This window comes from Homalodisca vitripennis, chromosome 1 (genome assembly GCF_021130785.1).
Source record: "Homalodisca vitripennis isolate AUS2020 chromosome 1, UT_GWSS_2.1, whole genome shotgun sequence".
In the NCBI taxonomy this organism is placed as follows: domain Eukaryota; kingdom Metazoa; phylum Arthropoda; class Insecta; order Hemiptera; family Cicadellidae; genus Homalodisca; species Homalodisca vitripennis.
In genome coordinates, this window is record NC_060207.1 from 66,146,049 (window position 1) to 66,248,114 (window position 102,066).

At 33.4% G+C, this 102,066-nt stretch overlaps 2 protein-coding genes, 1 long non-coding RNA gene and 1 pseudogene across 10 annotated transcripts; 2 read left to right on the plus strand and 2 right to left on the minus strand.

Moving 5' to 3' along the window:
• Positions 1-224: 224 nt before the first annotated feature.
• Positions 225-42,183, minus strand: LOC124363634 (kinesin-like protein KIF6). 7 transcript variants are annotated; one of them, XM_046818902.1, is made up of 16 exons: positions 41,975-42,183; positions 31,907-32,010; positions 29,516-29,590; positions 28,522-28,564; positions 26,213-26,308; positions 23,082-23,170; positions 21,008-21,130; positions 20,218-20,349; positions 18,975-19,206; positions 17,995-18,147; positions 16,813-16,957; positions 16,327-16,422; positions 10,845-10,988; positions 3,028-3,209; positions 650-1,032; positions 225-472 (listed from the first exon to the last, which is right to left on the minus strand). In XM_046818902.1, exons 1-16 carry the CDS (start codon positions 42,062-42,064, stop codon positions 229-231), a joined length of 2,331 nt encoding a protein of 776 aa, XP_046674858.1. In that variant the 5' UTR covers positions 42,065-42,183; the 3' UTR covers positions 225-228. The 7 variants fall into 7 exon arrangements, 3 of the variants coding, with proteins under 3 accessions (XP_046674858.1, XP_046674852.1, XP_046674869.1); XM_046818896.1 differs by lacking the exon at positions 41,975-42,183 and adding an exon at positions 38,916-39,037; XR_006922548.1 differs by lacking the exons at positions 225-472; positions 650-1,032; positions 41,975-42,183 and adding exons at positions 9,341-9,533; positions 14,056-14,186; positions 38,916-39,037 and having other exon boundaries at positions 3,072-3,209.
• LOC124363662 lies at positions 25,462-49,968 on the plus strand. The gene is made up of 3 exons (XR_006922551.1): positions 25,462-25,576; positions 26,540-26,632; positions 49,577-49,968. It is a non-coding gene; the product is annotated as an uncharacterized LOC124363662 (long non-coding RNA).
• LOC124353268 lies at positions 48,554-48,653 on the minus strand (annotated as a pseudogene).
• Positions 49,969-50,879: 911 nt separating the features above from the next.
• Positions 50,880-85,775, plus strand: LOC124363670 (UV excision repair protein RAD23 homolog A). 2 transcript variants are annotated; one of them, XM_046818937.1, is made up of 6 exons: positions 50,880-51,086; positions 56,800-56,878; positions 65,368-65,675; positions 70,716-70,845; positions 81,528-81,799; positions 85,106-85,775. In XM_046818937.1, the coding sequence occupies exons 1-6, from the start codon at positions 51,021-51,023 to the stop codon at positions 85,214-85,216; spliced, it is 966 nt and encodes a 321-aa protein (XP_046674893.1). In that variant the 5' UTR covers positions 50,880-51,020; the 3' UTR covers positions 85,217-85,775. The 2 variants fall into 2 exon arrangements, with proteins under 2 accessions (XP_046674893.1, XP_046674886.1); XM_046818930.1 differs by having other exon boundaries at positions 50,881-51,086; positions 81,525-81,799.
• The last annotated feature ends 16,291 nt before the right edge of the window (positions 85,776-102,066 follow it).

Genomic DNA, 102,066 nt, shown 5'->3' on the forward strand with positions numbered 1-102,066 from the left:
TAAGACTCAGTGGACTTATTTGAACAAGACATCTGGAAATTCTTTCAAGATTAGACAGTCAGTTTTATCTGTTTGCATGTCTTAGAATCACATATTAACAGAACACTGTAGCATCAGCACTATTTTCTTGTGTTTTTCACAGTACATGTTCCCATAATTACCATTTAACAAGAAATTATAAAGACTGATCTAAAAAATTTTCAAATAACCAATCATGACAAAAGTAGGTCAGTCAGTTATACGTTTATTTTTATAAAAAGCAATAATCTCATCATCAATATCCTGGTCCCCGGTAAGATGGAACGGAGTGGTGGAAGACAGGCAGTCCCCACGACTGAGTGGCCGTCCCCACTGTTGTGGTTCCCACCGCTCCGTACAAGTATATCGGCTGCGAAACTGACTGGAGGCAGAACCCAAAGAATCAGGGACAGAGCGAACCAAGCGAGGAGAGTATGACTTTGTGAGATCTTCTCTGAAATTGAGTTTTGTCATTTTACTTTACTAAACTACTTTTTAACATCAAAGACTTAATATTAATTTTAATTTTAAGTCAATATAATTACTAGTGATAATTTATAAAATTAATTCAATTTTTTTTTTGTAAACTAAATATTGTTAGTTTTTAAATCTAAAGAACTGTAACTCTGACCTTGTATCAGAAAGTAGAGTCGATGTTGAGAACACGCTGTCATTGATGTCACCAAACGTACTGTTCAAGTCACCCAACATAGAATTATTGTACATTACATCTTTCAAGATGTTATTTTTGTAATTTGAAATACCTTTCTCATAATTTAGATTTGAGCTTGTATTTTCCACCTCACTAATTTTACATTCAGTCTTATTACTGTATTTTAACTTATTATTGTCTTCTGATCCCTTCAGAGAATCATCGTTGCCGCCATCATCAAGAATTTCAAATAGAAATTCTGAAGATTTCTCATCCTTCTTCCAGTTATTGTATTCAACCATGTATTTGCGTTTAATCCGTTGAAGACTTCGCTTAGAAGACTGAAGTCTAGATTTTAGCAGCTGAAAAATTACAAATACACCAGTAAAATAAATAAATAAAAGAAATATTGTATAATAGAGTTGAATCATTATAGAAACCATGATTCTATAAATGACTACCAGTTACCCATGGCTTTGCACGCGATTTCCTATTGAATAACAGGTATGACATAGGCATATATTTTATAATGGCACAATAAACACTCTGTCATTGTCACTGGGAGATGTTTTTTCTTTAATCTCTTGATCAATTTCAAAATAATTCAAATTTTAAATTAAAGAGCAATGTTTTGATGCCCTTAATTTAAAGAGGGTGACAATTCTTATGAGTACAAATAAATATACAAATATCTCAGCAACATTTCATAATATTTGTATGACTAGCTCCAACAATTTCAGTAACATTTTAAATATTTTAAGCCAGAATGGAGGAATACTGTCAGTAGTAATCTTAGTGGAAGCACAAACGATTTAATATGATGGAGACTTATAACAATTTTGAATCTGAAGTAGATGTGTTTATAGTACATAATATTGTGGTGTTTATTCCTAGAACATACAAAAGGTAAGAAAAATTTCCTCTGGCTCTTAATTTAAGTTTAGCGTGTGAAGAAGCATTTCTGGTCAAATCAACTATATTACAAACACACCATAACAGACTTTTCTTGTTTCCACAATCAAAAAGATATATATACATACTCGGTCTGAGAAGCGAGCTTTTTGATACCTTAGTCAAAAAGTGTCTATTTCTGGCTGTTGTAATCTTCTTCCGGTTGTTAATCCTTTATTTTGGTCCTTCAATATAAATACATCACTACATGTAACAGAAAAATAATAAAATTTAGGTTGACCATAACTTTATTTTGCCTGTTTTGTTTCGCCATTTTATCTTAATGAGAGAGTGCAGTCAAAAGCTGTCATTTTATCATTTTATACATTGCTGCATTTTGATTTCTCAGTTTACAAGTAGCTGGTGCATAGTATTTGTTTTACAGCTAGTAAAAAATAAAATAAAACCAGATCGACTCTTTATCTACAAAATATATCATATTTTGTCCTTTTCATACAATATTTATTTGGTTATTTTGTTTGTTAGAATTTGTAAATAATTATATGTAAGTGATGAAACTACTTGTAGGTACATGTTTACAGCTCTTGTTTCATTGCTGATTTTATGTTGATTCTTAGTTTTAATTTGTGAAGCACATAAATTTTTATTTTTTTATGAAATGGACAAAAAAATAAATATTTATAATTATATAATTGCTTTGTTTTAATAGCTTGCCAAACCTGGTAAGAATTATAGGTATAAATGGTACCAAAAATCGTGTACGACCTTGTAGATCTATTGAAATACCAACTTTATATGAAAAATTCCTTATTATGTGCTACAGATTTGTATTTACTGCTATTTGGTGACTTTATATCATCCAAACCTTAAACCATATATACCGCCCTATTGTCAAGCTTTATCACAATTAACTTTATCCACAATCCACTAATAACTTTTTTGTGTTTTCATGTTAAAAATTGGATTTATCTAAACTATTATAAGAAATAGGAAGATGAAACTTTTTGAATCGAGTTATGATATTTTCTATTTTATAAATAAATACAGTTTTGGAACATTGGAGGGCTATAGCTACAGTCATAAAAATGCACATCATGTGAGACAAAAAACATTAAATTTGGTTGAGTAGTTATTAAAAAAAAGTCTTTTAACACAACAAAAAATCTAAACAATTTCAAACTAAACTTTTATTTTAATTAGGTTTCTCTGTACCATATTATTTTTTAAATTGTAATCATCTCATAAATAAAATGGCTTTTTAGTGCCAAATCCTCTTAAACCTCTGTTTTTGTACTTAAAATTTCTTTAGCTACAATATCACATTCCTCCACTGTTTCTTTTGATAACTCCACACTCCTTTTGATAGTTTGTAGTTTATTTTTCTTTAAAACTGCTCAATATAAAAACATACCTTTGAGACAGACTTAAATGTACATTCATCACACCTGAAAATCCTTAAGTAGGTCAGAGTGTTTGGCAAGCAGGTCATTCAAGGAGACACAGCTGACTGAGGTATCAGATTCTGGTAGACTGAGGTCAGTAAGAGATTCAGACCCAAGGATGTTCAGAGTTCTTCCTGACAGCAACTCCCTTACCAAAGACTTTTCATTATGTTTCCACCAGTGCACTGCATCGTATCCAACATTTCATACTCTTATTAATTCTTTCTCAGTCTAGAGAATTGATTGATACTATTAATTATTTATTTTCCTAAAATTCAACATTCTTTGAAAATACAAGGTGTGGCAGGAAAATAACCAGATTAGTATTGGCGGAGCCACAGAAAGAACACAATAAGACTGAATATCATATGACAGGTCACATGACTCCCCATCCCACTTCTCCTCAAGTTACATCTGGCTCCTGTACTTATTCCGCCTGTAGCGCCAATTATAAGCAGTTAACCTGTTTCTCTGTGTTGAAAAATGTTAAATATCCAGAAACAGCAGGAAAGACTGCAAATGAAACATTGTAATATTACAAGTGTACAGTGATGACTGTTTATCAAACACAAGTTTTTGAGTGGTTTAAATGATTTAAAGATGGCAACAAAGATACGAGTGATGACTCACGCATTGGCAGACCATCGTAATCAAAAACTGATGCTACATTGAAAAGATTGCTACACCTTGTTCAAAAAATCATTGGATAACTATCAGAGCAATGTCTCATCTAACAAGAAACGACAAAGAAAGTGTTCGGTAGATTCTTCATAAAAGTTCTTCATGAATTCTCCATCAGAACAATGCTCAAGCTCACTAAGTTTTGTCAGGGAAGACATTTTTGCCCAACACAACATCCCCATTGTAGATCATTCACTCTACTCACCGGACTTGCCCCCTGTGAGTTTGTTCCCTAAAGTCGTCAACTTTGAAAGGAATGATATTTGAGACTGTTGAAGCAGTAAAAGAAAAAGCAATGGAATTCATAAACAGGGTTATGGAAAATGATCTGCAGTATTGTTACACATAGTGAAAAATTCACATGGAGTGGTGATCAAAGAGGGATGTACGTTGAATCTCAAATTGTAAATATCTGTACATAAAATTTCTTTTCAGCATCAGTCCGGTTATTTTCTAGCCACAAGAATACCTTTTGTAAAATGTATTGTAATTAAAAATTATATTAGTATTTATTTGCAAAGTTATTGCTATCAACAACACTATACAATCATTACCAGATTTTACAGTAACAGTGTGTGGTAGCAGTTCTAACATTACACACTGCCATATGGTAGCTAAAACGAAAGGATTACCTATAATTACATCACATTCTTAAAAGCACACAAAAAGACCCAAGTGTTGTTTTATATCTTTCCAACTAATATTTTAATCTTATAGATTCTTTTATCACAATATTACTTTCAAATTATTTTTGTTAGTGAAAAAATGAAATACATAAAATCAATATATAAAGTCTAAGTAATGTAACAGAAAAAGTACAATCAAAGCTACTCCTTATAAAACGAAGAGTACCACAAGGATCAGTGTTGGGACCAATGTTATTCCTTCAACCGACTAATGACCTGCCAACTCATCTACAAGGAATCTGTCAAACAATGATGTATGCAGATGACACTGTCATCACAACCACAGAAAAGAATAAAGAAATGAAATGAAATGATTTGAAATGATTTATTAGCCCAATAGAACATTACAATGTTATAAGGCTCGTCAAGAAATAATAACACTAAATACTAAATAACAATTTAAAAAAAAATACTAACTACAACACAAGTAACATATAGCTAATACTAGGTGGTATGATATTTCACATCTTAATTATTTTCTGGGGAATTCGGACGAAAATCGTCAAAAGTATAAATTTCAGTTTGAAGCATGTATTCTTTAATAGTTTTTTTGAAAGCCTTTAATGTAGGAATCTCTCTCCATGCTAAAGGTAATTTGTTAAAAAAATGCTGACTATTGTAAGAGAAAGATGTTTTAAAATGGGTTGTTCTGTGTATAGGAACAGGTAGAGAATAACTATTACGTGTTGTGTAGATATGATGGGAGATAAAAGGATTGGACTGTATTCTTTTATATGTTTGAGTTAAAACTTCCATTATGTAAATACTTCTTACTGTTAAAATTTGAAGATTAAAAAAATGTCCTCTACATGATTGATTAAATTTCAAATTTCCTAGAATTCGGATTGCTCTCTTTTGAGTTTTGAAAACCTGTTCAATTAATGGTGAACTTCCCCAGGAAACAATTCCATATCTCAACACAGATTCGAAATAGCCAAAATAAATAGTTTTTGCTGTTCTTAAGTCAGTCAAGTCTCTAATTTTACGAATAGCATAACATGCTGAATTTAGTTTCCCATTTAACTGACTGATGTGATTTTCCCATCTAAGATTGTCATCTAAAGTAACACCAAGAAATTTACAATTTTTTGTAGTAAGTTTACTTTGGTAAAAAGTTATTTCAAGTTGTTCTCTAAAGTTTCTAATAAAGTGAAAATTAAGTATGGATGTTTTGGAAATATTTAAGGATAGTTTGTTAGCTTTAAGCCAGTTAAAAATCAAACTAATCATATAATTTTTGAGATAGTTCAGTTTTATTGTCAGATTTAATCAAACTAGTGGTGTCATCAGCAAAGAGAATTAATTTGTCACATAAATTGAACTGCTTGGGTAAGTCGTTTATAAAAATTAAAAATAATATTGGACCTAAAACTGACCCTTGGGGTACGCCTGCCTCCAAATAGCGGGCAGGAGATAGATATTTATGGACAGAACCAGCACTGTTTTGAACTATCTCTACTACCTGGCTGCGATCCCTCAGAAAGCTACTAAACCAATTGAGAGCAACTCCTCTGATGCCATAATACTCCAATTTATTTAACAAAATTTCATGGTCTACACAATCAAAAGCCTTCTGGAGGTCACAGAACAGGCCACAGGTCGACTGTCCCTGGTCCAAGGCAGTTAGCACATAATCAGTTAAACTTATGATAGCATCTGAAGTTGACAAATTAGATTGAAAACCAAATTGATTTTTATTTATTATTGAGAATGATTTTAAAAAATTTTCAAGCCGTAATTTTACAATAGTTTCTAATAATTTTGAAAAAACTGAAAGAACTGAAATAGGTCTGTAATTTTCTGCAAGATTTGAATTATTGTTTTTAAATATTGGAGTTACTCTGGCTACCTTGAGACATTCAGGGAAGACTCCGTGAGTCAGGGAGCTATTCACCAAAGAGCAAAGAGGTTTTGACAGGATGTGGATGTGTTCCTTCAATATCCTTGGAGGTATTCCATCCAGGCCTGGTGACTTACTTGATTTCAATTTACTTATAACTTCAATTATCTCTTTTTCACAAACAGGATAGAGATAAAATGAACCATTAACAAATGGATTTGGCAAAAAATTTTGTGGATCGTAATGCCTTGAATTCAGCAAGTCAAGTTGGTTTGAGATAATATGAGGTACACTTGTGAAGTGCCTGTTAAATGCTATTGCAACATCCATTGGCTCAGTAATATCTTGTCCATTAACAATTAGATTAATGTTTTTTACAGAAGCGAATGATTTAGTCTCTGAATTAATGATATTCCAGGTTGTTCTTGGAATATTTTTAGAGGATTGTATTTTATTTACTAGGGGTTCTCTTTTTGCATAAAGGACTATTTTCTTATGATGTTTAAGGTAAGTTTTATATTCTTTCCAGCTATTTTCTGTGTTTATTGACTTGGCTCTGGCAAACAGCTCCCTTGACAGGACAGCACTTGCCCTAACCACATCAGTTACCCAGGAATATGGACTTGACTTAAGTTTTGTTATTGTTTTTAATGGGAATGCTAATTCATAATATAATATCAGCTTATCAACAAATTTTGAGAAATTTGCATCAACCGATTCACCAGAAATCACATCAAACCAGGCCTCCTTTTGCAGAAAGTCATGAAACATTCTATGACCCTGCTCAGAAAATATCCTATGTGTAATTATTTTACTATTTTCATTTTTTAGTAATAAATTATTGACATTTATTTTCAAATTTTGAGAAAAATTATGATCTGAAAAGCCAGAGTGAAGGTTAAGACTTGATAGCAGATTCTGAGGTATGTTACTAACAATATTATCTAAACAAGATTCAACATTTTTGGTAACTCTAGTAGGTTCATTTATAAAATATCTAAAATTATAACATTTTAAAATATTCTTAAAAGCTAAAGACTCTGAGTTATGGTTTAATAAATTAATGTTAAAATCACCTAAGACAACTAAGTACTTTTTCTCTTTCAAAGCTAATTCAAATAACAATTGCAACTTGGAAATGAATATATGAATATCGGAGTCTGGTGTTCTGTAACAACTAACAGTTAAAATATTTAATTTATTAGAATTAGTTGAAATTAACTCTATAGAGGAACATTCAAAAACAAAGTCTTAACTAAATTTACAAATATCATTACGTTCAATAAATTGTATATGATTTTTTACAAGAAGACAAGAACCTCCCCGTGTCAAACTAATTCTACAATAAATTGAGGCTACAACGTAATTTTTTATCTGAAAATATTTTAAGTTTTTTGCTGACAACCAATGTTCACTTATAGCAATTATATCTACATTTACATCATGACTCAGATACTCCAGCTGTATAACTTTATTTAGGATACTTTGAGCATTTTGGTGTAATAAGGTTAAGGTTTTTATATTATTAATATTTGTTTTTTGTGAATCTATACGGTTCTTACAGGTTAAAGAAGTATTGTTTTGTGAATGTGATATACAGGCTAGGTTACTGTTAATATTTTCTTGCGCTGGATGTTTTTTGGTTTATTTATGCATTTTGCAGAGTTCTCATTAGGTGTTGATGCATGGATGTTATGTAGAATAATGTCAGCTGATGGATCGTTAGTTGCCACATGAAGTGTGAGGGGTTTATTGATTAAAAAAGTGGAGTTGTTTTCCGGTGAAGGAGCTTTGCTTTTACTACATGTTTGTCCTGGTGTATGGATGTCTTTTTGTACAATTGTGGGTTTTTTCACCTTTAAAGACTGATGAATTAGTTCGGCTAATAAATGTTTACCTGATTTGTTTAAGTGTAGTCCAAATTTAGTATAATGTGTAAGATGTAGTGAACTCGTGTCAATAAAATTACATAATTTTACATTACTAGCAGCCTCCTCAATCTTTACATTTACTTTTCTTATACTCTCATTGAGAGCAGGCTGATCTAGTCTATGAGGGATACCGATTATTGACATGTTAGTGTTGAAAGTTATATTAGAAAATGTATTAAAATTAAAATTAACTACACTAGCACTAGTGGAGTCTGTGATGTCGTTTGTCCCAGCGAGTAAGATAGCATGATCATTAAAGGTAAAACTCCTAGTCAAGTCCTGCAGGTTATTGGCTACGTAGTTAAAAGGGGCTCCCGAACTGCTGACTACCGTTACCTCGTAACCGCTGCCTAGTTTGGCTTCGAGAATCGGTGCAAGGTCCCGGCCATGACTGTCCGCAGCAAGCAAAATTTTCCTCTTTGTTATTTTTTCCTTGGCTGGATTACTCTGCTGTGTTTTTCTAGTCGGTGTGATCTTTGTTTTGTTTTTAGATCTACTGGAGTTTAAAGGTAAAGTTCCGATCACACTACAAACTTCCTCTGGATCATCAATGCGACTCTCAAGCACTTGAAAAGAGTTTCTCAAGGGCAGTGTAAATTTTTTAAGTTTTTTTGTCTTTATCAAAGTTTTCTTTTTCATTTTTTCAGGCAAACATGTTGGAGATTGTGAGAAGGAGAAACTGCTGGTATTTTTATTTAATAATTTCATTATTTCTTCTTCTTTTTATTTTCTTTTTCTAGAAGGACTAACATTTCTAGGTTATTGTTATGAATCTTGAGTTGTTTTATTTCTTCATTGGCTGCTATTAAGTCTTTATTTAAGGTGTCTACAACTAAGTTAAGAGTTTCAAGTGTTTCTCTAGTAGTTTTATTTATAAATTCACTATCTTCGTCATCATTACCTTCATCAGATTTAGTTTCCAATACTTTGGATATACCACAGATATCAGATAGATTGTTATTTTTATTATTGGTGCACATATAAAAATAAAGAGAGTAAAAGTAAAGAGCAAATATTAATTAACACAGACAGATCCTTTTACTGCTACTAAAGAATACTGTGTTCTTAACCACTTGGACCTTAACAAAGAAAAAACTGTCCAAGTAGTCTTTAAAACCAAAGGCAAGGATGTAGATATAGGAATAATTGGTATTGACCTTAAAACTAATACAAAGTACCTTGGCATTGTAATTGACTTCAATTTATCTTGGAAGCCACATGTACACCAGCTGTGAAGGAAACTCTGCTCGGGAACCTATCTTCTGCTTAGACCCAATCAAGTATGTACTCTAGAAGTAACAAGAACTGCCTACTTCGCCTTTCTTGAGTCTCACATAAGATATGGCATAACATCTTGGGCTGGAACAACTTCTGCAAATTTAGAAAGAGTCCTCATACAACAAAAGCGTGCAGTTAGATGTCTTGTGAGTCTTGGGTGCAGAGAAAGCTGCCGAACAACATTTGCCAAACTTAAAATTCTAATGGTGGTAGCACTGTACATACAAGAAGTTATCTTGCACACAGTCTCTACTCATCTACAACCAAGACATCAAGATATACACCTCCATAACACGAGACATGTCTCAAACTTTGTCCTACAATCTCATCACTTAAGTCTGTTCAGCAAAATACCAATATATGCTGGAGCGAAGTTGTTAACCTGCTGCCAGAAGAACTGAAGAACACACCTGCACAACAACTAAAGAGGCGATTGACTGACTGGCTGATAAAGAGACCCTTTTACTCAATGGATGAGTACACGAAAAAAGACAATAATTTTAACAATTAAGCATTATTGTAACCACATGACGCATTACTAATCTCCAAGATTATATAAATAAAGAACTTTACTATTGTCTATATAAGTAATTAATTGTGTTTTGTTGCTTTCATGATGCTGAGAATAATTTCAAAATCTAAATCTAGACTAAAAAAACAATATTCCTTAAGTAGCATCGTAAATTTGATCGTGTACTATAATAAAATTTTAAACGAGTAATGACGCTACTTATACTGGATGTAGTAATTGAGAATAATAATAAATAATTCATTTAATTCAACAAAAGCATGTATTGTTAACTTGTGCTTTCTGAAACTATAACCACATTATTCAATATGCAATGAACACACTTATGGCTCCATTGATGGTTGTTTATAACATGTGCCACCCATCATTCAGATTAGTGAATTACATTACCAAATTTTGGTTAACTTATTCAGTTTTTTAAACAAATTTCTTTTTATTTGCAATCTATGTAAGAATTGAACAATAAGTCAATAACACGACAAATGTTACAGAAAAACCTGAGTTAGTTTGCACTTGAGTTGAGTTACAAAATTTTTTGTTGAACAATACCACTACTATCTAAATAGAGCTGTTAGGTTCAAAACAATTAGTCTTTGTAAGTCGATTATTTGGCTACTGTTGTCCAATAAATTTACTGTGCCAGGTAGTTAGGTTGTTTCAACTGGTGCTTGATGCTTACTTCAAAAATTTCTTTGTAACTGTAAATAAAAGAAATGTTGACATCATTGTGCAGAAATTTGTTACACATACCAAGTACTTTAAGGATGAGCAAAGTACTATTTTAATATATTAATTTATAACTATGTTGTATTGATTTTATTAAACAGCAGGGCATTTTGTAGCAAATAATTCAAACAAACTCCAGTAACACTTACACATCTCATCGTGTACAGAGTTGATGAGTTTTACATTGGTCATGAGAGCATCAGCAGCATTCTGTTCTGCCTCCTTAGCCTTGTTCCAGTCATCCTCTGCCTCCACAGTGGTTACAAAATGTTCAAAACCTTCATCTGGTTCAACTGAAACAATTTGAAGGCGGTCCATAAACATTGCTTTAAAGCAAAGCCTAAATATTAGTTCCATAAGAGAATTAGAAATCTTCCATTTGCCATCTACTTACACTTGATTTGACTAGTTATTAATCAGTAGGTTAAGAATTCAGGTTTACTCATAGCAATATGTAATGCTGTAGCAAAATATATTTTGGGGAAAGGTTAATTTCACATTTTGATTACTGGAAAATCTGGAAGGTATATAACGTAGATAAATCTAGAAATCTAGTGATAGCCATCCCAGAAAGAAGAGATTATGCTGTACCAGATGACTGTTATTTTGTAAACATAGCATTGTTAAGTGCTATATTAGTTTGGGTGCTCTGTTGGATGCTATAGCTAGTTGCTGTTAAAAGTTTTTGAGGGTATTACAAATTATGGTCTGTATGTGGGTTTTTATATTATTTTAGTAGTGCCTTTCATTGTTTAATTTTGTGACAGTTATAACATTTTTAATAAATTGCTTGAGTTCAGCTGTATTGACCATGATTAAAACCACATCATATGTATTTTAAGAAATACAGAAGGATTGAATAAATTTTTTGTTGTTGCGGGGAACATTTCACATATATGGTTTAATGTTAGGAATTGGTAGAGTAAGAGGTAATTTCTGAATCATGACAAGAAATCAAATTTTTTTATTCTTTCTTCTTATTACCAAATTGTTCACTGTCCTATTCAAAATTTGAACTCATTACAAATATGAAAAGATGAATTTTAGACTACTTATCAAGCAAAGGAACCTACCAACCCTTGGATATTGGTAACGTTTAAGTAGCAAATAGCTTGGAAAATTATCTTAAAATATTGTCTATATGGCTTGTACATGAAAATGTGTAATCCATTGGATCCACATAAATGCTTTAAGTTTCCCGGGAAGGTCATTGTACAACATTTGGCCAAAGTAAGAGAAGGTTCACTCGGGGCTACTGAAGCTGCCTGTCCTTATGGGTGCTACGCAGAGAGAATTCCTCCCGGTATGTGAGCCTCTCATATATGTACTTTGGCTCTCCAAGTGTAAGAATCTTGTAGACCATGCTGTTTGTAAATACCAAGCATATTGGCAGTAACTTGATCGGAAGTTGAACACTAAACAAATGACGGTATTTTGCATTCTTTGGATCGTTAATTCGACCTCCCTCCATATGCTGTTTTCATAGGCCAGATAACAATAGTAAAATACAGATATCTGACCATCGTGCCTCACGCTCACTCCCACGCCACTGACGGCTTTTGTGGCACAAGATGAAGGACTTACTAACACTCAACTGAAGACCATTAGTAGCAGACCAAATACTGAGTCTTAAGAACAGAATTAATTATATCAAAGACCTTCTTAATTGATCCAGGTTCATAAGCAAGGTGCCATTAACAATTACCTGCTTAACTTTGTACAGATCTGAGGAATTCAGAAATATTATATAAGTTTAAATATTTGACACCATATTCTACAAGAGTTAAAGATTATCATACCTTTAATAAATAAGTCAGGTCAGATGTTGATCAATGTTTGGTTCAGTTTCAGTCAATCCCATACAACCTCCACTTATTTTTATAAACAGTTTTGCATTGTTGGCTAAACCAGTTTCAGTTTTACATTTTTTTTTAACTGTAGAGGCTGAAAATTTATTCATTCTCCGTAGCATTACTGAAGTCTATGTTAGCAATGTTTCAATGGGGTGTGAACTGGAAAACTCAACAGATGTGAACATGGCTAAACTTACCATGTTAACCTAAGAATTGAATAAGTTGTTCATAAAATGGTCAAAAACTTTTAATCTCAGTTATAAACTAGTTGTTTATGAATTGGTGGGTGATATTTTCTTATTCCTCAATTGTAAATTGTCACTTTTTACATCTGAAAATCCTGAAATTAATTTCTTAAGTCAAGTTTTTAACCAATCATGCAACATATCATGCTTCCCTATCTAGCATTGCAGAACATTAAAATGCAGTCATTTATTTCAGGTTTATCCATTTTCCAGTTTTCTCGTATAAATCAGTATTATCTACATATGGAAGTGAAGGATTTCACTGTTTGGAACTTTTCCGCTGTGTGTGTTTGTGTGTGTGTGTGTGTGCGCGCGTGCGCGTCTGCATGCGCGTGCATGTGTGTGTGCGTGCGTGTGTGTGTGAAATAGAAATAGCCTAATATAATACCAATAAAAAACGAAGGACAAAAAATACTCGGTCAGCCAGGACTTGAACCTGGATTTCCCATTTGCTAGGGGAGAATGCTATATTTGAATCTATTTATACAGGGATCCTAGTCTTTAAATTTACAAATACCATCTATAATCATAGATTTATGAAAACATACTATTAATTTATTTCTTTCAGTGGATTATCATTTTAGTTCTTTTCTCCAATCTCAGTCAAGTTGTTTAGCTCTTCGGATCTCTCCAACAAGGTATTATATTGTTGTTTATAATGACACGAAATTCAAAAATACTTAAAATACTAACATTTAATCTTAAGATTAGTCATGATAAAAACACTACAATATTTTTAATACAATTTTATTCTGAAATCATTATACAAAAATATATTTATTTGATTTATCCTACCTCTTAAATCATCTCTGTATGAATTTTTTACTGCGAGAGAGAAAAGCTATGTGCGTTGTTGGAAAACAAGAATATATCATAGATTTTTTAATGTTTCATGAAATAAGAGTGTTGTTGGATCATTCAAATCTGTTGTGTGTTATTTAAAACTGGAGGACGTCAGAGAAGGGAGATCCGGCTTGTATTCTCTATCTGCTTGACAACTGAACACAAGTGGTCTTAGCTTCTGACTGACAGTTCTCTTCTATCTCTTCATACTCTTGTTGCATTACAATCTGTCCAACTTTCAGTTTTGTTTGCATTTGCCTTTCTGGAGAAAATTTTTTAATAATTTTTGCATAGCTGAGCAACAACTGTTCAGTTGTATCTAATTCTATACTTTCCATCGGAAAATATTGATCATTTTTATTTGTGAAAACTCCACCAACCTTCTTTGTCTCTGTTTTTTTACCAGTTGCTTCTCCTACCTTATCAACTTGTATGTAATCTTCACGTCCTGCCTCCTTCGCAATTGATTCAACTTTTAATCTCTTGATGCTTGTTTCTGCCTTGTCTAGGAATAAAAACTGTTGAACTCTTTTGATATGTGTTACTATGTCTAAAACAGAGAGAACATAAACCTTACAAGAAGTTGGGTTAATGTTCATAAAAATATTATTTTGTCATGTAAGCTAAGTAATTCTGAACAAGTTACTTTCTGGATGTTATTAACGTTAAAATTAATAATGTTAACTAACAACAAGTATTTCAACAATTAATATTCAATCAGAATGTTTGTCATTTAAAATAAGTCTTTATATGTGTTTTTCTGCATACGCTTTATATTCGTGCATGTAAAGGAAATCATCTTGAAAAAATGATAAATCACTGATTTTGAATAACAATATAGAGTATTTTAGAAAAAAATTGCTTTAAAACAATTTAATCTTTGCTAAAATAGGTGCTCAAAGAAAAAATCTGAAAGTTTCAAGACTAATTTTTTAGTAATAAATCATTTTATTTCAACAAATGTATTTTATTAACTTAACAATTTATGTAATGACTGTCACTGTTACAGCACAAGGGGAAATGTTTGAAGTATGTTTTTTAACAACGGAAAGATTTTGAAGGAAATCGGATTTTTCTGAACGTTTGCCGTTTTTAGTGATACTAAAAATTAGTAACTACATTTTGAAATCTGCAATCTTATTTCTTCTGGTAAATAACTAACCTAAGACATAATTACAAACTAGGTTAAAATAAACAAATCATACCAGAGTGGATAGTAATTAATAATAATGAGTAATAAATGTACTTTCGATTAGTAATAAATAAGTGCAAACGAACCAGAAGGATCATTTCTGAGTCAGAAAAACAGAATAGTGATACATTTTCGTTTATGTCAATCCCTTATGTGCCGGGAATGTGGGTAAAAATTAGAAGAGTATGTAGAAAAAATAACATTAGAACCATATTAAAACAGACAATACTCTTAGACAAAGTCTCGTAAAAACAAAACCAAAAAAGGCACACAGGATTACAAAAACTGTGTTTACAGTATAAAATGTGGTTGCAATAGGGAATACATAGGCAAGATAAAAAGACTATTAAACGTAAGAATAAAAGAACACAAAGAAAACATGAGAAAGGGTCTAACAGAAAAGTAAAAATTGCACATCATTGTTGGTTTGAAGACCATCATATGAATTGGAATGAAGCCAACATAATACATTGGGAACCTCATAATACCACATAATACATTGGTGTTCTGTTTTGTTTTTTTTCTTGACACACAACATAGTGGTTGTGATTCCTTACTTATGCGTGTTATAACACAGGTGTGATTTGCTTATTTTAATCTAGTTTGTAATTATATCTTAGTTATTTACCTGAAGAAGAGATCAGATTGCAGATCTCAAAACATAGTGTCACTGATATTTTGTATTACTGAACAATGGCACATGTCCGGAAAAATCTGGTTTCGTTCACAAGGCAAAAATTGTAAGAGGGCAGATTATAGTTACATTACACAATCATATTTATAACAAGTATTTTCATTAACTGTTATAAATATATTATATATGCCATATGAATTTACAGATCGTTCTAAAACTCCATCACATCACTAATCATTTACACATTGTGTCAGCAAAAATCTGGAAAGAGGTTTATTGCCCTATTACATAATGGTACCTATATGGTTAGCCTTGGTTACTAGAATACATGGAAGGGGTCACGAGGAAGATGTGAAGTAGTCCTGTGATGTCATTAGAATAAACCAATTTCTTCTGCCTCGCACCACCATTACAATAGTTTGAAGACTTATTGTTTTTTTGCTAAAAGTATAAGTGATTTCTATAACAATATAAATAAACAATGCTTCTAATTATAATTGGCTCAATAAAACTACATACACATGTTAGCATCATAAAAAGGCATTACATTAGTATTAATTAGTTGATACCATAGAGTATAAAAGAAAAATATAATGGATTAATGTTCAATTTTCTATTCCAAATGCTAAGAGATACAATAAAAAAGTCATTTTTGCTACAGAATAACCATTCTTGACGAGCTCAATCAGCTGATAACTTGCTCCAGTGACATCACGCCATGATGTACGTGACTCCCTACTGTGTATTCTAGTAACCAGTCGTTAGCCACAACCCAAAATAATAAAATACTAAGTTTTATATTTAAGTATAATAGTTAAAACTTATGTATTTAAGTTTGAGAAAAAATTGTATACATATATGTACCTGTGCTGTAACTGGAGAGGACAGTGTCACAGCTGAGAGATGGCAAATTCCCGTTCTTATGTTTCAACTCATCTTGAAACCACTCTATCAGATGTACTACAACGTGTTGAGGGAAAAAAGTAACTTTGAACTTTTGTTACTATTAGATATATTTTAAAAAGGGAAATTATTGTAAATTGACACTATACATTTCTCAAAGATGTTTTAATAAAGAGTTTCTGATTTCTGAAAGGTAATTATGTTGTATCTATTCTGTAGTGGAATGTTACCTTTAAATGTTTTTAATCGTCTATAGTTCTGATTGTGCGTTAACACATTTTTAAATGTGTTTCTAAATATACTTGATAAAATGGTGATAAATATCTTTTTTATAACAAATAAAATGAATTATTTATGAAATATTTGAATCAACAACATAACATAAAATATGATATTCAATTGCAATAAATATTGAATTCATTAAATTATATAGCCCATGAAAGATACTGATGTCAGTCTGCAGTTGTTGGACGCTGAGTCCTCCGGTGTGAGAAGGTGTTGGTTTTATGTTCTCACGCAGGTTTGCCACTTCTCCTGAATGCACCGAAGCTAGCCATTCTTCACATGCACTCTTCTGTTCCAGCTCCTGAACCTGTAAGTCAATAGTTTCTGTGTAATATAACCATAGTGGAGCCAAAAACTAAGGCGTCTGTAAAATAACTGTAATTCTCTTCTGCATGAAGGTTCAGGCAAAGACATGTTTGCAGCAGGACAGGTATGTAAAAGTGTATGGGAGGAGTTGTTATGTTTACCATTAAATTTTCATTACATGACAGTACTTGCCAAAAGTCACGTCACTCCAAAAATTCTGTTGAATAATATTTTTAAATTATGAGATTCAGTCTGAAAGATTGGAAATGATAACTTTAAAAAAATATATACTTCCATTTACAGTACTTTACTTTTAAAATTATAGCACAATAAGACAAAATATTTTCTATCTATCTTTATAATTACAGTTTTCCAATTTAAGAATTGAAAATAAAACAACACCATTAACCTTGATGATGTTACTGTATGACTGTGTTAATTTATGAAACACAGTCTATTTATATATATATATATATATATATATATATATATATATATATATATATATATATATATATATATATACATTAAATTGTATAAATGGCAATAGCCTTATTTAATTTCAATAAACATTGAATCGCAAAAAGTACTTGCTCCGCCGGGAGTTGTGAATGTGCTATACCATTACACCACAGAGCGCTTACTTTTTCCGATTCAATTATTTTTTATTTGGCCGTATCTGTCAATTCCTAAATGCAATTCTATGTCATTGATATAGAATATTGACATAAATATTCACTTGTCGTCAGTTGGAAATTCTCATAACAGTACCAAGCTTTCTTGGTTTTCCATGGGAGAAAATCACTTCACCTGCATTTTTGTTGTATTTTGTTTCCGTCATAATGTTCTTGCTATTTACAAAGTTTAAAATTAATTATAATTAATCATCATAGTAATATTAATGTTGAGAAGTCATTTCTATGATATAAAGATTAGTCGTATTAGATTTACAGGCATTTAAAAATCATTTTACAAATAATTAAATATAGATTAACAAGACATGATATGGTTGTCTCAATAGAAGTGCACATGAATTACCTTGGCTTGTAGTGAGAGACACTGGATCCTGAGTTGTTGAATCTCGTCTCTCAGGTGACTGTTCTCCCCTTTCAGATCTTTCTCTGTATTGACTGAGACCTCATTGCGCACCAGAGCCACTCTCTGCGCAAACCGGCATGTCGACACTGTCTCCTGCTTATACAACACTGTTATAGTCTTCACTGATCAGCTACATAATATATTGTATGGTTTTTATGCAGTATCCTTAAATAAAATAATTAATAAATAAAAGAAGCTACTACACAGAGTGCTTGTGATAACTATTAAACAAAACATACACTTGGGGGAAAATTATCCACGTCTGGAAACAGTTAATAAAACTCCATGTACCCTTCTGGGTGGTTAGACAATAAACTATGGTACCTGGTCTGCTACTTGCTAACACTTATGAAATCTTATGGAAATGCTGTACTATCTTACTTTTACATACATAATAATTGTAAGACCCAAAATTACAATTATGACTTTGCATAACTGAACGTTCTTTTTAATATTTAAAATTAGCCTGCTTAGTTTTAATGGTTCTTTAGAAAAAGGGACCAAAAACACTATAAAACGATAAACGATTATTGAAAACTAACAGAGCTCACTCAAAATAAATTATTGTATGATGTCCATATTTGTTATAAATAGGAATGATCACTACCTTTTTGAGCTAATTTTAGATCCAGGAAAACTCCAGAATCGAGATTTAGACTTATTGCATTAGAAAAACCATATTGTGAACTGTTGAAAAAATTTTGTTGCAGATGTTTGAACTAATCCTATCCACTTTAGAAGGTTTTTGTATTTTAATATTTTTATGATTATTTATAATTTATCCATCAAACAGGATGAAAGACAAACAGTACACAACTTCTATTTCTATATAAAATGATGCTAATACAGATTACAACACTTTAGGGTTAGTGTAACTCTGTCATATGGTAACTGCTTACATCTAGTCTAAGTTAGTTTACCTCAAAGTTAGCCTTGTTGATGGCAATGTTTGCGATCATGACGGTCATGCAGTTACCACCCAGAGAATCACGGAGGGCAGATGTCATGGTACAGTTTCGGTATGGCACGTGGGTGCGATTGCTTTCAGACAGAGCAACAATCACCTGCTCAAGATAGTGCAGAGACAGATTGATGTGTCTGGCCTCCTCTAGGACAATTCCCTCTTCTCCTGTCTTGTGGACACGTTCAGATCTGAGGGCAGATGTCATGGTACAGTTTTGGTATGGCACATGGGTGCGATTGCTTTCAGACAGAGCAACAATCACCTGCTCCAGATAGTGCAGAGACAGATGGAAGTATCTGGCCTCCTCTAAGACAATTCCCTCCTCTCCGGTCTTGTGGACATGTTCAGATATATTGTCATTCATTAGTGTTTTGGAATACTTTTGTTAAAATTATGTATGGTTACACAACAAATAATGGATAACAGCATTAACTTTTAATCTCACAAAATCTGCAGGTAATAAATTCCAGTTATATCTTACAGTTAAGATACATAGAAAAGAACTTTTCCAGCCCCTCGAGTGATAAGCTTTGCTGACGCTCATCCAATAAATATTTCAAATACTGTCCTGAGTGATGCTTGAGTATTCTCAATCCTGCAAGGAAATTGGTTAAATAGTGTTCCTTGTGAAGCTGATTTATTTTCATGAGGCTGGTAACACAGTAATTTCTCAACAAATGTACTGTATTCTTAAAAATCTCACATGGCTTACAAGTTAAATAAGTTTTAATTTAGTTGTATATAAACAAAAACTGTCTAGTAATATTTTGTAACATTACATAAGGAAGTTAAGCCAGTTATGTGGTATAATTTATTTTGAAATTAATTTAAAATGTTAAACATATGGTAAAACCTATATATTTTATTAAGTCTCAGATTGAATTTTCTAAAGATTTATTGAAAATTGGTTATACTTGAAATAATCTAAATTTATTACAGAGTGAGTATGATTATCATGATTAGTGCCAAACATTTGAAGTCTTCATGTAATCTGGTTTCTGAGAGGATACATATCACAACGCAACTTCTGTGTGAGCCAAATTAGTTGTGTTTAGTTTAGTTCACTTTGTTATTTTTTAGGACAATATTTGTGGTCACACAAATGAGAATAGATTCACAGCTAACTTCACTGTGAACTTTAACTATGTCTTATCTATATTATTATGAGAAATGGATTTCATGTTGCCTTATATCCTTACCCAGCCAAGTCAACAAGATTGAGTTTAGCTTTGCGCACTTCCAAGCTGTCCTCTATATGAGACGTCAAGTAGATGGTGAGGATGGTGTGTGAACGTGAGGAAAACACATTCATGGGTGTGTCACACACTATCCTATGGGCAAACAAAACTCGTAGGTTAAACGTTTGTGAAGTGTATTTGCCATATTTCTTATAGTTGCAATCCAATCACAAAAACAAATTATTTATTACTTGCTAAGTACATGTGTTCAGAATGTTAATGTGTTCTTCTTTCTACTTGAATTAATTCAAATACAGTTACAAGCTTTAAGTATATTTGTTACCCTACACTAAATAGTTTGTTATCTATTATTCTCTATTCATTTGCAAAAACTTGTCTTCTTGGTCAAACATTAAACTGAAGAGCTCTAAAAACAACAGCTAACATTTTCAAAAACCTGTTATATCTTGTGATTTTCTAAATTTAGAAATAATGACAACTTGGGTTGTTATTTTAGTTTTGAAAAAATCAATCTTTCCTTTTGTTAGCCATAACTGTTCAAACTTGAATGAACTTTCAGTCTATTGAACTAGATTACTATTAGAGCTGCAGGGGCTGCTGCATTGTGTTAGGTAATTTGTTCACCTGGGCTAGGTCAACATACTGTAGGTTATTAATTGAGTTTATTATTTTGTGTTTTATTATACTTTACAACACACCTTAAACCCCTACTGTCATTCTTTCCCCACTTTCTTCCGTTTATATTTCTAACAGTCTTAACAAAAATTTTAAAGATGTACAGCAGGCTAACCTGTGATTGTCACCAATAGCTACCCATTCCATGGCTTCTGAGAACGTTGCCACATGACGTACACTTAAGTTATGCCACTCCATCACTTTATCGCAGTTCTCTCGCAAGCAGATCTTCTTCTTCCTTCAACAAATTACAAGGCTCTTTAGAAAACTTGTGTCTTATGTGAGTTGTTATAACAAAACCTCCTTAAACCTTTATTTTTTTTTAAGACAGTTAAATTAGAGTGGATTAGTAATCAGGGATCCCTAAACCTCTTAATGAACAGCTTAAGATCTATAAAAGAACTAGAAAACGTGGTTTTTTTCAAGGAAGCAACTTTCACTAAGGTGTAGAAATAATAAATTTTATTTGTCAACTATCAACCAGATTGACATAGATAACATCAACATATTATCGTGATGGTGTAATATATACCAATATTCTCCAAATGCGCTGTCACACCTGTTTATTTCTTATTATCAACAAATAAAAACACACCAATTTCAACTAGTTCTAAATGGTCTTGTATAATTTTTGCTTCCAAATCTAAATTGTATTATTTAAATTATAGTTGCTTATAGGTAGTGCCAGTTTTAGCATTACTAGTGCCCTGGGCGAGATTTCTTCGGCGCCCCCTTACTGCAATTCAATTACATACGAAAAAAAGCTACTGGCGCCCCTTTTCGTCCGGCGCCCCTGGGCGGTCCCCCAACCGCAGCCTACTCTAACACCGCTCCTGCTTATAGGTCCCATTATCGTAATTTTCTCTTCATGAATTTCAGGATTTATATTTATTAAACAATCTAATATAACAACCAAAATAAATCTTTGAAACTTTAGGATAGTGTTGAAATTACAACAAATTCTGGGAATTTTAAATTAATGGTTTGAGAAGACCTTTTACAATCAACTTATTATGTTTACTTTCAACCAAAATCTTTAAAACAATTAATTGAATGGAATTAATTTTATTAAATTATTTATTAATGTATTAAAAGAAATGTTATAATATAGTTTTAAATGCTCTTATTCATGTTTGTTTTAATTTTTATGTAATGAAATATGCTGACTTTTTACAATCCTTTTATAGTACCAAAAATAATTATAACATTATAAAATTTTTGGGAAGTAAGTATGTTAAGAAGACCAATCAGTCAATTTCTTGATTTTTATTTAATGCTAAACGGATTGAGAAGATAATTCTAAATGCAGTACTTTGTTTTCTCTTAACTAACACGTTGATTGCGACTGACGCCTTTCAACACATAATCAGATTGATACTAGTTGATCTAATAATAATAATAGTTATCTTTATTGTCATATTAGTATATAACAATCATTGAAAAAGTCCAAGTACAACAGCTTACATAGAAACATACCAAGTCAAGATATAGCTGGAGTAACTAATTAATTTAATATACTAATAGCAATTTTTTAATATAGTTCTTCTGTTGAAGTGGTTGCTTTTAATTTACTTAGATTACAAAAAAAAATAATTTGTTTTCCATATCTAATAGATGACATGTATACCAGTCATGATCACTTTTGTTGAGTTTTTGTATTAACAAACATTGAAAGTATTTAATGTTATCCATTAAAATCAGAAAAAGGTATGAAAATTCCCTTCTGCAGTGTTTTTGTTATGATGATAAAACACAACAACCCTATCTTATAAACCCAGGTGGTCACACAATTTAGGTAAAACTGACTTTGTAAGTACCAATTCAAAAATTTAGCCTTATTTATAGATGGCCTGTTTAACTGATTTTTTTTAACATTGATGCCATCATAGTCTGAAAAAGGAAAAGGGAAAATGTCACATGTGGTGTTGGAGTGGTGTGTTGGCAGACTGATAAATGCATTATCAAGACAATTGCTACCTCTTGTAGGTTTGGTATTCATACAGTATTATTATTATTTTGTCAGGCATGATGATCTCAACCAATTAATAAAGAAATTTCGTATGAAAAAATAAAGGCCATTTCATTTAGGTTGTATATTTCAGGAGCTTTAAATTTATAATTACCATAGACCTCAGTTGTTTTTGCTAGATGTTTAATCAGAATAAACAGTTCTCACAAAACTAACTCACTCATCGAAGTTTGGCATAAGAAGATCATTACTGTTTTCATTGTAGATCTCTAAATAAGACATCTGGACTTCAAACTTTTCATTTTCAATCTAAAACAAACAAAAACAAATATGAATGTTCTTTAAAATATTATTCTGGAATAAACACAATACAAATCACTATATTCAATAAAAAGTATACTAGGGATATTAATTTTCCACTGTGCAGTTGTAGAAATTTCCTGGTTATCCAAAGTACATTATTAGATTTTTTTTCTTAACACAGCTGCTTAACCTTTCATGAATTGGTTTATGCATTACTATAGTATTAAGAAATAATATGTTTGACTACAAAAGAGTGCTATGGCAGTGAATAAATCTTGAGTGACTGCTGCTAGAAGCCAGACAAATTTGTGTAATCTTGTAAACATTCCTAAATAACAAAATTAGACCTAGTGTTTTGTATACTATTATGTATTAGCCTCCTTTTCATTAGGCATTGATTACATTCCAAGACTATAAGTATAGCAAACGCCACCCTCCACTTAGGTGTGTACGTGTGTGTGAAGACTCTGCTTAGTTTTACCAAGTAAGGAAGTTTTTAATGGCGGCCAATCTTATCTAAAATAAGCTTGGTCCTATCAGCTTCAGATAATTGTATCTTTAGAGTACAGCAATTTATACAAACAACAGGTATGATTTTTCTATTGCAATATTTTCAATATCAATAGCCTATGAATTAATTTGTTACATCGTTACAAGGTCTAACTCTGTTGAGATATATATTTTTATATCCAATGCCTGCATGGTGAAGACTTTTTTATAAAAGAGGTAATTTATGTATTTAAAAGGCAAGAAAAAGTATTGTTTCATTGGGTTTTTCTTTTTGTAATGTGTCTTGATTTAAGCTAATGTGCAAAAACAATTCAAACAAATATATCTCACTGAGCTTAGTAACTAGAACAAATCAAAAGAATTCACTACTGTCATGTTAGTGGTAAGTTTGACCATATGATTGTGCTGCAAAAACTGGCTCTAGTGAGACTTTTGTATTCTACATTTTTATACTAATGTACCTATAATATGATGATAAGCTGTCATATAAACAAACAATGAAATAAAGAGGTTTGTAGTCATGCTACGGTAATTCACTTGCATTATTACTCTTCCCTCTTGCAATGGTTACAAAGTCTAAGTCTAATGATAGTGCAGGTTCCAATTCTGCATATGACTGAAGCACTTTTTATCAGTTCTTTGGAATTTATACTGAACTGGCTCTCTCACTTATCCTGTTTGATAATATCTTAACACAGGTCTGTAACCCAAAGGGATAAGCAGATTAAGCCTAAAAGAAGATTGATATCTGGTCTCTCTTCCTTCAACTAAAAATGTATCTAAAACTAGTAGTCACCAGCGGCTTTGCACACAATTTACTACTGAAAAACAAGGGACATCGTGACCACATTCCTTTTAAATGACATTCTAAAACTTTGAGTTAGGTGATAATCACTGAAGAATATTTCAATCTTCTAATGCACTTTAGATTTAAGGTTTAAGATCAGTGTTTTGGGGCTCTCTCCAGAGAATGAAACAGTTTTTTAAGTAAGTACCTATTATGAAATAACTCAAATTCCTCTCCAGTATTTCATGATAAACGGTTTCAGATATACAGTAGAACCCCTCATATCCGGCCACCACGGGACCGAGCCCCTGGCCGGATAACGATTCGGCCGGATAAACCAACCTACAGTACACAACACTTGACGAAACAAAACAATTGTACTGTACTGTACTAACCGCACTGGAAATAATCAACGAACTGTTTACAGGTTAAACCTACTAGCTCAACTGAGGACAACACAGGAAAATGTAAACAAATAGATACACCAAAATAACGCAAGAGTCGTGGGAGACTAGTGCGTGCAACTGCGCGTACGCAAGCCGTAGTAAATAAATTTCGATATTGGCTTCCGGGAAGTGGCCGGATAAACCGAGGTGCGGTAAAACCGAGGCCGGATATGAGGGGTTCTACTGTAATGTCAATTAACCTATTTTAGGGCAGCGTGAAGGAATCCTAAAGTTGGAGTTCTTTGCTTTTCAGTTAACATACTCATGATGTAATGTATCATGGAATTCTATGTCACTTTGAAATGGAAGTTGATTTTGCGTTGATGCCTCGAATAAGAATATATACATGACGCAGGTCCAAGAAGCCTATTTCGGCCAAAAAGTATATTTCTGGTACCATAGTTGAGTTTGTCTAAAAGCCTATTTCAGTCAAAAAACAACTGAGATGTGTTTTATAAGTCTTGAAGTTTGTATCAAAATTTAGATAGAAACTTTGTTTTTCCCGTGATATTTCCATGTTACAATAAACACTAGAAACAAAACCATAAAATGTTCCAGGACGGGTGACATACACAACAACGAGTGGTAGCAGTCTGGCCTGTGCGACTACAGCGAACTCACCAAGGTACAAACACTCATGACAGAGGACCAAGGAAATGCTGACATCTGGTATAAAACGCCATAATTACTTGCATGGCGTGTGATTATCATAGACATACTTCTTGTGCAATATTACAGCAGACAACGGAATAAAACATATACAATATATAGATGCGTAATATTATGTCATTAGCACACATTTTATTGCATCACTTTGAACGTTATATTACGTCCGAAACCATGTAGGGGTTAAGTGTGTCGATTAATATGTTTTATAAAACAAAGTCATACTTCTGACTAATAATTATTCATTGTTAGTACTTTTTCTACAACTAGCATAAAGAGTTTCAGACAGAGTGCTTCTTCACTTATCAACAATTGGATTCAGATGCAGGTTACTCAATTTTTCAAATTATGGCATTCTCAGTATTCGCTCATAATTTATCCGTCCGTTAAGACACATTGATAATAAAAGTGTAATGTATCTGAATCATACATGTTACACGAAACTTAAATATTAACGTATTTAATGAAGATTGATGTATTTTTGATATTTCAAATTCTGGTTTTTAGATATTTCACCATATTTGCAGAATGAAAAACATTCAGATAGAGAAAGTTCTTTAAACTCAACTTTGTAACATTTATTTGTTTATCACACAAAAACTCTCAATGTACAAGAACAAATCTTAAACTAATACTCACAGTGCTGATGTGAGTGAAAATGTCCTGTAGTGCCCGAGGGACGATACCTTGGTTGTCCTTATCTCCGGAGATAGTGAAAGTTTTTCCACTTCCTGTCTAAAGCAAACGGATTGAAACCAAGTTGCAAGATCTTTATTTATACTTAAATAAACACGAAGTGTTTGCTTTGCTACACATATATATTGCAATAAGATATGGTAAAATACACCTTTTTCTACATAACTGTTTATGAATCTTTAAATTAATATGTTATGTTCACTTAGGACAAGAAGCTAAGGGACACCCTCATTGTACTTAGTTCTAAAAGGATCTTTGTGCTGTTTCCAGAGTGACAAGATATTCAGAATGAGGTAGAAGCCGCCTTCTGGCAAGATCCCATGTTACATCAGTCATAAGGAGGAATAGCTATCTTGGAAGAAGGTAAAGCTAGATCTATTTTAGCCACTTCCAGTCGAAGCTGACAGGGGAAGGTACTTCAAGGCTAGACTTGCAAAAAATTTAATATTAAGGAAGCCCCACCTATTAGCCATGCTCCACAATAAATAAGATCTAACAATCAGCCCTGTTATTCTAATATCTCAAAATTTGCGGTTAGTGATATGCTGGTCCTGGACATTTATGTATTTGTCCAGGATCCCAGATGTAGACTAAGTGACACATAGATCTTTGCTGTCTTGTATTCTTCAAGTGGTTCATTGAGTTAACTAAATTTAATTTGAGAAATGTTGCACATACTTAGAATTGAGATAGAAATTTTGGAATGGAACCTCCCAGATTAGACAATCTAATCAGCCTGATCCAGATAATAAACATATATAAAAATTTATTTACAAGTTCATAATTTTGTGTCTGCCTTTAGGTACAAACATGCACACAAACTTGTGTGTGTATATATATTTACTTGTATAAATAATGAATTCAGTCAAAAAAGAAATATTACGATTAAATTAGAAAAATGATTATCATAACTTTTTTCTGTTTATTTATCAGTTTTTAGTTACATATGTTATTTTTAAATCTACATTAAACTTTAGCCAATAATTAATAAAAACTAAAAATCCCTGTAGGCAGACAGTTTAGATCGCCTTTATTAAGTTGATCGGGTGTCTGGTGTACAATTTTTTTTTATATTATAAAAATGTAATACAAAATAGACACTCATAATATGAATTACAAATAAACAAAAAATCAATTTTTAATATAAATTATAATTATTATTATATGTTCACTTTGCATTTGTTGAAAATACTAAATGCAATCTCACCAACAGATAAATATGTGTTTTTAATTTTTTATAATTATTATTTACTTGAAAGTATTGGAAAAATAGCATCATTATTAAAATATTACTTACTTTGATGATGTAATAGAATGAATTAAAGAACTATTTTAACACCTTCTACCTTATAAGTTATTTCATGTTTCTTGACATTAAAACATTCAAAGATTTTATATGTGTTTAGTTCAAAGCAAAACACTTTAAGTTGTACAGTTAAATAATTTCTATTCAACAAATATTTGATATCAATCTGAATAAATAAAATTTAATATCCCCTTCTAGATATAAAATTATGAATAAATTACATCTACTCATACTTTTAAAAGACAAATTAAAACCAAGACGAATGAATTTACCAATTTTAGAGGTTTTAACTATTTAAATTGTGGTAAACTTATAAATAATATAGTTAATTAAAATTTCTTTAGGGTTATGTATACTACAAGACAATTCAGAACACAAAATCTTTCATTTAAAAACTTTAATATCAATTTATTATTAAATGATTCATTTACATTTAGCCTATGGAATTAGTCTACATGAAGATACTTCAGAGAGGGATTTAAATAGAATACTATTACACCATAAAAGGTGTAATAAAAAATTTACGAATTGAAGATTCAGTAAAAAATATTTTGTAGATCCTGGTATCCAGACAATCTACAGATTATATATTTTGGAAACAGTAACTTACGCTATGCTGTTTGTAAATCCAGCATTGGATGTGCAAGCTTTTCTACAATATCCATAACAATTGTAGAAACATTTATTAGAATAAGTTGGAATTTTATTTGTACATTAGTAAAAACAAAAAGTTAAATGTTTGTGATGCCATTCAATGTATATTTTATTAATATATAATTATTGAATTGAAAAGAGTTATTTTCTAATTAGATGGAAAATCTTGTAAAGGATTAAGGATCAGGGTCAGATTTTACAAGTTTCTATAAAAATAATAGCTGTAAAACATACTGTATGTAAAATCAGAAAAATATAAGAACTCATAAGCAGTATATCAGTTGTTACTTACCTGTCCATATGCAAAAATAGTTCCATTGTAGCCTTTTAGAGTACTGAAACAGAACAATAATGCGAACAAAGTGTGTTCATTGTAAACAACGAGTTTACAGAAACTAAGTGACAAAGTCGATTTTGCTGAATAATGTTATACAAATTTAACAGAAAACAAAATTGGATCACTACAAATATTTTTAATGTTGTTACTGAGGTAAATATTGTCCATGAAAGACATGAAATTTTCTTCTATTATATATAGTAACCATTGCATTAGGTTCTTTTCACCCTACCAAATAGTTATAGAAGTTGTATATTGAGATGTTATTTTCCCATAACTCAATTTTATTTCCAGACATATTAAAAAGCATCTTATTATCGCATATTACACAAAAATTAAATGAATATCATTAGAAACTTTTAAACCCATACTACATTCTTTAGACCTTACTTAGTAATATTTACCTTATGTATTATATTATATCTACCTTATTTAGTAATATTCAAAGATCTAAAACTTAAAAAATGTTTTAAATGAATACATTTAGTAACTGGTATATTAATTATATGCCAAAGTTCATAAAAGCAAACAATCCGTATGGGGGTTCCACCATTTTATTTAAATTTTCCAACAATTAAAATTACTTCTTTTATACCAATTTTTGATGATTTTTTAAGGTGGAATTTTGCTAACTAACGATTGATAATTAGTAGTATGTAAACAGTTAAGAGTACCGTACCTATTAAGTACAAAATCTTTTGGTTTAAAAATTGAAAATAAAAGCTTTCATGCTGTATAAAATTGTATTCAAATATTCCTCCATGCTAAATTGAAAAAAAATTAACCCAATCATTTGCACTGTTTGTGACTTAGGGATCACAATATAAATATTTGCATGAAAACCAAAATTGCATTTTTTACCACCACAGTACTGTAATTTCTTCTCCATTCTATTTTGGCAGAGAAATTAAACACCATACACACAGGGAGGAACACACAAGAACTATACCTGTGTACAACTGGTTTTGCCACAGAATTATAGATCAGTTCTTGGCTGGAGTCTTGATCAAACACTCTTGAGAAACTGTAAATAAAAAGACATGGCTAGTAATAACAATCAAAATGTTCATCATTTCCTATTTGCATTACATTTCCATAGATTATTAAACAGCCTTTAGCAACAATCATTCGGTTGATAATTTTATTGCTTCTGTTTGGCTCCAAAATGTAAGTGAAACTGGTCATGTTCTGAGCTACTCCGTTGTAAATGAAATCACCAATTTTGTTCCACAAACTGTATAAACAAACAAAAATTTTATAATCTAAAATAAAATAATTTTGTAAAATGGATTTTGAAAACTAGCAGACGGATTCATCCTGAGCTTTCAAAATAAGAGTTTTTGCACGTTAGAAATTGATTATTTTTATTTTTTATCTAAGAAAATTCTTATTATAAAATCAAAATTATACAATTTTGACATAGAGCATTAGAGGAACCTAGCTGGCAATAATTAACAATTAATAAACAAACATAGTATAATATAATGGTTATCATGTGACATTTTTCAGTAACTGACACATCTGATGAAGTTATTGTATGAGATTGGTTAGTTGTAAATGAAATTGGCTAATCTGGAAGCTTCCATTCCAAAATTTCTATCTTCATTCTAAATTATCTGCAACATTTCTGAAAATAAATGTAGAAGATTAGTGAACCCAACTAGCAACTTGAAGAATATAAGACAGTAACATCTAAATGAATTCAAAATTTTAGTTTACTTCCTAATAAGCTACCTAGAAAACTATACAATACAGAGTGTGAATGCTTTGACTAGGGGTAATAGGTTTACAATTTAAATCATGTTGAGTGTTCTGTTACCTCAATCAGACTTGAAATAATTAAAAGTCTAATCGTAATAAAAATCTCATAATATATCTTAGTATGTATCTACCAAACATGTCTAAAAACAGTGAGGTGAAATTCTTAGTACAAATATAAAAACTAATTCATTCTATACTAAAAGAAAATAACAATATTTTAATCTGTGGAGACTAGAACATAAGTTTTTTAGATGATGCTATCTTAAATGTTGTATGATGAGAGACAAGTGAAAATACACAGAAGATGTCACTTCCACCTCTGCAGGTTTACGGATTCTCTTAGAATACCAATTCAAGGTAGCTATGAGCTCGTAATATTATTAATGTAAATTTCAGCAATCTATAATCTACAGTATGGTTGAATGAATTGTCATCACCAGTTAGATGCTCATCTGAGCCTGTGGTAAAATTGTTTTTTTTTTTCGATAACCCAACCTCAAGTGAAAGATGTTATACTTACTGAAAATCCAAAATGTTATCAGAATAAAATGGAGGTGGTAGAAGACATCTTAGAAGAAAATGGAACCCTGGTTAGTGTCTTTATTAGACATTGAAGATGCTTTCGATCAAATAGAATTTAGATCCATGGAGGCAGCACTGAACAGGTTTGAAGTTCCAATAGACGCTGTCAAGTTGATTGTATTCCTCTTAAAAAGTTGAAAAGTAAGTGCAAAGTTCGGAGGTGAATTGGCCACAATAACGGCTCGGAAAGGTTGCCCCCAAGGACGGGTACTGTCCTTCCTTTTGTGGGCGATGTTGGTTGACGATCTCTCGAAGAAGAAAGGGGGAATAAATCTACAATGTTATGCTGATGTCCTAGTGCTTATTGTCAGGGGAAGAAATAAAGGCATGTTGGAACGCCTCACTCATGAAGCCCTAAACTTATAAGCAACTGGTGTCATGGGGAAGGTCTACGAATTAACCTATCAAAAACCAGTGTGATAACCTTCACCAGAAAAAGAAAATTCCAGCTTGCACAATCTATTCTGGAAGGTACTAGAATAAAACATTCCGATGTAGTCAAGTATATAGGAGTAGTTCTGAATAAAAGGCTAACACGGAATCCATACATCGAAAACATTATATCCAAAGCAACAAAAATATCATACCAGCAGTAACGAAGTCATTGCCAGAAAAGGCCAAACGTAAAAACTAACTGATACATGTCTGTTAGATTTCCTTCTTCTATTTAGAAGACAAGTATTTAGTAAAAAGGTATTTAACTTAATGTACTGCATGCTAATAATACTGTAAGTTATAATTATCAGTTAGGTTTCGCTAAAGAATATATCTGTACAGGCTAAGACGGGGCTTTACCATACTGGGCCATGTGCTCGGAGATGGTGACATGGTAACGTCAACAGCCGCAGCGGGACTACCGTGTATAATACGTGGCGTAAATTTGAAGTTAAATAATAATTATTATTATATGAGTAAAATTAATTATATTGATCAGTGTTTACATCTAACTGTTGTTAGAAATGAGAATTGTTAAGATGATAAACCAATACAAACTTACTGAAAGTAATAAGATTCAGGTTTGTGAGTAACAGCTATAGCAGTATTTTGTTGACTAGCGACGACCAAAATGTCCTTTACAGATCCTCTGTTAATTTCATAATCCTGAAACAAACCATTAATATAATAAAAAAATTAAATAATATCGAGTACTAATAATGTGAATGTTAAATAATACTTGTTAAATCTATGAACACGTATCCGATATAATAGGAAATGTGAAGTGACAGTACGTTAAATATTTCTAATAGTAAATTACATATAACAAATTAAACCTTTTTGAAAGTTAGTACCTTAAAGCTTTAACTAAAGATATTTGTCCGTTTAAAAGGACACACTTCTGTACAGAGGATCTCGCCCAGTATCGACGGGGTTGTTTGGTCAACGGTTTTCAGACGACATTCAAGTGTCTGCATTGGTTCTCGTAACTTACCGAGATAGTATTCCTTATATTGGGACAACACGGAGTGGATTTTGAGTGTCGTGTTCCGGTGTTCTATTTAATGCACAAGCAGCTTTTCAGTAGCCTATGTGTAGTTTCGACGTCATATTTCAAACACTGGAATATGTATGTTTTATTATATAGCAACCTATACTTTCATCAAGACACTTAACAAGATGTTTGTCGATGTTTAACACAAATTTTTTGTAACTTAATACGAAAGTTGAGAAATACAAATACAATTATTACGTAAGTACTAAGTAAGTATGTTTTACATCTTTATAACGACTCAAAATTAAATTCAAGCGTCGTTTTCGGGCAATGCATCGTTTTTTATACATAATTAATTAATGTGAATATTCCTTCGAAACCGAAGTTTCTAAAGTTTTTAAACACACAAATTTATAAACACAAACCAGATAGATAACTTGAGTCTATAAGAAATTCTTAATTTAATTGTTTAGGGTTTCTGTTTTTTTTTTTTTTTTTTTTTTTTTTTTTTTTTTTTTTTTTTTTTTTTTTTTATACTTTCACCATAATTCTGAGTGTATAAAGGATACCTAAAATAAAACTATCCAGAAAATTGCAACAGTCCATCCAAATAAATTTAAGCTAATTGTTGACAAAGACATAAATTCAGATGTTGATCTAATTTAAGAAATTGTTCTATCATAACATATGTACTCGTATGGCCCTCAACATTTTGGTGTTGTTTCGTACCTTGCACGCCATACAAGTTTATTCATAAGAAGGAGATGAACATTTGATGCTTGGAATTTATGGCAAGGGTTCTATGTAGATGACTATTATAGATCAAACACTCGCGCTAAATACTCAAGAGAAGTAAAATACGGTTGTATTTTTAAAAAAATAACAGTGCCAATTTTTAACTCACTCCATTTTTAATTTAAAAAATCAAACAAATCTTTATTTTAAAAAAGGTCAATAAAATTAATATTTATATTACCGTCAAAAACTATAGAACTGAAAGGCGTCACTTCTGCCAAATAGTAGATCTGTGTTAGCTCCCGCTTATTTAACAGTTCTGAGAGTGTGACCATGTAGAGAGCTGGTGGTCCCTATGGGTCCATATCTGACAGTTTTTCAGACGAAGGTCGCAGCTATTATGGAATATGCTCGTGAGAATCTTCGTCTGCGATATAGGAGCAAGACGATTAATATTTTCACGGAGAGTCAGGCAGCGCTGATGGCGCTGGACTCTTGTGTGATCAAATCCAAACTAGTTTAGGATTGCTATCAAGCCGTTTCCTCCCTTGCCAGAATCAACAATGTGACCGTTTGTTGGGTTCCTGGTCATGGGGGGATCCCTGGGAACATTCTGGATCGATGGGTTCAGATCGTTTACGTAAAGCAGAAAAAGAACTGGCCCAAGGATAGATCCCTGCGGACCTCCATGGGTGATCTTAGCTTTTGAGGATAAGGCACCCGAGATCTGCACACACTGACGCATTTGTGACGCATTATTTTAAATAACTTTTTCATACATAAAGTATGTATAAAACGCACACTTACACATTTTGTCCCCAAATACTAATTACACTGCAAAAACAGAATAGCTTAGTAAATAAATAGAAATTTACTTTAACAACTTAATATTTTTCGTGTCAAAACAAAAAATATACTTAGGAAACGCATAACTTAATATCCTAAAAAAATCTAATCAAAATATAAACTGAAAACTTCAAATTTGTCAAAAAAGAATTAATATCAGTCATATCCCTCAATAAACAATTAATTACAATTACCACTAAAGTGAAACCCATAGCACATAATTGTTTAATTATTGACGAAAAGCAAACTTTTTGTATTTAGTGGAACTTTTTTGGCACTAAGTAATTTTTCCGTGTGTTGTTTTGGCGAATTTTGCAACTTTAGCTTTCTCTTTCAAATGCCTGCCCCATGACGATGATACTGATAGTAATATGCCCAAATATTTGTACTTATGTACTATTTCAATGTGTTCGTCCTTATACAACCACTTTTCATTTTTCCAGTTTATCTCCCTCTCAGAACACCATAATTTTGGACTTACTGAGATTGACACACTTATTCAAGTCTTCACAATATCTTTCTAAATTTTAATCATGATTTGCATATACGTTGGCGTACTTGCTACTAAAACTATGCCATCGGCAGAAAGTAAAAAAATAAGCTAGCACAATTACTGGTTAAGTCTTTACATAGCAATGTATCCATTTAGATACATCATCCTTACAGTGTAATAACAGTAGTGCATCACACAAACTATATAATGTCAAGAAAGTGATAGTCTTTCAAAATAACTTCTCTGAAAACAGAAAAGTAGAAAACGTCTTACTCGTTACCATACGAGAAGTGCAGGGGATTAGGACAGATTCTTGTATTTGTAATTTTATAATAAACAATATATTTGGGTTTTTTGTAAAGAAATTTCACCTAACAACAAACAAATACAAAATGAAATTGTATTATTGAATATCTTATAACAACAGTGCCTAGAACAAAATGACTATCAATAGATATTGCGAATTTCAACTTTTGTATGTTGTATATTTTTAAATGTTTATAAAATAATGAAGCGACTCGAGTTTCACTAGCCTATGGGTGTAAGAACTGAGCAATTTATTATAGAAAAGAAAACTATTTAATGTGCTGACGAGTTCCTGGTTTACTCTCCGCGCATTATAATTGGATATATAATTGTCTTAACCAGTGGCGTAGCGAAGGGGGGGGTCCAGGGGGTCCGGAACCCCCCCGAAATTTTAAGACATATTAAAAAATAAAGCATGGAGCAGGAGAAAAAAGGAGTTATCATTTACTCTTGTCTATAAACATTAAATTGATTGATTTAATTGATTAAAGTGACCGTTGTTAAAAATATAATTGTCCTTTCGTTTATATCATAAAGTAACAAACGATACTTTTGGACTCGGCCTTTCGGACAGTGTAGTGTAATCACGGTATTGCTATAGAGCGCGGTCACGTGTCATCGCAAAGTAACCTAAAAATTGTAATACGGCGAACATTCGACCTCCAGCGCTCGTTGTGTCAACAACTCCTGGAACAACATGAGTGACATCTTCAAGAAGATGGGACAGCGTGCCTTTGGAAACGCCGGGCAGAAAGCTAAGAGGCCTAGCTCTCCACCTGCCAGCTCGGCGCCTAAGAAGATCGCTGCTCCAGCAAAGGGCCTTTTTAAAGGCCACAACGTCACCTCTGCTACTGTGACATCTGACCAACCTACCGCTTCGGTTTCTACGCCCAGGATACCCTTACTGTTCCTGGACAGTGTTCCGGACTGGCCTACCCACGCCAAGAAGTTGGAGGAGTTGGCGCGGGACGGCCAGACGACAACATTCCGCTGTGCTCACTATCGCTTGAAAGTGACCACCGTGGAGTACTTCAGGGTAGTTCAGCGGTACTTATGTTCCAAAAAGCTGCATTTCTACACTCACAACCTTGGGCGTGAAAGATCGCTTAAGGTTGTGACCAGCGGAATGCCCGAAACCCATGATGTGGAGCTCTTCGATGTCTTAACTGACGAGGTCTTCGCCGTCAACGAGGTTGCACGACTTCGGACAGCCAGGGGACCTACCAGGAGGTGGGTGATCACGCTGACCAGGGACCAGCGAGAGAACCCTGACACCAAGCGGGCTAGCCAAATCTACAACGTGACAAGCCTGCTCCATGTCAGGGTCTCAGTCACTGTCTACAAGAAGCCGGTCGGCCCGCCACAGTGGTACCAGTGCCAAGGTTTTGGCCAGGGCTCTGGCAACTGCGGGAGGCCGAGAAAATGCGTCCGCTGCGGGGAAAATCATCTGAAGATGAACTGCCCCAAAGTCTCGACGGAGAAGGGTCACTGCTGCAACTGTGGCGGCGATCACAACGCCAACTATCGTGGGTGTCCAGCCTACAAGGAGGCCAGAGCGGCAGCTGTACAGTTAGGCCGCAAGTACCGGCCAACCAAACTAGCGGCGAGGCGACCAACGGCCCAGCCGCCCAAGCGACCAGCGCGGGACGAGTCACCAGTGGACTCCGTATCGGAGAGTGAAGCTTAGGACGATATGCCGCAGAAGAAGAAGGAAACCCGTCGGAGGAAACCCCGGAACCTTCCGGTCACACAGAGGCCCAGGGCGACTCCCAGGCAGAAACTAGAGTGGCCACCTACACCAGCCACTCCGCCGCAACAAACGGAGGCGCCAGCAGCTGATGCAGCAGCAGAAGCAGCCGCCCCCGCTCAGCGCAGCCTTCAAGCTGTTTTGGCCGAGATAGCTGCGCAGTTGACCGCCCTCACCCGGCTCTTCAATGAAGCAGTGGCCCTCAGTGGCACACCGACCAGCTGCTAGACTGCTGCAGGAGCAAATTGGTTGACAGGCAAGTCATTGAGCTCAACTGCTCAGATAGGCTACTGCCCACAGACCTGGAGGAGCGCCCAGAGGCCATCCTAGACTTGGACAGTTTAAATTAGCGACCACTTCGTTAAAATTCTTCTTGGGGACGTAAAATGGCTGCTTAGAATTAAGTCACGACGTTGATTTTAGTTTCATTAAACTGTAGACGTGTATATAATTATTGAAAAAAATATAAAAAATCACTTTCGGTCGGAAAATACACTTGAAATGCTCTACTGATAAGAAGTTCCTACTTCCCTTTTCCAAAGGGGTTTCGGCCGTCAGTGGCCCAATGTCCCCGAAGGGGTATTTCATTTTTTCCACTGAATATAGTTGTGTCAATTATACGCTTGAGTGAAGCTCTGTTTTGTTCTTTTTCTTTCTTATCCAGTGAATCCAACATCACTTTGATGCCTTATACTCGGCCAGAATCGAACTTCGTAAAGTTTCTGTAGCTATACAAGAAAATTTGTGGTACTAGAGTTGCTGTGAGAGTTGAATTTGCCTATTTCATCTTTCCAATTTCTATAAGGCGTAGTTACTAAAGCCCATATTTTTGGTATTTACCTTTTACCAGTGAATTCATTAGCAAATAACACACAAAACATCCCCAGGATCTCCCGGTTTCAGACCCCCCCCCCGAACGAAATTTTTGGCTACGCTACTGGTCTTAACATTCCAAACTGCAGATTCACCCACTGCGCTACTACCGTAGTAGTAGGCCGCGAATTTCTGCTATTAATCTCTCGTAAACAATATATACATTGTTGTAAAACTGTTTGGATTCGGGTTGCATTGAGCAATTCAAATCCAGGAACCGTGAGGCAATTTTCATTGTACATGCATACGACCTGTTTTTAATGAAATCTGTAGAGAAATTTCTTGTAAGAAAAATCTATCGTCGTTTGCACTAGTTATTGGTGGAGGTCGAAATAAGAAGGTACCGAATAGGTTAAAAATGTAAATATTACATCAGCGTCAGAAACCTGAAGAAACTGAAAATCGCCACTTTCTGCCCAATAGTCTGTATCTGCTGGCTATCTGAAGCTGATTCAGCATTTATTTACGTTAATGCCAATAATAAATTATGATGGCCATCGTTTGACATTTTGAACTCTTTCGATAACCTCTCACTTCGGTCCTCACTAAAAATAGAACTACGGCTATCGATTTCTTTCTTAGTTAGTCTCTCCATCCATTTAATGAAAAGGCAGGTTGTGAGCTTATATAATGCAAGTGTGCTCTCGGCTACTGGGTTATTGCTGTTAACGTTTTAAATAGTTCCTCTACAATAAACAGTGATTGTTCATTACCTATCTTCGTTTTTATTGTGATTGTGCCAATACAATCGAGTCTCGGGCTCGTAAAAGATTCTACGTTGTAGTACAATTTTATTATGTGTTGGCCAAATACAACCTAATCCAGCAATTCTGTTGTACTTTGAAGATAATATTAACGATGATCGTGTTGTGCTTTACTTTGCATCATTATAATATACTGTTTATGTTGCAGCATTACACTTTGATTATTTGTAACTAGCAATTACGCGCGGCTTCGCACGCGATTTAGTAAGCTGCGCGCGTGTATGATCATCACTTCTGGTTTGAGTGAATTATATTTCCGACACCAATTTTAAGTTTGTCTTATTGCCACGACCAAGAAAATTTCAAAAAAGTGTATGTACGTGGTCATTGTAATTTGTTCTGGTCTTTATTCTTATCTATGCCTCCATAATTATAACTGTAGGCTGAACGAATTGAAAACGAATTAACCATGTGGTTGTGCTGTCATAACACGGTGTTTAGCCTACACAGAACAGTTACAGTAATTACATTTCACAGGATCTTTCAATCTATATTATTATACTTTGTGGTCCAAAATAACCTGACAGTTTTCGAAATGAAACAACGTTACACGAAATAATATTTAAAATGTATTAACTTAGTTAAAGTATGTGCGCAGTTATGCCATTTTCATTTGTGGAATATAAAATTACGTAAACGTTCCCAACCAACATGCATACATGTTTGTAATCTTTTCTTAACATTTGCCATTAATCAGCGTACCATGGAAATTGGTATTGCAGTGACCCTAATTTATTATGCAGTTATGTAAATCGGTAATTGTGTGAGGCTTCGTAACCAAAATTTTACTTTGAGTAAACTTAGTAGTTTTACCTTAAGTACCCCACAACCACGTATTGCAAGCAGTGAGATCCGGAAACCGGGCAGGCCATGCGATGTCGCAAAACGTGAATAAGGTAGCCGTGTACGCAGTCGCTCCATCTTGCCTCCATCATAATGAGTTCATTCTATTCCCAGCTATAGCAATTGTGGAACTAAGACGTTCTGAATCATTTCACTGTACCGTTCTTTATTTACAGTAACTCTTTCACAGCAAGTTTTTGTTTTATTTTTTTTAATAAGGCCCAATAACACCAAAAGGTGCAACACCATACCATACAGTGACTTTTTCAATATGCAGAGGTCCAGTAACTTGACGAGTAACGACAATTTTGTGTATTTAGGCTACATTACACAAATTTTAAAATGAGCTCCATCAGATATTATTAATGCTGCAAAATATTTTCAACACGCAATTCAGGGTCAGCAGAATTGATTTTTAGTGTAACTACTAATTTTTAGGGATGAAAATTCAAATTACGATGTAAATTCCGTTGTAAACTTGTCTTTGAAACTGATAATGCGACAGATTGCTTCCGGGTTGATCGATTTGGACTTTTCAGAAGAGATTTACGCATATTTTTAACATTGTCTGGAGTACGTACATATCCTACCGGGTGGTTTCACTTCTATGCAGAAACACAATTTCTGAAATTGTTCACCCACTTTTTAATAGTATTTCTACAAGGAACAGCTACGTGACGAACAGCATCAGGTATGTGTAACTGTTGCAACAACCAAGACTCTAAACGTAATAACAGCGGAGAAACAACTGTTTAAAAGTGTCAGGTTTTATTGGACCACCGATTATAAAAACTGTATCTTTTTCTATTTACTTACCTGTTTTATCCGTGAGCTTTTGATATATTTCTGCTATTCGAAGCGGAAATAGATCTAACAAATCAGAGATTTTTATAATCGGTACAGCCATTCTAGATTTAGTTTATAAATTGTGTAGCTAACCTGTCTTTGTTTTATGTATACAGATTTAGGCTAAAAGAAATGTCCTGTAGGTATTTTTATTATATCCTGCACAAATTATACATCATAATGATCATACACAACAAAGAGTGATATATTGTTAATAAATCGTTATATTTGAATGAAATACGTATATACACATTGAAGATATTATATGTAGGAAAAAGATGTATTAATAAAATAAATAAAGTATGTAATCTTGAGTTCTTTCAAAGTAGGCAGTTCACATCTGTCGTACTTTGTGATCTTTATAATATTTTACTTTTCTGCCCAAAGCTTTGGTTAGGAAACTCCAATGGTACGCCCAATATGGTCAACTCTTATACAGCAGTTGGCTAGCTGGAATGGTAGTGGTCCACATTTACTTCTATCTAATACAGTGTGTCTGAGGGGCCAGTACTGACTACTTGTTCATAGCATCGATTAATAGCCACTAACATACTGTGTCCGATGGTAACATTTTATTTGTTCTTTTATTAGTGTAAATCGTTTTAACGTGGTTATATTAGTTTGTTCTATTATACAGCTTTCTTGAATTAGCATATTCATTATTATTAAATTGTAAGTTGGCAAATGTCGTTTGAAATATATGAATACCTATAACTGGTATGACTGCAATAAGTTATCTATCTAATCAGGCTCAGATAATGACTTTCAGCTAAGGATGAGATATGCCACATTCTGAGCATGTTAAAAGACAAGCCTTCCATTTAATAGGATTGTCCATATGAAACTAACTGAACATGTTTTAACAGAGCTCTCTACTTGTTTAGAAAGCAAAATTGAAATGTTAAACCATATTTCTTAATTTTTAAATCGTAGTGAAAGAATAGTATTCTCGTTATATTCGTACAATTTTAACACTTTAGTCGTATTAAAATAAATCTTCGGTGATAAACTGATCACGCTTAGTTCTATTACCAAAATGATTTACCATAAAATAACAGTACTTTGGTATTATCAGGAGACCACGATTTTTGGAAAATGTTTTCTTACATGGGACCTAAGAATCTAAATTATTACAAATAATACACTTTCCTTGACTTACTGTGAAAATTGAATTTCATTATGGCGATCGGTTTTGTGTTCTGCCTCCCACAAAAGGAAGCGATGACGACGAGAAGGAGGGCACTCTGCCCCTACCTACTATTGGTTATTATGTAGGTTTAGTTGAGGTTATCATAAATAAAATATATTACTAGAATTACCAAAGTTAAAGATAACCTTTACGATGATCTGAGCTTGAATTTAGGTACTATCCCGACGGATATTTTTCTTTTTTCTCCAGAAGTACAGAGTGGACGCTCTGGCACGTGATCTGTCAGGAAAGTACCGATTGGAAATACTCCTGGCCATCAGTGCGGACTTGGGTGTCGCCTTCGACGCCACCCCGCACTTCTGGAAAAATATCCGAGCGTTCATTAACTTTTCATATTTATAATATGTACGTACATATTTACATACTTATATAGCCTAATAACACAATAGATAGCGACAGAGAGGCCTCCTTACCGACATTGCTTCCTTTTGAGAAGCTGAAAACAAGAACCGATCGTCATAATAACGTGTACTTTTCACAGTACCAAAATCAAATACAGTCTGTTCTTTCTAATAATGTGGTTAGAAAACCCTTCCAAAATAGTGTCCTCCGGATAATACCAAAGCACAAAATAACTGACAGAACATTCGTAACTTATTTGTAATAATTTATATTCAAAAGGGTGTTTTCTCTACATGGAAAGACATAACCTGGAAAACCTACAAAGGTCTGTGGAGTTTGGCATTCGTTATAAAATCATTTAGCATTTAACCATTGTACATACACATAAAAAGCTACAATTCAAATGCAATATACGAAATAGCACATTAGGCTAACAGTAAAATAAAAGCACATTCACCACGTACTACGAATTTAGTTCTAATATCATGAGCGTATATGGAAATATTAATAGTTTTTATATTAATTAATTATTATTAATTTGTTTAAATTAATTTGTTATTTTTAAATATTTCATTATAATACTAATTTCATTTAATAGTACAGCACTGGAACTACAGATATCATATCTTACTTGAATTTCTTGCAGACTGTCTTCAATTTGAGGTTTTATTCGGCAATATATAGAAATCGGTGTTTTATATGTTGAAAGTTTATCTGTCATTTTTCAATTAGAATGAAGAATGAAAGAGGTAATATTTATTAAAATCACATTATTGATAAAATATCATACTCAACAATTCAATTTTCCTAGAATATTTTCTGTCTCATTTTGGTTTCAGGGGACAACATACAAAAATATAAACATATGTTATTGAATTTTTCCTTCATGGAGTAACGAATAATAACAACTTCATGTAAAATTCAGTCGGTGACGAATTTTTGGTGGTCCAACTCTACAACGAATTTCATGAATCGTCCAACATTTTAGGACGGAAAATTCACTTGTTTGCCTGATACATAAGTAACCTTTAATATAACCTTAAGGTTTAGATAACAGGGAAAACTGAAAATATGTACACTTGCACATACATATCACGCTTGTAAAAGTTTGTATTGTATGAATTATATTGTATGATTATTACGTGTCATATTATGTATGACACGTAATAATCATACATAATCATTAATATTTCATGAACTCGTCAAATGAAACAATTGCGCGGTTTCTTCTGTAAGTCTAGTTCAATGACAAACCCATTCTTGTTTCGGAAAAGGAAATTTCACTTGATTACCTGATACATCGCCTGATAAAAGTATATCTAGATTTTTAAATAAGAGAAAAGTTGACACTTTGCAATACTTGGAAGTTACGCATCTTCAATTTGTAGTTCATGCATACCTATTAGTATTTTCTAAAGTTATGGAGGCTAATAAAATAGGCTATATGAGCGGACAGTTTAAACTGTTGTTACACTATTTTAAAATCTTCTTTTTATGGATAGAGGAATACAATTCAAACTATAGAAATTCCAATTGTAATTTTCTTCCTTGTGTGCACAGAGGAATAAATTTCAAGAGGACAGTTGAATCTCTTGTCTATAACTTTTACTTATTATTTACAATCCATTCGATTAAATATGAACACTATGTAAATATGATACATTATAAAAACAATGGTTTGCTAGCGTCCAAAGACCTTAACCATTAATAACTTAAAGGCGATTACTTAAATCAAGGAAGTTGTTCCTGTTAGTCCTATACACATGATCACTACTGTCCATTATATTCAAAGATGATTTTAATGTCCTTCAAGCTTAGTTATGTAGCATAAACTAAACTTTGAGATCTTCTCTTCTACATATAAAATTTTAGTGTGTCTGTGAGTCACTGCATTTGTAAAGAACGGCACTTTGGATTGGAAACGTTAAATTATTTTTAGATTTGACAAAGATGCGGTGGCCCAAAGTTGAATCCCATATATCGAGATAGATTTCAAAATAACTTTGTACGGTAACAATTTATTTTCAGGAGAGAGATGCAATTTTCTTCCCAAGATCCCACATATCTTGAAACACTTTGTATTTAGAAGCAGCCTTTTGTTCCAAATGTGGGTGTGTGGATAGCCTTTTGAGGTGGATTTTCAAATATTTCACATCATTTCCTGGAGTTAGTTGAATACTGTTAAGGAAAACATGTAAACGATTTTCCACATTAATAGCAAATGTATCTTGTACAGATTTATGTTCATTTACATTTATTCTCCAGAGTTTGAGCCAATCAACCAGAAATTGAATTCAAAACATCTTCCAGGATAAATGAAGAGAAAAATGGACTTTGATGATAAGCTAAAACTTCAGTATCATCTGCAAAATTTGCAATTAATGTAACTTTATTCATTGGCATATTTGATGTGAAGAGTGTGTGCAAAAGAGGGCCCAGTACACTGTCCTGCGGAACTCTAAATTCAATCTTTGAAAGACCTGAATAATATTTTCGAAATTTAATTCTGAAGTATATTTCAAATATAAAATATTTAAAGACATTGTAGAAAGTATGAGGTAGAAGTCATTTTATCTTGAACACAGTGCTATCATGCCAGACCTTGTCGAATGCCAGGCTTACGCCAAGAAATGCTGAAGAACAGGATTTACCTTTTTTAATAGCTTGCTTGATTTCATTGACCACTATGTACTTCTTCAATTATATAATGGCATATGAGACCAAATTGATGACTCGGAATGACATTTAGCTCAATAATCAATGGTTGCAACCGTTCCAAAAACAATGTTTCAAAAGGCTTTAAAGGAATTGATAGAAGGTTTTTCGACCTGTATGAGGAAACCTGATGAGATGATTTGCAAGGTTTCGGGATAACAACTATTTCGACTACCTTACATTGAGATGGAATATACTCAAGTCTTTTTTTGTTCCCTTAGGACAAGAAGATTATAAATTGCACTTAGTCCTGTAATAACCTTTGCGCTGCTTCCGGAGTGGCAGGATATTCAGGATGGGCAAGGTTAGGGAGTAGGGGCCGCCTCATATCGAGATATATGAGGAAGAATTAGGGCACTACGTCTCAAAGTCATGTCCCTCCCCCCCCCCCCGGAAGAAGGGGAGGCCAGATCTGAACCAGCCTCTCCAGTAAAAGTAGGCAGGGGGTGGCACACCCTTGTTGAGGTTAGCAAGAACCTCTGAGGTTAGGGAACAAACCCCACCAACTCCATCAGTCATATCCCATAGGTGACTAGACCTATCGAATTGCCCATGAACCCATAATCTCGACATTTGCGGTTAGTGACATCCATAAGGTTGCCCAGATTGAAGTGACACATCGGTTTTTGCTGTGCCCAGTGGTGGGTTCAACTGGAATGTATAAACCAGCCAGAAGTGATCCCTGCTGGGTAATACTCAAGTCTTAGAATAGCATAAAACGATATAGTTAGGTAAACAATTCCTTTTCTAAGGAGCTCTCGTAACAACGTTCCCGTCATGAGGTCATAACCCGGATATTATTTAGTATTCAGCTCTCTCATTGTTTCCTTCTCTTCCGAAGGTGTGAAAGAGCTTATCGGCATTACAAGCTGGTTTTCCAATTCTAGTAATTCAATTTATTGTAGAGCTTTTATCATATATATTGTCTACAGGGTTAGGTTTGAAAATGTTAAAGAAATGTTAGGCAGACAAATCTGCTTTTTCTATTTCACTTTTCGCCCTAGTACCGTCAGGATTAGGAATAGGAGGAATTAGGCTCTTTCATCCTTTTGGTCGCTTTCCACAACGAGTAGTCAGTCATTTCAGTAGGAGAAAGGTTAGCCGTGAATTACTGAAACTATCTTTGGTTTATCCTTTAACATGCTTTTTAATTGCCTTGAAGCTTTATTGAAAATTGTATATTATCACTTTATTTCTGCCAGATTCTAGCAAGTGACGATTCTTGGCAATGTGTTATGTACAATTTGTTTTGCCTGTGAAGATAATTAAGTATATTAGTAGTTTTAGTTTTCAATCTAGGAGTTTATTTCTAAGTTTATTCTAAGGAGTAAAAGACTGTACGGAAGAAGTAAAAAATAGCAACTAAATTACTAAATTAGGTGTGTTTTGTTCTATGTCATCACCGGATTTTAAGGGAATGGAAAGATTATTGATTTAATAAAATAATTTCATCAGACCAACTATGTTTGTTAGGTGCCATCTAACAAAGGGACCTCTCACGGGTTAAGTTGATGGCAGGTCTTATATCAGACCTCGCACAAGAGTTTTTTAACATTCGATTCAATACCTGAAGGCAAATGTATCTTATTACTAGTTGGCACCGATTGTCAACCAGTTTGGTTTAGGTCGTCGTCCTCATTTTCAGCAGGACAAGTTGTCTATGCGTTTAATGAAATTTCACAATTAAGAGAATAACTATGATATTCGCACACACTAGTAAATAATCCATTGTTTACGGATGAAGGGGCTGACCTATTAGGTAATCATTGTATTACACTTAAGTAAAAGTAAATATTTTTCGTAACAGAATATTATAAATAAATACTAACCAGGGATTTTACTACATGTTTTAAATATGTTCACACTTTAAAGAAGTATAAATTATTATAAAGAAGAGAAATAGCACCAGCAATGATAAGCAAACTGTGCTGTCAACTGCATCGGGAGTGCTGTGCTGCATTAGTAGCTGAATCCCGGCAAGATTACCACCTGTGTTTGTCCTTGGTTATCAATTGCACAACTAGAATATACTAATTGAATAACTAAGTACTCGTAATAAAAGTTTTAGAGTGTTAAGAATCTAATTATAACATACCTTTCTTAATGTTTGAATTATACGAGTACATGTTGAATATATTAATTATTAATTATAGGCAATGTAAGAAAGAAAATGCTTGTAGTAATGTCATACCATCGTTAAGATTGTGTAATCTGTTTCGGGTTGGAATAAGTTTAAAATTTATTAATAGCATTTTAGTTACATTCCTTTAAAACACCATTTCTGAAGACAGAAAAGCGTAAAAAACTTCTTTCAAATTTTCTATGAGGACCGGTGAGAATTTGAAGCATAATTTTAGGCTACTTTATTATCAGTTATAAAAATAAACCTGTTGAAGATAAGTGTATAAACGTTATATATATAAGATGTCTTGAGGAAATAACATGTTTTATTATTTATACATTTTTTAGTTTTCTAATAAATATTTAAAAATCGAGTCATTTAAATTTCATTAAATTATGTTTACTGAAAAATATAATTTTCTGAAGTAACTAACCAAGAAAATCACGTCACTCCCGGTAGCTATAACTCAAGTCTACATACTGTAAATCTTTCACATTTTTTTATGTTCAGCAGTGTTGGTGTCTGATTACAATATTTTCTAAATTTCCTACTTTAAACTTCTATAATACTAATGAAATGATCAATTTGTTACTTTTCTGTTTTCATGGAAGTGATCTTAAATAAAGTATTGAGAATTTAAATTTTGTTTAAATATATTTCGCAACGAAAAATGTAGTGAGCGCTCGATGTCGAAAGGAAGGGTTAAGGAAATTACAAATCATGTCCTTACTATTGTGCCAATGTGTAGGAAACATACAGTCAAATTAAAGTTAATACCATTGTACAGTCTATTATATGCATCTCGTAAGCCGGGATTTCAAAATCACGATAATTAAATCAAATATTAAAATTTATATTTTATTTGCCTTTAAAGATTGCACCTGTTTAAACATAAGTTGAAGAAAGTTGTTGAATTAATTAATTTTAAATTTGTGTATTTGAATTTGATAGTGTTGGAACTGGCAAGTTACAGAATAACTATTATATTTAAATATTATCAAGTGATTAAAGTATATTATAAATGTGCATACTACTGTAATATCATTGTGATCATTTTGAGGTTATGAACTGTGATTAAGATTGAACTATAAATATCAACTTTTTGCGGTGAATGAACGCTTGTAAAAATCATTAAATTTATATATTACAATGATATACTAACAAAGCATTATAAACAGCGAGTCGCCAAACTTCCAAAAATCATTTGATTTATCATTTTCCCGAAATACTTACACAAATATTGAAATTGCTACCGCCAATTTTATCAGATTTGTTTCTATCTCAAATTGTTTTTACATATCCGAAATACTCTATAGAAATATTTACTTAAAATTTAACGGCACAAGATTATAATACATCCCGAATGACATAAATCCGAGTGTGCCTTAACCATATAGTGTGCATGCTTCAAAGAGGTTAAAGATTTGCAACATGGAGCCCAATGTGGATCTGATTAAAAGGTGGTTTCGCACAGACTGTGTGAAGATCTCTAAAGTTACATGATCGCCTTTCCGGTGATATTAAATGGTTTTGCATAGGTGGTGACTTTGTTAACCAAGATATCCAAGTTACAATACATTCTCGACTAAAAACTCTTACAGACAAGATATGTGATTTAACTGCCAAAATTGACAAACTTGGCCATTTTCCACAGAAAGTTGATGAACTAAACTCCAAGGTGTCTTCATTCAAAAATCAAATCACTGACATGGAGAATCGCGTTGAAATAAATAAGACAAAGATGGAAAACAGCGTTGCCGTGAATACAAAAATTTGGTCTGAGAATTAAATAATCGTTCGTGCAGAGCATCTATATGATGGTTTATAATCTTATTAAATCAAAGGGAAAGGGTACTGATCTGAATGTAAAGCAATTCCACGACTCTAATCTGGTAAATAAGCTTCTGGATAGCCTACCTGGTGAACCAAGCCCTGCTCTCACATGCTTTAGATGTGGTAAAAAGGTCCAAAATAAACCCAGGCCCTTGAAAGTTGTCTTGAAATGCCCTTTGGATGTATTAAAGGTTCTGATGAACTTCTCTCTCTAACCACTTGATGGCTGCTTTAAGGAAATTACACTCGCCAGTGACAGGATACTGAAAAAATGAATCCAGTTATCTGGTTAACTCATTAAGTCGCAGCTCATATATAACTAGTTTAATTCTTATTTTGGTGGGGTTTGAATTGGCGTTCCCGTTACTGTATTATTATCATGAAATACGCGCCGAAAATTGGCCGTGAATGTCAATCTATTGAAAAAGTGAAACATTACAAAAATCTATGTGTAGCTTTATATTTTTTTCATTTTTACAATCACATATGTATCTGTATTACATACCCAATTAAAATATTCTATTAGAAAGTTTTACTATTTAAAATTGTTTTTGTTTAAACAGTATTACGAACCTTGTAACCATGCTAATCTTCTCTGTATCGTTCCAATTTTAGTATATGTACTGCCGAGCCGTTGTACATGCCAAATTCCAATGTGTAATATTCTGCTAGGGAAGTACTTCAAAATTAACATTGAAACGAAATATAATAGATTGCAAAGTTAAATATCATAAGTTTGGTCATAATATTTGGTTTCAGCGAACTTTTGTTGTATAGGTAATATTCTCTATAGCTCACCATAACTTTTATTATTTGATCACTACCTACTATTAAACATTATTTAATGAATAAAAAAAAAATTATGGTTGCCTGTAAAGTCGGTTTTACGGGCGAAGATTTTACGTGACAACGTCTTTTTCTCGGTAGAATATTTTGTTATTTTAAATGTTTGATTAGCAATACGCGCTGTTTCTTCTCAATCGACTGAATTACGATTGATTGCAGAGTGATTTAAACTAATAATTTACTTAACACTATCAACATTTGTCAATAGTATGACATAACCTATAAACTCAGTTTCTCAACTTTTGTGTCAATCTAACAATTAATCAATCAATCATAGTTTACGATAATGAAATATCAGTGTACAATTATTTACCTTTATTGTTGTAGTTGTTGTAAATGACGAATCTAAGCACTCCACATTTTCACGAATAAACATAGTTATCTGCTTTATCCCGTGCGGATCCCGTGCGGCGGACCCACTGGACGGGCATCGTAACGTTACCGGGCGTTACACTTTTTCATGAGTGACTCCGAGCCGCAACCTAATTTAAGACGTTGTCACGTCAAAATGTGAAAATATGTGGCAAGATATTTTAAGAAAGATGTCATCCATAGAATGTAAATGTTGCATGACATATCATGTCTGCATAGAAAAGATTTTGTTTTACGGCAACCATGGAATTTGGCTGAGCGTAATATTTGTGTCACTTTCTGTTATCTATAACTGTATGTCTATCTGTTATCTACAATATTGTATGTCTGCCTATCTGCCCGCAGGACATCTCAGGAATAAAACCTCATCGAAGATCGAAGACTGTTTCGCAATACGTGGTGTGGCGTAATCAGCTATCTATGAATACCTTCCTAACGACAGTTCAACCTCGAATATTAATAATTGCCTCTTCGTGCAAAATATGGAGAAGTTAAGTTTATAAAATTGGTTTATATATTGCTCTAAAGGCTGTGTGATTAATTGAATTTCAACTCAGTTAAATAATTCAACTGTTCATACTAAATTTCTATAATTTATTTATTAGTAACAGCATTAATTATTTGACTCCAAGATGTGGGAACAATAATTTGTATTGATGCCAATTGATCCTCCGCCCGTAATTTAGACTCTTCATTATTCCAAATATACTTTGTCTCATATATTTATCATTATAATTTGCAACAACCATATATATATATATATATATATATATATATATATATATATATATATATATATATATATATTAATAATTTAGGGTGTTGTACAATAACCTATATTTGTTTTTATATATTATATACAACCGTACATTTTTGTCTCAGTATGGTTGTATACAATATATAACAGCACTGGAATAGAAAGGCAGCCATCTGCTCTATTTTTATTATGGTTTTAGTAAAATTCTGAATAAAATCCATGCTTTCTATCTTGGGTGTGTTGACTTTTGTAAAGCTCTCCAATTCCTCTCAAACTAAGTGTTTGACTCTAGCTCATATGTCAACCAACACTGACGCTTTTAGTCATATTTACCCTCATTTACTTATGTCATCATCCATTTACCTTCCAAGAGGTAAAATACTTGTCAATACTTCAGATATGGCATTTAATTAACTGTGTGTAACAAAACCTTTGTCAGAGCTTTCAAGATCACTTTTAATTCTCTTTAATGTCTCATATATCGGTTATGTTTTTAAAATAAGTGATTTGGCTTCCAATTGAACTACCCTATTTATCTAAATATTGCTTTGAAATGTGTATTAATTTTTGTGTGATCAGATAGTATAAATACTATCGACCTTAAAATAAGATGTTTTAAAATTAATATATTTTTTTTAATGTTACTACCTAGTTAAAAAAAATTTTATATAACTTTTCTACAAATAGTTATAAGTTATAACTATTTTATATATATTTCTTTAATAATACTCATAAAACTTTATTTAATTTTTTTTTTCAATCATCGTGTTTAAACGCTTTTAAAAATCTTAATAGGTTTAGATAATTCACTATCTTGTTTGTCATTCTTATCCCTTCTAATATATACAAATATCTATAGTTGCTTAGGACATCTTTTTTTGTTGGTGTTATTGAAAAGGCATTGATTGATGAATACAAATTGTGTCGGAAAATGTCGCTGTGCTAACTGCTTTATCACTGTTGAAAGTTCAAAATCGATTCTTCTTTTTTTGTTTTAATTACTACTTCGGGTTTGTTCTTAAACTGTAAATAATGTTGATTACATTGAAAAACCTTCAGCAGCAAACTTTTCAAGTTGACATAGATCCTTCACAAACTGTAAGTACATTACTGAAAATAGCCTAACACTTCATGGATCTAGGCATAATTTTTTTATTTGTAGGCCTATCGAATAGCACATCATGAAGTAGTAATATTAGGTTTTTATGTTGTGGTAATTTTACTCAATACTCACAATAATCTACCCTCTCAGAGACAATTAATAGTCTTTGTACATTGAACTTCATGAGAAACTCCCAAGTTGTGTCCTAGGTTAATGTTATAATCATCTTGGATCCTCAATCAATGTAGTGTATTCTTGTTACTGAATTAGATTGCCTATTATATACAATCTACAATATTAAGTCTGAAAGACAATGTGTATTAAGTTGTAGGCTGTCTCTTTAGGCTAAAAGATCAATTAATCTTCCACAATTTTTTTTTCAAAGAACATTATGTTAATGTTCAGATTTGGCTTGGAAGGATGATATAAATCTACACAAATCAGATACAATGCACTTTGAATCAATTACTTAATTAAAGCCTAACAAATAAATTGACAATGAACAATGTATTGAGGTTAATTCTAGATTATTTATGTGGGTGCAGTATAGTAAGTGGCCACCACCACAATCAAATCAAGGTACCAAATTATCAATATGAAATACCTAAACTATAAAATACAAAACCATTATAAATGAAGTTAAGGGCAAGTATTGCCAGCTCAATATATAATGCATTGAATAACAGTAGCGTTCCAAATTAATTTAAAACAATATAAAATTATTTCTATGGTAATGACTGCAAGTAGTGATGGGAGAATTGAATACAGTGTATTCAAAGCAGCCTTGTATTTGAATAATTTATCCACGGTGAGTATTTCTAACAGCCGTTTAAACTTGTCTTACTTCCTTCCCGTAATCCACTGTTTCTTGGTTATTTGGAATTGTCCATGACAAAAAGGTGGGAGAATCCTTTGGATTTTTGTGCCTCCTACAAACATGTCATGCTCATGATTTATGAACTTCAGAAAAAATATATTGTGTAACGGGTAGCAACCCGTTATTAAAGTTTGACTCGTTATTCGGTTGTTTTTATTGAACAGTACAATGTTTTTATCCGAAGGAATAATTCAATATTCAAATTGATTTAACTTAGCACATGATTCCAACTTATTAGTTGTAGTAATTTAACCCTTTTACTGCCGGACACCTTTTTTTTTAGTTTGTTGAAAAATGCCGGGCTGAAATTGACTAAAATGTAATGATTTTTAAAAAAAATCATGGATTCATTATTTTTTATCATAAATTGATAAACTTTATCTTGTTTTTTTCCTTATAAGTTGTAATTTGCTACAAAAAATAATTTAAACATTTTCTGTCCTTAAAAAATATATATATTATGTCATGAAACAAAAATTTTAAATAAATAAAAATTATTTTTTGAGTTTGCACTTTAACAACTATATTTAAATATTAAACCACCACCATAATTATAATTTTTTATTGTATAGTAATTATATATAAACATTCCCAAAAAGTTTTAGGAACATACCTTGAAAAATACTGAAGCTGTGATGAATTTTTGAAATTGGTGCAATATCCTCGAATTTCAAGATAACACGTTTATTGATACATAACTTTACACTATATCGCTTTATAATACATAAATCACTTTATAATACATAAATCACTGTCCATTGATATGAAAATATAATACATAATAGAAAATTAAAGTTAAAAGACACTTTGATCAATATTTACAAAAATATATATACATTTTTAGGTTCATAGGCCTGCTGATTAGCACTTGTGTTCCCCAAAACTTGTGGGATGAACACCTTTTTTACAGTTTTTGCAGACAGTCCTGGTTCTCTTCCTCTTCCCTCCAGTACTCATTTTATTAATCGTAAAAATATGTAGATTTACAAATATAAATGTCAAATAAAGTGTAAAACACGAAACAACACAAGTGGAACTCACAACTAATGAGATCGACCATAACCTCATCAAACCAAACTCGAGTTATAACCAAAGAAGTTCAGTAACAAAAATGGCTTCCATAGATTATAAAACCTGTTTTCTGTGTGTTGTCCATATAGTAATGAATAACACAGCTGAATTTCGATGCATTTGGACAACATTGAAAACCAGTATAAAACAAATACGAGACGGCTTTTATAGCGCACGTTGGCGATTTTCGCACAAACGGCAGCGTGCGCAATCGCGCACGTCGGCAGTAAAAGGGTTAAATGTGAACAATAAACAACAAGATGTAACTCTTATTCTTTTAGACTTTGGAAATGGCTACGAATATGAGGAAAATATGTGAGATACTTCTCATAAGTGACAAGATTTGTTTAAGTGGCTTCAACATGTGGATTTGGTTCCTGGTAACCCATGGGGGAGAATTCTTTCATTCATTTCACAAAAGCTCATTGATATCAAGTTGGGCAAGTTATAAATATAGTAAGGTTTCTTTGATACTAAGTCTAGGCCATAGTTGATTTTGTTGTTTTGTAATGTTAGTGTTAGGCTAAATTTATGTTTTTAAAATTGTAATGTACAAGATTATTCTTGTTACGGTAATTTATTAAAACTCTATGTTGTGTACGATTTTTGCATATCGAAGTTGAATAATATATCAAATTGTTCAATACAAATAACTGAATAAAGAGTGTAGGCTGCTTATTAAAGTCTCCCCTTGTTTAACTGCTACTTCAGTCCCATTTGAAACATTCTACTGCAGGTTTTGTCACCAATGATTATAGAAATAGATTAAAACAAAAAACCTCAAATCATATATGTTTTTACACTACAACATGAAATAATATTCTTTTTGTCTTTATTGTTTACAAATGTTTTTATAGCAGCATATTTATTTTATTAGGCCTATAACAGTTTAGAAAAAACTCTTGAACATCTGCCAAAATAGGCTTACTAGCATAGAAGTTGCTATATGGCCAGTTGGAGAGCTAAAATATTTTAAGAGGATTGCCAAAGGATGGTTTCCGTCTCTCAAAAAATGCTTTATGACTAGTAAATGTGCTTTTTATGGAACTCATTCTAATTTTAGTTTAGACATGCATATATGTGCATATATTTCAATACAAAACATCACATAGAAACATGAAAACTAATGTGAAGTTAACCCTTTTAATGCCGACGTGCGCCACGAGCGCTCGACACTGTTTATTCAAGAAATGCCGATGTGCGCCATGAGCGCACGTCACTAGGTTTTACGAAAAATGCTGACGTGCGCTGGGGGCGCTCGTCCGGTTTTTGTTATATTGTAGTTTTAACTATTGACCAAATGCCACTAAACTTTGCATACTTTATCTAGACACTACTACCATTGATACAATAAAATCTTTTTTACTCTATGCTCAACATGTGATGACTTATATAAGCTGTTTTCAACCTCATTTACATCTAATCATTCAGTGAGCGTCTTTGGTTGCTGTGGTAATACGTTGTTGCTAGGTTATGTTTTAATGGGAATTATTCGTGCTTTTCTTTTGTTTATTTCAGTTTGTTTATATTATTATTAGTTTTGTGATTATTGTAAATAGATTTGACCAAGAGTAAAAGAGGGAGATTCATACTTTGTGCTTCTGCAAAAACAAGTGTTAAAAAATTTTAAATGATGTACCCTATATTGTAAATAATTAATTTTAATTTTATGTAACCTACTTTCTTTATTATTTCAACAAACAATTTTATACATTGGGCTAAACAACACATGTAAATAAAGTGATTTTGAATGAAACTGACCAAAATATGTCTTATTGAATTTTACTGTAAAATGTGGACTATACAAGGTTTTTGATAAAATGCTCTAACTTCTCTATTTTTCAAAGTAAGTTCTTCAAATTTGGTGTGTGTGTTAACAAATAAATATAGTACAATTGCCAGTGACTACTTTTTAGTTATGGCTAATAATAAAAGTACTTTTATATGTTCAAACTCACTTTTTTAACTTTTTGTTTTTTTTATTTTTTGTTTTTTACAAATATAAATTTGTAAAAATTGTAATACTCATTTTATTTAAACACTCCACATTATTACGTAAAAAACAACACCTCAATGGATAATTTCCTTCAATAAATAAAAAAGTTATACATTTAAAAAAAATAGTTGTCAAATTATGGGAAAAGGGCTGGCATTCTTCGCATGTACTTTTTGAAAACAGGCTGGCATTTTTCGCATGGTTACTGAAAAAATGTGTGGCATTAAAAGGGTTAAACATACATTTAATTCACATTTTTTAGAGGTATTATTGCACAGCTGCATATTGGTAAGATCTAATTAAGCCATATACAATAAATCAATTGAATTTGTTCCCAGTAATATTTGTTCAGAGGATAAATAGTTGTTATACAAGAATAAATATATGTTACTCTACAATATTCTAGTACTTTTAATTTCTTTTCATGGTCATAATGTAAAATATATTTTTGTGAAAACAAATATAAGTAAACAAACTAACACAAATTTGCTAAAACCATTGTGTTTTTTTATAATTTATATGGAAAGGTGGAGCACAATAAAACACACACACACACACACACACACACACATGAATATATATATATATATATATAGCCTACAGTGTGAGTTGAAAGTATAGATGCACTCTGTTTAGTTTTTGATGGATAAAGATGGAGGGATGGAACACTTAACTAGTCAATGTTACAACTTTGCCCATTTTTCTTAAATGGAATTTTGAGGGGGCGGCTCAAAATTGTTAAATGTAAAAGACCCATTAAGTGACACCTCATTTGAAAGGTATTGATAAATGGAGATGAACAGTGAAAACTAGAGCTTTCTATTTCAAATCAGTACACAATGGCAGCTCATTGAAATTAATTTAAAAACATGAAAATCCACATTTAGAAAGTAAATAACTTCAATAGACAGCCACTTTTACAAACTCGATCCTGTTTTACAGTTATTACCTGCTGCTTGGCTGGCCTTCCTTATCTTATCAGTTTTGAGGAAGTCAAGTATTATGTTGAGTTTCTGGTTGGATTTATCAAAGTTAAGACATGTTTTTGTGATATTTTACATTGAGATGGAGCGTTTAAATGAACAAGAACGTATTATGATGGTGAACAAAAGACTTAAATGTGATAATCATAATAGTGACTGGCCATGTAAGCCTAAGAATTAAGAAGGTCAAATTGTTCCTTCAGCCATATTAAATTTGATCTAAAAAAGTCCCAGCTAATTAGCTTTGGGAAGAGGAGCCTACAAATGAAGAGTGCATATCATTACACCTATAGTTCATGTTAATTTATTTTCTGTTATCAGGCTCCTTACAAATCAGTTGATATTGACAGCCTCAAAAAATACCTGAAACAATCCATAGTTATTGTTATGTGGGATCACATACAGCAGTACAACCAATCAACTCAGATCTAGCCAATGTCTGTTATACAGAATCAAAAAGTGTCCCTTTCTTTATGCTCATTATTTGTCGAAAGTTTTAGGTTGTGCCCATGGACCTATTTTTATCAAGAGTTATCAGACAGATAGGCAGACAGTGATATGATTTTAGGAATGATCTTTTCTTCCTTATACTGAAGTGAACGTTTTTGTTATTTCATTTTCAATACTCAATACTCAAACTTGCTGATTTTCTTGACTGTTTATTATAAACACATCTACACTTATGTACTCTTCATATATTTGTAAATTAACAACATTTTAAATTACACTTTTGTTGTCAAGCAAATGTAGGCCTGTATATAAAACCACTATATGTTTTTCAGATTAAACAGTTGAAGGAACGAATACAAGCAGAGAAGGGTAAAGATTATCCAGCTGAAAATCAGAGACTAATTTATGCAGGTTTGTATTAAAGAAATCCATTTTTTATGTTAGAATAATTGGTACTTTGGTATTATACTGACCACATACCAAAGATGAAAAGATATATAATAAACAGTGTTTTGTCTTCACCTGAATACATCTTGAAGCCTCCATATTGACTATTCAACCCATTTGATGATTCACAGATTTTATATATTTTTCCTCCAAATCTAGCTCTCTTTTTTGGGTTATATTCAATGTAGAAAAGTCTGGCTCTTCATTTTTTAAGACCTTCATGAATGGCTACATTTCTACCCATATTGTATGAGAGCATAAATCTTTTTTCCAGATAAGACAACACAGGTTTCAGTTTCCTGAGTTTGTCATTGGGATTTGTGAACGCATCATCCGAGAAGTGTATATATCGGGAAATTTAACTAAATGTAATGTATGTTATTACTTCTGAGAAGGTTTTTGTCCCTATTATTTTTCTTGTTCTCCAATACATTTTTACAGAGGGCTTTCTTACTTCCTTATTAGCATGTATCGGACAAAGTAAGCGTTTAGCTCATCCCTAGATTTCCATTATTTTTCATAATATTTCTTTTTCTATCTGACATCTGCCAAACATTTTTTGGCATAATCAATGGTTTCAGTCAGTACCGTGTGAAAGAAACCTTCATCTAGGAATTCCGGATTTATTCATCAAGTGTAGTCGGATTTATTCATAGCTTTCTAGCAGTTCTAAAATTCAATCCAGATTCATCAATGTATGGGATATTTTTGGGATATTGCCCTTATTTTCCCATTCCCATGGTTCTTTGGGCCTACTTCTTTTTGAAGGCCTATCAGCTGCAAATCTACCCCTTTTCCTACCTCTACGTCTTCCTTCTACCACCCTAACTCCATTCCCTAGCCTAGGTCTATCTCCCTGGTCAACGTCTTTTTCGTGTCCATTTCCTTCATCAACTCATTCTATGTCTTGTACCTCAACTTCATCACTATTATATCTCTCATTACCTATTTCCCTATCAACAAGCCCCTGTCCCATAATCTTATCAATGTCATCAAACCCCAAATCAACATCTGTTCTAACCTCTTCATAGTATGAGTTTTCTTCATCTCTTACGTTGAAGTTCTCAAGATCGTCAAGCCATCCATCTTCACTTGAACTATCACCACCGTCGCTGATGCTGCAGAGTGAGGACGCATGGAATGCAGTCACCACTCATGTACATGCGATCCTTCATCAGAAGCGTGAAGACGGATGCCTGGCTGACCCCTAGCTTCCGAAACAAGTAGTTTTGTCCTGGATGGGACATAAGACACACGGACCAGACAAGATGTCATCCGAAAGGGTTCCGGCCTGGGTCCTCCGTGGCCCGTAGGGGGTTTAGTGGGTAGTCCGCAAGGGAGTCCCATACTCCATGCGCAAATGCATTCCTCCTACATAAAAAAAAACGTCAATATTCTGTTGATCTCACTTGAGAAAACATGACCAAACTCATTAGAAGCTCCTGCCATTTCCTCAAAGTTCACACTACACCATCGGAATAACAACTAAACAGAAAGGACAGAACATCATCTAGTACTGTGTTAGTTTACTCAGATCATTGAGTATTCTGCAGAAACAAAGATATCCAAAAGTAAAATACAAAGTTTTACAAAATAAGACAACAATCGATCGTTTTACCTAAATATAACATTGACGACAATTCAGTTACATAACTGGTTAAAAAAGGTCCAAAAATATATTATTATATCTTGATTCACCTTGTTTTTTGGAGGTTAATACATATTTATATTTATAGTACATGTTCTTTTGTTTAATTTTAATATATAATCTTTATTATTTCAGCCCATAATAATGTTTCAAAAAATATTTAATTACGAGACAGTACCATGATAAATGGTTAATAGGTTAACAAACACTACAACATAGGAAAATCAACAGTGCATCATTGAGACACCCTTGCAGCACTGTTCAATCATTGACTGGTTGACCTTAATCAAGCATTGGTGGAGGAGCGTTTTTGCAATATGATAATTTTTCTTATTTTTATCAATTAAAGATTGCTCTACACTACTCTAGTAAGCAACCAACTCTCACAAAGCGTTTACTTTTAGGTTGGGTCAGTATAATACCAAAGTACTGAATTATGTAATTTTATGTTTGTACAACACCTAGATTTATTACATTCTGAGCAGTTTTGATCTGCATTCTTAAATTTTTATTTTTCTAAATTATAAGGTATTACTTTCAAGCAACAAAAAATCAAATTTATAATCCAGGAAATTATTATTTTGACAAATCATAATGTCTGACCACAAAATGTGTTTTTGTGGGTGTTATGGCAGTAATCAAGACATAAGCGACGGTTGGTAGAAGCCAGATTATGTTGGTTGTAGTGATTTTTCGTGTAGGTACCATGGCCTTTACTGCTTAATGAACCTTAATTGTTTTTTCTGAGTTTATTCATCACTGACTTTTGAAAAAACAAGGGCCACTGGTTAGTAATCCTTCGTGCAACAATGACCCATTTTATTTTTATTTTTGAGCAGTTGACAATTTTTATTAGTGGGGAAATACAACGCCTTCATGGGTGGAGTAGATTCGGCAAACCAAATGCTCTATTGTTATTTGGATGTAAGGCGTACTCTGCGCTATTGGAAAAAAGTAGTGTTCCATATTTTTTCCAGAATGATTGTGAATCTCTACATCCTTAATAAAATGAATACAGACAAGCCTATTTCAAGACTAGCTTTCAAATTTTTGATTGTAGAAGCAATCACTGAGGAATGGCTCGGTGACCCCACTCCGGTTTCGGTAATGTCCCTCTTCACTCTTTACCGGAAAATAAACAGCGAAGTTGCTCAGTGTACAGTGCTCAGAGTACAAGTTCAGGAGGTAAAAGGAGAAAAACTCAGACCTGCAAACATTGCAATAAAGGCCCCCTGTCCTTGATAAAGAACAGGTGCTAAGAAGAGGAGAGCGTCATAAACTCAAGTTTTGTACATAATCGTGTAAATAATTTTGGTTTTTAGTTTTTTTATATTCCGGTAGGATACATGGAACAGTGTCAAAAAGTGTACACATACAAAAGTATGTCTAAACGTCTTTAAGAAAAAAATTTGAGCTGTCCATATTGACTAATAATGGCAGGTAAGAATATATTATAAATCAATTTTTCCTTTTTTTAGAAAATAATTTCTTGTTGTATTATTTACTATTCAATTTTCTTAACCCTAGAACTGTTAATCGACATAATTATGTCGGTTAATGCCGCTTTTGTGGTGTTAACCGTCAAAATTTTGTCGATCAAACATTCCCTCGTATAATTACTTTTTATAATATACTCCGGTAACGTATCGATATAATTCATGCACCATTGGATTCGGGAAGAAAAATGCTAATGAACAGATGAGTTTTATTCCTCTTTGTATTATGGTTATGACGTAGCAAGCTTGTTATTTTGAACGTAAAAGAAAACACGACGCCGTTTGTTGTGACCGCCATATTGCCGCTGCCGTTCTATATCACATTCGTGCCGAGCTGTGGATATTTGTAAGTTTTAATAGTTTTACGCGTGTTTTAGTGTCGTATTTAATGTGTAGTGTGTTGTTTGATGTCGTAGTAGTGTAAACATATATACTTTAGAATAAATCAATTTCTATTTACTGAAATATGTTTGAGAAATTACCGGCTTTGTGTAGGCTATGGCTAAATGACTTGGCTAAAATTCATTTCACATAGTTTGTTATTGGTTTCACTTACTAAACGTTATTTATAGCACTCTTTTAGCTCTGAAGTAACTATTTATTTTTGGTAAATAGATAGTTTTCACAATAAAATATATATTTCCTGTAATTTCTTTGGTTATATATAATAACTGTTTGGGTTATTCTATATTTTTTCAATATCTTTAGTTATATTTATAGTTTTCTAACTACATAATATTTCCTATTACTTATAAACCATAAATTTATAAATTTTGATATAGTACAAGCTGTAGAAACTATTTTATATTTTGCTGAATGAAAATTTTTCGCAAAATTTTTGAATAATGGCAAAATTTTACTTTTTTTACTTTTCAAAAAATAATTTATGGTAATTATTTCATTACTACTGTATATTCTATTTTATTCTAAGTAATAAAATATGCAAAATAACATGTATTCATAGATAAATGTATTAGCAAAACTTGTTTTACCAAAGTCTTACGTGTACACCCGATTTTCAGAATTTATACGCATCGCTGCTTTTTGTTCTATAGCTTTATGATGCTTTCATAAATGTGTATAATGTTTATATTTTTCTGAAACTAGATAAAATTTGACACAGAATGGCTATCTCACTTATAAATATTTCTCACTATAACTTCATTTGCTAGGTATGGTCCCCCCCAAATTTAAGAAATATTTTTCGTAAATTTTATATTTGATTAAAAAAAGTGTTTATTAGAAAATTTTTTATGGTTAATTTTACAATATAGCGCAATTCTACGTTTAATTCTGAACACAAAAATATATACTCTTATTTATATTGCTTTTATTTTATATTTTTAATAATTGTTTTAAAAAAAACCTTGCGCGAAGCTCCAAAACAGCCCGACACTACAGGATGAAATGACCGCCAGTTCTAGGGTTAAATATTGACACAGGTCTTAATTATTACATTTACATCAATACAAAAATAAATGTTATGTATAAAATATGTTTTGTTTATTTTGATTTTGGAGTTCAAAATTTAAACTTCATCATAAAACTTGGTTTTATTTTAGGTGTTAATACTTTTTGAATATAAAAAAATAAATGAAGCTTAGATTGAATGTGTTTCTATTATAGCATAGTTGAAGAGAGAAAAAAATAAAACAAAAAATATTGTACTAGCCTTAATAGTAACGTTTTTAGAATGATTTATGTAAAGTACTACAAAACCGATGATTTATGCTGCGGTGATTTACGCTAGTCAGCTGTGCTAAACGCCCTGCGGCCAAAGGGTTAAAACTGGTCTAAAATAGGGAGTGGTCGTAATCTTCATATAGAGATTAATAAATGCATCTTATAAATAAAAATGAACCACTAAATTTATTGCTAAGCGCTAATCTTGAGAACAGGTGGACAAATTGAATTAATTATTTTTGTAAAATGTTCATTGAAAAACGAGGAAGGTTTAAATGTAGAGAAAGATTAGAAAAGTTATCTGAAATATTTTGATACTCAGAAAAAAATTGTAGTATTAATATATGATCCAAATTTAACTGGCACTAAATAACTGTTGACACTTTCAGGTAAAGTTCAACAAATTGACTGAAACATTGGTTTACATTTAAAATTTATAAAATATTAATTGTACAGTACTTGATCAGTAGTGTAATGCATATAGCAAATACAAAGCTAATATCTAAATTATATTCCAGATTGTGCTAGTGATTAGTTTAAAACATCATCTATTGCATCGTAAATATTTTAAACACTGTTGCAAAACCAACCTTAATGACAAAACTGTGAATGTTTTCACATACGGTTCAAACTGGTGAGCTTCCTTGACATGGTGATGTGGCATTTTAACAGTGGCTTATGGAAAACAGAGAAATTAAAAACTCTGATACATGCCTCAACAACCCATTCTTTCCCAGACTACAGTCCGAAAAACAACAAAACTAGTATAACACAAAACCTCATAAACAATTATTTTGGAATGTTGCATAAACTTAACAATGATTTTCCCCTTATATCGTACGTAGGTGCGATCTTCCACTAGGCCGTAATATTTTTCTCATTCCTTTGGGTGTATGTATTTTTTTTTTTTTTTTTTTTTTTTTTTTTTTTTTTTTTTTTTTTTTTTTTGGGGAGAAGGCAAACTCTACTATGTTACTGGAAATATCTTAGACCGTATATGACAAAGGCTTGAAGTAAATGCTTTTTGACAGAAGTAGGGTAAAAAATATATATGGGAAAGAAAATGTTCAAAAGTATCCCAGCTGTTAAGAAGCTTACTTAAAAAACACAAAAAGATTCAAAACTGAACTCACTGATGATTGGCTTTATCAGCCAGTGTTATTACAGTCTCGAGGAGCGGCTTGAAACCTGAGAGGTGGTTCCTATCATACCAAAAATATAAATTTTACCTATTATAAATTGTTATTGTTTTATATGAAATATGCGGTTTTATTTATTTTAATATCAATCATATTATGTGACAATTTTATTTTAATGTTTTATAACCTTAATAATATATACATTAGGATTAGAATATATAAACTAATTAATGTCGTAAGATACATCTGTATATTATATACTATATAGTGTTAATATCAATTTGACAATCTTTATACCCTGAAAAGGGGAGTGTGTAAGATAAATAAATATGAGACTTGTATATTTGTATTTTCTTGATCGGGGTAACAAGGCAGACTCAGCTGTTATGTTGAAAATGTAATTCATTTGAACCAGAAATGCTCCTAAGCATGCAAAACATGATATAAGGGTCATATTAAACTCTTAACCACGAATACTTACAAAACATCTACTTGATATATAATACATTGGAAACATTTCATTCAACTCCATCATATTAAATAATATCTACATGATGTGGGATACAATGGGACAATTTCATACAACTCCATCATATTACATCACAAGTGCTATGACTAAGTATTATTTGAACAGTGAATAGGAAGCCGTGAGTAACGGCTAGTTAGTGATTAGTGCATAAATGAATGCACTAATTCTCATAGGCAGGTATGCAATAAAACAAAGTATACGAGGGGGTACCCAAAAGTAACCGGAATTGTATTGCTGGCAGCCGGCAGCGTGTAGTACACATTCCTGCTGCTAGGTGTGTGTCGCGCAACCCATTGCGAGCTCAGTGACCCCAGTTCCGTTGTCCTAATGCATTCTGTTCGTTCGTAGTGACTGTTTTCGCTAACCTTGTTTTGTTCTTGTTTCGTTTTTTGTCATAGCAAGTTTAAGTGAACAATGTGCAGCTGTGAAATTTTGTTTTTTACGTGGTAAAAATGCTGCAGAAACTATTTTAATGTTGAATACAGCTTACAAAGATGATGCTATGGGGAAAACTCAGGTCTACGAGTGGTTCGCTCGATTTAAAAATGGCGACATGTCGATTGAAGACAAACCTCGTTCTGGACGTCCATCAACCTCTCGAACGGACGAAAATGTTGAGAAAATTCGTGAACTTGTGCTCACCGACCGTCGACAGACAATTGAGGAACTATCAGAGAGTAGTGGGTTAACTTGGAGCTCGGTTCAGCGAATTTTAACAGGAGATTTAGGACTGAAAAGGGTTGCTGCCAAATTTGTTCCTCGACTTCTGACTGACCATCAAAAGGCACATCGAGTTGAAACTTGCCGCCTTCTGAAAGAACATCTCGAAAATGATCCCGATTTTCTGGAAAAGGTAATTACTGGTGATGAGTCATGGCGCTATGGTTATGACCCAGAAACGAAGCAACAGTCAAGCCAATGGAAGTCGCCATCTTCACCTCGTCCAAAAAAATGTCTTCAAGTCAAATCAAACATCAAAACCATGTTTATTTGCTTTTTTGATGCTAAAGGCATTGTTTATTCTGAGTTTGTTCCTCCAGGTCAGACTGTCAACCAAACATTTTATTTGGAGATTTTAAGAAGATTGCGCAACAGTGTTCACCAGAAAAGACCCGATTTGTGGGAGACTGGTTCTTCCACCACGACAACGCACGGGCACACACAGCCATCTCAGTTAGGCAGTTTTTAGCCAAAAACTGCATGGTTCCGCTGCCCCACGCACCTTACTCGCCTGACCTCGCTCCATGCGACTTTTTTTTATTTTCACACATGAAAAGAGGCTTGAAAGGTCAACGATTTGACAGCGTTGAAGAGGTTAAGAAAAAAAAACGAAGCTCGAGCTTGCAGCCATTTCTAAAGATGACTACAAAAAATTTTTTGATCAATGGAAATACCGTTGGGACAAGTGTATTAGTTGTAATGGAGATTATTTTGAAGGAGATAAGGTCGTATTATAAAAAATTTGATAATATATAATTTTTATAAAATAATTCCGGTTTTTTTTGGGCACCCCCTCGTATATCAAATCAAAAGAATGTTAAATTGAAATCCGTCTCAGCCTATACTACCTATACACCTGTTTGAAATATATCATTGTTGATTTTATTTATATTATAAACTGCTGTATAGTAATTTTTGATTAAAATTTAATATTTTGTGTTTTATTTATTACAATTTATATTTTATACTTTATATTTCAATTTAGTAATGACAAGTTTTAAAATATTGCCATTCTAACAAAAAGAATGTTCTGTAGAGTCTGATGAGAAAACTTATAAAGTATATAATAAGTAAATAGTGTTTTTTAATTTTTAGTTTTTCTTAAGATTATAGTATTTTACAAACATAAATGTGTTGTTACCAAGTATTACAAATTAAAATACAAATTGACACATATAACATGTTATACTTTTATTTTTTATTTTTTTTTCTCTGCTAATTGTGTTCCTATGTTTCAGGAAAAATTCTCACTGATGAATCCCCTATTAGTGAATATAATATCGATGAGAAGAAATTTATTGTAGTAATGGTCTCGAAGCCAAAGGCTGCCCCAGCTCCAAGCACAGGTCCTGCCGACCCCACCGCACCCCCCGCCCAGCCTGAGCCAGAATCTAGGCCTGCCGAGGAGAGGCCCACCCAAGCGGCGAGTGAGCCAGAGAGCCCAGCCCAGGCCAACATCTCTGCGGCAGAGTCTGCACTGCTCATGGGCGAGGAGTATAACACAATGGTTCAGAACATTGTGGATATGGGGTACGACAGGGATCAGGTGAGATTATCGCTTATCCCACTACTTCCAATATTAGTGTTCTAGACCATGAAGGTAGGCTGTAAAATAACTCACAAAACACAACGTTCAATACGATTCAGTTGCTGCCAGACAATTTGATAACTACATGTTCCCATATTGCCAGGCCTTTAACCTGAGATATTTCTTCAAACTTCTAGGCCAGTTTTGGACACTTTGCAGAGTTTTACATATATATATGTGAACTTTATTTATAATCATAGACAGTTGTTAGAGTATATATAAAATGTTTGGCAATAAACTAATTCTAATACTAAAAAAAAGAAAAATAAATAAAGGTCATTCCTAAAAACTGTAGTTGGGAATCCATATAGAAGAAAATGAACTCAGGCATTATCACTACACAGAAGTCAAGAGCACAAACACGTCACACCAGCACAGGCAAAAGTGGAACACTAACAAGAAAATCAATGTCAGCGTATCCTTGTTGTACCACAGCATGTCAACTGAAACAATGAGACAGGAAGGCGATGGTTGGATGGGAGAAGGTTAAAGGCAGCTGCCTCCAGTTCTGTTTTGGTCCCTAAACCTTATATCATGTGTCTAAGAATTTTTAGTTTTATTTTATTTCTTCAAGTTTTAGGTTTAAAGTAAATGTATATGTATTGCCTTCACACCTGACAAAGAGGATATATTTCAATCCTCGAAATGTAGTGTTATACATTTTGTAACATAAAACAATGGCAAATGGAAATCCTAATATACTTTCATGTTTAAAAAAGTCAGAATTTTTGCTAAAACCAAAAAATGTTTCATATTTTAATACTTTAGTTTTAGGCATTCATCAATTTAAAATAGATTAGTATTATTTTCAAACTTGAACAGAAAGGAACACTAAAAAGAAATATTTTCTTTTAAAATTATTAATATTTAGTAATTATTAATTTAAATTGGAGCCAAAATTCCAGTCATTTAGCAGGGGTGAGAAGGGTAGTATTTTTATAGTTCATAGATATTTACTATAAAAGAATTACCTACACTTAAAATGTTTACTTTAAACACAAATAACTGCTAATTCTTTTATAAATTTATAATTGTTTTTTTGAACATCCAAGAAATTGGACACTGGTTAGTTTAGTTGTAAATTATGTACTATAGGTCAGAGGTTCTCCGGGGGGGGGGGGGGGGGTAAAGCTTAGTTGAAAAATTAATTTAATTTACTTAATATAATAAAACAACTTTTTTATTTTAAAATTACAACAAATATATAGTTTTTAGTCAACGTCGTAAGAGTGCCGAACATTGTATTATTTTTAGCTTATCGGCAGTAAAATAATGTGTGTGTACACAACATGTTTTCAGTACAATGCGGGAGATGATTCTCGCGGTAGCTACCACCTAGCGTGCCTGGTTTTTGTGGTTTCACAATGCCTTACAAAGTACGGCCGTGACTGACAAGCTCCACACTTCCCCGAAACTCACACCACCATTCCAACCCCTACCACCAACACGTCACATCTACTGCAGTTAGTGCAGTTTCGTGTTTTGTGGTTATTTTTATAATTAATTTGGTGTTATTTTTTGAGTAAAAGTGTATATATTTACATAAAACAAAAAGGTTTTGTTTTAACTGTAACAAGTGGACATGCATCAGTAAAGGCAGGTACGAGTAGTTGTGTGAGAATCCAGACGACATGAAAAGTGTAACCACTCCTTCTCTAAGTCCCAAGTAAACCAAGCATAGGCAAAGTGCACAAGTATGATGACAGTTATTTATCATTACGTTTTACAAAAACAATCATAAATGGCCAAGAACTGCCCCAGTGTGTAACCTTGTCTAGCCGTCCCTAGCAGCATGAAACCTAACAAACTAAAAATACACCTTGACAATAAGTATGGAAATAACGCAAACAAACCTAGAGAGTTTTTTGAACAAAAACGTTAAAGTTTTAAATCTACAAAACATTTTCCAACATTATAAGTGCACTTTCAAAGGCTTTGTAGGCATCTTATCACGTTTCTCACAGAATCACTCTGAAGTAAAAACCACTTACTATTAGATAAGACCTGATATTACCAGCAGCAACTGATATGGTTTCAACTATGTTTGGAGAATCCATAGGTCAACAGTTGAAAGTCATACCAATGTCAAATTATACAGTATCGAGACGTATAGCTGACATTTCAGAAGATCTTCACGTGCAATTGTTGGAAAAGGTTAACAATTCTCATTTTACAGTACAAGTTGATGAAACTACTGATCATCATAGAATATGCTCATTTGATGTGTTATGTAAGATTTATCAATGGTAAGGCTAAGGCGATGCGGGAAGAGTTGCTTTCTTATGAGACATTTTCAGCAGATACCACTGGTAAACCATTTTGCGAATGATAGATACATTTTTCAAGGATAATGGCATGTCTGGGATCAAATGTACAGGAATTTGCACAGGAGCTCAGACTTTATCAGGAAATTTCATTACACTTTGAGGAAAGATGAAAAAGGTAGCTCCTGAAGCTAGATTACCACACAAGTACATAATTCATAGAGAGACTCTATGACCCCAGAACTTTTTACATGTGGTCGTTAGAACAATCAATATCATTAAAAGGGCAACCTTTAGAGTCTCGAGTTTTTTATGATTCTCTGTGAAGGTATGGGCTCAGAACACACAGCTTTATTGTTTCATAAAGAAGCTCACTGGTTATCGAGAGGAAAGGCTTTGACCAGAATATTTGAGCTTAGACATGAAGTCCTTGCATTTTTGCTTGACAAAAGTCACCAAAACTCACCGTTTTTCACTGACTAAGATTTTTTGCTGTTATTTACTTTTTTTTATCCTGAGGGGGAAAAAATGGTTAGTCCCCGTGCTCTGTTCTAAAAAGGACCTTTGCACCTCCCTTACTTATATTTGTGTCAGAATCTGAGGCTTTTACAAAAGCCGATCAGATTTGAGGGCTCCTGTTCTCTGATATCCTTGGGGCTGAGGAGATATGCCCTCAGGAATCTTTTCCGAATTTTTGAAATAGCAGAACAATTTAATAAAATATGCTGATTCCTCCTCTTCTCCGCAGTCTACATTCGTCAGTCTGGTTGAGGCCCACCCTCATAAGGTGTTTTCTTAGGGGGCCATGTCCTGTCAACATCCCTAATATCAGTCTTATAACCTCCTTACTCTGATCTAGGAGAGCTACCCACCGTTTAGCATAAGGAGAGATAAACATTTTAGATTGTCTTAATCCTGAGACTCTACTCCAATTAATGATTCTTATGCTCTTTTCCCAATCTTTTACAAGGGCTTTGCTGTTGGAGAAAGCTATCCCGCAACCTGGCTTAGGCCCCACCATTATGGACTTCACTCCCTTTTTGGCGAGGATGTTTGCTTTTTCCATTTCCATGAAAGCCCCATGGCCCAGCACCTGTTATTAGCTTACATGGCAGATATCTTCGAAAAAATAAATATACTGAACAAGTCTTTACAGAAAAAATATCGATATAAATAAATATATATAAATATTTTGCAACAGAATAAAAAGGCGAAAAGCTTTGTAGAGAAACTAAGTTTGTAAGAGGACGGTCTGAAAAGTAACAATTTGGGGCTATTTCATAATATTACAAATGTTATTGTGAAGAAATTGATCTCAAAACTACTCCAACTAATCCAAAGAAATGCTTTCTTAAACACTTACAAATATTCAAATGTCGTTTTAAAAAATATTTGATGACAACTTGGATGGTTTGTTGACATGGATTCAAAGCCGTTCAAACCTTCAGTCCGATGATGATGAGTGCTCCCTCAAAATGATGGGAAAAAAATCCAATTGACCTCCAAGGTGCCATTAGGCTTGAAATGAAGTTTAAAAAATGTCACATCCCTTTGGATTGGTGTACAAAAATAACACCCACTTTTGAGTAAAAAGGCATTGAAAATACTCATTCCATTCCCCACCACTTATTCTTGTGAGACTGGGGTTTCTGCTCTAACTGCCATGAAGAGTAAATATAGCTAAAGGTTGGATTTGACCAAAGAACTCTCGAGTACAGTTATCAAAACTAACACCACGTTTTGACAAAATATGCGCAGAAAAAAAATAAGCATATCCTTCACACTGAAGCTCTTTTTATTATAATTACTTTGAGTTACAAATAACAATTATGTACTGTAACAACTCTAATAAAAAACATAAATTGTAATTGTTTGTATAGAATTCGTTGTTTGAACAGGATTAAACTTAGTGCCCCATTAGATACTAATGTAGTATGCATAGAATGTCCACAACTTAATTAAATAAAAATTGATGGTAAATTTCAAAAGTGACTCACTTGTAATTTATAGTTTGCTTAAAACTTAATGCTGGATTATAAAAAGGCGCTTGAAGTAAAAAAAGTTTGCTTTAGGCCATTGTTTTATGTGTAGTGTTTTAATGGCTAAATATTTTAGTGTTGGCATTAAGATGGTTAAGGTCTCACCTGTCACCCTCAGAAACCTTGCACAGGCTTTAAAATGGTCTAGCTTTGAGCCACCAACTTATAACCACTCATCTTAGCCTTACATCTAATATAGCCTCTCTTATTATAGAAAAACATTCAAGTTTTTAAAATGAAAATTGAGTATAGCTTCAAGTACAGAAATAGTGTTTTCATGTAATGCTGGTGTAAGTTATCCCAATGGATGCTAAAGAAGAAAATTTTGAATAAAATTGTAACACAGTTCCTAACTATTTGAAAATGTTCTTATAATGCCTTGACACAGGCAAACAGTGGTTATTTAAAATAAAATGTTCTTTCAGTAATTGTAATTGGATTTAGTGTTTGAAGAAAATATCCAGCCAATTCTGAAACTTGGCACATAATGCATATGACTTTGGAAAATGGCTACACACTCAAAAAATTAAATAATGTATGCTTTACTATATAAAAACCCTGTTTCTCACGCCTTTAATTTATTCTGAAGTTTATAATTAAGTTATTTATTAAAGTTTAATTTATTTAGAACATGAACCTGTACAAAAAAATTATAATGAGTTGGTTTAACTAAAGATTTGTTGATGTCGAGTCAGGTAGAGGCTGCTCTTAGAGCCAGTTTCAACAACCCGGACCGTGCTGTGGAGTATCTTCTAACCGGTATACCGGTGGAAACCGACGCTGCACCAGCCGTAGCACCTGGTGACCCTGACACTCCGCCCATAGGTAACAAACGGGAACTATTTCCATTCTGAATAAAACGTTTACAGTAAATATATAGAGTGAGTTTTAAATGTCCTCCCCCCTCTGCTTTAGTCCTCATTTTTTAAGATACAGACTCTGGATTACTGCTTATCGTTGTTTAGGGGCAAGTACTTCATTTTCATTAAACTTGAGTTTGATATTTTTGGTCGACGTCTTGGATCCGCCTTATTGGAATTAGGTACGATTTTTAAAATTTAAAGGTGGTATTGAATACATGATTTCAATTTTTGTTTGTTTTTTTTGCACAGACCACAATGCCACAATCCATTTAATATCTTTATTTCTTCCTGAGATTTTGGTACTTTTACTTTTTCTATCATTACTAATGCCATTTTAAAGAATATCTGCGTTTGCAAGAGACAAAAAGTTTAACTAAAAAATAGCCAACGCATTGAGAAAAATTTTATTCAAATTGTAAAAAAATAGTTAATTTATTAGATATACCTCTACAGTCAGTCACTTTGAAATACTCTCAAGGTGTGAGTTGTTTGTGGACAGGATATATTATCGTTAGGAAATCGAAGACTACTTTGATTATCTAATTAACTAAGGTAAGCTGTTAATAATCATAATTATTTTTATCCTAGTAGTCACGTAACATAATTGTGCGGCCAAAAGGGTTTTTATTATTCCTAAAAGTAGTAATTTCTCAAGAACGAATAAAGATATTAAAAAGCAGATTTTGGCATTGTGTTCACTGTAAAAAAAAAAATTATTTATCACAGCACACCATTACGTTTTAAAATTGTTATCTACTTCAATATGGTGGATCCAGGATGGTGATCAAAAATATGAACTGAATCAAAATAAGTGGTACTCAACGATAATAAGCAGTAGTGCAGATTCAATATCTGAAGAAATGTGGGAAAAAGTGGGAGGGAAGGACATTTAAAACGCGCTTATATACACACGCATTTATATATATGTACACTGAATGAAAATAAACAAACATAAGAAGAAACACCTGATAACAAACATTTCTAAATGTAAATAACAATTTTGACATTCAAACAAATTTTGATTAGTTATAGATTTTTAAAATATTAATATAATAATATAATTTTGAATTTTGGTAAATTTATTGATCAGAATCTAAGGATTCAAGTGAAAAACAATAATTTAGCAAATGTTAAGTGTTTGGATTGTAATATAAGTTGGTGTGCCAATTTGTAATTCAAATTATTTGGAGACCTATTTTCACACATGGTTTAATTTTGCTTATAGCTTTGAGGAGTGTTTTGTTATGGTGAATAGCATGTAAGGCTACTGGTTTGTTCGTCTTTGTGATTAATTGAAAAACAGTGATCAGTCATTCTTACCCGCAAAGAATTTGAGGTTTGTCCAATATAGTCCTTGGGACAAAACTACAGGTTAGCTGGTAAATTGAATTGTTGGAGGTACAGTTCAATTTAACAGCTGTTGGATAAGTTTTCTTAGTGATGCTAGTTTGGAATTGATTGGTCTTATCCATAATTTTGAGAATACCACAACATGGTTTACAGCCAAAAGATAAATTTTGATAATTTTTTCCAACATGAATTTTAGGCCTTTACAAGTATATTCTTCAATTTTGAGGTCTCTTAAGTACTATTCTAGGTCACCTGGATAATAATTTCTCAGTTAAAATTTTGTAGCCAATTTTCTTAACTCTATTGAATTTGTGCAAACCAGGATAACATTTTGTTATAAATTTAGGATTATTTTTGGGTGATTTATAATATTTGTAACCTTTTTAGGTTGTCTGAGCTACCGGTTCAAAAGTTATTTAGGGTATCCCCTGATAGTAAGAGCTTTAGTAAGTTTGCTTTTGTGAATTTTGAAATCTGAAGTGTTTGCAAATAAGGATTTGGCTCTAATGGTAAAACTTTTAGATATGGACTTATAATTATAGATATATAATTTGGATGGCAGCTACTGATTACAGTAGGTAATTCATTTTATTAGTACCCTTAAGATGTATTTTAGTTTTTAAAATATGATTTTCTAGAAAAACTTCAACATACAAAAAAGTGAATATTTTGTGATTAATATTCCAATTAAAGTTTATACATGAAAAGTTATTTAAATTATCAAGAAAATGATGGAAGTTTCTCTAATCCATGATTCCAGACTACAAAACGTCGTCTGTAAATCTGAGCCACAACAAAGGAAGGAAATTTTGAGTTTTAAGAAAATTTTGTTCTATATATATATATATATATATATATATACATAAAATATACTAATATTAATGTAATAAAAGTAACTATAACCCTTTTAAAATATTTTTTTGACATACACGTGTTTCGGTTTTTAACTATCATCAGTGTACATTAACCTCTAAATAAATAATAAATAATTAGATATACACATGTGGACCTTTTAAACATATGTTAAATTTAAAAGACACAGTTGTAATTTTCTTATTAGTAATCTCTATTATTTTAATATTTTAATTTTTTCAAAAATTGGATTTGTCTTATTTTTCAGATTACTATTTAAAATGTTATGAGGATCTTTATTATAATTTAGATAGATATGTAATTCTTTTGTGTTTAATTTCTCTCCTTTCCTTTCGATATCTAAAATTTCCATGTTCTTTTCAATATTTGTGTAGTTATGGTCAGTTTCCAATAAGTGTTCAGCAAAATTCGATTTTATTGTAGACATGTTATTTGTTTTTAAAGCTTGTATGTGTTCTTTAAACCTTTTATTAAAAATTTCTTCCAGTTTGTCCAATATAATAGCTTTCACCGTCACTACAGTTAATTTTGTATACTCCAGATTGTTTGTATAATTCTTGTTTGTCATCATTATGGTTCACTTTGTTTTCAATAAGTTTAAATGTATTATTACTTGTTTGGTGACTGATGGAGGATTTTGAATTTTGAAAGGTTTTTCGAACAGCTTTGTTTAATTTAGTATTGAATGGTACACATACTGTATATATTTCTGAATTTCTGTAGTATTAGGATTAGGAAGTATTTTGTTGGTTTTATTGATTTTTCTTGTTTTCTTCCATCATTTTGTCTACAATTTGGGGTTGATTTCCATTTTTGACAGCTAGGTATTTTATTATTTTAATTTCTTTACTTTTATTCTCATCACTCATTGGTATATTTAACATTATGTTTACCATTGAGTGAAATGCTGCTAATTTGTATTTCCAAGGATGGTTAGAGGATGATGGTATTAGAAGATCTGTTTGGGTTACATTACATTAATATATATAGATAACCCTATAAGTACGTCCTGGGTATGACGTTAAACTGCCTCTTCCCACCTAACCATTTCCTAATTCCTACCAAATCCCCCTCCAGGGTCTTTTAAGTACCCGTCCTCTGACCGTTCCAGTACATGGCTCGCTGGGAGTGCTTAAGCCGGCACTAGGTGCCCTATCTGGTGTCGGTGAGAGCTGATGTGAGCTTGTCTCTGCCGAGGCGTAAGTCATGTACTGGTTCAGAAGCCAGCCACTTTCGGTCCTTGGTCAGGAAGTGTTCAGTAGGCAGGGGTGTCGGAGCCCTGTTGCCACGTGCGAGTCCAAGTTGTGCGCGTATTCCCGACTTGGTAATCGATGGAAACCGGGGCCTCGGGGAACTGAGGTAGGGTTGTCCCCCAAGCTACGGTTTTGTGGACACCCGAGGGCATGCCCGCTCCCGGTGAATCGGCCCGCACTACTAAAACACGATGCGCTGGTGACCTTATCTATTGATACTCAAACCACCCCACCCTTAGGGCAAGAATTCGGAGAAAGAGACAACGATCCAGAGAAAAAGCGACAGTTGTCGGATTCTGAAAATGAATCGTATGTAAAACAAAGGAAAGTGGAAGAAAAATTAAACGCAGAAAATATGAACGTTCCAACTCCACTATACCTAATCGTTAGTCATAAGGATGAGGGCAAAAACTCTAACGAAGGTTAGGTCCTTTCCTTATAAACAAAGCTTTTGTTTCCTCAGGCGGTCAGCCTAAATCTGTAAGCAAACTGAGAAATGGAACTATCTTGGTGGAGGCTGCAAACTACATCCAAGCCAAGAAGTTCCTTCAGATGACAAACTTTTTTGATCAGGTGGAAGTCGTCGTTCAACCGCACTCCTCACTGAACACCTCCAAGGGGATCGTCTTCTGCCGTGACCTGATTGGAGTGTAGTGAGGAAGAAATCAAGGACGAGCTGCAGTGTGAAATGGTGACCGATGTGGTCAGGATGCTTCGGACGGAGAATGGGAGAAAGGTTCCTACTCCTGGTCTAATTCTGACCTTTGCATTTCCTCAACCCCCAAAAACTATTAAGGCTGGGTACTTGTCCCTGACTGTACGGCCATACTTCAAAAATCCGCAGCGGTGTTTCCGTTGTCAGAGATTCGGGCACTCTACTAAGACGTGCTCGGGGCCCTGAGACTTGTTTCCCGTTGCGGCGATGAAGGCCACCAAGAGGAAGGTTGCAAGAACGACGTCAGATGCGTGAACTGTAAGGGAAAACACGCGGCCACCTCGAAGGAGTGTAGAGTTTACTTAGAAGAAAAGGAAGTATTGAAGATTGTTACTCTTAACAAACTCTCCTTTAAACGAAGCCCGCAAAGAGTACAGGAGAAGAATCGCTCCAACCCCTAAAAAGGGAGTCTCGTACTCTGAAGCTGCTTCAGCGCCAGTACAATCCCGCACAGTGCCCGTCATGTACCGCCTTGGAGGGTATGGTACTCAATTAACAGAACAGGTTGCCGCTTTGGTTAAGCAGCTTGCAGCCGGTACCGGACAACATCCGTTGGCATCCCACCGGTAATCCTTCCCAAGCAGTCCACACGCCCCATACTAAGTCCAACACACACATTCAAGGTCGCCCAACAGTTACTCCTACTTTCAGACATGGGGTGCAAACAAAATACGAAACCACGCCTTATCTTTGGAAGAGAGGAAAAAAACTCGCCGACAAACTAAAAAAGAATATACAAGAAAAATCAGAAAACAGATCCAAATTCCTAGTAAAAAAGACTAATCCATCCTCGTCCAAATCCTCCCAATTATCACTTGATGATGATATGGTTGAGGACCCTTTGGAGATGCAGACAGAGTTCCAAACTGTTCATGGTAACTTCCGTCCTGTATCTAAACAAAGAAAAAAAATTACGATGAACTAACACAAAATAAAATATATAATAATATAATATAAAATGCTGTTACAATGGAATATTAATGGTTTGAGAAGCCACTTTGAAGACTTAAAAATTACTTATCAATACAAGAAAACCTAAATTTATTTGCCTACAATGAGACAAAATTGTCTCCTCATACTCTTTTCAAACAAAATGGTTATGACAATCTTTCGCCTAGATCATCACCAACAAATTGCCTGTGGAGGGTGTGGCTATTCTAGCAGATTCTTCTGTTAATGCTAGAGCCTTGAACATCGTCACAAACCTCCAGGCAGTTTAGCAGTTTCAATCGACGTTCCTTTTAAATTAACCCTCTGCTCCATATATATCCCACCTTCCCCTTTTGATTTATCTCTTGATGATCTTACGTGATCTGTACAGCCAACTCCCTTCTCCTTTCTTGATGGTTGGTGATTTCAATGCACATCATCGCTCTTGGGGTTCCAGCCATTCTGATCGGAGGGGTAACATGGTTGCGGGATTGTGGGATGAAGTGGCAGCGGTCGTTCTCAATGACGAGTCGGCCACTTACATGTGCCCTAGGACTGGCATATGGTCGGCAATCGACCTGTCAATCTGCAGTCCCGGTCGTGGCAACTCGAGTGCATTGGTCCGTACTTCCCGACCTGTCAGGGAGTGACCATGCGCCCATTGCCGTGGCTTTTCAATCCTTCCCATCTTTGACAGGCAGGTGTCCCAGGTGGAAAATTAAGAGGGCTGACTGGAACGAGTACAAAAGGAACATAGTTTCTCAAAACTACTAATATCGAATTAAACGACATAAAATACAGCTACTGAATTATTTACAACCAATATTAATAACATCCGCAGAGCGAAGCATTCCAAAATCCTCAGGTTCACCAAACAAACGCCAGGTTTCTTGGTGGTCTGAAGAATGTTCGGCGGCTCTAAAGGAGCGTCGAAAATGTTTAAGACAGTTCAACAGATCACCGAATGAAGAAAATTTAAGTAGGTACAGAAGAGCACGGGCAAAAGCAAGACAGGTTTTTAGACAGAGACGGCGGCAGTCCTGGCTGGACTACACAGATCAAATAAAACGAACTACTCCTGCATCTGATGTTTGGAGGAAGCTTCGATCTGTTTGCTGTAAGACCTCCCCACCTTCTTTTATTGCTCTGAAAAATGGTACCGATGTGGTAACTGATCCCTTGACAGTTTCCAATTTACTCGGCTCACATTTTGCGGAAATTTCAAAAACGTCATCTTACAATAGGGGAGTTTCAAAATTTCAAAACAAATACAGAAAGACATCCTCTAAATTTAAATATTAACAACAACTCTCCTTTAAACCTTCCCTTTACCATTGATGAACTTGATTCATCACTAAAGGCGACATCAAATTCTGCTCCAGGTCCCGATAACATACATTATGCCATGTTGCGGAAACCTGACGGAGGATGGAAAACAAGATCTTCTAAAATTATATAATAGAATATATTTAGAAAACACATTCCCCTAATTCTTGGCGTCGTTCACACATTATCGCTCTCCAAAAACCGGGCCAAGATAGAACTTCTCCAGGAAGCTAATAGACCAATTTCGCTTACTAGCAGTCTCTGCAAAGTATTCGAAAGGATGGTCAACAGACGTCTTGTTTGGTTTCTGGAGAAAAATAATCTTCTTTCACCTTCCCAGTGGCGGATTCCGACAAGGCCGGTCTACAAGTGACCATCTACTTGCCTTGGAATCGGCAATCCCTGAATTCCTTTATTGAAAGAAAACAGTTGATCGCTGTATTCTTCGACATTTCCAAGGCTTATGACAAAGCTTGGAGAAGGGGGATATTAAATGCTTTAATATCTTGGGGTGTAGGGGGCCACATGGTTTCTTTCATACAGGGCTTCTTGTCGGAAAAAGAAACCATACAGGTCAAACTTGGGACAACCATTTCCGATTCATTCACGCTGGAAAATGGTATTCCACAAGGTAGCGTTCTAAGCTGTACTCTGTTTTGCCATTGCAATCAATAACATATCGTCTTGCGTTACCCCTCCTGTGCGCTGTTCTTTGTTTGTAGATGATTTCTCTATTTACATTTCTACAAAGAAGCTAGCGGTGGGGGAGAGAGCTTTACAGCTTACCATCAACAGGCTTGAGCAGTGGTGCGGAGTTACGGGTTTTTCTTTTTCGCCACCTAAAACAAAAGCCATCGTTTTCTCCAGAATGCGTACCGTTGAGCAGCCAACGCTCTCTTTGCTGGGTCAGACAATCACTACTTGTGACAATATCCGATTCCAGGGGTCTCACATTTGATACCCGGCTAACTTGGGTGCCTCACCTGAAAGACCTAAAAGATCGATGCGTGAAGCGCTTGAACATACTGAGAGCTTTAAGCGGAACAAAATGGGGGGCTGACAGGACATGCATGCTCAGGTTTCTACAAAGCCACCATCCGCTCCTGTCTAGATTATGGATGTCAAGCATATGGGTCCGCAAGACCCCAGTGCTCTCAAAATGCTTGACCCAGTCCATAATTCTGCTTTAAGACTGGCCACTGGAGCTTTTCGATCTTCTCCTATTAACAGTCTTCTCGCAGAAACGGGAGAACCCCCTCTTTCGCATAGACGACAACAACTGTCCCTAAACTATGTTCACGCTCTTTCAGGGAAGCCAGAAAACCCTGCGTTTGAAACCGGTCCTGCGAAATCCACTCTATAATTCTTTTCCTAGCGAGACCAAATCTTCCTTCACCCTTAGGCGTTAGGGCCAAATCCTACGCTTATGAAATAGGAATAAACGATTACCAGTTTAAAAGTCGTTCATCAATGTGATATCCCACCCTGGAGCGTCTCAATGCCAAAAATTATTTTAAATCTCTCTAGGCTTAAAAAAGTGTCCACTCCAAAAACAGTCTACCAACAAGAATTCCGTCAAATACTAGGCAGCCTCGCACCTTGCGATGTTGTCTATACTGACGGGTCAAAGGAACGTTGTAGAACTGGATGTGCTTTCGTCACTGGGGTAAGACAATACGGATTTCGTCTCCCCAACGACTCTTTCCATTTTCACGGCCGAATTAACAGCCATCCAAAAGGCCCTAAATATAACGTTTCCTATGACTAAAAAATTGGTTATCTGCAGCGACTCCCTTAGTGGTATACAAGCCATCAGCGACATGTTTTTCAAAACACATCATCATCCGCGAAATATGGCACTCTTTGTCTTCCCTTCAGTCCGAAGGTGTTACTGTCTTCCTTGTCTGGGTACCTGGACACATTGGAGTATCCGGAAACGAGCTGGCAGATAGAGGAGCTAAGGAAGCATTACAACTCGAGCCTTACACCGCACGGATGATTTCTTCCGACATTACCCCGGTAGTGAAGGGCAAACTGAAAGCCAAATGGAATAGCGATTGGCGGGCAGTCGTCAACAACAAGTTGCGACGTATTAAAGACTGCGTTGGACTCTGGGAGACAGCGAAACCGCCCGAGTCGTCGTTGAGGAGGTTGTGTTGTGTCGCCTGCGGCTAGGCCACACGCTTCTCACACATGGCTTCCTCATGAGTAGAGATGATCCTCCGGTCTGCGTCACATGTGACACTGTCATTACTGTCAAACATGTGCTTGTTGACTGCCCTCGCTATTCGGTACATAGGCGCAACTCGAATCTGCCGGCTTCGTTGAACGATATTCTTTGTGATGACGAGACGGCAACTCAAAGATTGCCCTGTGTTTTCTGAATGCACACGTCGCTGATTAATAAAATATAATTTTAATGTTAAACTTATTTATTCAGATTAATCTATTGTTGTTAATATTTATAAATTTTATTATTTATTTTATGTATCATTATCTTGACAGCTGCCAAATTAGCCCCTTTACAGCTTTCTTGGTGGCAGTAAAATTTGTTAAGTTTTTACAGTTTATTTAATCAATGTTATGTACCTTGTCCTTATTTATGTTCTATTTATCGTTTTAGTCTTTATATAGTTAAGACCTCTCTACAGTCTTTCCCTTGTTATATTTATTGTTTATCTAGTTTTAAGTATAAATTATTTACTCACCTACTTGTCGTAATCCCTATTTTTGTTATATACAATGTAATCTGTATGTACCTAATTGACACTACCAGATACGAGTAGGTGTCAATTCTTTCTTGAGGGCAATGATAACTTCAGCGTTTTTTGCCCCTTATAAAAAAAAAAAAAAAAAAAAAAAAAAAAAAAATAACCCTATAAGTGGAGTTAATAACATAAAAAATATACTATATATATTGAAATTACTATATGTACAGTAACTATATAACTGGACTAAGTGGTTTTTGAGGGATTAGCAACTACATTTCAAAATGTTACTTAGTAATTTTCAATGTATTATGCATGTTATAGCAGCTACAATCCTATTAATATTATAAATACAAAAATCTGTGAAAAGTTTAGTTTGGATATTTTAGATATTTGTAATTTTGCTTATCAATCATACAAAGTCTATAGTCGATAGATTTAAACAACATTTGGTAATAACAAACAGTAGATAGAGACAGAGTGTTTTCGTTGACATAACTTCCTTTTGGGAAGCAGAAAATAAGAACTGATGGTCATTTTCATAATAAGTCAAATGAATCTTACTCAGGTAAAATGTTCTTTCTAATTATGTAGTGTTTTTAGGTCCCCGGTAAGAAAAAATAATGGCCTCCAGATAATACCAAAGTACCGAAATTAGTTTCCTTTTACATTGTTGGATGTATACAGTAGCTGAAGGACCAGAAACCGGTGGGACTAGGCACTAATATGACTCAATAAATCATTCGCTCTTGTACTACAATTTGAGGAAGCAAACGAGCACAGTGAACCCGTGACCAATGCAATGAAATCACAAAATTAACACACCATATATAAACTGCAATTTGTTATTGCAGGAAACCATTGAGAGGGAAGTTGACCTGTTTTGCAAAGAAGAGACATGAAGAGGTTTTTTACATATATTCCAACCTCTGAAGAACTTTACTGAGATTACAAGCAAAGACAGCAAGCTGGGTGGCCTGCAAAATAGGCATGCATTTCATTATATGACATTAAAATAATCATAAACATTATTATGAATCAGAATAGTTGAAAAAGATTTTGGGTTGTAGGTGTGTGTCCGCTCGAGAGCCGTTTGATGTACAGTTGGGCAATTTAGCTTCAATGTTTATCTATTGAAAAGTACAGCACATCTGGAAGTTACTCTATCCCTTATTCTGAATTAAATAAATAAGCACCTGAAGTAGACAATTTTTGAGGATCGCTCAACAGCAAATTGTGTGTGAAGGCATGGGTAACTGCTAATAAAATACATCTATGCTTTTTTTACTAATAAATGTAATGGCAATTTAGAATTTAAAAGTAATTTATGAAAAAATATTATATATAAGAATAATAAAATACATAGCCAGCCCAACCTTTTTGTTACACTCTGTGTGTGTGTGTGTGTGTGTGTGTGTGTGTGTGTGTGTGTGTGTGTGTGTATTTTGTAAGGAAAATACTTTTTCAAAATAATGGTTTTTTTTAGCAGCGGAAGGTGAGGAACCGTTGGCATTTCTGCGCTCACAGCCACAATTCCAACAAATGCGCTCAGTGGTGCAGCAGAATCCTGACCTCTTAAACGCAGTTCTACAACAGATTGGCCAGACAAACCCCGCCCTATTACAGCTCATTTCACAGAACCAAGAGGCCTTCGTAAGGATGCTCAATGAGCCACAGGGTGGGGCCGCCACCGCAGGGACCCCCGTCTTGCCCCCCACCGCCGTCCCCGTCACGCCCCAGGACAAGGAGGCTATTGAGAGGGTATGTAGTGTGTAATGCATTTACGTTTACTATAGAACTGCTTATGGTAAAGTCTGTGGTGAACAACTAACTGGTAGGCAAGGGACCACCAGTAAGTGCAGTTCTATTTGGCTGGTGACTTTGGAATAGCCAAAGAGAACTGATCGATGTTGCAAACTTGTTTCCTGATATAACCCCAAGCCACGCGGATACACAGTTCTTAAAATACTTAACCGCTATGCTCGAAATAAATGTTAGAGCTGTCTTATTATTGACTATAACTATGTTACGCAGAATGTAATTTTACGGTCATTTAAAAAATTGCATCTCTATGAGTTATTTCCATTTTGAGATAAATGAACTGAAAGGAATTATTGTGCTATATTAGTCTTTTACGAAGAACATGGAATTAAAAACTCAAGCCACAATATAAATTGTAAAGAAAACATAAATAATAGATGTAAACATTATAATTTCACATATTTAATAGATAGAAAATACAAGCATCTTTGATGTATATAGATGACATTACATGTTTACATAGTAGAATGAAGTTATGTTCAATGAAAATTAAATTTTGTAAGAAAGTCGTCTTACATATCCGAGGTCAAAAAAGTTCTTTTTCAAAAATACTTCAGAACATAACAGTGGAAGTTGTTACTGTAAATGTTTTGTTATAGTATTAGTTTGTTATGCTTTTCAATTCTCATAAATTTATAAAGATTTTATATTAGTATCTTTTGTACTTAGCTATGAATGATCTTAACCTTCCTCTCTATACCCGTGTCTCTATTTTTAAGGCAGGTTAGTTTCAGGTACAAGAAAACCAATGATAGTAGGAATTGTATTGGAACTAAGTGATATTGTAGTGGCTCATTTAAAAGTTTTGACAACTATGTAAACTCTTAAAATAGCTGGTGACTGTAGGGGCCCATATATTACCGCGATGAAATGTATCTTAATGAAAACCATACTTGGAAATACATAAGGCAGGATATGTCTTAGGTCAGGTGGACTAAAGGTTCCTGTCTGCAAAGGATAATAATTTTTCTTGTGGGTTCGGCAAAAGATAATAGTGTAAGTGGGTTTTTCAGTCTAAGATATCATCTAGTATAGACTACCACGTTGAATTTAATGCTGACTCATTTAGGAAATGGTTTGAAAAATTGCTATGCCTTTTGGAAGAAAGCTCAATCATTCTTATAGGCAATGCTTCATAAAACTCAGTACTCACCGAGAAAATTCCAAATGTATCATAGAGAAAGGAAATTAAATGAAAATAAAGAAAATTCTTAGGTTTTGGCTTTGATATTGCCTCCTAAGAGTAAGTAAATAATATACAACTGTAAAGGTAAGAATAGTAAGTCCTTCATGCTCTTTAACACATTCACTGCGGATGACAAAATTACTGGTGACAGAAAATGCGGGAATCTTTTTTGTTTTTTACTTACCCCAAACGGAGTCAGAATAGCATAAAGGGTTGTCCAAGGTATCCCGGAAGCTTCATTGGCCAGAACGGGTGAAGTCATGTCCGTGCCGAGTCTGCCTGTCATCCGCACCGGGTGCTGGTCCCCGTGTTGTATGTGCTCGCAGCGCACTAGGTTTCGGCACAAACACTTGCGAATTACATCTATATAGTACATGAATGACACGTAGATAGTACATCAATTACACGTATTTGGGTGGGGAACGCCGCCTTCACCGTCCCTAGAACTGTTCGAACTTGACTCATTGTCTTCATCAGATGAAAAATTATTGTCAATAACATTATCGCCTTCCTCCATTATGAGTACATACACTTACACAGTCAACAGACACTATAATCCACTCACACAATACCGTAAAGCATACACAACAAACGAAAATGGTGAACCGGCGACGAATCGCACCAACTGACTCACCGAAACAGGCACACCTCGCTATCAGTGTTACAGCCTTCCCAGGCAACTGCTCAGCTCACACTGAGGCAATATGAAAGCAGCTGCCATATGCCGAGCTCGCTCGTCCACCACCCAGCACGCCATTTTCGCATGACGAGCATGCTCATCACCCGCAGTGGATGTGTTAACATATTTTGTTTTACAATCTTAATAATTATTCTGTAGAAAGTGTGATTATTTCATAATTAAAAAATGTGATTATATTATAATTTTGAATAATTTTTTACAATCAAGCAGTACATTTAGTGTGGCAGATTAGTTTAAAATACAATGTTTATAATATAAGCCTAAATACTCCCATCTCAAAACATTGTAGTATTGTATTGTATTGTAAACAAACAAGTACTTTACACTGAGTAACTGTTTCATGTTAATGAGGACGATTTATGTTTGTTGTGTTCAGTGGTTAGGTTAGTTTGTGATAACAATATTAAACTATAAAAGTAATCCATACATAATATTGCAAACTGTTACAGCATTAATGCTCTGATACATTTTAAAGATAGTTTTTTTTTTTTCAAACAAGAACTAATTGCTGCTTTTTATATATGTTAAACTAACAGATCAACCGCTGTCACATTTCTGTGGAAGCCAGACCACATTGGTTATTGGTATTAAAATAAGAATGAATTAAGAAAAGTAAACAAACTATAACAATCGAAAAAACTTTAGCCAGTGATATTCAGGCACACACTGTTTTTGAGATTGAGAATAAAGGGATAGGAGTTAAAAAGAAGAACAACACCTGCATATTCCTTCCATCTCTGCAGTTTCAGTTTTTGTAAAATATAATGATAAAACCTGTCTGATTACTCAAATATTGTGTTATTCTTTAAAATTATCACTGTAAGAAATGTGCTTTAAACTAATAATTTAGTGGGAGTATTTCTACATGTTCATTTCTGCTTCTTTTGTACATTTAAATAATGGAATTGAACTAAAACTTATACATATTAGTAAAACTAAACTTGGAATAACAAATTTAATTTACTAACCTTTTTTATGAGACTAGTTTTTTATGAAATTACCTAAATTTTAAAAGTATATTTAAAAATAAATATGTTTATATATCAGATATTGTGTGTTTATAATGAAGTTTTTTATGGAACTTCAAAGTTGTCAAATCTCGTACTAAGTCTAATCAAACTCATTTGTCATGTAAAAATGTTCATCCTATTTACATAATCGTCAATAACTAGGCTATTAAAATATTTTAAAACAAATTTGTTAAAATCCTGTACGGTAACTTTTATGTGCTTAAAAATTGGGAAATCCTTGCTTCTCCAAAAACTTAAGTGAACACAGATACTATAACATTTAACATTTTCCTTAGGTTCTTTGTTATAATTTGTGTTTTTATATTCTTATTTTTATATCAATGTTTCAGTTGAAAGCACTGGGTTTTCCTGAGCATCTTGTGATTCAGGCATACTTTGCCTGTGAAAAGAATGAAAACCTCGCTGCAAACTTCCTTCTCTCCCAAAACATGGATGACTGAACTGATAACCGAGCTGATAACTTGTATAAAGAAGACAACTTCCCTCACGCCTTAACCTGCACAGTTTCTCCTCTTGTAAATGATTCATTTTAATATTAACTGTGGGCCCGTTTAAAAAAAGTATAATGTTTAAAAATTATGTTTGAGGTTTAGCTAGTCTTGGTAAAACATTTTGATCTAATGTTCATATCTGCAGTCCGGTCACGTCCCATTTCATAAAGATGCTATTTTGTTATAAAGTTGTGCAGAATGGATAATAAATTATTGTTGCAAACGTTTTTGTTTTATCATAATAGAAGTTTTATTAGTTTTTTTTTTTAATATTCTCTCTTGTATAGCCTGTTTATAAAGTATCTTAAAAATACTTTAAAGTTCATTTACACTAACATGCATTGTTTTTGAAGTTTGAATCCATTTTTAACAAGTATATTCTAGGACAAAAGTAAGTGATCACAGGTTTTTGAAGAAAATATGTCTTTTAAAAGAAGGACACGTACCGTTGATCTATAGGCTTTTGTAATATTGTTTTGGTTTCATATTAAATTAATTGTAAGTAAAATGTGTAGTTATGATCGTACAAAAGGTGTTTGTTACCTTTTCCATAACACTGTACAAAATATGTCTAATCATCCACAGTTCTACTGTCTACTAATTCTGGATATTGTGATTCCAAATTTTTTATGTAGGTACTAAACACATACTAAAATGGGAACTTAATAAAACATATTCAAAGAATAAAGATAGGAAATTTTGCTTACAATTGATTTAAAAAAAGTGCAATTAATAGTTATTAAACTTTTCTTTTTTAGGGTTTCAGAGTTTTAGTGATTTTGAAAGTTTCGAAAAATACTTTATATTACATTTCTCTTGTATACTTCAAATTTTCAGATAATATATTAAAATGCTAGCAGCTACCATTTCTAAAAATTATATCTACCAAATAAAACTGTTCACAAAGTAAATTGATGTACGATTGTATTGTAGTCTTTTAAAAAATATATAAATATTGATTTTTTGCAGACATTGTTTAGTATCGTAATTGTTTCTTAAGTTCAGAATACCACTTAGCCTTATTTACATTTTAAAAAAACCAAAGTGAATTACCAAAATATAAAGCTTTTTGGAGCTGTAGTTGTGGATCGTAAGTTCCAGAATAGCACACTTTCTCAAAAACAAAGATATGAATGCAACGGGACCTATTACAGGCTCTTGGTTGCTAGAATGCTGTGGAGCACGTCAAAGGCTCAGTGTTACGGTAGAAGCCTACAGGTCCTTGGGAATTTAATTTAACCTATTATAGTGTTGTGTTTCTGGCTGAAACATAACCAAATGTCACTTGAACATGTGTTTCATATTATCTCTATGCAGACAAACGATAAAAGTTGTTGAACAGAAGCTACTTTCAGCTGAGTTATAACTGCTCAGTTATTAGCCGTTTGATTTACGTGCTTTATGAATTGTGTTTGTTTATTCAGCATCTTACTATTTAAATTTTTTAGCTGTTATTAAAAGTTGATGAAAATTGTATGACAAATTGTTTTAAGACAAGAGGACATTACCAATTACAAGTGAATCAGAACAAGATTGTGCAATCTAAGAAACACCCACCTGTCAGTGTTGTGTGCAAACAATTGATCCTGAAATTGCTTATTTGTTTACTGTAACATGATGTCAGTTAGTTTATCCTTTACAAAACAACTGACATTACTTTGTAACTTCAGTATAAATCATAATGTCTTCTTCATATGCAGAACACAAATCACAATAAATACCAGTGATTACAGTTTTTTTCCAAAAGAAATCAATGACACCATTTATTTCACAGCTGGCTAAAAAGATTATTCAACAGCCATTTTCAACATTAGAAAGTGCTTAGAACAGTGTATGACCTTCACTGTGGCAGTCCAGGCCACACAGATCATCCTGTTATGCCACTCACTGATTAGTACTATTGCTTGGCAGACCAAGAGCTGATTAACTTGAAATAGACAGATATATTGCATATAATACTGCCACAATTATCTTGTGAATGAATTTGTAACCAAGCAGCTAGTCCTGAGTAGGCAAAGTAGAAACATCGGAAGAAGTCACAATTACTAAATATCTTGGCATCAAACTCTCATGGACAGTACACAACTCTCTTTGCAATTAAGTACAGGCCTATTTGTAGTAAGATGTAAGTGACAGTATATTGTGTGTTTTTTGTAGTCACACTTTCAACGCACTACAGCCGGAAATATGCAATGCTTCCTTGTTCTACAAAAACAGGCAATTAGGATTCTATGTAATATACAATCCAGAGAAACTCGTTAAAGAGCCTTTCAATAATCAAAAGATTCTCACAGTCGGCAACTTGTACATCCTGGAGATAAGAACCCATGTCCACATAAAGGAACTGTAAATACAGTAGCTAGAAGTGGATCGCAAATTCACCATTACAAAACCAGGCATGCAAGCAACTACTGTCTTTTAATGTCAAAGACAAAAAGTACCAGGATGTGAAATGCCTTGCCAAATGTACTGAAGGATAGCAACAAGGAGCTCCTTACCTGAGACCTGAAAAACTAGCTATAAGATGGCCCCTTTAAGATTGAGATACCACAAATGAATTCCTTGGCTACAAATTGTAGAATTTGACTCCTTAACAATTCATTATTGCTGTGACACTATACTTACCTTGATGATAATGTAATAAAGATATCTTTTACTTTGGAAATGATCATATGGCATGATTTGTTAATACGTTGTTAAACCTTTAATTGATATGACAACCCCAATAAATTGTTATCTGTATGTTCCTAATAAATTAACCCTTTAAGTGCCAACTGATTTTGAAGGGGTGGTGCTGTCAGTGACAAGTATTTATGACAGGACAACTCTCTTAGCGCCAAGCTCTCTTTTGGTGTTGGTGTTTCCACCAAATTATGAACGTTTTCAAAAATGATCGTAATGAGATGATTTTCGTTTTATTATGTAGGGGAAGTAGACTATTGCTTGTAATACTTATTTGAATGATAAAACCTGTAACAATTTTTCAGTTTAAATTAAGTTAAAATTTTATACTTGTATGCACAGATTTTATTATTCTATTTATGTAAATAAAAACAAGTATTACTTACCAAGTTTCAAAAAGTAAGTACCTATTTGAGTTTTGATTTCTCAAATATATTACGAAAAATGTTGAAAATCTGCACTCGCATATAAGTTGTCTTTCATATTATTGTTAATAGCTTTTACCAGATGTATAAAATAACATCAAGATAGATAATCTATTTTTGTTTATATGAGTAAGTATATTGCCATATGTTAACATTAATAATAAGAGTAAGTAAATATTCGTATTGTCAATGTAGTTGGCCCACGACACTTCTCGGAAATCTCATCAGCTTCAGCACTCAAAGGGTTAAACTATCAAAAAGAGGTATTGTAATAAAGAATAATGTTGTTGGTGAATTTTATTATGCATAAAAGTTAATCTGTAGTTGATGCTGCCCATCTTGTTGATATGTTAAATCAGTATTTCAACCTTGATTCAAATTAAAATAAAAGTACAGGGTGCAGCAGAATGAACTCTCCTATTTTAGAAGGCAATAAAAACAAAATCTCATAAGATACAGAAAAATACATTTGAATAAAATGAAGTATACAAAACGCCATTTACATTTAAATCTGTACATATTAATTTAGCTGTTGAGTACAGGTTTTAAACAATACATTACTTAGACGGCGACCTTCATTGTTGATGCATTCATTAAGTCTGGGAAGATGACCGTTACTTGGCAAGTCAACTCTGGTGGAATGTCAGCAACCTTGTTTGTTATTGCTTCCTTTAGAGCATCTACAGTTCTGGAGTTATTCTGACACACCTAAAATTTGAGGTATCTCCATAGGAAGAAATTGCAAGGTGTTAAGTCGGGTCAGCGTGGAGCCACCCGAAATCATTTTGTATGGATAAAATGTGTTCAAGAATCGTCTCTGAGGATTTCAAGAGATCTTGCTGAAGCCAAACATTTTAGGCTCCGTATTCATTAAAAGTATTGTCCGCCCTTGGCTGAATAAAGTATTCCAATATCGCACAATAACGATCCCTGTTAACCGTAACTATTACACCGTCTTCTGTAAAAAAGGCACAGCACACTACCCGATAAACTGCACACCAATTAGTTACTTTGTGGCAATGAAGAGGAGGTTAGTGAAGTTCTCGGGGGTTGTGTTCATGCCAGTATCTATAATTTTGTTTATTTAACTGCACCTGACAGATGAAAATGGGCTTCATACAAATAAACAACATGGATAACATCTATGCAGCGCACATTTGTAAGAATGTCTTCACACAATCTTGTTCGGGTTTCAAAGCTGTCACTCAATTCTTGACTCATCACAATCTTATATGGATGCATCTTGATCGAGAATTCTGTGAATGCTGCGATCCGATAAGTGTAGTAGAGCTGACGCGTGTTTTCGCACTGAGTGCCATGGTGACTGCAGAATTGATTCTCATACGAAAGCGACAATTTCAGGTCCTGTTGCAGTTTGAGGACGGTCAGGAGATTTTCTTTTTAACACAGAACTTGTTTCTAACAAATTTTGAGTCCACGTATTCCACGTGTAAATTGGTTTTTATCAGGAACAGGATCATTCAGCACAAGCACAAAGTGGATGCGAAATGATCGCTGCGTAGCTATTGGCGAATTGCCACTTTTAATGAACTCCTCGACCACAAATGCATGGTGTACACCCGACCAAGCCATGGCTGGCACTGATAATGGTAAGTACACAGTAGAGGAATAACAATACCCCACCACTCTACACCATTAAGGCTTGTAGCAGTGTTGCTTTAAAATCGGGGAGTTCTTTCTGCCACACTCTGTATTAAACAAACGTTATACCTCAAATGAAAGCTTAATTTTTAGCTATAATATATTATCATATGTATTGGCTGTTTGTTTTTCTGAAGAATAATTTCCTTTTTATGTTTTTTTTTTTTTAGCAAATTTATAGATTATCCAACTTTATTTCATAAATGTTGTTAGAACTAATCAAATTTATTACCCATCAAATAAAACATACATCTGTAATACTTGTATCATAACAAATGTTCAGGTGATATGTAAAACTCTATTTTTAATGGCCAATAAAAAGTCTTCCGTGTTTTGTCAATTTTGTAATTTTTTTACAAGTTTTAGTATAGCATTATTGTAACTCTGGAAAAGTCAACCGACACATTTAATGTCGATTGCGTAACTTCAAAATTGTAATCAACACTTTCAGTGTTGATTTGTATTTTACCGGGAAAAGCGTTTTAAATTATACATAAATTGAAGCCTATATATTGTTTTTAATATTTTGTGATGTTTATTTTTTTCTTGTATTCTGTTTTTAGTTGACAATCTGTGTGGCTTTTTTTCCCTGATGTGATTTTGTTGTTAACCTCTGTAATATAAGGTAATTTTATTGGTAATGAAGCGGAAATTGTTAGTAAACAAATATTTTTTTCTATTTTCGGAAGTTTTTTAATTGGAATTGAGCCAAGTTTTATCGTACACTGTTGATTATATTTCTTCAGAATGATTGATCCTTGTATATCAAGTAATATTCATAAAATTCTAATAGAATCTAACATAACTAACTTTGTTGAGTCTGAATTAGAAGTGTTATATCCTGTTCTGTATTTTGTTCATTTGGAAGTAAAACACTGACATTTACACTGTTCTATATCAGCTAGCTTCATAAAAAAGGTAGAGAAACACATTAATTTTCATGAGTCAATTTTATTATGGTTGTTTCATTGTGTTCTTTAGCAACTAAAATGAGTAAAAATATGCAACTTTGCTCTTTTTTCTGTAAACATAAAAATTATTGTTATTTCTGAACTATATTTTTGTGTTCATAACTAAATTTCCTACAATTTGGCATTTCAGACTTTTTAAATATTTTATTATAATGCAGCAACATATTTTTCACATGTCAATACAATATAATATGTGGAAAAACATTTTGTAAATTTTACTAGCTTTATTTTCTGATTCTAAACAAGAAAAGTTATATATAGCACTTTATACTTAACATACACTGAAATAAAATTTGTTATGACATTTACAAAAGGCCCTGAAAAACCTATAGAAATCAGTGCAAACTTTAGAATTTGCTGTTAGATACTTCCAGGATTAATAGTTTTACTAAATTTTTTACATACTTATTTGCCATAACTTGCCTATCTTGATCTATGATAAAAAAAGTATTTAGTAGAACTTGATATCTCTTAAGTTCCAGTTTTGCAACAAAATATTATAACAATAACTATGCTATTTTTACTTTCTGCTATACAATTGTAGGTTCTTTCACAACTTGACCAAATTCTTAATTACATGTTGTAAAACCCGTATTTGTAAGTAAAAACTATATATCTTAAAGTGTTTTTAAAAGAAGCATTAAAAGTCAGTAAAAATAGGCCTGTCAGCCCAGAAAAAAGTGGCCAGATCTAAAATTAAAAATATAGTATTTCTTGTGTACAGTTGGTTTAACTGTACAACTCAAATGGTCTCTAGATAGTGTATTGGCATACAATCTGCTAGTATAAATTGGAACTTTTGCCAAATTGTACATTATAAATCAAGCTGTGATTATGAATGAGCCCAGGACCGATCTACAATATGAGTACATTCAAGAATAACTATGGGAGTCTAGACCAGAGGTCTTCAACCTTTTTAATCTTTAGAGGATAGGCGGGCCAGCAATATTTCAGTGCAGAAAATCTAGCCTCTCCCTCCCACCATGCACCGAGAAAGTTTTTTCTAATGAAGAGCTTAGTGATGGTTTTGGAGATTTTCTTGCTTAGTTTTTTTGAATTGCTATATTTCCTTATGTGGGGCGAGTTATAAGTATGAATATACTCTGTTTAGTTTTTAATGGATAAAGATGGAGGGATGGAACTCGGGACACCTTTTTAGGAAAAATAGAAGTGAACTTTTTAGTAACTGTTATAACTTTGCCCATTTCCTCAATGGGGCGGCTCAATAGTTTTAAATTTAAAGACCCGTTAAGTGACATCTCATTTGTAAGGTCTTTATAAAAGAAGAACAGTGGAAACTAGAGCTTTCTATCTCAACCCAGTATAAAATGCCAGCTCATTGAAATTAATTACGTTAAAAGCATGGATGGCCTGCTCTACTTTCAATGGACAAAGATAGAAAAATATAATTCAGGCACCCCTCTAGGAAACAAAAGCAAACCATTTCCCCAAAATAGGCTTTTTGTGGAGCAGTTTAAAATTTTTAAATGTAAAGTTACATTAGCATTAGTAATTACATTGAACAATAAACGGCTAAAACTTACTAATCTGTGTTTTTATATCAGATGTTAAACTGCTGTCCAAGGTTCAAGCCTGTTGTAGAAACATGAAACGGCACATTGTATGGATTCACACAGAATGTTTAGAATTTCCGCTACTATTCTGTCCCTAAGGTCATTAATGCAGAGTAGTTTCGTTTTATAGACGTTGTTTTTAATGTAACCCCACAAAAAGTAGTCAAATGGAGAGATATCTTGTGATCTTGGTGGCCGCTCGATACTTCCTCTTCTGCCTATCCAGCGATTTGGAAAAATATTTTTGAAATACTCGTGGACATGCAGGCCATAGTGTGGAGGTGCTTCATCCTGCTGGAACCAAACTTTATTTCCATAACCTCAACATAAGGTTTCCAGCAATAAAAAATTGCCCAACAAACTGATCCCTCACAATGACTAGCCAAACGTTTAAATTTTCAGGATGCTGGGTATGTTGCTCTCTCATCCAATGAGAGTTAACATCAGCCCAATAACGAGCATTGTGTCTGTTAACGTTACTGTTTAACATGAAAGTTGCTTTATCTGAGAAAGCAATGTTATATCTAATTGTGTTATTATCAATATTCCACGTCATTATTTAACAAAATGCTACTCGACGATCAAAATCGTCCTCTCTTAGCTGATGAACTAAACGAATTTTGTACGCTTATAACCACTGTCATGAAAAACGTTTAAAACTGATTTTTTAGATATACGTAATATTTGAGAAAAATTTCTTGTTGAGGCATGAGGATCTTTTACAACAGACTGTAAAAGTAAAAAACTATACAAGTGACAATACTTTGTTTGTAGCAGATTTTGGTTATTGAGGTTTGGGGCGGTCTTTAACACTGCCTGTTTCCTGGAAATGGATTGATTTTTGAACTCCTGATTTAGATACAGGGTTTTGATTGGGATAAGTGTCATCATTAAATAAATTCCTTACTTCGTCATAAGATCTCACCCGGTACCCCTAGCCTCGCATCATCAGGATTATAATAAGCTATTGTTCACTTAAATACTCCATTTCAAAGTAAAGTATCACAAAAACATGCCTTAACTTTGTTAATTCCAATTAGAAACTGTAATTGATACTGGACTTCCTCAAAGCTGATAAGATAAGTGAGGCCTGCCCTGCAACAGGTAATAACTGTAAACCAGATTTGAGTTTGTAAAGAAAGTGGTTGTCTATTGAAATTATTTATCTTCTGAATGTGGGGATGTTCATAATTTGCCTCATTTAATTTTTAATTCATTTCAATGAGCTGTCATTTTGTACTGGGTTGAGAGAATGCACTAGTTTCCACTGTTCTTCTTTTATAAAGACCTTTCAAATGAGGTGTCACTTAGTTTCATCCCTACATCTTTATCCATCAAAAACTAAACAACGTGTATTTATACTTTTAATTCACACTATATATATATATATTTGTTGTTGGCTAACTAAGATTCTTTTTGTGGTTGACCAAGCTGAAAAAGCTGTGACCAAACATATAACTATATTTGCTAGAAAATAATACTTGTTCTGTAAAAGGATTTTCAAGTAGGCCTAATGAAAACACAGGATGATACAAAACCAAATTTTTAATTTCCTACAAAATGTACATTGAATTTTAAAGAAAAACTGACCAATACATGAGTTTGCAAAATATGTAAAGCTTAAAAAGAACCATTTATTTTTTAGTGAGAAGATTGCATTTGTTTGCCACTTAAAATTTCACCTTATTTAAGGTTAAACTTTGTAGTTATGATCATTTCCAATGTTTGTCTCACAAAGATGATCTGTATTTAGATTTAACCAACTTCATTTTTTTTAGTCTGCTTACACTTGTTAGATCCAAAAAGAGAAAACATCGAGCATGATTTTTTATGTTTTTAGTCTTTTTGTGGGAGAAAACTGTAAAATGTGAGTAGGTTACATTCTTTGTAGCATTGTTTATAACACTTTATATACTATAAATAAGATTTTTTATGAAATTTACAAAAGACTTTGTAAAACTTACAAAAATCAGTGCACACTAGAATTTCTGATGGACGCTTCCAGGGTTAATAGTTTTACAAAATTGTCTTGGTTGTTAGCTCGACCATTTCAAATTGTATTTCTGCGAGCTTTTTGTCAATGTCACACTAAAAGGGTTTTGAAATATCTGAATGTCTTCTGCTGCATGGTAAAAGTTTTCAAAGCGGTTTTCAAACCCTTGTCTTAGCTTAGACATAATTCCTAAAACGTAATGCTTGTGGAAGGTAGCAGTGCACTTAAGTTCTAACAAGATTAAAAGTGATTAAAGTTCTTAGATCCTAAATTCTTCTTGAAAAGTATGAGTTTTTCTAAAAAAATTTATAAACCAGTATAAGTTATAAACTGAAAAGCCAATTTCTGTACAGACACACTGTCAGAAAGTTCAGGTACAGGATGACGCTGTCCATTCATGAAAATGTCAATGACTTCATGAAGTTCGAAAAGCCGTTGAAATACTTTGCCTCTGCTCACAGTGGTAGAGAACATTTTGGTGTCCATTTCAACAGGAAAATTTTTGAACTGGTGGTGTTTGAGGGAACTTGATCGAATGGAGTTAACTGTATTTACAATTACATTCATTACTTCATCTACATCTATGTGTTTATCACACTGTGCTTGGTGATGGATAGTGCAGTGTTAAATCACAGGTTGAACACCACCAGCTGTTTTAACAGAATTTCAAATGTTTCCAACTACTCCAGTTTTTGTACCAGAAATATTTTTCCCGCTATCAGTGGTAACACCTCTCATGTGTTTGAAATCAAGCCCAAGATTAAAATGGTTTCACTTATTTGTGTGATAATTTTCTCTCCGGTCACACAACGCTCCATAGTGTGAACGTCAGTCAACTCTTCTGTGATTTTAAAATCACTGTTCACACCATGAACAAATAAATAAATTGAGCCAAGTCGGTGACATCAGTTGATTCATCAAAAGCGACTGAGATCCAATCAAAGTCCTTTCATGTGTCTTCCAGCTGATAAACAATGTTATTTTCAAGATCTTCCGTACGGCACGCTACTGTCTTATGGGCAAACTAATAGCATTAAACAGTGAATGTTTATCAGGGCAGATTTCTTCCACACTCACCAAGATGCAATCTTTCACCAATTGGCTGTCGGTAAAGGATTTACCAGCTTTAGCCAGAACATGGTTGACATTGAAACAGGATTTTACAGCAGCCTTGTTTTGTTGAGATTGCTTGGTAAAAATTTGTCTCTGCATGGAAAAGGAATTTTATCCTCTCACAGTTTGCCTGTTTAATTGGAATATTTGCTCTTGTGTTTTTTTTCATAACGTTTACGGACATTAAATTCTTTGAGAAGAGTGACAGTCTCATTGCAAATATAACATACTGCTTTATTATTATTATCGTATCATAAAATAATCATAGGTTCACTGTTTACTAAAAGCACAGCACTCAAAATCAATTTTCTTTTTTGTACAAGAAGCCATTGTTATGAACAATAAAAACCAAAAACAGACTGGTCACGATCATTATGCATTTCGTGAAACATCAACCTACATTTGCTCGTATTAGTTGTGATTGTAACTAATGCTGGAAAGCAACTGACAAGAAAATTGAATTTAGAAAGCAAAGTAATTATGAGTCGTGCGCCTAGGTGCTTTGACGCAACGTTATTTTGGTTCTGCCTCAGGTAGACAAGGGCTAAAGTACAACAGCACCGAGCTTTTTGCCCTTACACATACAATCAGTGCTGACCACTTACTATCGCTCAATGGTTAATCGTTACTTGTTAACAGCTAGTTTTACACTTATTAAGAAAAGAAGTGAGAAACAAGTACTGTACTCATATTTTTGGATAAAAATGTTTAAGAAGAAATATATTGTCAAATAAATATTATTTTCTCAGTATGCTAGTTTTCCATGAACTGGATAAAATCTGTTCATGGACCGTAGTTTGATGAATTAAACAGTAATTTTTACATAATAAGGAAGGAGTACGCTACTCCATATGTCGTGTTATAGCCTTCACTGAGGTTCAATGCAGAACCTCAGTCTATAGCTCATTACATTATTGACAGATAGAACATGAGACAATCATATAGCAGAGATATCTTTACTTCCCTCTGCAAACAAAAGAGAAATTATGTCAGCCTATTAAGTGATAGGCCTCAACGAGGCTAAGTCAAATTCCATGATTGAACATGCAACATCATACCTCTTTTTGGACAAAGACATAACTGAACCAAATGTAACCAACAAAAACAAATCACATGCTGAAAGCTGCAGAATCAGTGTTTAGTCATTGTCTAAAACAGCACAGAAATTGATACTGCATACTGAGAGTGACGTAAAGCTAGGTTAGGCTATTGACATTTAGTATTATTAGGTTTGAGCATTAAGCCAAGGCCAATACTTAAGTAAAGTACACTTTAATAGTTTAATAATATATTAACATATGTAAGAAATATTATTTAAAAGATACCCTCTGGCTAATTCAGTTGTCAGCCAGCCTAGTTACTGAGAATCTCTCACTAAATTCAAAACCCATCGTTGATTTGCTATTGACAAAAATTATTTTTTGTTGACTAGCCGCAGACCAGTTCATACCCTCTTGTGGGCCAGTTTGGAAGCTACTGCCTTAGACTACTTCATATGATGGTGGAAGTGTGTCCAACTTCTCTGCATCTCTCTCGAACTCATTGGTTATTTTACTATGATGGCAACTTCAATAAAAAAAGTAAAACAAAGTCATTTATTAGAATTATATAGCTAAAGATAATGAAGCATTAGGTGGCTTAATGTTAGCCAACAACTTAAACTGTACAGGTATCTGCTTTTTCAGGTCCCTGTATAACTTTATATTAAGAAATTTATATTCCTGGTAAATCAGAGTGCCAAGTAACAATTCAGATAATTTTTAAAATTATATTTACTGTTTCTGTATTTAGTTATGTTAGAATCCCATTTATTATAACCTAAGAACTTTTCTTCAAAAAAACCTCAAAGATAAAATCATACTTAATAAAATTTAGTTTTTTATATTTGATTTTACAGTTATGTAACAGTATTTATTTTAGTTTTATTATTATACGTAAGTTATATTATTCTGGATTAACAGAAATGTTTTACATTGATTTTTTTATGTATGGCTATTTCAGTTACCATTAAATTTGTATATAATACAGGTCCATCTTTATTCTTTGTAAAAGCTCAAACATTTCTTAAATTTTCATTTGATGTATTTAAACTGTCTAACATGTCAATTAAATACTAAAAAGTGCTATTGTCTCTACACTAACAGAATGTTTTGCTTTTCAGTATATAAAACACAAAATAGTAATAATTTCAAAAAATAACTAAACAATTTAAAATTAAAAGAATAAATGATTTTTTAACCCTTTGAGTACCAACAGCCAATTTAGTCTGCGCCCAAGTATTTCTAGAAAGTACAGAGACAATTATTTATCATTCTGTTACTAAATGTTGACATATGGTAATGTACTTACTCATATTTTATACATAATAAATCAAATAAAAATAGATTATCTATCTTGATCTGTTTTGTTACAGCTGGTAAAAGCTATTTGTCACATACAAGTGTCATCATACAGGTGCAGATTTTGCACTTTAAAAAATTCTGGTATTCATTTCTTTGTTTGAAGTTTGTTTTTGACAATGGAAGGATTGTCAAGGAAACAGGATTTTTCCGGACATTTGCCATTGTTTAGTGATACAAAAAATCAGTAACATATTTCAAGACCTGCAATCTGATCTCTTCTTCAGGTAAATAATTAACCTAACACATAATTACAAACTAGGTTAAAATAAACAAATCATACCAGAGCATTGTGACACATGTGTCATGAATCACAACAATTATTAAAACTGAACAACAGAATACAGGTCACAATAAGTCTGTATTTGCCGACCAACCACCTATGACATTATTTGAGGATTAAATTGGCACACCAACCAATCAGTCAAGATTAGGCCGCTTTGGTTGCCAATTCTGAAAAATGATCTAAAAAAAAAACCAAAAGTATCAAACAGATTAAATATTTGTAATAAACCAATGCGGAGTCACAGTATAGTTTTAATAAGTTCTTTTAGCATGAACCAATAATAAAAAAGGGTTCTCTCCTGTTCCCTTCCTTTATTGCCGTCATCTTGTTTCTATCGTGACGATCGCCTCTGGTCAGTCGTACGTAGTTGGTTGGCAAATGCAGACCTATTGACCTGTATTCTGTTGTTCAGTTTTAATAATTAGTGCTGTGTTTAGTTTTTTATTAAGTGCATGTCTTAGAGTTAGTGAAGTTGACACACAACATGGTGGTTGTGATTCCCGACACGTGTGTCACAACGCTCTGGCATGATTTGTTTATTTTAACCTAGTTTGTAATTATGTGTTTGGTTAGTTATTTACCTGAAGAAGAGATCAGATTGCAGATCTCGAAACATAGTGTTATTGATATTTTGTATCACTGAAAACAGCAATGTTCAGAAAAATCTTGTTTCTGGTATTCAGATCTGAACATTTTTGTAAGTTAATATATATCTGTACATATCTATACAAATTTTTATGCAGAACAATGAACCACTACAATTGCACAAAAATTTTGATCATAAAATTACTTTTTCTGTATTTCAAAATTTGATATTTTGGTATTGTTTTTATTTAAATATTTCAACAGATTGAATTAACATGCAAATCATTATTCTGCAATAATTAGCAAGTTATGATTTTTTTTGAAACTATACGATTCCCTTGTTTGTTGGTAGTACATTAGTGAAACTATAAAAATATTAAATATACATATTATACAGTAGTGAGCAGATAATGTTTATGGATCATCTTCAAAGGCTTAAATACCTCTAAGTATAAAGACCTATCTTACTTATGTGCTTTTCATTGGCATAATCTAAAATAGTATGTGGCCAAAAATTGTATGGATATAGAAACCTGTCACTACAGATTTTAATCGTTTATTTATATGGCGGCACTTTTAAAACGAGTTTCACAAAAATTAATGAAGGACACTATTGTGTTAATCAACAAGAAAATGTTTTTATACTATTGATAATGTAGTAACTACACTGAACCATGCCAGGAATGTCCTTATAATAATTTCTAAGTGTATATTTTCTGAAATTGTCTTAAGGTTGATGTGGCATAAGTTGATATTATAAAAAACATAATAATACTAATAAAACTTAATAAAATAATTGTTTTTAATCAAACTTGAAGTATCTGTCAAAACCATTTCTGTGCTTCGATTGCAGTTCTCTCATATGGCCAGAGTCACACCAATGCTGCTATGTAAATTTAATGGCAAAAGCTCTCAACCAATGTAAGTGAGGCAGCCAAATCATGCAGCAGGGTTTAGAGCAGAACCTTTAATTATACTTGTAACTAGTCTAATCAAAGACAGAACTGTTAATGCTATCAATGGGCAGTAAATGGAACTAAATGAGCAATTGGTACAGGCAGTACGTATGATTGGGCGGTTAATGGAGTTATGTGAGCGATTGGTACAAGCAGCACCTATCACTGATTGTTGGTGTGATAGCACCAATATTTGATACTATTTCAATAACATGCTAATTTTAGAGGATAAATGATAATGTACAAAATAATTTTACTCCTATAAACATCCTGTTCTATATTTAAATTTAGACTAATAATGAATTTGTTTGAATTAAATAATAATTTTGTAAAAGAGTAAGTAATAAACGTGCTGAAGGGGACACGGAGAGTTCCTAGCAGAAGTTATTAGATGAATCTCCATCAGAAATGAAATTGAACTTGAAAGGTCAGCTGAAATGGTAAAAATGTCGTTATAAAGGCCCATGAGTAAAATTGCCCTCTTAAAAGCAATACGCCAGGCGAATGTGATTTCAAAGTGCCCTAACTAAATACAAGAAACAAAAGAAAACTTCTGCAAAAATATAAATGGTCTACCAGAAGCTGCTATGATCTAAAAGACTCTCCAAACTATTTACATTAATCCTTTATGGCCTCTGATAAAGGTAGCTTAACCCAGAGGTGCTGTTAGACACCATTGACTTTCGCCTCGAGATAAGGATTCTTGTTGTTTGCTAAGACTGGGATCCATTTGGGAGGTCACTAGGTTTAGACCGCATTAAAGAAAAACAGTTTTCAGCAGAAAGGGTTAAATAGCCCGTCACTTAGTTAAAAGCCCTCTAAATTACGGGATTGGATTGTATTTTTCCTGCCCTATTATGTGAAGGTTAGATATTTTTTCTGATAGTCTAATAACTTTTTAGGTTTACCTATGCATTTGTTAAAAGTTATAGCTAAAAGGTACTGTTACCCCCCCTTTTATGAGCCTTGTTGATAAGACGATCTGTTGACTAAAGCAGAAGAATGATGTGTAAAACCTACAGTATTATGCTAATGACATGCAGACATAATCCTAGTGCACATGGTCAGATGGAAATAGAGATACTGTGGAATACCTCATTCAAAATGCCCTTGACTTTATAAACAACTAGTTTCATAGGAAGGTTATTTGGATCAAGCCATCTAAAAAATTAATCTTCACCAGAAAGGAGAGTTAGATTAACCTATTCTGGAAGATACTATAATAATGTATTTCAATGTGACCAAGTAAGAGTTATCTTACCCAGTAAGCTGACATGGAATCCTCACATAGAGAGTATTATATTTCAAGCAACAAAACCTCTTGGTGCTTGTAAAAAGGCTCTTTGGACACACACACACACACACATATTAAGTACAATAAAACTTCTGAGAGGCAGTAATCAAATTTCATAATGCTGAAATTATAACAGTACCTGAATCCATGTTAAAAAAATACTCCTTTGATGAACCATAGTGTTTCCAGAGAAAGTAGAGATAAATGGCCTAAATGTACGAAGGAGGCCTAAATGTTTTCCTTTATACAATGACATTATTCTATGCCAATTATTAATTTAAATGCACCTTGTCGTACAGTCCAGTATTAAAAACCATTTATGCGTTTGGGTATAAAGATACCATCATCAGAAGATACATGGGCGTCAGCTTCGTTAAAAATATTATTGTTAATGAACAAAAATCGGTAGGCATACCCAATTCGCATGTAGAATACTCTGATGATATTTTTATACCACGTTGATTTTTATCATTGAATTGTATGACAAGATTGGCCTATGATGTGTTTAAATATTAAAATTGAAGAAAAATAGTGGAAGGACATAGTTTTGAGATGTGTATAATAAAATAATCCTACCTATTTCAAACCGGAGGTTACTACCTGAACAACCCTACCTCATACAAAAGTATCTATACGCTTATTTTTACAAAGTATTTATATTATACCTGTCCCATTAATAGTTTATTAACGTGTTCAGAACCAAATCAGAGAATTTTTACCTGTATTTCCTAGTGTATTCATATTTCATAAAATAAGACTATTAATCTACATGTTTGTAATCTATTATCTGTCCGTTCTCTTTCATTACGATCATGGTTCCAGCAGTGATGATTAATCAAGTTTATTAGAGTTTTAATTA

Bases quoted from the DNA above. Each gene is read 5' to 3' on its own strand.
- LOC124363634 (XM_046818896.1), bottom strand. From the start codon at position 39,023: ATGGAGCGACTGCGTACACGGCTACCTTATTCACGTTTTGCGACATCG. The intron at 23,171-26,212 runs GTGAGTATTAGT...TGTTTGTTTTAG, and splicing joins TTTTCACTCACATCAGCACT to ATTGAAAATGAAAAGTTTGA. The intron at 3,210-10,844 runs GTAAGTGTTACT...GATACGATGCAG, and splicing joins CTCTGTACACGATGAGATGT to TGCACTGGTGGAAACATAAT.
- LOC124363670 (XM_046818930.1), top strand. From the start codon at position 51,021: ATGTTGATTACATTGAAAAACCTTCAGCAGCAAACTTTTCAAGTTGAC. The intron at 56,879-65,367 runs GTTTGTATTAAA...CCTATGTTTCAG, and splicing joins TCAGAGACTAATTTATGCAG to GAAAAATTCTCACTGATGAA. The intron at 81,800-85,105 runs GTATGTAGTGTG...TCAATGTTTCAG, and splicing joins ACAAGGAGGCTATTGAGAGG to TTGAAAGCACTGGGTTTTCC.